Consider the following 144179-nt stretch of genomic DNA (forward strand, 5'->3'; position numbering starts at 1 on the left):
GGCTAGGATTAGATTGTAATAGGAACTTTATATCATGTTAGTGAGTTGAATAGAGCCCACTTCAAAAGTCATGTCCACCCAGAATCTCAGAATGTGACCTTATTTGGAAATAAAATTTTTATAGATGCAATTAACTAAGATGAGGTCATACTGGATTCAGGTCATATTCAGCCATAAAGGGGAGTAGATGGCCATGTGAAGACAGAGGCAGAGACTGGAGTTACACTTTCACAAGCAAAGGAAAGTCTGGGGCCATCAGAAGCTGGAAGAAGCAACGAAGAATTCTTCCTTAGAGCCATCGAAGGGAGAATGACTTTGACCACACCTTGATTTCAGACTTCTTGCCACCAGAATTGTGAGAATAAATTTATTTTTAGCCACCTGATTCCTGGTACTTTGTCATGGTAGCCCTAAGCTAATATATAATGCTAAAGAGTTGTGCAGACTTTGACTATGAGATTGTCTGGAACAGTTGATGTGTGATTGGCTGAGCAAAAACAAACAAACATGCAAGAGGGAAGAGCTATGGGAACATATGTATATGTATAACTGATTCACTTTGTTGTAAAGCAGAAACTAACACACCATTGTAAAACAGTTATACTCCAATAAAGATGTTAAAAAAACAAACAAACAACTTTTTTTTTTTTTTAGAGAAGGCCTTAAGCACCTGATTAAATGAATGAGGTATGTCCTTCTGGGACATCTGGGAAGCTGAACAGTGATGAGGCTTTAGAGAGGGCCACCAATGCTGTGAAAGCTAAGTTCAACCACGTTCAACCAAGGACTGAAAAGGAACCAGTTGGGCAAACAGGAACAGAGTATAGTAAACAAAGAACACAGAACAACTCTGTAATATGTGTGTGTATGATTCTGTAGGACTTTATGACTCCAGTCACTCACACAGTACAATGCTAGTGCGCTTTAATACCACTTATATGATCCATAGTTCCTTCCTTTCATTCTTTATTTTATGTACTTTTATTACAAATAATATTTTGAATGGCTTATTTTCTATGATTTATTACTTTTCATTTCTATGGTCAAGTTAACATGAGCACTTTTGTGGGGTAGATAAAAAGTTAACCCATCAGGGTATCTCTTCTATCCTAGAGTGTATTTCAGAAGCATCAGTTGATCTAGCCTCCTTCCTTACCCTAACCACTCCTCCTCGCCAACACTGGGTCTGGCCCATTGTTTGGTGGTACACAGAATGACTCAGAATGATTTTTGAGCTCACCTGTGTGGATCATGACAATGACAATGAAACTGGAGGTGGGGATGTGTGTGTACAGTGTGTGTCGATTCATGGTGATCCTGCTACCAGAAAGGTCAATAATATATCCAACATGAAACATGTCTTGTTTTTTGACTGTATTCCAATGACCAACACATTTGACCTATTACATATAGCTTCTCAATAAAGGCATGGGAGACATTTTAAGAGAAAAACCACATGGTAAGCCTTTGTAAGGACAGAGGAGTAATCTAGGTCCTAAATGTAGAGTTTTTACAATGATTCCATATAGGGGCAGGGGCTTGAGTTACTCATCAAGGCAATATCCTCACGGTATGTCTTTGCCTTTTGGTCTGTCAGATTTAAGTCTGGAAACAGAGATGAGCTTTGCAGACCTTTGCTAGGCAGGTATTTGCAACGATTAACAAAGTGACAGAAATTAGAAAAAGGAAAACTGGGGCCTGGGTTCCTTGTTAGTTTAGAAAAACCTGTCATGAGGTGTACACTGTAGAGTTATAGCAGAACTCAGCAGCCCATGCTTTTTGGTTACTTCATACGTTCACTCAAAGATTGTGTTCAGGGACTTGAGGGAAGCAGTTAGACCAATCAATTGGTCATCTGATTTTATGTTAATAAGTGAAAGATGGGTGACCCAATAATTCAATATCTACAAGGAGATATGTTTACAAGGAGAACTCCTCAAAAAAAGGAAAAATGAATTAAATAGGATGGATTAAAATTGTCTGGTATAGAAGGTATTGTCCACTTTCATTAATCTTTCAATCAACACATGCTTAGGGCTTGCAATAAACATGGCACCACACTACACTTCACTACACTAGGCACTGGGATACAAAGACTTCAGGGACGTGCTGTTAAAGGAGGTGTGATGTGTGACAGAATCGTAAACAGTGAATAACAGCAGTGTGTTCATTCATTCATCCATTCATGCATTTATGCCACAAATGCTCATTAACACCTTCTATGGGTCAGGCATTTGTGTCAAGCTTTGAGTATACAGAGATGGAACGATGTGGTCCATGCCCTCATGGAATTTATAGATATGAAGCAAATCATTACACGTGCTCTGCACAACTAAAAAGAAGTGCAGCATGTGCTAGAAATACTTAACATGTGAACCAGACTCATCTTGGTGGCTGGGGAAGGTCACCTAGATGAAAGACTGTCTACACTGAGACAGAACGCTAAATAGGAGTGAAATTCTGGGGAGTGATCCAGGCATAAAACCTGGCTGTAGAAAACCTGAGTTAAAAGAGTATAAACTTATACGCTGAAAGATATTCTATTTAACTGAAGCCTATATTTTTAAAAGGACAATAATGAGAAAGGGACTACATAGGTGAGCAGGTGTCCAATCACACATCTTGAGAACTTGTTAGGAATAAAGCGGTTAATTCTTAAATCCTTAATTCTTGGAATCTTAATCCTTATAAGCAATAGAAAGCCAATGAAAAAATGGGGAGTAAAATGATCAGATGTGCATTTAAAAAATATCCCTTAAGGTGTAGTATAGAGTCTGAGTCATAGGAAATCAAGCCTGGGAGCTTGATGACTGGTCACGAAGGCATTGCAGAGCCCAAGAGAGAGATGATACCTTGGACGAGAATGGTGGTAGTGGGAAAGAGACTGATGGTGTCAAGAAACCTCACAAATTAGAAGCTAGAAGATTGGAGACCCATTCGATAAGGAGAATGAAAGAAGGAGATCTTTAGAATGAGGCTCAAAGTCTGACATGAACAAGACGTATCTGTTGAACCACTTACTAGAAGAGGGCATATTGAAGGAGAAAAGTCTATGGCATGTTAAAGTGCCTGTGAAACATGAGAGTCATGATCTGAACAGGCTTCTCTGAGCCAATTGATGCAGCATCAATCTAAACTGCCTATAGGGACAGAAGTAAATCGCAATTTTCTGCTTGTTGTGGAAATGAGTCTTTCACTCTTTAACTTCCATCCCTTTCTTATGAGAAAGCATCTTTCTTCAAGTTAGAAAATGTTGCCTCATCACTCCAAAAGCTGCAATGCTTTTACAGACGTCACCTCTCTGGTCTGATCAAAAACATCTCCTGGGATTTTTGAATGTAGAAGTAGGAAATATCCAAGTGAATCTCTCTCCAGTGGAGGTGGACAGCGATGTGAACCCTGGAGCAGTTCATTGCCATTTCCCTTGTGCAAGAATGGTTGGCATAAGAGAGAGGGAGACAGGATGTGTAGATTACTGCTCTCGGTGCAGAGAAGTGGCATCTCCTGGATAAACTTAAAGAATTTAAGTGAAGGGTACATATATATTAAGAAGAATATTAAAACACAGAAATTGCTTATGCTCTGAAGTGAAAGATACACCAAGGTTTCTTTAGCCATGTTTCCAAAAGAAGCAAAATTGACACCGCTGAAATACCACACTGACGGGCACTAAGTGTTCTGTGCTCTCTGTTTCTTGATGTCTCCTTGATACAAGAAAATCTGAGCTCTACTCCTGTTCTCTGCTAGTCAAGGAAATTTTTCTCACCTTGAAAAATTATTTCCTGATTTTGCCAGTAACCTGTGCCATGACTCTTCAATGTAGAAATATATCTGTACCGTGTAGTTTGGGGAGCCATCCTCTACTAGAAAGTCCTCAAGTTCTAATCCCAAGTTAAAATAGCTACCCAAATTGTTACCCAAAAGGGAGAAAAAGCTACAGGCTTACATTGTTGCTTTTAAGTCCTGGCAAATACACAAGAGAGGACCCAAATCAAGCAATGATCACAACTGACTATCTTTCCCACATCTCAACTCGGTTCAGGAAAAGTGGTCCACTTTTTCCTCTTATACATACAGACCATTTCAAGAGTCCCACAAAAATGTTTTGTTCATCCATTGCTACTTTTAAAAGTTTGAGGCTACAGGGCTGCCAGGCATTGCTAGGACTCATCTGCCTTGGAAAATTTGTCCTTGTTGAACTCAGCCTGGATCTCAGCTGTCCTAACCCAAAGTTGTAACAGCATCACTAGTTGTTTTTATCACTAGTATTTACTTAGGCAGCAATGTGAATAATTGGAAATGAGCTGCGCTGTTAAGTGTAAAATACACCAGATTTCAGAGATTTAGTGTGAAAAAAGAATGTAAAATAAATCATTAATAAGTTTTCAATATTGTTTATATTAAAATAATATTTTCGATGTATTGAGTTAGATAAAATATATTATTAAAATTAATTACACCTCTTGTTTTACTGGGTTTTTTAAATTGGAGTATAATTGCTTTACAATGTTGGCTTAGTTTCTGCTGTATAACAAAGTGAATCAGCTGTATGTATACATATATCCCCTCCCTCTTGGACCTCCCTCCCATCCACCCCCCCATTCCTCCCATCTAGGTCATCACAGAGCACCGAGCTAAGCTCCCTGTGCTATATAGCAGGTTCCCACTAGCTATCTGTTTTACACACAAATACACTGTTTATAATGTAATTACTAGAAAGTTTAAAATTATATGTGTGTCTTGAATTCATGTATCATGTTATATTTCCATTGGACATGTAGTCTGCCAGCTTCTGACAAGGGATTAAGTGGAATTATTCACAGGTTTAAAAATGTGTTGTGGGAAGAGTAGGCAGATCACAATATTTGTTGTTTTGAAATTGAGTGATAAAAACATGATTTGGGTCAGGGTGAGAACAGAAACAAAGAAATCAGTTAGCTGAATTTTGCATGAGTCCAAACAAGACAGGACAGGAAACTGACATGCATCTGTAGCTTGGAAGAAAACTGATTTAGGACATATCTTAGGTTTAGGATAGGCGGTACTTGGGGTTGAGGAGAATGTTTGGATTAAGGAAACTGGGGGAATTCAGAATGTTACCTCCAGTGTCTGAGTAGATGTGGGAATAGGATAATGTCTTTAACTGAGAGGGAAAGAAAACACACTTCTTATATCCTCAACAGGAACAAAGGAACTGACTTGAGAGTGTTAATAGCAATTAGTCAACTAAAAATCAACTGTCTTACAATAGCTTCAAATAATTTGTCCCAATTTAAATTCCTAAATGGAGTGAAAATATTTAGCAAACCATCTAATGAGTTTCTTCTTCCCAAAAGAAGCTTCTAGGAAGAAATTTGTAAAGCAGAAAATTTTCCCTAAACCAAAAATTTTTCTTCCTTTGATAACAAAATAACATAAGTGTGATATACAAATTAACCAAATTTAATTATATTATTAGACTTGTAGCATCATAACTGAGTTACAGAGACCTGTGATATAAACAAATTCAAGTCTTATGATGGGTATGTTAAGAAGGGGGGACATAAATAAGATGTTCAAAAGAGGCTACTTTAAAAAGTCCAAAATTCAAATAATTGCAATTAACCTCAATAGAATTATTAATTTTATAGTTTATGATTCTTCACATTACTATGCTGATTGGAGCACATAATGTTGAAATCCAAAGTGTATTTAATATGGAAAGAAATATTTATTGTCTCTTTCATTTATTCAACCTATATTTGTTGAGTACCTATAAAAGTGCTAAGACTTTTGATGACCATAGTCACTTGGACCGACTTATTCTATCTCATGCAGCTTATAGTTTAAGCTTGAGAGAAACATCATTATTCATATTATGTTTTATAAGGGTAAAAATGAAGTTTAAGTTGTTACGGGTGCACTTAGAAGGGGCATCTAATGCTGACTCTGAAAGTGTCTAGAAAATCAGAATAACTTTCTAGAGAAAATAACATATACATTGAGATTCAAGGGAGGAGTAAGATTAAGTTAGATAAAATAGTCTAGTTAAAGGTGGAGTAGAATGAGGACAATTGGCAAAGGTCATGAGTTAAGAGAGAATGTGACACATCCTAGATGCAGGAAATAGGTAATTTGGTTGGAACATTGAGCTATAATCTTGATTGTCAGTAACCTAGCCTGGGCAGATAAATGGGAATCAAATTATAAAAGGCTTTCTAAATCATAACAGTGTGTCTTTTTGCTGATGCCTTATATTATCATTTTATATCTCTGATACTATTTATTTTTAAGTACATGTCACTCTTAATAATTAAATAGCTAGTAAAAACAAATTATATAACTTCCAAACAGACAATATGCAGCAGTCTAATCAAAGAATAAAATAAATCTCCATGTACTAACTTGGAGAGAAGTCTATATTTATTTTTGAAGAAAACAACTGGTTGCACAACAATTTATACAAGATTATATATGTTTATATATTCACAGAAAATTTGGGGAAGAATGTCCACAAACTCTCTGGAGAGTAAAATGACTGCCTCTCAGTAGTATACTGGGGGTGATTTTGGTGAAGGAAATATATGTAATCTATAACGTTTGAAAGAAAAGATAAAGGGATAAAGAAATATTTATCTATCCTATCCTATAGTAATCAAGAAAAGGTAGAAAAAAAGAAAGAAAAAATATACTAAATGTTACAATAATATAATGGCAAAAGTTGGAATATTATTAATAAAATATTAATGGATTAATAGCCTATTAAAAGTTAAATTGCAGAAAATCTGAGTAGATTTGAAAACTCCAGCTAGCTGCTGTCTATAGGTGACACACCTAAAAAAAATAAAAAACAAAAGTAAAAGGAGAGAATGTGGAAATAGGAATTCTGAATAAATCTCTAACAAGTCCAAAGATTAAATTAGTCATTTACAAAACTTCTTATAAAGAAAACTTGACTGGTGAAATCTACAAATATTTAAGGATTTCACAACAATCCTTCACAAACTCTTTGAGAAAAATTAAAATTAAAAAAAAAATAACCCATTCTATGAGGCCAGTATTACCTTTTTATCAAAACCAGATAAAGACATCGTATGCAAAGAAAATTATACAACTACATACCTTATTGGCATTCTGATTTCTCATTTTTTCCATCCTGCATAGTATCTCACACCTCAAATTAGAATGTGGCATCTTTTGTCTTGGGTCTTTGATGTACTCAAGACATTAAGTTTTCATTTTTAAATATTTACTTTATAGCTGTTACGCTGACATAGGATTTATGGATTTTTCCAAAATAAATTTTTAGAAAAAGAATAAAATGAATGGGCTAAGCCCCTTCTCACTGCCATACAATCATATGTCTAAGACAGCTCGACAAAGAATACAATTAGCATAACTCATAATTTAAAGTCAGGGAAAAATTATTGGTTAAAATGGGAAAAAAAAGGACTCAAGAAGTCATAAAATTCTTTAAATAAGTTTTTTAAAATTTTCAAGAAAGTTGTAGATTGCCACAAGTTTGCTAACAAAGCCAAAGATTTCAACTCTTGTAAGTCATTTAAGAAGTCAGCATCATGGAAGTACTTGGAAGCTTAGCTCATGAATAAAATGATGTTTTGATATTCCGTCTCCCTTTGAGGTAATTTTAGAGGGTCCATCGCTCATATTTCAATGGCAGGTTAGCAATTTCCAGGACCAGTAACCAGTGGTGGAAATGGAAGAGGAAGGCATGGTCTTACCCCCTTTTATTTGTTGAAGTCTGTGTCTTTACACAGAGTAAATCCTGCAGTGAATGCACAGATGGTTAATCAATTGCAAGTGTTCTCCTTTATCTGGCAAAATGCCACTCAAACTCAAAATTACACTCAAAAATAATAAATGACAGTTCGGCATCCCAAGATACCTATCCTACACTCCTGTTACCAAAGAAAATGCAAGAGAAAAGGATGCATTCATTTACTCATTCACTCACTCACTCAGTTCACACAAGAGCACCCACTACATACAAGGCAGGTGTGAGATACTGCAGTGCTACTTACAAGCGTGTTTAGAGCTTGATGTTACAAGCTTTATAAAGTGGTGCGTAAGAGGCAGGCACCTTGCCAGTCATTTGTAACGGATTTCCTCTTTTCTCGTTCTTTGTACCTCCAGTTAGGTTAACTGGAGTTACTGATATATTGAATCTCTAGTTTTGGCATCACTCTATTTCTGGACTAATTCTAACCAAGTAGCCCATAAGCAGGAGGTTGATGGTGGTGGTGGTGAAGAAAATCATTGTCTGGAGTTACCCTTTTTACTGTAAGGCTGGTCTTTAGAACATCAAGGGAAAAACTCTAGGTATCTCCGTGGTCACTAAGCCATAACATTCTCTTCATATTTGCAATGTTAACTTTCCTCTGATAACGGGGACTGTTTTCATCTGCGGTTCATATTCCAGTCTCCTGTGTACATGGAGCCCAACCCTGAACCCCAGCTCACGTATCCTTATAATCTTCATTTATAATCTTCTAACCTACTCCTGGCTACCTTTGGGATTTTCTATAGAAAATCCTAACACCTTTAGATCTTTCCACATACTGGTCAAAATTTATCAGAGTCCATTTGAAAAAGGGAACTTATAAAAAGCTATGAAAATCAAACATCTGCCCCTTAATTCAAAAAAAAGAGAAGGTTACCTTGATTACAAGCCCCGACAGAGTGCTTAATGGAAAAGAAGCAATGCTTCCCCCACAAATAAGATGGTCATTTGGAATGGTAGTGGAATGGATGCAGGGCACGTACCATGGGTATTAGGCAGGAAAAGCACCATGTATCAATCTCAGTGAATGATTAGAATTGGATCCGATAATTTAGCTCCTGGCAGATAGTGAATAGATAAATGAGGCCCAGAATATCCTTTGTCTCATTTTCTCACCTTCAACCAAGCAGCCACGACCTTCCCATCTGCACTGGAAGCTATACTCTGTTCCTGATGGACAAATGTTTGAGAATGTTATTTTTCTGCCTAGTTTTGACTATTACCACTACTTATAACATCAGTTCTTCACCGATTTTAAATCCATGTGTAACTCTGAAAATCTGATAAATACTTAGGGACCATTTCCTTAGGAACAAATGCTCATAAACATGTGTATTTACATTATACTTGAAGGGATATATGAAACTCCTGAAACATATAAATACTGTAAAGATAATAAATAATATTTATTGAACATTTATCTGCGGTGGCCACTCTTTTAAACGTTTTACATGAGTCATGTAATTAATCTTCATGACAAATCTAAAGGTGAGTACTCTTATCATCTAATTGATGGATTAGAAAAAGATCTCTAGGTGCTAAATTAAATAACTTGGGCAATATCTCACAAACAGTATATTCTGGCAATGGATTCAAGCCAGGCCAACGTGATTACAGAAGCCACATTCTTACATAATACAATATATTCTTTAACTATGCTAACTAGTGTGATGAATACTAAATTATCAAGATTTGGTCTGTAACATCCAGAGGCTTGCTCACTATCTAGTGGCAAAGATAGGATGTATCAAAAAGAACGATAGGGGGCTTCCCTGGTGGCGCAGTGGTTGAGAATCCGCCTACCGATGCAGCAGACACGGGTTCGTGCCGTGGTCCGGGAAGATCCCACATCCCGCGGAGCGGCTGGGCCCGTGAGCCATGGCCGCTGAGCCTGCGCGTCTGGAGCCTGTGCTCCGCAACGGGAGAGGCCACAACAGTAAGAGGCCTGCATACCGCGAAAAAAAAAAAAAAAAAAAAAAAAAAAAAGAACGATAGGGAAAAGGAGGGTGTGAAATGTGGTAAAAGAGTTAGGAAATGCTAAGGGAGAACAAAGAAGTAGTTTTTTGCCATTAGGGCAAGTTCAATGTGTCCACTACTGACTTAGAGATATCTACACGGCAGTCATGGACAAATGAGCTGGGCTCGTAAAGGGTGGTTTTCACAGGAAGACACTGAGGAAGAGGTGAGCATTCTAGGATAAATACAGTGTAGCAATGAGAGCCAGGATGGAGAAATGGGCAAGACCTTGCATGAGTGCTCTGGCCATCAGGAGAAGTTAGTTGTCTCCCTACCATCAAGTAGTCAAGGGCACTGCGACTCAGTTTCCTACTCTCTGTAGTGGAAATTGTATGTACTTGATGACTCTGGGGACCTGAACTTGAGGATTTATTGAATCACTTTTAATGAAAAATTTAATTAAAACAAGTTATATACATAATAATTTATGAAATTTTTGGAGGAATAGAGGGAAAAATGATACACATTTATTATTTTTTAAGAGTTTACAGTCAGTTTGGAAAAAAAGTCATACCGTTGAAAATAAATTGAAAAGCAATTAACATAGATAGACACACAGAGAGATCTAACTATGAAATGATCTATCTGTTCTTTTTTGTTCCATTGAACGAGGAATAACTGTCTCAAATTCATGGATACAATACAACCTTTTATTTTGGCTGCCGTTATTGCTTTCTAAGAGGGGGGAATTTTAAAGGAAATAAGACTACTGAAAAGGACTGTGCTTTAGGCAACATGGAAAATATAAAGCATTTTATGATTAAATTATTTAATATTTTCTACCTAATTTCAGAATTCTATTGAGGCCACAGAACATATATTTAAAAGGTGTGTGGGGGATGCCATTCATTAAAGACCAGGAAAAAGTAGTTGAAACTTTATTAAAAATTGACTAACAGACACTCTAGGTAATTGAAATGACAGCTTGTTTTGACAGCTGCAAGCAAAAATGTGCTTTTTCAAAACAGTGAGTGTAAATCTTTTTAATTTCCAGAAAGTAAAAAAAAAATGATGTACAAGTTTAACTTAATTCGATCAGCTCATAAAGTGTAATAATAAAAGGTAACTCTTCACCTGCCTAGTGAAACTCTGGTAATTGGAAGTCCTGCCAATCACTGTGCTTTGGGGCTGGATATGAAGACCTTTGAAGGCCCTCAAGTGGAAGAGGTAATTTCCTCCAAGATCCTAGAGGAAACAGAAATCAACACAGGAGCAACCAAATATCCCCAGGATAACCTTTATAAATACCACTCAGTGTTAAATTTGGAGATCATGAAACACTTCCAGGAATGTTTTTTCAGCCAAACTTCCTAACAAGTAGAATGAGGTAGAAACACATTCATCACCCAATGTAATGGCACCCATAAGTATTTTGTAATTATTCTATAAATGCTAAAAAGTGTGACCAAACAAATAAGAGATAAGTTTCCTAATCAACAAAACAAGTCAAGTCTCAGGTCAAGAATAATCCGTGTAACATTAAATTGTACCTTATTGGGACATGGCTGCTTGATTTTATTACATTTATACCCATAAAGGAAACAAAAAGGACAAACAAATGCAGTTGATGAACTAAATCATGCCTTTTTAAACTCACATTATATCTGATTAGAAAAGGAAAAAGTCCAGCCTCAGGATCTGAGCTCCATGCTCTCTTGATTTATTTTATTATTATTTTTTAGATCTAAGTAGTCATTTTATTTGAGACCCAACCAGCTGAGAATTTAAATTTCACTTTTATGATAGTTTTAGTTATCCTTTGGCTAAGAGGGCACACAATTGGACCAACCAAAAACTAAAACCAGTTCATAAAAATATGATTATATATTTTTATATTTGTCTACACTTTATGTGGGAGTTTGGTATAAAGTACATTTGATTAAAATGTTACAGAGCATAGAATTGCTGGAACAATTTAAACTCCATAAATGTTTCCTTTAAATTGAATCAAAGAAGGCTGAGAATTCTATAACACTCTGCGGAAATTCAATGCTTAGTTTTTAAATGAAACAATTTCAAAAATTGGAGCTCTGCCATCATTTTCAGCCATCAGAAACACTATCATAATACAGAGCTTTGATTTCTCCTCATCCCAAGCTCATCCACACTGAAACTTTCACTTACAACCCACAAAGTGAGGCAGAAGGCTGAAAAAGTATGTGTTTTAGATCATCTGAGCAAATGGTCTCTTCTGTTCACAGGTAAATCTATTCCTTTACTTAAGCCATAACTTTTTGACCTTAAAAGTGAAAATATTCCATTAATTAAATTTCTCAGGTCTGTTTAAATCACAAGGCATTCATTCTTTTTTTCATAGTTAAAGATTTACATTGCTTATGTTTAATATCTTACGTGTAAACAAGGGCTATAAATTATTGATTGGTTAATATGGTCCATGAATGAATGCATTGTTCTCAAAGTCGACTGATTTTACTTTTAAAAGAAAGAAATAAATCAAAATCCTTAATGTCTGTGAGGTGTTATACAGAAAATAATACTTTTAAAATTTAGTAGGAACAAATGAAAATGTGCATTTAGTTAGATTGTCTCTGGTGAAAGCATATTTCATTCAAAACTTTTATTAACATAAAGAATTGCATTGATATATTAAATGATGTTAAAATGTATAGCAACATATATAGATGTTAAAACACATATTTAGCCATTACTCTATTTAAGGGTATAAATTAATTTTGCAAAATTCAAAAGCTAATATTTGTGTTAAAATACAAAAATATAAACTACAAACATTCAGGAAACTAGAAGCAAAGATTAGATGTACATAAGCCTGTCTATAATAAAGAAGAACTAAGGAATTTAGCTGATGCAGAAGCCAATCTGGAAATTCCAGAATGAAAAAGTTGACAGTAGCTTCAGATTCAAAATGACAGTAAAGATTTTCAGAGACAAATGAATCCAAGGAATGAGGAAGCAATGGTATTACTTAACTGTATATTGTGTCTAATATGTTAAATAAAGAAAGGAGATGGATTTGCACTGATGGATTAAAGTACACTGTGGCCTAAGAATATAATCCAGGAAAGGAATGCAGCAAAAGTGAAAGACATTCTTCTAGCTTAAGCTCAGGAAATACTCAAAGTTCAGAGTAGGAGAAGTCAAATTCTGAACTCAAAGTTCAGAGAGAGTGGACGTGGGCCATAATGATTGTTAGAAACAGTGTTGACTATTAATAATTGTTATCATTATTGAAACATCTGGGCCAGTCAGCCTCTCATCCTTCTCTTCTCATCCCCACTCTTCACAACCAATATAAAGAGACAGGCAACAGTACCATTAAATCTAAATCTGGAGAATACCTCTGAAGATAATAGCATATCTGCCTGGGGAAGTTTAGTGTGGATGTGACTTCAAGAGAAGCAATAAAGGGATTGCTATAGTTTTAGACAGACAAAAACAAAACCAAAGAAAAACACGCAAAAATAATTCTTCACAAGAGAAAAACATACACATATTTTTATACTAATATAAAGATCTTTATTATGTTTTAAACCAACAAGTATTGAGTGTGAGGTATTGGTTTAAATGTTTTCTATGTAACTTACAACAATCCTATGTTAAAGATTCTATTATGTATATTTAGCAGGAAAAAGGTACAAAACAGATCAAGTAAATTATACCAAATCATGGAATTTACAAGTGACGGAGCCAAAATTTGAACCAGACAGACTTGGTTTTAGAACCGATGCACTTAACTCCTGTTCCAGGCTTCTTCTCCTCTGTGATGCCGGGGGAGGGCTGAGTCCAAGTCCGCCTGTCTCCTTCCACTCTCCCTGACTTTATTATCGAAAAATGAATTACACACACAATAGCCCCTTAACAGACCGCCGAATCACTTTTAAGCTTCTCTTACAGGGAAGAAAATTTTAGGAATAAACTTAAAATTCTGCACAAACCCTCTTTTCCAGCTAGCCCAGTCCATTTTTCAGATAGGAATGACTCAGATAGTATCATCAACTGTTTAACAAAAATCAGCAACACAAAAAGAGAAGAATTAAGAGAAATAAATCCACTGAATGATCCCACAGGAAAGTATTTTTAATATAAGAAGAGAAAAAAATATATATGTAGTTATAAATGTTATATATAATACATATTCTTTTTCATATTCTTTTCCCTTATAGATTATTACAAAATATTGAGTAGAGTTCCCTGTGCTATACAGTAGGTCCTTGTTGGTTATCTATTTTATATGTAGTAGTGTGCATATGTTAATCCCAAACTCCTAATTTCTCTCTCCGCCACCACTTTCCCCTTTGGTAACCATAAGTTTTTTCTCCATGTCTGTGTGTCTATTTTGGAAGTTTAACTTTTAATTTTGCCAATGCAGAAGGTAATACTAAATATTTCTCTGATATAGGCATTTCATTCATTTTTTAAAAAATACTATTCCTGCAATCTATCATACTTTAACACTTGGATTGTTTCATTATCTCCTTAAAAAGTGCTCCACACCCATTTTTGATCCTTCTAAGCCCTTCTCTATATCTGCAGCGATCCTCAAATGGAAATGTGATCATCATCTCCCCTGCTTAAAAATCATTGCTTTAATAAAGAGCACTGTCATTAAAATATATCTCCGCATGATCTGATCTCTGCTTTTCTTTTTCCTCCTTCTTTTTCATGTTCAGATAAATAAATTGTATTATATGTTCTACTAATTATTTTGAATATTAATGAGTCTGACACTAACGGCAATGTCCATTTAACATAGTGTTAGCCAGAACACTGAACCCAGGGAAACTTACCCAAGAAAATGTTACAAATTTTTTCCTTCACTTTGAGGGGCATAGCACCATGTACCTTTCAGCCTGGAGGTTTTTGCACTCCAAATGGACATGCTTATTTCAGAGTCCAGATTTAGTTAGAACTTAATCATCACATTCCCATTGGATCATCTTCCCCAAGAAGTCACACACAATCTCTGAGGATCCTCAGATCATGTCGAGTTTCTTATTTATCTCCCTATGACCCTGAGATTATTAGACAAACTAAACATACAAAACAGAACTGGCAAGATTCAATCAACTTGATCAAGTGTTTAGTCTGACCCATGTAATTATTCAATATTGAACTTTCTCCATTTTGAGATATAAAGTAAAAATGTGAAAATTTCAGGAAAAAAGCACTTTCTTTTAGATACAATAGATTATTTTTTAAGTGCTTAATATCATTCCAACCTAGTGACTGGAAGTAGAAAATAAAATTCTAGTACCGGTAGCATAAAGGAAAGTACAGAGCATAATAGAGCATCAATAAGTAAGATGGATGAAAGAGGGTGGCAGTTTGACTATACATCTGGTGAAGGTAGAATTTTGAGAAAGTAGAGTTTACATAACATTACATCATTATATAGCTCAGTGTGTAATATCTCGAATGCAAATTTTAAATAACTCGGATATATGGCCAAAACTGAAATAAGCATTTCTCTCTTTTGAAAGGCACAGCTGTGGTATTTAAAAATGAGTTATAGAACTTGTGTTCCAAAGTGTATGAGAATTACAGCCAACATAGCTTCAAAACATAAACCAGATATAAATAAAAGGAAGGAATCAAGCGCTTATCCTACTTCTTCTATATGAACTACAGAATTGGGTAACCAAAGAGCAGATGAAGAAAAGTGTCTCTTCATGAGAATATTTCAACAAACACATGAAGAAGGGTTGACGGAATTGCAATTTCAACATTTCACAAATCCTAATGAACGAAAGGATCCAGGGATTGGTTATTAAGGGCTTCTACTTTTATCAAAAGAGAAAATTGGTCATTAAACACCTCATGAAGAATACAACACTGGTTATAATGTAGTTTTCAAAAAGAAAGAAAGAAAGGCTAGCCTGAGTTAGATTAAGCCTCTAGATTCAACTACAAATTTGAAAGAAAAGCAGAGGAACATGTTAAACTACAAAGGAATGAAATCAGCAAGTTTCAGCCTGTAGAAAACTATAGGACAGATATAGTTTAAATCCATGTGTCTTTAAACACATGGATTTCAGGAAAGGAAAGTGATAGAGGGGGATTTGATAGATTAAAACAAAAATATTTTCAAAAATAACAGGCAAAACTAAACCTCAGCATCAATGGAAGCACAATTAAATGATAAAGTAAGGGGGGTAGTTAGTATAAAAGTCGGGAGAGGTAAATCTTAGAAGAGGCTATGATTGGGGTCAACATAGGGGACTTCTGGATTGGTTGATGAGGTTTTATTTCCCAACATGAGTGGTGTTTACAAGAATGTTCCCCTTCAGATAATTTAGAAAACTAAACATTTGCTTTATGAGATTTTCTTATATTTCTTATTTAAGAAAAATATTAAGTTAAAAACATAGGAAGAGGAAATAAGTTACTTTAACATACTCTGGAATTTGGTATCATATCATAGTTAGTGTGAGTTAATGTCTTTAATTAGCAAAATCCTGAGTAAACTATCCCAAATAATCTATTTTGTTCAAAGAATCTAGGTTGGTGTTTAGAAAATGTGGCATAGCCCTAATACTTGCATTAATGTCAAATTATTTTGCGCTTTCTATTTCCTTTGCTTCTTTAACTAAAATGCATATTCATTAGTTAAATTTTTGGAATTTGAAAAGCTCATTGAGATAGTTGCTGGTAATAGGATTAGAATGGAATTCATATATAGATTGGTGGGCTATTAAGATCTTTAATACATTCAACTTATCTCCACTGAATGTTATAAAAATTAGCTGCAGATTTAATAAAGTACCTTAAAGTCTTTACTGGAAAGCACCATATAAATACATAGCAAGCCATAATAATAACAATCGTAATTTATCCTGTTGCCTAAATAAAACATGGCCAGTTAACCTAGACTGATGAATTTGTACATTGGGAAGACTGAGATAAATAGAAACCTAAGGGAAACAGTAGAAAAAATAAAGGGTAGGAAATTTACCATCTTAAACATCACAGAAGTGCAAGAAAGCTGATAATGATTAGTTATGTTAGATATTACTAATATTTACCTAAATGTTTTCCACCTAACACCTGTATCACTTAAGACACAAATGATCCCAAACATAGCTCTCAAATTTCAGGATTTATTGACATGTTTATATAACAATTTCAAACTTGATATTTTATAACAAAATTAAAAATATGACTCACTGCCTTTTAAGTCATTTTGGTTAATAAAAACTTCCTCCATATGGAAAATATTACATATTTAAAATTATTCAATGGAACCTAATAAATCCTTATTTTTCCTGTGGCCTCTCTCCTGAAAATTGTCTCAATTGGTGAACACTTTAAGATATGTGTATGACTCTACACAAACCAAATATTCCATAGACACCTTTTATTTGTTAAACACAAGTCCAATGCCTCTTAAGTCAGAACAAGCCCAGGGCAAGAGAGAAGGAAGTCGGTTTATAAGACCCCTGAGTTGCAAGCCCAGGCAATTGGATCTATGAGGAAATGGTCATTCATCTCCCACATCAGTGGCATCTTCATCAGTATATCTCCTGTGCCAAGTTCTCCTGAGTCCTTCAGTTTCTGAACAGAGGGCCTCCATGACCCTCAGTCTCACTGAGACCTGCAGAAGATGGCCTAGTTTTTCTTTTTAATCTGGTTCTGGAAGGCAGGATCTGCCTTAGGAAACATTTCAGAGGAAGTGTTTATGGCTCCCCTGGCATCTCCCCGCTCTTTCCCAGCCTCTCCTCCATCTATGAAAACCCCCTTCTCCCTGAACTCCCCCTTCGTCTGGGTTTTGACTAGTTCTCTAATGGGAGCACTGGAGGAGAATTGGAGGGCAGAGGTAGTTTCTCTTTCTTGCTCTGCCTCACAACCTACACAAAAAAAGAACTCTCAAGCTGACATGCTTTAAGATGAGAAAATTTCTTATAAGAGAGGGAAACATCGGTGAACCACTCCAAATGAATCACCCCATATCTTGAAGAAAAGACTGTTAAAACCACCCTACTAAAGACCAGATTATAACTAACAAATAAGAGATAGTAAATATTAAAGAGAAAAATCAAGATACTGGTCATGAATAGTTTTGTAGTTTGACTTGATGACTTTACTTAAAAGTAATAAGTAATTATCCATTACTTATAATAATAAAGTCAAATTATTACTATCACTATTATCAATACTAAAGAAGAAAGCTTGTATCTTAGAAATCTTTTTGGAGATATTAGAGTTGTAAGTCCCCATTCATTAAAGCTATTCATTAACTGGATTTATCACTGGCAAATGTGAAGGCATTTAATAGCTGTGGATGTTTGGAGACTAGTGTGCCTTTCATTTGTGTGTTGCTCCATTCTTTAACCTTCTGCTTTGCTTGGTATTTTAGGAAAATATTTTTTCAAACCCCTTTGCCAGCTGGGTTTTGACTAGTTCTATAATGGGAGCACTGGAGCAGAAATGGAAGGCAGAGGTAAATTCTCTTTTTTGCTCTCCCTCACAACCTACAGAAAAAGCTGCACCTCCCTGGTGGCCCAGATCCCATTGAGCTGCCTGGTCACATGGCCTGGCCCTACTGTCTCCCGCCTTTCATCTAGCCATTCGGTTTTTCCAGCTTCCTACTCTTGCTAGTCTGGGTTAACTAAGTGCTTTAAATTGCTCAATTGGATTTTCAGTTCTTTCTTCATTTGCATATCCAAATTATCCAAATGTTGCCTGAATTAAATTCTCTTTACTTTGAAGAATCTGTCATGTTTTCTGTTTTCCTGACCAGAACCAAAGGGATGCGACAAGTATGGAAGCACCGTGCACTGTTTGCTCTCAATGAAAGGGCGTCCAAGCTTGCACAGCTGTCAGACAACTTTGGAATCCTTCAGCTGATTTCATGTTCCCATCCTCCCAGTCCTGCTGCTGATTTGTGTCAGCAGGACCACAGCACTCTCCTGGAGGAGAAGAAAAACGATGGAGGGTGCAGGTCCCATGCATAATGCTTCTCTCCATGTCTCTGCACTACGTGGACTCACACATAAACCAGGGTAGAAGACAGAATCCAGGCAGCAATAAAGATTTGATGGGGGAAGCACCAGGCTCTGTAAATAACCCTTTATGAAAAGAATAAAAAGAGAAAATGCATGTATTTAATTTACAAAGAATCCCATATCTGATGACATTGCATGATGGTAACACATTACCAAAAATAGAGGAACTCTATGGAATGTCAGACAGATGAATTAATATAGGCTTAGAAGACTTGGATTCAAGCCCTAGTTTTGATCTTTACTTTCTGTGTGAACATAGAAAGCCAGAAAATAGCACTGAAACTCACTTTTCTCATCTGTGAAATAGGAATGGTAGTGGTAATTTTTAACAGTGAACAGCTAACACCTACCTTGTCAGCTATATAGCAGCTGCTTCTACCTCAAAAAGGAAATATATTTTCAGTGGACAGGTAGTTACTTTCAATGCCTCTGCCAGCCTTTCTGTGAGGATAGAGCAGGCAGCAGAACACGGTAATGAGGTACTGGATATGCAAAATTAGCCTCAGAGCCAATGGGGGTATCAAATGTGTATCAATGGGGGTATCAAAGAAAGGTGACAGGAGTGCTTTGAAGGACACTGGGAGATAAGTAACATAGGTAGAAGAGAAGTGGCCAGGAGATTACTAGTGGTGGGTAGCAGGAGTCTTCATAGCAGGGAACTCAGTCTGATTTAAGGTTCTTTGCTTTGCCCAAAACCTATATACAAATTGTCAGTTTTGGAAAACGTTAAGGACGGGGAACTGTAACTTAAAGAAAGAAGTGAACATGAAAATGTAAGCTCTTCCTTTCTACCTGGAGATTTGTAGGGATCTTGGGGAGGACTCCAGTCTGCATTGAATGGGGCTTGATTCCAATTCATTTAACTCTAAAAGAAAAAGGAATCTCAGCAAATATATGGACCAAATAATATACAGGAGAGCACATGACAAACAGATAGCACTAAACAAATCTCATTAATTGTTTTTAATGTTCCTCTCAAATAATTAGTAATGGTGATTCCAAGAGCTTTCCTTTATTTAAATTTTGTATTGGATAACTGTTTCAATTTTTAATTAGTAATCATCAGTCTCCTGTCCTATATAATGACTTTCGCATATAGGAAATGACAGGACTAAACACTTGCTACAACTAGGTTCTTACAGCACTATTCAAATAAAAGCACATGTAGGACAATGATGGCACCATAGTTCAAGCATCCAGACAGTTTCCTATCATTACAGTTAATTGTGATCTTAATTTGACTAAGGGTCACTCAAGTAAATATCATTCAGATGTCATTTTCTGGTCTTCATCCCCTGACCTTATATATTAGCTAGAGGTTGCTCTGAATGCCTTGTGTTTGACTCTACACCCCAGTGAAAGCGTGCTCCAGTAATTGATTCATTAATGGAAGACTGCTTGATATTGAATATCTTCATGTAGCTTTAAAAGTCTCTTAAAATCCATAAGTTCCTTAGTGATATCAAATCACACCATCATTGCACCTGTAATAGAAAATACATGTAAAAAAATAGTGTCCTGCTACCTCTATATTGAAAATGCTTTTCTTAATTAATATGCATCATTTTGAAAGAAAGAATGCACTAATTAATATATAGTTTGTTAAAATAAATGTGCATTGATAGCAATACAATCCTACCTTAAGAAACAGGAAACATCTAAAATAAACAACCTAACCTTGCACCTAAAGCAATGAGAGAAAGAAGAACAAAAAAAAACCCAAAGTTAGCAGAAGGAAAGAAGTCATAAAGATCAGATCAGAAATAAATGAAAAAGAAATGAAGGAAATGATAGCAAAGATCAATAAAACTAAAAGCTGGTTCTTTGAGAAGATAAACAAAATTGAAAAACAATTAGCAAGACTCATCAAGAAAAAAAGGGAGAAGACTCAAATCAATAGAATTAGAAATGAAAAAGGAGAAGTAACAACTGACACTGCACAAATACAAAGGATCATGAAAGATTACTACAAGCAACTCTATGCCAATAAAATGGGCAACCTGCAAGAAATGGACAAATTCTTAGAAATACTCAACCTGCTGAGACTGAACCAGGAAGAAATAGAAAATATGAACAGACCAATCACAAGCACTAAAATTAAAACTGTGATTAAAAATCTTCCAACAAACGAAAGCACAGGACCAGATAGCTTCACAGGCGAATTCTATCAAACATTTAGAGAAGAGTTAACACCTATCCTTCTCAAACTCTTCCAAAATATAAAAGAGGGAGGAACACTCCCAAACTCATTCTACGAGGCCACCATCACCCTGATACCAAAACCAGACAAAGATGTCACAAAGAAAGAAAACTGTAGGCCAATATCACTGATGAACATAAATACAAACATCCTCAATAAAATGCTAGCAAACAGAATCCAACAGCACATTAAAAGGATCATACACCATGATCAAGTGGGGTTTATTCCAGGAATGCAAGTATTCTTGAATATATGCACATCAATCAATGTGATACACCATATTAACAAATTGAAAGAGAAAAACCATATGATCACTTCAATAGATGGAGAAAAAGCTTTTGACAAAATTCAACACCGATTTATGATAAAAACCCTGCAGAAAGTAGGCGTAGAGGGGACGTTCCTCAACATAATAAAGGCCATATATGACAAACCCACAGCCAACAGCATCCTCAATGGTGAAAAACTGAAACTATTTCCCCTAAGATCAGGAAAAAGACAAGGTTGCCCACTCTCACCACTATTATTCAACATAGCTTTGGAAGTTTTAGCCACAGCAATCAGAGAAGAAAAAGAAATAAAAGGAATCCAAATTGGAAAAGAGGAAGTAAAGCTGTCACTGTTTGCAGATGGCATGATACTATACATAGAGAATCCTAAAGATGCTACCAGAAAACTACTAGAGTTAATCAATGAATTTTGTAAAGTAGCAGGGTACAAAATTAATGCACAGATACTCTGGCATTCCTATACACTAATGATGAATAATCTGAAAGTGAAATTAAGAAAACACTCCCATTTACCACTGCAACAAAAAGAATAAAATATCTAGAAATAAACCTACCTAAGGAGACAAAAGACCTATATGCAGAAAATTATAAGATACTGATGAAAGAAATTAAAGATGATACAAATAAATGGAGAGATATACCATGTTCTTGGATTGGAAGAACCAACATTGTGAAAATGACAATACTACCCAAAGCAATCGACAGATTTAATGCAATCCCTATCAAACTACCACTGGCATTTTTCACAGAACTAAAACAAAAAATTTCCCAATTTGTATGGAAACACAAAAGGCCATGAATAGCCGAAGCAACCATGAGAAAGAAAAACAGAGCTGGAGGAATCAGCCTCTCTGACTTCAGACTATACTATAAAGCTACCTTAGTCAAGATAGTGTGGTACTGGCACAAAAACAGAAATATAGATCAATGGAACAGGATAGAAAGCCCAGAGAAAAACACATCTACATATGGTCAACTTATCTTTGATAAAGTAGGCAAGAATATACAGTGGAATAAAGACAGCCTCTTCAATAAGTGGTGCTGGGAAAACTGGACAGGTACCATGTATAAGTATGAAACTAGAACACTCCCTAACACCATTCACAAAAATAAACTCAAAATTGATTAAAGACCTAAATGTATGGCCGTACACTATTAAACTCTTAAAGGAAAACATAGGCAGAACACTCTATGACATAAATCACAGCAAGATCCTTTTTGACCCACCTCCTAGGGAAATGGAAATAAAAACAAATGGGACCTAATCTAACTTAAAATCTTTTTCACAGCAAAGGAAACCATAAACAAGACCAAAAGACAACCCTCAGAATGGGAGAAAATATTTGCAAATGAAGCAACTGACAAAGGATCAATCTCCAAAATTTACAAGCAGCTCATGAAGCGCAATATCAAAAAATCAAACAACCCAAACCAAAACTGGGCAGAAGACATAAATAGACATTTCTCCAAAGAAGATATACAGATTGCCAACAAACACATGAAAGAATGCTCGACATCATTAATCATTAGAGAAATGCAAATCAAAACTACAATGAGATATCATCTCACACTGGTCAGAATGGCCATCATCCAAAAATCTAGAAACAATAAATGCTGGAGAGGGTGTGGAGAAAAGGGAACACTCTTGCACTCTTGGTGGGAATGTAAATTGATACAGCCACTATGGAGAACAGTATGGAGGTTCCTTAAAAAACTACAAATAGAACTACCATACTACCCAGCAATCCCACTACTGGGCATATACCCTGAGAAAACCATTATTCAAAAAGGTCATGTACCAAAATGTTCATTGCGGCTCTATTTACAATAGCCAGGACATGGAAGCAACCTAAGTGTCCATCAACAGATGAGTGGATAAAGAAGATGTGGCACATATATACAATGGAATATTACTCAGCCCTAAAAAGAAATGAAACTGAGTTAATTGTAGTGAGGTGGATGGACCTAGAGTCTGTCATACAGAGTGAAGTAAGTCAGAAGGAGAAAAACAAATACCATATGCTAACACATATATATGGAATCTAAGAAAAAAAAAGGTCATGTAGAACCTAGGGGTAAGATGGGAATAAAGACACTGACCTACTAGGGAATGGACTTGAGGATATGGGGAGGGGGAACTGTAAGCTGTGACAAAGTGAGAGAGTGGCATGGACATATATACACTACCAAACATAAAATAGATAGCTAGTGGGAAGCAGCCACATAGCACAGGGAGATCAGCTCAGTGCTTTGTGGCTACCTAGAGGGGTGGGAAAGGGAGGGTTGGAGGGAGGGAGATGCAAGATGGAAGAAATATGAGAACATATGTATATGTACAACTGGTTCACTTTGTTATAAAGTAGAAACTAACACACCATTGTAAAGCAAAATTATACTCCAATAAAGATGTTTAAAAAAAAGATGTGGCACATATATGCAAAGGAATATTACTCAGCCATAAAAAGAAACAATATTGAGTTATTGGTAGTAAGGTGGATGGACCTAAAGTGTGTCATACAGAGTGAAGTAAGTCATAAAGAGAAAAATACTGTAAGCTAAGACATATACATGGAATCTAAAAAAAAAAAAAAAAAAAAAAAAAAAGAAATGGTTCTGAAGAACCTAGGGGCATGACAGGAATAAAGTTGCAGATGTAGAGAATGAACTTGAGGACACAGGGAGGGGGAATGGTAAGCTGGGACAAAGTGAAAGAGTGTCATGGACATATACACACTACCAACGATAAAATAGATAGCTGCTGGGGAGCAGCCGCATAGCACAGGGAAATCAGCTCAGTGTTTTGTGACCACCTAGAGGGGTGAGATAGGGAGGGTAGGAGGGAGATGCAAGAGGGAGGAGATATGGGGATATATGTATATGTATAGCTGATTCACTTTGTTATGAAGCAGAAACTAACACACCATTGTAAAACAATTATATTCCAATAAAGATGTTAATAAATAAATAAATAAATAAATGTGCATTGCATTTAGAGAAGTGTAACTCCATGAAAATGATGCTTTGACTTCAATGAGCACCACTGGAATTTAAATGAACCAAAAATTTAAAAATCAAAAAAAACTCATTGAATTTTTTTCCTTAAATACAGGCAAATATACAATGCAATATCATATATTTCCCAAGTAACTTTCTCTGATATTTCTTTGAGGAAGATCGAGAAGCAAAACACAGATTGTCATTACTGCATTTTCTATATTTCATGCGTTCTTTTTGAAATCATGGTTAATGTAAAACCATGGTGATTTTCCCTGCCTAGTTAAAAGATATATCTTCTAAGAATAGTGATATTTGGCATTTTCATATTTCTTGCAATACCATACAACCAAGTAAGCCTGGTTAACTTTAAAACTGTTTCATGTTTAGAATCAGCAGATTGTGGGTATTATTTGTTCCTCTGATCATTTTTTAATGATATGGGATGACAGGTATCCTTTTTTGAAGGAGTAGTGTTTGTCCAGCAAGGTTAACAGTCAAGGGGGTTCTATAATGTGCCTGGCCTTTAAACTTCCATTTCAAAAACAAAAATAATTTCTAGAAGAGAAAACTTTCTTTAATAGAGTGAAATATATTCATATTTCATTCTGGAAGGGATTAAGCCAGAGGTATGGTTGGGGTTGTAGTATACTAGAAACAATGAATTTAATGTACTTAATTATAATAACACTTTCTATCTTCTTAGTGATTTTATCTCTCTCTTCTCCAACATCAGCATCCCCTTCTAATCCTTCATGCCAGAATTTATTTTTCATCCCTCTATGAGGTTATACCATTTGAAATTAGTAAATATTTTCACTTGTCTTATGATTGTCAAAGTAATCAATGCATGTTGGTGGAGCCATAATTAGCAAGGTCCATGAAAGTGCGTTAAGAAATACTGCCATAATCTGAAAATTAAATCCAAGCAGCATATCACATCTCTGCAATGGAAGTTACCTTCTAGATGAATAACTCCCTAGGCTGAGACTATCACAGAATTGGAATGAAATCCGTTTTGCACTATGGTTCCATTACTAATATTTATTCAAATATGAGTTTTTATATGCTAAATACATATCTCCTTGCACATTTGAAATGGATATCTTACACATATAATCAGCAAAAAGATTTTCATCAGAAAGAAAATTATAAATGATAATATATCAAGTTTCTTCTAGTGCAAGAATTCAAATACTGTTCAGTAAGACTATGTGTTTGTTCAGAGAGCTTATATTCCAAGCTTGTGTGTCTGTCTTCTAGTTACCAGAATGACTTATTCTGCAAGTATACAAGTGTGTGTGCCCCCTGTATTTAACTACAAAATTCATATCAAATTAAAGGGGCAACAGCATCTCAATTCCTTATGACATATTTTAAAAGTCATTTATTTTTCTGAAGTATGGACCTCACTACAGTTACTTTGCTAGTAGGATTATGTTAAGGGAGCAAGAGAAAGCTAATGTTATGTGTCAACGGGTTAGTGGCTGCATGGTCTATAGAAAAGAATGAAGCTCCTGCACATGTTCAGGGAAGTGTCTGGAATATGTTAAAACAAATCATGGCAACTTTAAACAGAGCCTCACATCATTCACAACCCTATGGAAAGAAGGGTCCTTTATTGGAAGACTAGGTTTACACTACTTGAGATGGATGCAAGGGAGTTCATAAAGAGAATCAAAAACAATCCATTGGATTGTTTCCAGTTTGGGCCTGCTATGAATAATATTGTTATGGACATTTACAAAATCATCTTCATGTGTTCATAAATCTTAACTTCTCTTGGGTAGATTCCTAAGACTGGAATTGCTAAGTTGAATACTAAGTTTACGTTTAGCTTTTAAAGAAAGTGTCAATTGTTTTTCAAAATAGCTATATAATTTTGTAATTCCATCAGAAATTATATGTCCCAGTTTCTCTATATCTTCTCTTTTAAATAAGAGTAGAAGCATAGAAGACTTATTGGCTCAAGATTTTTTAACAAAGTCTAAGGCCTATCACTGGCTGAGCACTAAGCTACGCAGATGTAGAGGTGCCCTCTAGGAAGCTATGCTTAAAACTAAAATCAAGAAGGGGGGAAAACTCCCAGAGCAGAAACATCGGTGACCATACATTATAGAGGAGAACATACTTTACAAATTTAACCCAGGTAAATAAATAAATGAGCAAATGAAACAAAACAAAACAAAAACGACAGGTTGAGAAGTGAATGCAAAGGTCAGGGCATATTTAGCGTGTGTCTCACTTTTATTTGCTGCTAAGCCCTTGTGAATAAATGTGCAGGCACCTTCAGCCAAGGATGTGTGTGTAGCTTTGGCTTACTCTGACCTCTGCAGTATTTTAGGCTAGGATCAACCTGAGATAGATAAAAAATTTATCAAGCCTGCTGGTTGTCACACCTTCTGGAACTTCCTGTTAAATCATTCACTCGTTTGCAGATCTGTTGTTTACCCCATGTAGTGCTGTAACCTCTGGCTAGCTGAGCTACTTGATTTTCTTATTTGCCTTCCATTTTAAATGACAAGAATCCAAATCCTCTTGCAGTGGAGTTGAACCTGAGGGTTTTCAAGACCTGTCCTGCTTTGGCTGAATCTCCACAGCAACAGTACTGGGGGCAGGGGTGGGGAGAGGACTGGGAACAGCCTCAGGGAAGAATTCCAAGCACTTCTGCTCCCCTTTGCCAAGTAGAGTCAGTTTCATTTGTAAATTCTCCTTGGTTTATTGTAGGCCTTTGATTGATTTTAAGGGTGCTGAAATGATTGTCTTTTGACAGTTTGGGCCAGTTTTATAGTTGCTCTTTGAGGAGAGAATTTGTTGATCTCCTCACTCCAGAAGTGAATCCTCTAGATTATCTTTCATCTTCCCTAAAATACATCCCTTGAAATCATCTAGGAAAACTAGATCCAAGTAAATTACAGTACATGTGGTGGAAAAAAAAAAAAATCTGTGTTTACCCCTGTATACTCTTCCCTCAAAAACAGCATTAAAGAACTAAAATTATCTAAAAGATTAAGAAGAAGGAGAATGAAGAGGAGGTTAACAGCAGATAAGTGATATGGAGGGAACATTGGAAGGTGGTGGGTACAGGAGCTCAGCAGATGACAAAAGCTTTCATGTCAGACTCTAAGGGGTGGGGCAGTGAGGGGGAGGGGTAAACAGGCAGCAGCTAATTCATACTACAGAACCCAGAAGAGAGTCAGGAATTTGAGAGGCCAGGCACCTGGAAACCAACTGCCCAAAAACAGAAGAGTGGATGAAAGATACAACCTCATAAATGAAAAAGGCAGCAAACAAAATAACTACAACAACAGATAAATATGGATATATTTTAGTAATCTATAAATGGAAGGAAGTACAAAGATTATGTAGAGCTTGACATTCCTTATAATATTAAAACAAAATAGTATACGTATGATTATATGTGTATCATGGGTTATTAAACTATGGCCTGAGGACCAAATCTACCTGTTTTTTGTGGTTGTTTCTTGAGCTAATGTGTTTTCTACATGTGTAAATGGCTGAAAAACACATTTCGATGTACATAATACAGATTTATTGGAATATAGCCAAGCTTGTTAGTTTATACGTCATCTATAGCTGCTTTTATACTACAATAGCAGAGTGAGTAGTTGAGACAGAAACCATATGGCCCTCAAAACTGTATCCAGCCTTTTACAGGAGAAGTTTGCCAAACATATATATTCACACATACATACAAATATATACTCACTCATATATATGCACATATAAGCATATTAAATTTTAAAAGACTAAAATAAACATATAAACCTGCATATAGTTATATTTGCACATATATATATTTAAATGTGGAATGTAAATGCTTTTATTTATAAACATATATAGTCATATATTTTTTAACACGTACCATAAATGCATATATTTGTAATACCCATAGATAAGATAATCATAAACTCAGGAATCAGGGAAGCAGTTGCCTCAGATGAGGGGATACCAGGAAATGGGTTGAAGGAGACCATATAGTTAGATGTAAGTTATTGTCAAATGTTTAGTCTTTATGTTTAAGTGTGCTTATTAAAAATAAATAGATAAGGGGCAAGATAGGGATGGGGATTAAGAGGTACAAACTACTGTGTATAAAATAAATAAGCTATAATTGCTGTAATATATATATTACAACACAAGGGATATAGCTAATATTTTGTAATAACTATAAATAGAATATAACCTTTGAAAATTGTGAATCACTATGTTGAAACTTATATAAAATTGTACATCAACTATACCTCAGTAAAAATAAATATAAAAAATAGAAGATAGATAGATAGATAGATAAGAGGTCCATGCATGGACTAAAGATTAGAGTGTTTTGTAAATGACGGAATATGATTAATTTAATTATGTGCAATGGACATCCATTAAATTTTAAAAAATTATCTTCCTAATTAGCAATTAGCCCTCGATATCCTTGCCCATCTCATGCAACCTGAAAGTTACTTTTATCATCCAAGAAAAAGACTGAGGTTTTACTCTTCAGAGGGATGGAGTAAGAAGTAGTACCAGGCATGGCTGAAAGTAGGAGAGTGGAACAAAATTGCAAGTAGGAGAAATAAAGGAACTCATCTTTTTTTATGTATATTTATATATATACTTTTTTTTCTCACCAAGACTTCTTTAAATATTCATAGACCAGCATTCTTAGATATGTATATGTATATCTAAGTTAGATGTGTATAGAACTATTTGATATGTATATGTAGGTTCTTAGATATGCATATATATGTATATATATGAATTCTTTGTTGGTCTATGAATGTCGCTTTTTATGGCATCATGTTCTTATTTCATGGATGTAATAGAATAGTAATTTTTATTTTTTTAATTAATTAATTTAGTTTTGGCTGCACTGGGTCTTTGTTGCTGTGCATGGCCTTTCTCTAGTTGTGGTCAGAGGGGGCTACTCTTCATTGTGTGCACGGGCTTCTCATTGTGGTGGTTCTCTTGTTGCAGAGCACAGCCTCTAGGCGCATGGGCTTCAGCAGTTGTGGCACACGGGCTCAGTAGTTGTGGCTCGTGGGCTTATTTGTTCCGTGGCATGTGAGATCTTCCAAGACCATGGATCAAACCCCTGTCCCCTGCATTTGCAGGTGGATTCTTAACCCCTGCACCACCAGGGAAGTCCCTAGAATAGTAATTTTTAAAGTAACCAAGTTTATTGAACACTTAACGTTCCAAATGGAACAAACTTTAATAGGACTTCAGGAAATAGACAATAGAGAAAACCAAGGGAGATAAATTATTAAAGAAATAATATATAAATATTATCTATATTGGTAGAGCATGCGTTTCCACATTGAAAGGGAACACCACATTATAACCAACATAATGAAACTTTAAAAGACCTACTAAAATACACTACCTTATTAAACTTCAAAATTCCAGAAATACAGAGAAGATGCCAAAATCTTCCAGAGGAGAAAAAGTAGGCAGGTAAAGATTTGGTAATCAGTATAGAATCAGATATATGTGATATAGTACTAAAATCTGGAAGAAAATGGAATTACAATTTCAAGTTTCTTTTACAATTTATATCCAACTTTAAATTTTATATCATGCCAAAATATGAAACAGAAGTGATAGCAGAACATTTTCATGCATGCAAATTCTTGAAATTTTAGTATTTCATAGTTCCTTTTCTAGGAGGTTTCCAAAGTTTGATTTCATCAATATGAGGGCAACAATGAAAACAAAGAGGAAGATGTGGAATCAAGGGAGTTCATCCGGCTCAGGAGAGAAACAAAGGCAATTCCCATCCTAAGGCCGTTTTAGGATGACCACTGTGTCAGTGTGTATAGCAGACTGCTACAAGCTTTATGGGGGCCAGAGGGTAGTGGCTCAAGTAGGAGGAGTTCCACGCCCCCACCTGCCTTAAATATTGGAACTAAGAGGATTTGTGATGTGATGATATAAAGTGGAGTTTTAAAAAATTCTGTGAGTATAGTATTTAATATAACTACAGATTAAACTAAGAAAAGAATGTATCTACTCATCATTCCATTTTAACCAAAAAACCCCATCTTTGTTTAGTGTGATATATCCCTTGGGAAAACTCATCTCATGTATACCTACTGACTATGGACTATATCCTCCATTGATGCCATGAGTATTGTGGTGGTTGACATATCAGTATTAATTAAAAATAAGGTATCACAAGTACAGACAAAACTTCAGTTAGCAATTTATGAAAACAGCGTTAAACAAATGAAAACCTTTAAAAACTCTCTAAGAAAAAACTTAATCAATATAATTTCAATTAGTAAGAAAATTCAACTTAAATTAATCAAAAATTTCAGCATTATTTAGAATAATTTTTATTGGCCTGTCTGAGCAATATTCTCTTTGTGAACTCTGCATCTTTTTTTGGATATTTTAATAATGATTCTTCTCTAAGCTCTTATAAATAATTATACATGCACACATACACATATGGGCATAACCTGCCCACCTCTGAATAATTACACATGTTTATCGAAATTCAAGGGCAAGGAGTTGGCACTTGGGAAACGTAGGGTGAATGTTGAGTTGACAATCTGGAAATCTCATCAGGTACTCCCGAAGAACATTCTCCAAACAGTCAAATCTGCTTTCCACTTCTTTTCAAGTTACTGGCACTTGTCATCTCCTGCCAATAAAACTAAATCCTTTTTCCATTCTCTTGGCTCAGCGTTGCCTCACAATGTTTTTTGTCCAGCTGCAAGAAATGTTGTCTTCTCTCTGTTGCCAATTATTTCCTCAGCCAATACATTTTTCTTCATTGCCTCTTCCAAATACTTCACAGTTATGTAGTACTTTCTTAAGTAGGCTCTTAAGGTTCTTCCAAATATATGACTTCATTAGTCTTCTTTTTTTTTTTTTTTTTGCAGTACGAGGGGCTCTCACTGTTGTGGCCTCTCCCGTTGCGGAGCACAGGTTCCGGACGCGCAGGCTCAGCGGCCATGGCTCACGGGCCCAGCCGCTCCGCGGCATGTGGGATCTTCCTGGACCGGGGCACGAACCCGTGTCCCCTGCATTGGCAGGCGGACTCTCAACCACCGCGCCACCAGGGAAGCCCCATTAGTCTTCTTGATGATCCTCTAATGAATGCACGTATAAACAACCCCAAATTTGTCAATAAGTTGGATTCTCAAAAGTCATTTGGATGTTGCTTGTTTGGAACCCAGAGGCAAATTATGGAGTTTGGATCTCAGGGCAGCTCAAATATACTTATATGCATCTATAACTAAAGAATAATTCTGTATAAATGACACTACATGGATCATCTAGTATGTATCATGATGTTTCTGCAGGATTATGAAGCAAAAAGTTCAACTGAGGTTTCTGGGAATGTATTTTTCCTTGGTTGACATCCAGCAACAGTTTGGGAATGCCTACGCAGTCCTCAACTTTAATTCACATGATGGGGGAAATTGGAGGACTGATCCAGCCCTTATCCACAAGTGGAGTGGTAGCTCCATCTGGAAGGTGTCTGGCAGAATGTAGGAAAGGGACATGGAAGCAGAAGGGTAGTAATGAGCTGCAGAAGCTATGGCACTAAGTTTCTATTTTATGAGTTTACCTTTGTTTGCTATTTTTTAACTTCTAGTCTCCCAGGGTTTGGCCCATAGGTACTATTTTCACCATCAATTGCTTGATACTTTCCATCAAGGTTTCTCACTTTCTTGGTACATTGTGAACTAGAAAACAGTTATGCAGACTCTATCTTCCTATTCCTCCAAGTAAAAAAAAAAAAACAAAAAACACTTTGGGAACAGTGTAAATATTCGTAGAAATATTTAGAGCCTTGAAGAGAGAAAATCAAACTTCATGGAGGAGAATGTATACCTGTATATTGGTAATGATGCTGGTCATGATATATACAAACAATTGGGATTATACTGATACATTCTTTAAAGAACTGCTCAGTCTAAATACTTCTCTAATATTTTAGAGGAAAAAACTCAGCTTTTTTGACACTGTAGCACAAAAGAAGTACAGTTTCTGAAAGTATGAGAAAGAGAGAGATTAGTATTTATGGTGAGGGCAGGATGGGATCATTCATTCATAGATGTAAGTTAAGAAGAGTTGGACACTGGCAATGAATCACCCACAAGTGGTTAGGAATAGAGGTGCTATGAGGAGAGAAAGAGAGCAGGAGGGAGAGAGAAAGATGGAGATGAGTTTGTGTATGCAGATCACTCAATAAATGTGTATGGAGAAGGGGCTCAATGTGAGAGGAAAAGGGAAAGGACTGAAAATGGGGGCATGAAAAATATTTCAGGGGTACACAGTGATATAGAAAGAGGGTAATTGCTAGAGATGATGCTCACAGCTTCCTTATGCTCCCATCTTGTTGATAATTTTCTGATTTTTTCCCCATTGTCACAGAAAAAATAGAATTCGTGTTTTATGCTAGAATAATTTTTTTTTAAAATTGAGGTACAGTTGATTTACAATATTATAAAAGTTTCAGGTGTACAACATAGTGATTCACAATCTTTAAAGATTATACTCCATTTGTGGTTATTGTAAAACATCGGCTATATTCCCTGTGCTGTACAATATATCCTTGTATTTATTTATTTTATACATAATAGTTTATACCTCTTGATCCCCTACCTCTGTCTTGCACCTCCTCTCTTTCCTCTCCCAAGTGGTAACCACTAGTCTGTTCTCTATATCTGTGAGTCTTTTCTTTTTTGTTCTATTCACTAGTTTGTTTTATTTTTTACATTCCACATATAAGTGATAACATCCAGCATTTATCTCTCTCACTCTGACTTATTTCACTAAGCATAATAAATACCCTCCAAGTCCATTCATGTTGTTGCAAATGGCAAAATTCCATTATTTTTTATGACTGAATAATATTCCATTTTCTGCATGTGCGTGAGTGTGTGTGTGTGTGTGTGTGAGTGCATGTATGCCCCATCTCCTTTATCCATTCATCTCTTAATGGACACTCAGGTTACTTTCATATCCTGACAACTGTAAATAATGCTGCTATGAACATCAGGTTCATGTATCTTTTCAAATTAATGTTTTTGATTTCTTCAAATATATACCTAGGGGTGGAATGGCTGGGGCATAGAGTAGCTCTATTTTTAGTTTTTTGAGGAACCTCTATAGTGTTTTCCACAGAGGCTGTACCAATTTACACTCCCACCAGTGCACGAGGTTACCATTTTCTCAGTAACAAATAACAGTTTTTTTGTGGTCTATTTGGTGATAGCTATTCTGACAGGTGTGAGATGATATCTTTTTGTGGTTTTGCTTTGCATTTCTCTGATCATTGCTGTTGTTAAGCATATAACTTTTTTTTTTACGATCTGCATAGTTGATTTCACATGCAATCAGTTTTCAAGTTCTGAAAGGTCTAATTATTTTTGTTTGTGTTTACTTTTCCTTTGTGAAAAGTTTTACGAGACTAAGAATTTGAGACATTATGTGCAGACATCAGGGAAGCAAAGTAAAATACAAGAAGGGAGGAATACCATGATATTGGTGGTGGCATGCACTTACCATTTCTTTCTTCCTCTGATGCCGTGCCATTTAGGGAGAAGTAGACCAACTACTTGACATCTTCTCTTTTTCTCTCAGAGCCATTTATCTTACCTGATGATTTACTCTATCACCTGGGATACCAAATGAGAAACTATCTCTGGGGATGTGGCGACTCCAAACCTTTGCTAGCATTTGGAATAACAAGAGTTGGAGAAGAGGAGAGAGATGAAGTAAGTGCCCAAGTCTTTAGGGTTTGGGGAGGAGTTTCTGTGCCACTGATCATTTGTGGTTGTTGCCAGGCTGCGTGTCTAATGTTCTAAACTGAGTAGGTCTTGGAGGTCATAGATCCTGATCCCTCATCTAAAGGATAGTTTTAGATCAATTGCATAACACACGGGAACAGATAGGGTTCCCAGAAACAATTACTGAAGGAAATTATTTATCTAATAGCTTAATAGTCTTACTGAAAAAAATAAGTAAATTTGAAATGCAAAATCATCAACAGAGAAAGTTCTTTTTCTAAATTCCATTAACTTACCATTAAAGGTGACTTGAACCTTCAGAAGATGCCAGAGCTAAAGCAACAGTAAGCAGAGGTATTATTAATAATTATATACTAATGCTCCAGTTTGTACATAAACACGATTCCCGGTCAGTAGGTATAAATGAGACATAAACAAGCACATCTGGAAGGTTCTGGATATACAGTAAGTTGATTGATTGATAATAAATAATGGATTACATATGGCCATTTGAATTAATTTGGAAACAAAGTCAGCTGTAAATAGATTATAAGACTAATGCTGCAATATTAAAAGTAATTAATGAATTAAGTTTCAACATGGTCTCAACAGTAGAGCTGCAGACTTTGCAGGCACTCAGGAAAACAGATTCTGCATGTGGATTCTGAATTAATTTATTATGTACACACAGCTAAATTGATTTTAGGGGAGTGTCATGTAAACTCTAAAAATAATGATGTTACACACATCCGCTTTTTCATTTATTTTAATTAAAAAAAATTTTTAAAATAAATTTATTTATTTATTTTTGGCTGCGTTGGGTCTTCGTTGCTGCGCACAGGCTTTCTCTAGTTGCAGCCAGAGAGGGCTACTCTTCAATGCAGTAAGCGGACTTCTCATTGAGGTGGCTTCTCTTTGTTGCGGAGCACGGGCTCTAGGCTCACGGGCTTCAGTAGTTGTGACACACGGGTTCAGTATTTGTGGTGCACGGGCTTAGTTGCTCCATGGCGTGTGAAATCTTCCCAGATCAGGGCTCCAACCCGTGTCCCCTGCCTTGGCAGGCAGATTCTTAACCATTGCGCCACCAGGGAAGTCCACATCTACTTTTTTAAAGACCACGTTCATTTTGCAATATAGCTTAAAATATTTTTTAGTCTAATCATACGAAAGTGAAACAATGAAAATCTTCTCTCCTATAGTAATTTTTATGCTTTTAAATAAAAAATGTTTGTGTATAACATTTTTCAAGCTGAAAAAATACACTGTTTTAAAGAAAGAAACTAAATGGAAGCCCTCATCCACTCTCCTTTTCATATAAATCATTTGGTTGAAGAGTGTTAGTATGTATGTCTCCTGTTCAGTGTTATAGAAAGTCATTTAGAGAACACTACAATCTGTGAGTATAATACTCACCATAAACTGATGATATGTTGACTGGCACAGAAGGGCTACACTTTTGCTTTTTTGTGACGAGGTCACTGTCTATATTTCAGCATTGAATTTCAATGCACATATATTCCACTTAAAAGTCTTTAGAGCGTGGTGATTAAGTGCTGGGAGCAGAGAATGTCTAAAATTATAAAAGTAGAGAAGCAAAAGATGTGATACTTCACCTGATCCATTTAACTGCCAGTTCAATAATGTCTCTCCTAATTTGTTTTTATTTAAGATATGTAACATTTTGAGGTTTCTGAAGGATGGGTGCTATTCTTTTTTTTTTTTTTTTTTTTTTTTTTTCTGAATGGTGCCATGAGTCATTAAATGGCCACTCTGTAGTTCTTGATACCTACCTGGAATGGGTTGCAATATACTTGTGAGGCTCTGTTGCTCAGTGATCTCCTTCAATGTGTCAGAGAATTTGCTTTTTAGCCTTAACTTCTAATCTACACAAGTGTAATACATAGTCTTATTAATACAGGCCTAAGTTATTGCTCTTACACAAATTAACATTTTCTCTTCACAATAATCACGTAAGGTAAATATTAGTCCAAACTGACAGCTGCAGAAACCACAGCTCAGGGAGATTACCCAAGATGCTTCGATCAATTACCTGAACCTAGATCTTCTGACTCAAAAGAATATCTTAGTTTCAAAATGTCATGGAGATGAATATGTTTTGATATGAATGTGAAGATGTGTTATTAATTATATTTTGAGTTATTCCTAGAGTTCTTTTCTTTGCTACTTTTCTGCCAAGATGAGTGAAAATTTTAAATGCTTTGAAAGAAGGAATTAATGGGGCAGTCTGAGATTGTAACAATAACACTCTCATGAAAAATCAAAGCAGAGACAAGACACTGCTATTTTTATTTTCTATTGCTATTTCTATGATGCATGATTTTTATCAAAGATACTGTCCTTGAGTCTATGTGATTATAAAGTGTATATTTTATATAATATTAGTTTGCCTTAATTAAATGGCGGGTTGTTTTAAACTAGCATAGTACTAATCAGGTGCATATATTCTCTTATAAGGAATATGAAATGTGATTTCTAGATGGGGAAGTTGTATTTGGAATTCTCTGCATCTTCTATTCTCCCATTGTCAAATGGATCATCGCACATCGCATTTTCAACACTTAATTATCTTTTCACCTAATTGTGTCTTATTTAACTTGATCATTTAAACTGTGAATGTGACTTTTTAATGTTCATCTTGTCTTTATATAAATGAACTGCTAGTTACTAACTTGACTTTTGCTTAACATATGAAATCTGAAATGTATAAAAGGAAAAGAGAAAAGTGGGAATTAAACAAATTGTATTTGCAAATGAGAACAGTTTTCAGTAACTTAGCCACTAGACCTTGACACGTTCCTTGAACTAGGCATTGGGTCACTCCCATTTTTCATAGCTTATTACATAATTAACTAAATCATAAAAATGGAACCAGTCCATTGTGACAAACTGAAATGTCTAAAAGCCTGCCTAAGGCACTGCACTGTGCAACTGTTTAAGAAAATTCCATCTCTTCTGAGTTGGTGATGGATAATGTGACAAAAATATTCCGATTAAATTCTAACTTTGGAATACTTAATAAATTAGTAAGAGCATTAGAAGTGCCGCTTTTATTCACCTGTCAAGGAGGAGGGCTGTGGTGCTGATCTTTTTGCCCTCTTTGTCTGCTTTCATGGGATCTGCTTGCAGCTGAGGGGGTCGCATCTTATGAAGGTACAAGGTGACAGCAGGTAAGACATGTGGTTCCTTTGATGCCTTTGTACTCATTTCTTCTCTTCAGACTTGGAGTCACTGAAGAACACAGTATTTTTCTTTGACAGATTGAAGCTTTAACTCTCTCTTCCTCATCATCATTTTCCAATCTTTTTTTGTATTATGGAAAAATTATTTATTTTTAGTGCTTTAGGGCATTGCTCAGTGAGGTGTTTCTTGCATAAAAGAGATATATAGTTTGAAGTGATATTGAAGATGGAATTAAGTAAAGTTATAATTTGTGGACAGGTCATTGGATGAAAGTTTACATGTTAGCATATACATTTCCCATGAGGGTTTTGTGGCCCATGCAAGGATGAAATGAGTTATATGTTTTTACACAAATTAATTAAAAATCATCTAATCATCATTATAATTACTTTAGCAGAGTTATTTATAAGTTATTGTCGGTATTGTTTTTGTGTCTTGCATACTTACAGCCACGTGTAGAGTGATATACTAGAAAAACACACTATAATAGAAGCTAGAGCATGGAAGGCTTAATCCTTCCATGAAGTAACGTGACTAGCAAAATTTTTCTATTTGGTTTCAGGACAAGATTTGTTGAGACCTAATGGGCAAATGGCTTTTCCACAATGGTGAACTTCCATTTTAAAGTTAGGAAACAAATCACTGAGGCACTTCCTCTATTTTGAGGAACACTTTGTCATCTTCCTTTGAATCTATGGTTCTGTTCTAGGGTGATTTCCCTGCCCCTCTCAACACTGGTCTCGGTTATTCTAACTATGGCTTGGACAAACTGTATCCATTCTCACGTGGGCACAACATCAATTGGCTTGATATCCAGACCTATTTACATTGGTTCCTGTTTTTCCTTTTTAGTTTGCTTTTTTGGTATCTTTTCCCTATCCCAACATGACTACCATATTTCTGACCACTTTGATAACTTGTCAACTATTGATATTTGCTTGATTTCAAAAGATTCTTCTATAGTGGTTTAGGAGGAAGGGACTTAATTCTAAATTGGAAAATTCCAATTCTGGATAATAATAATGATATTATTATTATTGCTACTACTAGTAATAGTAATGGTCATAGAAAAAGTTCACAGCAGGTTAAATTTGATATCTATTTCCTGATCCATCATATCACTTGCTGTAACCAGGTGAGGACCTTTCTTTACACTGACTAACCAGGTAATGCAAGAGAGGCTTCTAAGAATACTGTATACCTACCTAAGTGACTAGGTTAAGCACAGGAAGCTCAGTTGTGAAAAGGAGAATACTGTGATATTACTTCAGAGAGAGAAAAATCTCCTGATTAACTATACAAGTCATGAGCAAAAAAAAAAAAAAAAAAAAAAAATTCCTGGGCTTCCCTGGTGGCGCAGTGGTTGAGAGTCCGCCTGCCGATGCAGGGGACACGGGTTCGTGCCCCCGTCCTGGAAGATCCCACATGCCGCAGAGCGGCTGGGCCCATGAGCCACGGCCGCCGGGCCTGCGCGTCCAGAGCCTGTGCTCTGCAACGGGAGAGGCCACAGCAGTGAGAGGCCCGCGTACCGCAAAAAAAAAAAATTCCTAACCAGGAAGTGTTTCCAGACACTCTCTTTCCAGGGAATTTACAACTATTTGCATTGTACATTCTATCACAGTATAGTTGAAGTTCTAGTTTCTTTATATTTTTAATTTTTTATTTACTCACATTCTAGTATGACTTGTGTTGTTTTCATCTTTGTATTCTAGTTCCAACACAGGTTTGGTCACATAATTGTTATTATTATGGTTGTTGAATGAAACAATGCATAACATAGTCTGGAAGTCAGTCCAAATACAATTTTTAGGCATCTCCATGGAACATCTAAAAATAGGACAGGATGAGTGTGCACATTTGTCTTTTTTAAAGTCAGTTCAACCATCATATTTAAATAGAGCCTCAAAGAGTTGCTGAAAATTATGATTTAGGATTATTGTAATTTGTATTGAGATATGAATCCCCCAGCATAGTTCAATCTACAAAGTAAGTGCATAACAAATACATGTTGAATGAATGTGTAAATTAATGGGTGAATCCATTAAAAATCCACCAAAAAATGTAACTAGTAAAAAATTCCAGCCACCTCAAAGATTAAAAAAAGAAGAAAGAAAGGAAGAGAGGAAGGAAGGAAAATGGAGGAAAAGAAGGAGGGAAGAAGAAAGGGAGAGATGGAGACAGAGAGAGGGATTAAGGATGAAGTAGGCTTGGCATTGAGCATTGGAACTATTGACGTAGAATTTTCCTAATGTTTATTTACATATATCCAAAACAAAACGCAAAATCATTAATAGCTTTTGAAGTAAAAGACGCACATAGTTATAACACTTTAAAATAATAGAAAAGGGAAGAAGGATGTCAAAGATGACTCCAGGTTTCTGGCTTATTAAACTAGGTAAATGCTTGTGCCATTCATGGAAATAGGAGCCCCTAGACAAGAGTCAGTTTATGCAGAAAGATCATGTGTTTGATATTAGGTGAAGTTGGAAGTACCTTTGAGACAAGCAAATGCTAGAGTTAAACAACTCTAGGAGAGGTGGAGAATATAGCATGTGGGTTTGATAGTGGGTTTGTGGCAATTAGATGGTAATTAGAGCCATAGGTAGGGATGAACTGGAGTAAATAAAAGGCACATGTTGAGAAGTCATTATCTATTCATTTCACTGTACACCACCTTGTATTATATATAAAAGACGGTAAGTCAATTATGTCAGGTAAAAAGTTTCTGATTAATAAATGAGGTTTTGTTTGTTTGTTTTGGCCGTGTGGGGAGGCAGGCAGGATCTTAGCTCCTTGACCAGAGATAGAACCTGTGCCCCCCGCAGTGGAAGCTCGGAGTCTTAACCACTGGACTGCCAGTGAAGGTCCCTAAATGAGATTTTATAGACGTCCTTTTTTCCTCTCTGCCTTTTACTTCCTATCTTTTATACTTGATATTGTACAAATAACTGCCCAGCCTCATTTCTCTTCATACACTCCAAAAAGTAGGTCTTTTATGTAAAATTCATTATTTCTTCATTCACGAAATGTGTCTCTTATATAAATTCATGTTTTATATACATTATTAGTACAAGCTTCTGGTGGGGAATTATTGCATCATTACCTATTTGTTCTTAAAAATGCTACTTTTTAAGGATGTTAAAATTCACTGCTTCTACACTAATAATTCCGTATGCTGTCAAACAAGCTAAATTGGAAAAGCAATTAAAGCCTCCAGAAAAATATTACTTAAGGTAACAAAATAACAAGTTTTTCAAATTTCACATTTAAAATCAAAGGAAAAAAATCTTTATGTTTATCCAGAGCTGCGTTCACTATATTACACTCAGAGCTAAACTTTTTATGCATGTTCTGCTTTGTCCCTATGGTCACTTTTTTAAGTAGTCCCCTTGGAAAGATAATCCTTCTGATACAGAAAAAACAACAAAGAGGAGCAAAATGTTTTGGAAATAATTCCAAGAGTTGATGTCCACAACCATCACTGAAAAAAAAAAATGTTTTATTTTTCTTCCCTAAGAAGATTTATTTCTGAAACTTCCTCTTTCAGATTTTTATATTTGAATAGAGTTCTCATATAAGTTGGAATGTGTGAGTGCTGTCTACCCACCCTTCAGAAAAGCAAAGCATGGAGAAATACCAAAGAAGAACATGGAAATGTGCCAATATGTCACAATTTTCATGGCAGATTATTAGTGTGAGTTTTCTTCAATTCTCTAATTCTGTCTGGCTTCATCAGAAGATATTCATTCTTCCTACAAGAAATCTTGTTAGTAACTGTTCACACTTCACTAAAAGTAGGCAAAATTAGTGGATAAAATCAACTATTCTATTTACTGTCTGTATCTTCTTCACTAGATTGTTAAATTTCTGATGACTTCATTTTGTTTCATTTAGTCCAGTTTTTTTTTGTTCTGTTTTTTGTTTTTGGTTCTCCCCTTCAGGTTGGCCTGAATTCTCTAGTCTTCAATTCCTGGTAATGGAAATGTATAGCAGCCTTTTGGTCCCTAACATTGTTGCATAGCTCTACTGCAATGGATACTGCTGATTTTCTTCTGAAAACTGTCTATTCATTTGACTTCCATGTATTCTCTACAGGTTTTCCATGTGTCTCTGTGATACTGATTGTTCTATTTTTCTCTCCTCCCTCCCATTGTGAACACTGATACTCTCCCAGCCACTTGCTCCTTAAATATTATTACTTTGGGTTCCTACTTTGGCTTTTAGCATTTGCTTCTGTGTATTTTCTTCAGATGGTCTCATGTATCCTCACAGTTTTAACTATCATCTGCATGTAGATAACTTTCAAATGCTTCTTGAACGACGATTTGTCTGAGATTTAGATCATAAGGATATTTGAATTATTTCACACCGTCTTTCACTTCAGTATGCCTAAAACTGCCCTTCCATCTGCATTCCTCACCACCACACATCTAATCCACCAAGTCAGAGGCCTGGGAGCCACTCCAGAGCGCTTCCTCACACCTCCACATCCTGCCATATATAGTAAGTTCTGCCACCTTTACCTAGAAACTCACATAATGACTTCAAGCAAGCTCCACATACGTATTTACTGTTCTAGTTTAGAGCTTATCCTTGATCTCACTTTAATTATTCTAGTGGCCCCTTACAGGAATCCCTGCCAGAAATACCCATTTTGATATCACAATAGTCCATAAGTACCATATCTATTTATCCATAAAAATATATTTCATCATTAAAAAGTTTATTTTATACATCATTGAAAATAGTTCTAGACATTAATCCTAAAGTTATTGTATTCAAGAAAGAGTAAATTGTCTTAAAGAATTATGCCTAATAAATTGTTAAAATTTTAAAAGCTGGGAAACTTCATTCTAGCATAGAAAGTTTTAATTTTCTGGGTTCCAAAATACCTTAGATATATTTTGTGTGATATTTGGCAAATAATGTAAAATTATCTCTTTCATTAAACTTACTTTGAAGTTTCAGATTTAGTTAAGCAGGCCTCCTCTGTGGCTACCCAACCCTCCCTACACGTATTTTAACACAACACATTATATGGAAATTTTAAATTTATGATTTATGCATTTTTCTTTCCCATTATACCATAAAAAACCTATCCTTTTTTTTGTTTTCCCTCTATATAGTACTTTGTCTAGCATGCATTAAGTACTTAGTAAATATTTATGAGCTCACATATTAGGATTAAGTGCATATTATTAAGTAAAGACACTAGTTCTCAATTCTTAGAGTATGAAACGATGAAACGTACTTGATGAAATTTGATGAATTAGTCTGTGTAAAGAGCTGAACTTCTGTGATGTGATGTGGTGTGCAAAACCTCTATTTTACATTTTTCATATAAACGGGGAAAATGTTATATTAAATCCTGTTAGGCCAAGGGTTAAAGTGAGAATTCAGTGTTCTAGCACATATTTGTTTATATCACATAAGGGCGCAGCACTAATGTGCTTTGAAGTGATTACTGCTGTGGTAAAATACTGAAAAAAAAATACAATCCAATGTGACATGAGAGAGTGAAAATCTAAATCAAAGCAGAGCATGCATATTGTTTTTACATTGTACCTGCCAGTCAAGCTAAAATTTTATGAAGAACTGAGAAGCAATTTTCACTCATGTACATTATATCATGTAGGTCATATTCTTTTATGTAAATCTCTTTCACTTGGGTGTTTAAATATCAATATAAATGTAGTTCTAAAAAGTACAGCTTTTATTTCTTTCTCTCTTTAATTCATTCTGAGTTTTGGAGAGCAAATGTTTTATGGAACATGACACCTACAAGGGGCATTGTCTGAAGAGGTGTTAAAACATGAGCTGCATGTGTTTTGGATAACAGTGTTATTGCAGGAGAATGCTACTTCCGCCATTGTACTTTGTCTCACAAACAAGGAACAGGGAGATGAGGGCTTGGAAGATGTGTATTAATTCACAGGTGAAATGAAACAGAAAAGATAAAGGCTCAAGTTTACCCCTTGGGGGAGACTAGACATCCATTAGCTTTAAGATCGTTTTGTTTCACATTTCCGTAGAGCTAATTGACAAATTCCACATTTTTGCATTCATTTTCCCCAAATATCCAATGCTTCATGTTATGAAAATCTCTCTTTTCCAGTTAATTATAATGTTGGGCATTGTCTTGTGTATATTAACTTTCTCTTTCTTTATAGGAATGTGATCAATAGCGTTCTTAGATTCTGCCAGGACACGTCATTTTCTTTTTTTTTTTTTTTTTTTTTTTTCGGTATGCGGGCCTCTCCCGTTGCGGAGCACAGGCTCCGGACGCACAGGCCCAGCGGCCATGGCTCACGGGCTTAGTTGCTCCGCGGCATGTGGGATCCTCCCGGACCAGGGCACGAACCCGTGTCTCCTGCATCGGCAGGCGGACTCTCAACCACTGCGCCACCAGGGAAGCCCCAGGACACGTCATTTTCGACTTTCTGCCTGGGAAAGAAACAAAACAAAGCAGGGCAAAACAAAAAAAATCCCCAATACACACAAATACACACGTTGCTTGTCCATAATTATTCCTATAGTAGTAGACAATGACTTGTGAACTAAACATGTGAAACTCCAGGTCATCTGTTTAATGTTTCCTTTTTTACTATTTATGAAAATATCATTAAAGTGACATATATTATTTTCATTATTTGGAATTTTATTAAGATAAATACATGTAGCATACTACTAATTAAGTCTGTTGATTCTTTTTTAGTTCTGAAAATCCATTTATGACAAAATATACACTTTAAAAGATTCTGGAATTAAGGACCCAAGCAGATGAAAGAGTTCATATTACCTTAATCAATTATTCATTTAATAATTGTATCATTCATAGTTGTAACAGAAAACAGAAATCTCAGACAAGATAATTGAAAAGAATTTAACGAAAGGACTAATTACAAAGGTGAGGGCAGGGTTAAGTGATAACGGAAAAAGCTAGTGAAGGATCTCAGTCCTAGCAACCTCATTCTGCATGTGAACTTTCTTATCAAACAAAACATATTTAAAACCTAAGTAGTATTTCCTCCCCAAAATGGGCTTCAGTTGCAGGCTTTGCATCACAGTTGAAGCCAATTTCATACTTCAAGCTTCTCAAGCCCCCAATCATGGAATCATCCCTGTTCCCCCCTTTTGGCTACACTGTATATCTAATCAATCAATAAATCCCTTTGACTCTGCCATCAAAGTAGTCCCAGAATCGGAACACATTTTACAACTTCTACGTTCCAATACCAAAGTCCAAGCCTGAATTACTGTGACAGCCTCTTAGCTGGTCTCCGTAATTGTACCCAGGCTCCCTAACAGACTGTCTTCAAGACTCTCACTGTAATCATTTTAAAGTGTGAATTAGATCTTGTCACTTCTCTGCTCAAAACCCTGCTATGGTTCACACTTCATTCACTTATAGCCCATAGGGCACCACATAGCCTCACTGTGTTTCTTTGGTTTTCATCTGCTTCCTCTATCCTCTTTTCTCAGTATACTCTAACCATTCTGACCTTTTTCTTTGAGCAAACAAGCCATGTCCTTGTCTAAGGGACTTTGTAGCCCCATTGCCTTGGCCCAGAATGTTCTCCCACACCTTCCCTCTGAAATTCACATGGCTATCTTGCACATCTGTTTTAAGTCTTTGCTCAAATGCCATTTAAATATGTAATTCTATTGTCTCTGACTTCCGTTGGTTCTGCTAAAAATTTTGCTATCCATCTACATCTTGTAGCTAATCCATATTTTTTTCTTGCTTGTTGCATTTACAATTTTTTTTCTTTCTCTTTTTTTTAGCATCCTCTAGTATCACTATAAAGTAACTGAGTGTTTCTACCCTGATTGAGACTCAGTCATTCTGAATTCATCTTTCATCAATTCTAAAACATAACTCTATGAATATTTTCTTCAGTGTTTACTTAATCTTTATTTGTGTCTAATCTGCAGTTTAATTTATCTATTGAGTGTTTCATTTCAAAAACTATATTTTTAACTATTAAAAGATTCATTGGATTTTCTACAAAGCTGGCAGATCTTATTTCACAGTGTTACTGTATAGTATTTACCTGGAAGTTCTATTAAAGGAAAATTCCATTATATAACGGTGGTTGTTTCCATTGATTTGTCCAAGGTAAAGTGTTTACTCATGTATTTTCTAATTTCATAAACTCTAACCTGAAAAAATACGTAATAATAGCAGTCTAGAGTTGATGAATAAATGAATTTGGACACAGGACAGAAACAAATGCAGAACTTCTCCAAAGAGAAACACTCTTGATCTAACCACAAAGGTATTTCACCAATAAAATTCTGAATCAGGACAAATCTCAGGGCAAATCAGGACCAACCCAAGAGAGACAAATTTCCTTCTCTGCTGCAGGTCATCTTAACTTATTTTTTTCTACTCCACCAGCTTCTGAAGAAGTAATCCTCAGTTGCTCTTAGCTTTTTTGTGGAACTTATATTTAACTCACTCTGCTTTCCCAAGGCCTCATCACTTTTGTCTGCTCCTGTGACAATAACTATAATCCTGGTTTACTGACCCTAACAATCCTTTCCCCAGCTCTGCTAGGGTTTTTTCTCAGTTTCTGGTCCCTGTGGATGTGCAAACCCAATTGCACATTTAAAGGATATTTGGGACTTCCCTGGTGGCACAGTGGTTAAGAATCCATCTGCTAATGCAGGTGGCACGGGTTCGAGCCCTGGTCTGGGAAGATCCCACATGCATGGAGAAACTAAGCCCTTGTGCCACGACTACTGAGCCTGAGCTCTAGAGCCCTTGAGCCACAACTACTGACACTAGAGCCCGTGCTCCACAGCAAGAGAAGCCACCGCAACAAGAAGCCCGCACACCGTGATGAACAGTAGCCCCCCGCTCACCTCAACTAGAGAAAGCCCGCGTGCAGCAATGAAGACCCAACACAGCCAAAAATAAATAAATAAAAAAATTTTAAAAAGGATATTTGTTATTTATTTCAGTAGTTGCAGACTGTATGATCATCCTTAATAAGGTATTACAAAGTGCTAGACATTCTATATGTTATGTTCTCTGATTACAGAAGTGAATAATAATTCATAGTCCAGTTTATCTCCATATTTTAAAATTTTCTATCCATGAGTCTTATTAGCTTTAAGATTAAGTGGTGCTTATTCAATAAAATCAGGTCTAAAAATTGCAGACCATTATTTTCCTGTGTTCTGTTGCTATGATAGTGAGTTCAAAGATACCTGAATACCTGTTCTTCTTCAATAAAATAGGTAAATTCGATGAGCTCCTAATTTTATAATTTTCGATTATGTGCATAATTAAAATATTTGTAAAATATTATGTTTCAAAGTATGGTATGTAAATATGCCTCATAATCAATTAAAATTTCTCACTGCATTCTCATACAAGAGTATTTTTTCTACATGCCTCAGTGTCAGCAAACAACATTGGTGCAAACTGAAATTATTTCAGACTAGACATAAAGAAGCAATCCAGAGTTTTTGTCCCTGCATGTGACAGTGTACAAGTCGGGGAGGGGGGATGTCAATATAACATCTGGTTTTAAACCAAACTAAAGGTCTATAAAGGGGATGTTAGTAGCAAACCTTGTAATTCTTTCTGGCTCTGAGAAACTGATCTTAGCAACACTTGTATAAGCCTTCCTGGCTGCCTGTAGAGTACCACTTAAGAACATTAGCTTTTGACCTTGTCCACAGTTGCTGGAGCTCAACCAAGTCCAGGACCAGGTGTGATTACATACCTGCTAAGGAGGTTCTCAATGTCCTCTACCTGGGAAGCAGGTGTGTTATGATGGATTATCAAGTTGCTGTTCAAATTGTAGGTTGACACAGGCTACCCCTAAGTCTTTTCAGCAAAGACAAACAAAGCTCCAAACAACTTGACTAATGGAAAAACAATGTGGCCTTCCCATAGGAAGAAATCCCTAAAATGACCCTCTTATCATAGCAGGTTCTCTGAATAGTTTCCAGATGGTGATGGAGTGTCCTCACAGCTCCACTATCCCTAAGGGGCAGGAGCTAGAAGGACAGCCTCAGGCCCTGTCAGGGGAGAGGTTTTCTGCATAAAGCCAAATGGCCTGATTAAACCACTCCCCCAGTGCCTTTAGATTATTGTTCTAACCAGCTAAACTGACACCGTAATGGTGCCTTAGGTAGCAACATCTTCTAACATTGCCAAGGAATAGTGCTAGCGTGTATATAAAAGGTGGCAGCCAGCAGGTAAAATGTGGGCTGAATCAGGTAACAAACAAGGCATAGCTGAGCCAGAACACAAAGAGCATTTATTCACAAACCAAAGCTATTCTTCTATGAAGGCATTGTGGACAAGACTGCTGTTCTCATGCTGATTTTCCCTGTTATCCCTTTACATTCTGACAACAAACACTGCCAGCAGAAGCACTCTCCAACAGGAGCATGTCTGTGTATCTATCCCTTGCCTTGTTTTTGTAACCCTAAACTCTAACTGCTTCCCATTTCTTTTTCCCACTTCTTTCTCTTAAACAAATACATGCAGAGGAAAATCACCAGGCAAATGTCTGGGTTTGTCAAAGGGCTAATATTCCATGAAAGAGTTTTAATATTCTTCTAAGGCTTACTCTCTTTTGTTCTTTTTTTTTTTTTCAGGGATGTCATTTGGTATCTATGACAAGAGTCTAAATATTCAGTAAGATCACATTCCTTGATACTTTACATTTCCTGACCTACAAAGACATGCATATTCTCATACACACACTTCAGAATGTTAACATATTTGTGTGTTGTTCTCATTTTTGGTACATGATGAAATAGCCATTGTTTTATAACAACAGGGTCCAGCTAATTCCAGAGAACTGAAGAAATGATTTCATAGGCCTTAGTTCTCCTTTCCAGAAAAGGTTACAAGCTACTTCAGGGCAGAGGTTGTAATCCTGCTATACCTTTTCCTTACAGCACTAGTTATTTGTGTCCTGATATATCTGCCTACCCACTCTCCCTTCATGCCCAATCCCTCCTGCACTCCACTGAAAAGGTATTTTTCCCAGATACCACTTTTATCATGAACTCATCTGCTTTAAAGCCTGTAATAGAGTCTTGAACCCTACAGAATAAAGTGTGCAATTCATGACCACATTGGTCATTTCGATCTGGTTACCACACTGCTCCCCACCCAAATACCAACCAGACTGTGTGTGCAATTGGTGGTCCCCAAGCCTGGGAATGGGTGGCAGGGGAGGGCTGGCATCAGGGATAGGAGCAGTAAAGTGCAAAACAGTGTTCAGTGACTGTCCAGCCAGGCCTGCAGTGGTGCAGGAGTGGAGCTTGAGGCAGTGGCTGCCAGGCTAGAAGTTTACACTTGTAATCAAGAGCATACACGAGACTGTGAATACTCTGAAAGTAGGCTGCTTCCTTCCCAAAAGCCAGAAGTGGGATTTGAAAAGAAGGAAGAAACAGAATAAGAAACAAGGTTTGGATTATTCAAAATAGTGTAAGGAAAACGATTATGTATCTTATTCTATAAATTTCACAATAGCCCTGAAGCTCTGCTCATTACTGCTCATTTAGGAGATCCTACTATGTGCTTTTAGCAAATGTGTGTGCGTGTGTGTGTTCTTCCAAACAACAACAGCAAAATTAAATAGCTACTAAATATCTAGATTTTGGGGTGTTCAAGTCAGGCGTTCTTTCCCCAATTTTAAAGATAGGATGGATGAGAAGAAAATGTTAACCAAAATACTTTTGTAGAGAACTGAATATTTTCAACCCCAAATCAAAGGAATGAAAGAAACTATCTTTTATAGTATTTTAAATACATACGTATGTTAGTCCTTGAATTTTAAAAGAATAGGGTCAACATCACAATCATGTAAATTAACCGAATGAAATTGAAATTAAACATGCACAAACTAGTGAAAAGATACTAAATTATAAGGCAAGATGTACATAAAAACTTCAGAGGCTAACAAATGTTTTCTTCCTTTAGAATCTAAAAATTTAGTGTCGTCCCCCCCGCTCTTTAAAAAGAAATATAAGTTTTTTCTGATATAATTTGTTAACAAACACACAAATCGCCTACACCATTTTTGTTATTTGATTCCTGCTTTCAACTCTCTGAATTTTGTTGGATATATTGAACCAGCATGTCTTCCATTCAGTTAATTGGTTTGCGTCCCTGGCTTCTGCTCTTTAATTGCCTATGCCTCTGTGATTAGCGTCCCCTCTCTATTAGTCTGTCATTCGGGAACTCAAGACTTGTGTATCATGAAGTGATGAGGGTAAAAAGATGGTTTCCTACACAACCGGCATCTACAGAAATTAGAATGCTAAGTTTGTGTCCCATTTTCTTCATTCTCATGAGGAAGGGTACTTTGCAATAAACATTTTTGTATTTGGTGCTTTGTTCCATACAGACAAAAACAGATCACATAAGCTACTTTCCCTTGAGTGTGTGATTTACGAATTATCGCCTATCCTCTAATTGCTATATCAGAAGTGGAGTTGCTTGTGGAAGCTTAATTTAAAATCCTTGAGTGAACAGTTAGTATTGCCTGTCTAATATTTTGTGTGAGTTCATTTTCAAACACACCAGTCATGGAACACTATACCAAAGGACTAAGAAAAGAAGATACACCCAGGGGGGCATTTTACCTTATCTGTCACTCAAATGAGTGTTTTTAGATGGGTAATAACAATTTGATGTTGTTTAAAGGTGTGCTTTTTTTTTTTTTTTTTTTTGCGGTACGCGCGCGGGCCTCTCACTGTTGTGGCCTCTCCCGTTGCGGAGCACCGGCTCCGGACGCGCAGGCTCAGTAGTTGTGGCTCACGGGCCCAGTCGCTCCGCGGCATGTGGGATCTTCCCGGACCGGGGCACGAACCTGTGTCCCCTGCATCGGCAGGTGGACTCTCAACCACTGTGCCACCAGGGAAGGGAAGCCCTAATGTGTGCCTTTTTTATGCAACTCAAATCAGAGCACAATTAATGCAAACGCATATATAACAAGCAAGCAGATAAATGAATATCTTCTTCGTGTCCTAAAAAAAAATTACAACTGCTGATGACAAGAGAAAATAATGAAGAGAAGGTTGGACCAGGAGTCAGAATATGTAGGCTCCTTAACTGATCTTCCACTAAGCACATTAAGCAGAGAATCTTCCAAGTTGAAATGTCACTTAAAGGTCATTTAACCCAACTTTCATTCAATATAGGAATTCCTTTAAATATCTCTGAAAAGGGCCTTTTAACTTGACCTACATCTTGGAAACCTACCATCCTACAAGGCAGCTCATTTCATTGAGACAAATAAAATCTATTCCCACTTTACCATTCATGACTCTAGGTTCTGCCCATTTAGATTCACGTAAAACAAACCAAAACCCTTTAGCAATTAATGACTCCTCAAATATTTACAAATAGCTATCACAGTAGCTCTAATTCATTTTTAAATGTTACACCAGTAGCCTTAGGATTGCATGGAAGTCTCCAGACGTGGTCTTTCCTATGACTGTTATTTATTTTTCTTTCGATACTATCTTTAATTACTTCAGAACTCACTAATTAATTTTTCATTACTGACTAATTTGGTAGACTTTTTTCAGATGAATTCAATTGAATCTAGGTCTGCTACATTGCTGTTGAAAATGTGTGTACCGAGATAGGCATGTTTGCTAAGAAAGAAGACCCAAATTACATTACCCCAGGTAGTGAGGCTTTCAGGAGAATTTGCCTTGAAATCTTTGGTTTTCAACTTGGCATATCAAGAAAGGCAATATTTTCAGCACCACAGAGTTGGTTGCACTCACACATTTATTAAATGCCGAAGATTAATATGCCATTCAAAAGTCAGTTTCTTCCTGTATAGTGAACAACGTGCACCCTGGCAGAAGAAATTTAGACGAATAGACTATGTCTGCCTTCTAATGAAGTCACCCACTCTACTAGTGTGTTGATATCAAGAACACTGAATTAGATACCAGAGAGTAAGTTCATGGACTTAGACTCAGAGGACAGGTTGGAGGAAAATCCTGACAGCTATTTCATTCAACTCAAGAAGTCTAATGAGCAATGCCTGCTCAGAAACAGAGTGTATCTCCCAGGGGAATGAGATGATCAGATGCCCCAGATTCAGGGTTTCTCTACTCAAGGAAGTAGTGAGACATACCACCAAGTTTTGCTTTTCTGAACCCGTTTATTCTATCGTTACTATTTCCATACTTTAGGTTTCTTTCTTTCTTTTGTTTGTTTGTGGTACACGGGCCCTCTCACTGTTGTGGCCTCTCCCGTTGCGGAGCACAGGCTCCGGACGCGCAGGCCCAGCGGCCATGGCTCACGGGCCCAGCCGCTCCGCGGCATGTGGGATCTTCCCGGACCGGGGCACGAACCCGTGTCCCCTGCATCGGCAGGCGGATGCTCAACCACTGCGTCACCAGGGAAGCCCCTAGGTTTCTTTATTAAATATATTAGGTCATTTTTGGTTTTGGAAACATTTTAGCTTTTACTGTATTATTGATTTCATTAGTCAAACTCTCAGAGTTCTTGGAGTGATATGCTCTTCCCTGGACTCCTGTTCCCATCTGTGCTACTTGTCTGTTTCAATTTAAATTCAAGGTTTAACATTTGTTGATATTTATTTCTATCTTCTTATTTCATCCTCCAGTCCCTTACTGAGATGTTTATTATCCAGTACTGTAGTGAATAGATTTGAGTACTAGTCATAATTTAGAAGGCTATCCTCTAAACTTTAGATCAGTGTGATCCACGAATGACACTAGCTGTACCTTTTCTATTTCTATCTTTTACTGTGATAATGAGCCAACCACTTAACATCTGAGGGACTCAATTTCCAAATCTATTCAGGGAGCAGAGTAATTTGAACAACTTTAACGGTATTTCTCTATGGCGGAGACTTGTCCTGTTGGGAACAGTGAGAGAAGACAGAGCATCTCACTCACCAGCCAGATTTGCTCTAACTCAAGAAGCAATATGGACAGAGCAACAGAACCACAACCTGGGCAGACTTTCCAAACAAATCATAAAGCACAAAAGAATGTGAAGAGAAGGAAAAATTCTTCAGGTAAGAAGGCACAGTCACAAAGACGGAAGAAGTCAGAGCATACAGAAAGACGTTCACAATGGAGACAGAGATGTGAATCCTGGTGTTATTTTCTGAGTGGCCCTTTCAGTGGTTTTTAGCTACAGATGGGACTATACCCTTTAAGTGACCATCTTAGACTAGACACTAAATTCTCTTTTGGGGGCCTTTCAGCACTCAAAATTAATTTTTCCTTTTGATTCTCTTAAAGCTGGAACGTCCCTACATATTCCTTCATTGAAAGATGGATTCTTGGGCTTCCCTGGTGGTACAGTGGTTGAGAGTCCGCCTGCCGATGCAGGGGACACGGGTTCATGCCCCGGTCCGGGAAGATCCCACATGCCGCAGAGCGGCTGGGCCCGTGAGCCATGGCCGCTGAGCCTGTGCGTCCGGAGTCTGTGCTCCGCAACGGGAGAGGCCACAACAGTGAGAGGCCCGCGTACCGCCAAAAAAAAAAAAAAAAAAAAAGATGGATTCTTAAAGTCTGTTGTAATCGTCAGGCACCAGAGATCTCTATCTGGCATTGCTTCACTCAACAACTTAACTTACTATACTTTGTATTTTCTAATCTTGAATTGGATTTACATGATTTTAGTGGCTCAGATATGGCAGAGAACAGTGTATTATGAAGGGAAGTTGAAGTCATAAGGTCATAAGGTTAGTATCCTCTACAAGTGAGAAAAGCTGAGGTCTTCTACCCTTCATTATGCCTGGATGATTTATATGAATGCAGAGCAGAATGAGAAAATGTTTCCCATTTGTTTTCCCTCACCTGAGATATTGATCAATACACTCTATGGGATGGCCCTTGGCAATCTGGAATGTGGCTTACTAGCTCTGTGTAGCTACTAGTTTCCTCAGGTACTGTCTCTCTGCTGGGTATCATTTTGAGAGAGAAGCAGCAAAGATAGAAACCATAGTTGTAGTGAAAGTGAAGAATGTAGTGAGTTGTAAAGTTTTCTTGGGGATGGGGTTGACCTTGGAAATCACCACAGAAGTATTTTCACATAACTGGTTGTTATATCCCGTGATTGCCAATTCATCTCTGAGAGAAGTTTATAGACAAGGATAGGCAAATTGGCAGAGATTTGAAAAAAACACCAACCAATTCTGATAACTAAAATGGAGACTATGATGGGACATTGTATCAATTGAGATTTGAGGAGGTCAAAGAGTTCAAAAACTGGGATGCTGGTGGTGACTTATGAATGGGGATGGAAAGAGAGCTGGTACCAGAATGTAATGCCCATGGCCATGTGGAGAAAATATGCTGGAGGTATAAATCTAAGTGGAGAAAAAAGTCGAGTGTTCTACAGATTTTGAGTAATACAACATTTCTAGCATGTCAGTAATAGCGATAGACCATATTATCTATTTGGGTCTTGCTAAATGCTATCATATTAATATTATATCAACAAAGGCCTCACCTATTCTGTTTTACAGTCTGAATGGATGGAAGTGGCACCTAGGGCAACTAACTTGTTGGCACAGATAAATCTTCTTGGGTTGGCTGTAGAGTTCCCAATTTCAAGAGCAGAACACTCATGAATTCTTTGCCTCCCCCCCGCCCTTGGAGATATCCCTTACTGCTCCTCGTGCTAGATTTGTTTTCTTAGTTGCAGTTGTGTCTTGGACTGGAACATTTCCTAGGGTTTAGTTACTTATGTGGGCAAAGAAATTGCCTGGGGTGTTGTTAAGTGTTGGGGGTAAGGTGAACACTGCCATTCAGGTGCTCATATTGTTAAGTGATGACAAGGATCTGGAAGTTGGTAGATTGTCACCACTCAGGGAAAAGGGAGAAATAGCAGTTTCATATCTAGAGAGATGAGGGGTTAGGATGATTCTTGTTGCTGTTGTGGCAGGAAATTACTTTTGAAATATTATCTGATTTTCTCCATCCTGTTATTCCCATTTCTTCAATTCTAGTAGATAGTCAGGTCTGTATTCATTTACCAGAAAAGAAACGTGAAAGAGAGTGGAAGGAAGCTCAGATTTTGTCTAGTTTTGGTTTCACACCTTAACCAGGAGAGAAGGAAAAGGAGATGAGTGTGTTTAATAGTCCCTAGAGAGAGGGCTAGAGGTGATGGGTCATTAGACTACATTTTGGTAAATGGTCTCTTTGAAGGGCCTTGTTTCAGTTGTCAGAGTTGTTTGGAATTTGAAACATTACTTGTGACTGCTCACTCTGTGCCCAGACCTATATTAGCTGCTCATGTCATAGGTACCGATGAAATCTTCCCTTGGTCAGGAGTTAGCACTCAGATTAATGTTCACCCAGCAGGAGTGAGGCCCATCTATATCTCTTCATTAAATGAAGTTGTTTCTTGTCCCTGTCTAGTTTATCCCTTGTGGAATTTTTCCACAATTAACATTACAAGACATCCATAAGCCTCAAGAAGAGGGCTGTATCCCTGGTCACCTGGCAGGATTGATGGAAGGAGAAGGTGACACACCTGTATTTAGAGAAGGCTGAAAGCAACCTGTATTCAGACAATGGTTAAATACAACTCCACTTTCTCTGTAGTTTGGATGAGCACAAGTGATAATGTAATTTACTGAGAGAGGAGAAAGAATACATTGAGGAAATGATGATGCTATTTAAAATATTGAGTTTAAAATGTATCTGGATCAGCTAAGTGGAGATCTGCCATAAGCAACTGGATAAATGGAATGAAATCTTAGTAGAGTCTCTGGTTTAGAGGTGTATATTTGGGATCTAACAAATTTTAAGTTGTTTCTTGAAGAAAGAAGAAAGAAATTTCAAAATGGGTATCTGTCAGGATACACAGTGAATAGAAAAATGAGTCAGAGTGTTGAGAATACAGATATATAAGGAATACAGAATATTTCATAAGACAGACTTTAAAAAAGCTATTAGTGGTAGAAGGAAATAGTGATGTCAGATGAGTCGTAGTGTCAAATGCTAGGGCCGTGGGACAAAAGAAAGACCACCACTTGTTCAGTGAATTTTGAAACCTATCATTGACCTTCACGTGCAATGCCTTTGGAGCAATGTAGTATGGATGTTTGACTGCTCTAAGCTGAAGAATAAGAAAAGAAGTGAGCATGATCTTGTCTTGAAAAAGAGAAAAAACATATAGTCAGCGTCTATAAAGAGATACAAAATCAATAGAAAGTTATATTTTTATAATTAAAATTTTCAAGATGAGCAAGTCTTAGAGGTGTTCACGTGTTGAGCTGGAAAAGCCAGTAAGAGGGAGAGTTTGAAAATACATGTGAAATGGCACAAGCATGTTACCCATGTAACATGGGTAACAAGCCATGTTACCTTGCAAAATAAATGTATATGTGTATCTACGAGCTTGAGAGGGATCAAACCTGTGACCTCTGCATCTCTGGCAGGTGAACTAATTGTTCTGATGACTTGTGCTTTAAAAGGGGCATTAACCATTGATGTCACTAGATTGCTACCTGTCCTGCAGTGGATTATGTGGAGATAGAGTGATTCCTAAATACTTTCTCTGTGTCCTCAAATGCCAAACCTTAGGAGAATCTTATTCACCATCAAGTTATTGACCATTTTTTCCATGATCTTTCAAAACAGGCTTTGCAATAACTACTCTGTTTTAAAATCATGTCCCCCAAAGACCTCAAGTGAGGGAATAGAAGTGTGTAACCACAGATATCCTAAATTATTTTCTATTTTATTGTGTCAGTTTACAGTTTCCCGTAATATTATATACAAATAAAAATATGATGCCCTATATTCTTTGCTGCCAAGTCAAGACTATAATTTAGCCTGACAAATGGGCAAAGGTTTCCAAGCACAACATGGCTGGTATCTATGTCTTGGAATATGGTGAACCCACATTGTTTTTCCATCCATGGAGGTGCTAGTCAAAGGTGCCTCTGTGAATTTCAAAATGAAAGCCTGGGAATCATAGGCAGTATTACTCAGTTCCTTTATGAACGAACGTGAGATAGCAGACTGCAGATTCTAGAGAAGGTATTAATGAATCATCCCCAGATGATCTTCCAACGACTCACAGGACTTCAAAATGAATCATATGACCTATTTTTTAATTAAAAAATGCATTTTAAATGAATTATTTATGAACAAGTACAGCTGTAACCTTGATACTATTAAACTGTTCTGGGCTGTTGAAAGGTGTCTTATAGCAGCGACTATTCATAGTCAAACATGCAGAATCTATTAACATAGTTGGTGAAAAATATGAAGTGGTCTCTGAAGAGGTGGAGATAAATGAGCCCATCAATTCCTATTGCCTTCTTACCATAGCCAGTCACCAAAGATTTGTGCAGAAATATTTTATTTTGGAGTTATTTGTAATCTGCAAATATCTATGGTTCTGTCTTTCAAGATTTATAATGCGACTATTTAACACACTATAAGTAATCAATGAAAGGAATATTGGCTATGCATCATATTTTCCTTAGGGATAGAATGAATGAACATGGCATTTTATTTAAGACCATTATGACTATCTCTCACATCTGAGATAAATTGAAAATTACTTTGACTTTGGGAAAACAGAGGGAATCTTTCCCAAGCGCTAGCCAAAGAAGCTACATTATTTTTCAGATGTAAGTGCTCAAAAAACAAAATGATGTTTCAGTCAGGATTCAGAACACTTAACCCTCTGGATACATTTTCCTAAATCCATTTTTTATTGTCTAACTTAACCATTTTATTTTTAAATATATAAGTTAAAGATATTAAATTCTTGTCTAATTTTAAAAATATTTTAAGCAAAAGTTATATTTTGTACAGAGGAAAGTGAGAAAGAAGATTTTAAAGTGGAAAAAATTTAGTGATGAGAAAAATGAAAGGAATGTGAATAATTAGGTAAATTAACATTGGAGGAGCCCAGAGTACTTTTCTCATTTTCTCCTTCCAGTAAGAATTTAGAAATCTCAGGAGCTAGGAAGGAGCTAAATTAATCACAATGTAGAAAACTTAATTTGAATCTGATCTATATTGATTTCTGGTATACAAATATTTGCAAAAGTCATAGAAACTAATAAGCTAATTGTATTCATAAAGCATATAAGTTAATATAGTGAAAGGTTCTGTATATCTATCTTCTTTATCCTTTATAACAGACATGTCAGATAGGATTATTATCCCACTTTACATACTAGTAAACTAGGCCTCTGAGAACTTGCTTAACAATAACAAAGGTCTAGACTAGTGTTAAGAAAGTCAGGACAAAGATTAAATGTCAGGTGTGTGACCCCAGGGCTATCCTATACCTACTGCACTGCACTACTTCTCATTAAGATTTTGAAGCAAAGATGCTATAAGAAAGAACTTGTTTCTCTTCTAGAAAAATATTTACACTTCTATAAGTAAATGCATCCCTTATTAAAATGGCATTTGTGCATATGTATTATATTTGGAGGATGGCAGGCATACATAGACTCATTATTCTGTGGTGTTAAATTTATAGGCTAAAAAGATAGAAAGTTTCCTATAGCTGTTTTTTAATTTTCTGGTGATATCTGTCTAACATCTTTTTTGAAATCTTCATTTGCACAGGACATGGTCACATATGTTTGGCATGATAAAGATTTAACAAAGTTGTTCTTTTGGGGTCTCCAAATCATGCAGGAAGAATTTTTAGGCAATACATTTAGATTTTCCAAATCTTTTAAAAATTATACAGGTTATCTTAATTTGAGTTAGCTAGTGATATTAATTTGAGACATATATTAATTCAGTTTACATAAGCATAAAATGGTTAAATTATCAACAATTTTATAGAGTTCATCTATGTAATATTTTATGTAATTATTAGCTGCTTATAGGTAAACTCTATAAAACTCTATATCAGTTTTAATAATAATGATGAACAATTGTGATAATATTTCACATAATTGACACTAAAATTCCAAATAGAAACATTCAGATTAACAAAAAATTAAGTCATCATTATAGGTATTTTACCTCATATAACTATAGCTAGATCATTAAATATAGAAATTATAAAAAACAATTTACAGCATTTCAAAATATGTATGTACATATATAAGCTAATGTTATATTGGTGTTGATTATTTTAGTGTTTTAAATATAATATTTGAAACCCATTTGAAACACAGACATCTCTTAAAGGCTATGAAAAGTTCAGACATATTCATATATGAGTGCATAAAGCATGAAAATATGAAAGCAAAATATTAAGGAAAACCTACCTACCAGGTTTGCTGTCCTGCTGAATACTCTTTGACCCTCTTATTCTCTTCTAATTTGTGCCTTGAACTTGTCTGCTACTGCGCTGCTGCTTTGTTACTGTCATCTCCGTTTTTTCTTCTTTTTCTTAAATAACTACTACTGCAACGGCAAGTTGCAAAAATGAGCACAAATTCTTCTCTATTCATCAAGAGGTGGAGTATAATTTTTTACCCCTTGAAATAACCTGGGCCATGTGAGTTTCTTTGGCTAATGGGACATTAACAAATGTGATCCAAATCGATCAAAGTTTCTCAACCTCAGCACGGTTGACATTTTGGACTGGATAATTCTTTGTTGAAGGGGATTGTCCTGTGCATCATAGGGTAGGATATTTTGCAATATCTCTGGCCTCTACCCACTAGATGCCAGTGGCAACCCTCTGACTATGTCAATCAAAAATGTCTCTCCAGACATTGTTAAATATCTCCTGGGGTAGGGAGAATTGCCCCTAGCTTGCAAACCACTGACGTAGAGCCTTGAAAGAGCTTTCATCTGGGGGTTTGCACTCTCATGCTGCAATCCTAGATTCAGGCTGGAATCCTGAAACTACCATGTGAGTAGAGCCTCAGCTAACCTTTTGGAGGATGAGGCCATGTGGAAGAGAATGCAGGCATTCTGGCCAAGAACGTGTCCGCTTCCAGACATGTAAGTAGGCTATTCTAGACCATTCAGCTGCATGTACCATACAGAGATCAGCAGAGCTAATCCAGATCAGAGGAACCACTCAGCCGATCCACAGAATCATGAACTAAATCAACAATTGTTGATTGAGGTCTCTAAGTTTTGAAATGGTTTATTATACAGCAAAACTAAATTATGTGCATTTGGGGTTATTTTTATTTAGCTTTCAGTGGTATTTGGTTTTCTTCTGATGGACACTATTTAATTATTAATTAGCTTATAATTAGCCAATATAGCATAGTGATCAAAAATACGGAGTCTTAAAGACAAACTTACTGAGTTAAAATCCTGAGTATATCACTTTCTGTCAGTATGACCTGAAGTAAATTACTTAAACTTTCTTTACTCAGTTTCCATACATGTAAAATGGAGTTAATAAAAGTGACAGGAACACAATAAGATTTTTGTTAAACAAATTTGATTTAAATCTTAATTGGGGGTTTCATCTTTATTTCCACCACTGGCCTCAACATTAGAAGCTTAGATATACATTTCTCTTCTTCCCTATTATAGACCATTTCTTTTCAGGGTCCTATCTGAGAATACACATGACTTTTTTTTTTTTTTTGCGGTATGCGGGCCTCTCACTGCTGTGGTCTCTCCCGTTGCGGGGCACAGGCTCCGGACGCGCAGGCCCAGCGGCCATGGCTCACGGGCTTAGTTGCTCCGCGGCATGTGGGATCTTCCCGGACCAGGGCACGAACCCGTGTCTCCTGCATTGGCAGGCGGACTCTCAACCACACATGACTTTTTGACTCTACTCAGAATATATTTTTACAATGGAAATTTCTTTTACAGATGAAAATAATATTTATAAGCCCCATAACATTAACAAACCTTAGAGTGGCCAATTCAAATTTAATAAGAAAACTACATAGGAGTCTAGATTGGATCCCTATGTCTGCTGTAGTCCAAACATCACTCCCAAGGTGATATTATTCATTCCAGATGTCATTAGCCTGTAGTTGTTACCATCTTTAGGCTCTGAAGTAGATCTGGCTTCTAAGTAGGGAAAATCAAAAGATGCCCATAGTCATATAGTAGAGCCTCGAGATCAGCTGAATTTTATTGCTGGTTTTCATGTTCTGTCTTATCCTCATGGTATTTGAGTTCTTCCCTGGCAACTTCATTTGCTGAGACTGGGTACTATTTATCTGCTGCATGAAACTTCGGATCTCAGTTAATTTCTTCTCTGGTTCATTTCTTCCTGCTAATGGACTCCCTGGACCTCTTTCTTACAAGGATATCTACCTGATAACAATGCCTTGACTTTCTTATTTTCTTCCTATTACCTGCTGTCAATCTCTCCTGATGACCTGTTTACCTCCTAGATGCTTCCTCCTTGTATACCTCTGGGTCTCCTTGTCTTTTCCAGAAGATTTGTCTGAAATTCTTATTTTTGTGCTGCCGGAACTTGCCAGCTTAGCCAGATCCAGTTCAGTTCATTTCTACAAATATTGCAGCATCTATTACATTATAGAGATAATATAGCAACTTTTTATGGCAACTTTTTAAATTAACCTGATAAGTTAGTTGTAGAAACCAAGACTGGAAAATGTTAGGTAGCTCCTAAAGTCATGCAACACCCCAATGTTCATTGCAGCACTATTTACAATAGCCAGGTCATGGAAGCAACCTAAATGCCCATCGACAGATAGATGGATAAAGAAGATGTGGTACATATATTCAATAGAATATTGCTCAGCCATAAAAAGGAACGAAACTGGGTCATTTGTAGAGACGTAGATGGACCTAGGGACTGTCATACAGAGTAAGTCAGAAAGAGAAAAACAAATATCGTATATTAACGCATATATGTGGAATCTAGAAAAATGGTACAGATGAACAGGTTTGCAAGGCAGAAATGGAGACACAGATGTAGAGAACAAACATATGGACAAGGTGGGGGGAAGTGGGGTGGTGGTGGTGGGATGAATTGGGAGATTGGGATTGACATGCATACATTAATACATATGTATAAAATAGATAACTAGTAAGAACCTGCTGTATAAAAAATAAATTTAAAAAAGAAAAAAATAGTCATACAAAAGTGACCATTGAACTATGATTTAAATCCAGGGGTGCTAGTGACTCTGAGTCAACACTCTTCTTATTCTGTTTCCCTTATGTCTTATTCACACTTATTCCAGTTCATCTGCCAATACAAACTCATAAGGACAGTCTGAACCACAATGAATAATCAGCATTTATTTTGTAATTATCTGTATTATTTGGTAGGCAATGGACTATCACTAAAAGTTGGTGAATAGAGAAGTAATAGGATCAAAATTGTGTTCTAGAAGAATTAAGTCAGAGTAGATTAAGGGAGAGGAGAGGCTGAAGGTCGTGGGCTATTATAACAGTCCAGATCAGGGGTAATGGGGTCCTGACACAAAGCAGTAAACCTTTAGGGAGTCAAAAGAATAAAACTACTAACATTGAATACTGGTGTCCTCTGACATGAGTGAGAAGATAAGGAATGTCCATGGTAATTACAGGCTATCCTCAAATGATTCTCCTCAAATTATCATATTGTTGAAACTTATTAAAATATGCTGAGTTTAAGTTTTTAAATTTAATTTATTAATACATAATGTAATGAAACATCCATTCAAATTACTTTAGGTGTGGGGAATAAATCTTTGGTAAAGGCATTAGGAATTCAATGTATTGCTGAATAATTCAATATTCCAGGTAAGCATTTACCTCATTTGCTTGTGGCCCTGCAGAAAGCATTCTATGATTGTCTAATTAGTTGAATAAAAAATTCTAAGGTTGGTGAATCATTGCCACATATATTCATTTACTTATAATTTTGTATTAATGGTTCCTGTCATTTCGAATGCCCTTGACTCCCTTTTATTTTTCATCAGCTACCTTATTTTACTGCAAGACCCCACTGAAACGCCAGCTCATCTATGAAACCCTCCCTAATGACTCCAAGTAAATTCTTCTTCGGTGATTTCATTGTATATAGGAGATTGGCTTATATTTTGTAGGGGAGGAAATATAATTTTTCCTCTACCCTTCTGAGTTCTTAGCTGAGACTCCTGTAATAAAAGATTGATAAACAAGAGAAAAACAAACAAGTTTATTAACATGTATACCTCATGAACACCTGGGAGAAACTTGAAGAAGTGGCTTTAGAATTTAGGGATAAATATCATCTTAATAGGGAAAGGGGAAGGGGAATATGGGCCTTTTAGGGGAGAGTTAGTGATTTTTAGGAAAGGTGAATGGGTCATGAGATGCAGGTCTGGTGTGGTGTTGTACTCCAGTACGCTCTCCTGGGATAAGTGCATCAGTCTTCCCTGGTTGATGAAACCCCCGGGGAGAAGATTTATGACCAATCAGCTCCCTTTGGAAGATCTGTCCTTAGACAGATAAGAGCTCAGAGAAAAACTCTCCCTGTATCTGCTGTTTTCCAAGTGTCTACAGCTCAAAACAATCAACATACCAAAAAGGCATATTTGGGAATGGCATGTTCTTAAGTCCTACAGTCATAATTTGGGGTGACATATTCTGCTACTCTTCAATTTCCATTATGGCTCTTGCCTGGTTATATTGCATTTGCTATGTGTCTCCCCAGGCAGATCAGTGATCTTTAAGAACACAGAAAATGTTTTAGCCGTCTTTATTTTTCACTTTAATTACCACTCATAGACCTGGGGGTCACCTATATATCAAGGCAGGAGGTAGAAGGAAAATACAATTGAAGGAGAAAACATTTTTGAAGCTAAATATTTTTATAAATAACAGGTCATTTGTGGCCAGATTTTCTTCCTTAATATTTTGTGTGGGCAAGACAAATTTTGTGTTTGAATACCTTTTTCTGTTGCAGGGGTCTAACAGCCCTGAAAATTTTTATCTTCTTATACTCATCCGGATTTGCTTATTTATGTGACAAACCTGGAGACTTTTGTGTTAGTGACCTTTGCTTTACATATATGTTTTGATTTCACATATACAGTTGTCCTTAGAAACCTGCTTTATTATACCAATTTTATAGATGAGGAAACTGAGACTTCCAGAGACGAAGTAATTTTCCCAGTAGCACTCTATTAATCTACCCAATGGAACTGAATCTTCTAAACAAAATCATTAGTTTCAGGAAGTTTTAACTAAAAGTTGAAGATTAACTGGAGAAATGGAAGCTATCACCATAATAAAATTTATTCCAGGTGGTTGACATACAGAGTTACATTTGAGCTATGTGTCCCAATACTTAATAGCTGGGTATCAGGGAACCATAACTAGTATCTAGATGCAGAGATAGGACTTAGTTAAGTGCTCAAGCTTATGGACAAAATGTATAAGAGTGGTTGCATAAAAGTACTCTCCACTCCATTGGTGGTTTATCAGTAGTTATCACAACACAACACACTGTTTAAAATGTAAATACTATCAGTTGCAGTAGCAACTGTCAGGTGTTCTTGGAAAACACACAATATTCTGGGAAACAGCAGCACAATAAAAACATGGGTGGGAGGCGGTGAAGGGGGAATCAGGTACCATTTTGAGGCAGATCATCCGTGCTGATGGTCTCCATCTCAAGAAGACAGGTTTGCTTCCAAAATCCTCAGCTTTTCTCACAACATTTATTTGAACTTAAAAATACCTGATAGGTTCCAAGTCCTCCCAAAGGTAAGAGGACAGTTTTGCTGTGCTCTCAGGGTGGATATTGATACTGATGCTGGTAGTTATACTATCACTACACCTGACTGTGAGCTCACAGACACTGCTGGAAATGAAGGCTGTGGCTGACCTTTGGGCTGAAAGTCAAAGGAAAGATATAAGGAGAAATACAAACTACTCCTTTTTTGTTTAGTCTCAACTTCTATTTTAGCTAACCTAAATATGAAGTCTGTAGTGAAAGGTAAACATAGCTACAGCCACATTAACATTGGTAATCAGGGTCTTTGACCATATGCAAGGAAGTTAAAATGTTCTTTAAAAATCTCTTCATAGTTAACATTCGTTTCCTAACATGTGTTTTAAAGACGAAGTACACTTGTTTAAGAAAATAAGCCTAAAAAAAATATTTAAAGGAAAATAAGCCATTGTTCATTAATGATAATAAGCCATTTGGGATAGGAGTTGAGGTTCCCATGGAAATGCGTAGGCCAGAGACAAATAAAAAAGCTCCATGAATGTTTCTATATTAAAAAACTGAATAGTAGTTTGGAGACAGGTCATAGCCATGAAGAAAATGAGAAGGGTGAGGGAATTAGTTTCAGAGAAGTACAACACTATGAATATAGTAGTTTTAAACATAGTGTTCAATACTGTGATACTGTTAGCATATTTGTATTATAAATATCCCCAACTCTTCAAACCTTCAGTAAATGTAGCTGCCTCACACAAATGTCATGTGAGAGCGAAATATTTGCTGGAGGAGGATTGACAATTCCATTTCTATCGATACCTGAAAAATGGAATTAACATGCACTGGACAGCAATAAGATCCAAGAACTAAAAGGATTAAGCAGGAAAAGCAGCTCAAAGACAGAGAAGACCATAAGCCACAACCCTTTCTTGCCTTGAAAATTTGCAGAAATTTTCAGAAGGTCACTGGAATTCTATAATGTGCAATAGCATTTCAATCGATACCCTCTAGAACTTTGGTGGCACGAAGTGAATCTGAGTAGGGCAGGAAAAAAGAAAAAGAATTTCATCTCTTAAAGAGAAATGTTTTTGAGAGACATTAGAGGATAAACTGTGCTTGGAGAGGAAGATGATGCAGATTTCTTACTAACTTACTTACTTTGGAAAGGATATAAAACGAGATTAATTTATTTCAGTACATTTTCTGAGATTTTTTTATGTGGCATTCTTAATTAAATTGGAGGGTAAAATGAAGGATGATGATAAGTCAATTGAAATAAAACAAAGTCTTTCAAATTGGAAAGAGTTCACTGTAATCAATTAAAGGATGTATCAGTGAATTAACTGATAGTCTAATCAGAAGTGAATGAGAACTTTGAAATCAGGGCAGAGGGATGAACAGACTAAAATACTGACCCCCCCCCAATACATCAATCGATAAAAATAGAAGGTGTTTTATCTCCTCTACTTCTTTTAATAACAAGGATCAGATCAAGCATAAGGATTCCTTTGCTTTTCGGCTCCTTAAATCAGACTTCAAAGAATTAAGTCTCTGCTCATACCATTAAGTGATACAGGAGAAATCTAAGTGGGCTTCAGCTTCAGAAAGCCAGTGTCCCTTCGTCCTTGATCAGTTCATGAGTCCTGATACTATTTGACTCTGTCCAGCCCGTGCATCTCAGCACCTATACTCCGGAATCCTTGCTTGGTCCATGTTTCTGGGCTTCAAGGATGATCTTCAGAGTACTGACCACTGTGAGCTTGACAAGTTTTGACCTTTTGACAAGGTGAAAGAGGTCATTATATCCACCAGTGGGATCCACAAAGCAATTCTTAAGGAGGTTTGAGCCAATATTTTTACAGTTGCATATCAGGGATACTGTGAACACAGGGAAATCTTGTAAACGGTGCAGAATTTTAAAAAACAGTTTTCAAAATTTAACTATCAATAGCGTTTATCTTTTTTTTTTTTTTTTACGCTACTCGGGCCTCTCACTGTCGTGGCTTCTCCCGTTGCGGAGCACAGGCTCAACGGCCATGGGTCACGGGCCCAGCCGTTCCGCGGCATGTGGGATCTTCCCGGACCGGGGCACGAACCCGTATCCCCTGCATCGGCAGGCGGACTCTCAACCACTGCGCCACCAGGGAAGCCCAACGTTTGTCTTTTTAATTGCCCACAGCACCATGTTGGTAACACTAAATATGTATTTTACTGATTCATATGAAAATGACAAAAATAATTATTGCATCTTAAGTGCAATTCTCAAGAGATATTCTGCTGAGAAATAACATCTTGTAACAAAATGACTATTCACTGTCTAAGTAACTCCTAAAAAAGTTAAGAAATGTTAAGAAGAACAATGTAAAAAGATATTTCTTTTAGAACCATTCTCCATATAAAATTAATTTTTCTCAGTGATTATTGGAACATGTTTACTCCTTGACATAAAGAACTGAATCACTGGCCCGGTCTTGACCCTGACTAAAAGAATCATAGCGTATGAGAGAAAGCAACAAAGTTAGAGCAAAATTAAAATTATTTCATAACTTATCTCTAAATTATTAAAGATATTTTGTTCTCTCTGCTGTCCCACCAGTCAAGAGAATGCTTTAATTATCTTCCTGTGGAGAACAGAGAACTTGTCACTGAAATGAATTTAACCAATTTGACTTATTAAGATGTTTTACCATGATTCTAGGTGACTTGTATAATGCCAACAACTGTTTTTTTAATATACACATTTTAATAATATACCAACCACAATATTTTCCAATAAACCACTGAGGTCTTTGTAAATTCCAGTGCTTCCTAAACGAATTTTACCTGGTATTGCTGCATGGGAACTTTACATTTTTCAAAGCACAGGTATAGTTCCATTAGTATTCCCTAAAACTCGTGAAAAGTAATCAAGATACCCTCACTTTTTTTTTTTTTTTTTTACAGCAGGTTTGTAAATCTCCAGGGCACTTGCATTTGCCACAAAATAATATAACAGGAGTTCCTGACGTAACGTGAATATCCAAGAGAAATATTCTTCCCTGCGGTATTTTGCGAAGACCTGGGAGATTGTAATTTGGCGACATTTATTTGGCGGGAAAAGGAAGAACTTTCAGTATGCTTGTTGAATATATCTTCAACAGTGGAAACACCCTAGGATAGCTCTTAGATAAGTAAATCTGATAAGCCTTTGTGCGGTATTGTTAAGAAAAAGACACTATATCTTCTTTCCTTCTCTACCTCTGCCCCCTCCTTGTTTTCTCCTTTCCTTTCTTCTTGCTCTTTTTCCCAATATCTCTTCCTCCTCCTCCTCCTCCTGTCTCTAACACCATCTCCCTGGAAGTTGTCAGTGTATTGACTGCAAATATCATGTATCCACATGGAAATTAAAATTGTCCCACACTCTAGAGGACAGATCACAACGAATCTAGAAATTTTTAAACTCACGTCCATGATCTCTTATCTTTTGCAGTGATCATAACTGAGGCTCCTTTACAAAATTCATGTGGGTAACATTTTATTAAAGAGAAATTGTAATTCTGGAGTATATCCTTTTTTAAAAATGACTTGATTTTTCCTTACAAAAATGGTGAAATCTTGAAAGACAAAGAAAGACACAGGAACAATTCCACATTAAAGGTGATGAAAGTGATATGATGCTAAATGCAATGAGTAACCCTGGACTGGATCCTGGACCAAAAATAAAATAAAATAAATACTCTGAAGGACATTATCAGGACAATTGGATATATATATATACACACATATGTGTGTGTGTGTGTGTGTGTGTGTGTGTGTGTATACATTTGTTAGCTGTGACTGTTGGAATGTAGGCGGAAAGGATGCCTGAGTCCACCTTTTTGATTCATTAAGAATATATGGTTGGGGGCTTCCCTGGTGGCGCAGTGGTTGAGAGTCCGCCTGTCGATGCAGGGGACACGGGTTCGTGCCCCGGTCCGGGAAGATCCCACATGCCGTGGAGTGGCTGGGCCCGTGAGCCATGGCCGCTGAGCCTGCGCATCCGGAGCCTGTGCTCCGCAACGGGAGAGAGGCCACAACAGTGAGAGGCCTGCGTACCACCAAAAAAAAAAAAAAAAAAAAAAAAAATATATATATATATATATATATGACTGGGTTCATTGAGTAACTTGTAACTCAATTTATTATTTGAAGTTTAGGATCAAAACTTCCATTATTGAATATGGCAGGAAATTGGGGGTCCATTGTACAGGTTTCCCAGAATTAGAATATAGGTATAAATAATGATATATGGATATATCTATATAGATATATAGGATAGATATATAGACTAGAATATATATAATAGATTAGTGATAATTTTGCATCAATACTAATTTTCTAATTTTTATATTTGCATTGTTATGTAAGAAATGTAAGAGAATGCTCTTATTTTTAAAAGTACACACTGAAGTATTTAAAGGAAAAGGGGAACTATCTTCAACTTACTCTCAAATGGTCCAGGGTGGGGCATAAAAGGTAACTAGCTAGCTACTTAGCTAGCGAGATAGATAGAATGATTTTATTCCTCCAAAATAACCTTCTATTTCTAAAAGGCCATGCCATTGGAAAGTCTGTAAGGAAAATCTCTGTATCTAAACAGTACCTACTTCCACATCCTGGAAGGAGACCACTAGTTTCCATGATGGAATCCTTAATCAATGGACAATATTTGTAGAAAAACTGATTGTATGTAGAGTCCAGGGTACCTTTGAGCTCATACACAAGGAAATTTAAAAATACCCCCTTTTAACTGAGGTATAGAATGATTCAGCTGGAGGGCCTCACAGGCAATGTTCTAGAACAAGTGGTTGAAGAAGATGATTAATCTGTTTGTGCCTCCACCTCAGAAAGGAGAACTTTCCTTCTGCCAGGGGAGAGTACTGTGTTGGTTTACTAAAAAATATAATTAATTCTCTATGACATTTATGTGTAAGTCAGTGCAAGAAGTTATAGGATATCTGGCAAAATATTTTGTTGAAATAGAGACAGATAGAAAGCAACCACACACATGCACACAAATACACAAAATTAAAAATACACATCCTTAGCATTAAGTATTTACTCTCTGACCCACAATGCTAGACAGAGTTTGGAGTTTGGCAAAAGACATACAGGTCAAAATCGAAGATCTCTTGCTCCAAGCTTTTCTCTAGTCTGAATCTCAACAGCCTACAACTGAGTAGTGGTGACAAGCTGCCTATATTTGACCAAGTGAGGTAACTGGGCTACCTGTATATGATTCAATGCCAGACTGAGTGAAACAGACAAGGTATACCTTGGGAACTTAGAGAAAGAGAAGGTAAATATGGGCTTTACTTGTGTAAAGTCACCAGAAAAATCTGGGAATTGAGTTGAGATTTGGTAAACCTATGTCAAATAATTTCCTTAAAACAAGCAACCGTGGAAATAGTTTCAGATGTAGAGTCCATAGTCACAAAAACCACATGTTATACCAGATTTTGTTTTCACAAAAGAAAATACATCTCTTTGATAATATTACGTTTTAATTTGAAAAATGTGATTATATAGTACATCTATTTTTCCCTTCCAGTTTCATTGAGATATAATTGACATATAACACTGTTAAGATGTACATAATGACTTGACTTACATACATCATGAAATGATGATCACAGTGAGTTTAGTAAACATCCATCATCTCATAGAGATATGAAATAAAATAAATAGAAAAAAATCTGTTTTCATTGTGATGGAAAGTTTTAAGATTTACTCTCTTAACTTTCATATATAACATACAACAATGTTACTTATATTACTCATGTTGTACACTATTCCTAGCGCTTATTTATCTTATAACTGAAAGTTTGTACCTTTTGACCTTCATCCAGTTCCTCTTACTCCATCCTCCACCTCTGGTAACCACAAATCTGATCTTTTTTTTCTCTGACCTTTTTGATTTATTTATTTTTGAAGTATAATTGACTACAACACTATGTTAGTTCCTGGTACATAACATAGTGATTCATTATTTCTGTACATTACCAAATGATAACCACAATAAGTCTAGTTACCATGCCTCCATACAAATATATTACTTTATAATTGACTCTATTCCCCAAGCTGTACATTTCACCACTGTGACTCATTTATTTTGTAACAGGAAGTTTGTAGCTGTAATCTCCCTCATGAATTTCACTTATCCCCCCTCACTCTCCTCCCCTCTGGCAACCAACTTTTGTTCTCTGTATCTATGACTTTGCTTCTGTGTTGTTATCTTTGTTCATTTGTTTTGTTTTTTAGATTCCTCACATAAGTGAAATCATGTAGTATTTGTCTTTCTCTGACTTATTTCACTTAACATAATACCAGCAAGGTCCATCCATGTTGTCATGTGGATTTAATTCTCTTTTATGGCTGAATAATATTCCATTTTGTGTGTGTGTGTGTGTGTGTGTGTGTGTGTGTGTGTGTGTGTGTAAAACAATCCTCTTTATCCATTCATCTATTGATGGGCAGTTAGGTTGCTTCCATATCTTGACAATGGTAAATAACACTGCAATGAACATAGAGGTGTATATATCTTTTTGAATTGGTGTTTTGATTTTCTTCAGATAAATACCCAGAATTGGATTTGCTGTGTTGTATGGTAGTTCTATTTTTAATTTTTGAGCAATCTCCATTCTGTATTTCATAGTAGCTGCACCAATTTACATTCCCACCAACTGTGCACAGGAGTTCCTTTTTATCTACAACCCTGCCAATACGTGTTATTTGTTGTGTTTTATAATAGCCATTCTGACAGGTATAAGATTATATCTCATTGTGGTTTTGATTTGCACTTTCTTGATGATTAGCGATGTTGATCATCTTTTCACGTGTCTGTTGGCCATATGTATGTCTTCTTTGGAAAAATGTCTATTCAGGTCCTCTGCCCATTTTTTAATCTGATTGCTTGGTTTTTGATGTTGAGTTGTATGAGTTATTTGTATATTTTGGACAATAATCCCTTATCAGATATAGCTTTTGTAGATGGTTTCTCCCATTCAGTAGGCTTCCTTTTCATTTTATTGATAATTTCCTTTGCTGTGCAAAAGCTTTTTAGTTTGATATAGTCTCATTTATTTATTTATTTTTTGCTTTTGTTTCTCTTACCTGAGGGTACATAGCCAAAAAAATATTGCTAAGACTGATGTCAAAGAGGGTACTGCCTATGTTTTCTTCCAGGAGTTTTATGTGATCATATAGTATGTTTATTTTTTAAAATATTGAATATTTTAAATATTTCAAACATACTAAAAGTATAAAAAATAACAGTTTCCTCCAACCACCTTTTTGGTATTCTGTTTACATAGTGAATATTGTATTGTTAGTAGTTTTATTCCATTAAATATTTTCACAAAACATAATTTCTAGTAACTGCATTAAAATATTACTTTTTCCTCTATCATAGATATTTAAGTTGTGCATCATTTCCCTCCATTATAGTTAATAGCATAATGAACATTCTTGTACATAATTCCCCAAAACTATATTTTTAAGATTACAAGGAGCAAAATCTCTAAGTTTTATGACTTTTTATATACCATCACAGTGCCTCACAAAACTGCTGCTTAGTGAGTATGACTTTAAAAGCTATTAGGCTCATAAATCTCAGGCTTATACATTTTGAACTAAATAGAGCAAAGGTTTAACTTACTTTTTCTATAACTGAAATCAATGCAACTCACCAACCTCTGTTTATACTGATAGAAAAATTTTTTTAAATCATATAATTCAAGGTCGGCATTCATTTCTACTTTAGAAATAATGTCTGGTTTTAAAAATAGAGTTAGATTTAGGCCCGATGCTTATCTTCTTCCTTGGGGGTAGTTCTTTGGGAGACACTCAAGTCTTCCTGATATCACCAAGTGGGTGTTTGAACCAATGACTCTTCTTCCCATTGGTCTCTGCTGAGGTGTACACTGTTTTGAGGGAGCTCTTGCTATGTCTGGGCTCCCTAGTCTCCCTCTAGTCACATGATCCATGAATCTGGGCACCTTGTCTGCATTCTCTCCAGTCTCTTGAACCCTAGTTCCTCTCTGAGTATGGATTTAAGCTTACCACCCATCTCCCTGACTCTCTGGGGGTTTAGAAATTCCAGGAACCACATTCAGATCAGAACTTCCTGGACTGCCCTCAATCCCGTCTGCAGAGACCACTTCCAACCTCTGCCACTCCCACCCAATCTCCCTACCACCCTAGCTACCCTTGCCTTGGATAGGACCCACCATCATGCAGATTGCAAGTCTACTCTTAGAGTCTGGGAGCCCTTTGCAGGCCACCTTTTGAGTAATAAAGTACAAGATAGAACTGTTCTCAAATATCTCAAAAATTATTAGAGGGTTACTGTTAGGAAATCTTGTTTTTACACGTTTTATTTTGTATTGGAGTAGAGTAGATTAACAATGTTGTGATAGTTTCAGGTGTACAGCCAAGTGATTCAGTTATACATATACATGTATCTATTCTTTTTCAAATTCTTTTCCCATTGAGGTAGCTACATAATATTGAGCAGAATTCCCTGTGCTATACAGTAGGTCCTGTTGGTTATCCATTTTAAAAATAGCTTTGTGTACATGTCAGTCCCAAACTCCCTAACTATCCCTTCCCCCCGGTAACTATAAGTTCATTCTTTAAGTTTGTGAGTCTGTTTCTGTTTTGTAAATAAGTTCATTTGTATCATTTCTTCTTAGAGTCCGCATATAAGTGATATCATACGATATTTCTCTTTCTCTGTCTGACTTACTTCACTCAGTATGACAACCTCTAGGTCCATCCAAGTTGCTGCAAATGACATTATCTCATTCTTTTTAATGGCTGAGTAATATTCCATTCCATATATGTGCCACACCTTCTTTATCTATTCCTCTGTCGATGGACATTTAGGTTGCTTCCATATCGTGGCTATTGTAAATAGTACTGCAATGAACATTGGGGTGCATGTATCCTTTTGGACCCTGTTTTTCTCTGGATATATGCCCAGGAGTGGGATTGTGGGATCATATGATAGTTCTATTTTTAGTTTTTAAGGAACCTCTATACTATTCTCCATAGTGGCTGCACCAATTTACATTCCCAGCAACAGTGTAGGAGAGTTCCCTTCTCTCCACACCCTCTCATCTTTTATATTGCCATATCACCCTCTAAGGCCAAGACCCCTGAAGATAAGCATGGACCAATAACTCAGAGGCTCAGAGAGTGTCTAAAACCTGGGCACAGCACCACACTCTCACCATCTGACTGAACATGTAGCATATTTCCCAGTGAAGAGGAGACTCTGCTTATGTCCTACCCTGCCTTTTTCTGCTGCTTGATACTTAATTTTAAATCCTTTATGTTTTGTTCCTTCTGGCTTTGGCTCATGATCTTCCAATAAGTGTTGGGAAAGAAAATGATACTTACTGTAAGACTTTTGGGGTGGGGGAGAGTAAGTTTAAAACCTTCTCTCAGCATTTCAGTTGATTTTTGTCTTCCAGGATGAGGCACTGTGCACCAAAAAGGAAGGCTGATACCCAGATGGTGGAAGAAAGATAATGAATTCAAAGAAAGAAGGAGGAAAGTAATCACACTTTATATTTAAAATCATCCCCTTCTACATATTTGTGTAAGTGTATTGGTGATAAATGTATCAACTTACCACTAGTAGTAAGTAGCCTCACTAGAGCTTTGCTGGCAATGGAACATTGAGCTCTTATTTTCTTGCTACTTCTAGGAACATGTAGTAACTGATTGTCATTTTAATTCCTGTTTATCTCTGTGTGGTTTCTAATGAGGTTTAACATGATTTCAAATGAATAAGCTATTTTATTTCTTCCTCATGTATATTTATTATTTATATTGTTAATTCTTAAAAAATTACTCAGTAATTATGGGGATCATTCAATTTAATCTTTTATATTTTCTATTTATATTAATCTCACAGTGCAATTAAAGAAAAATTTATTTCCTTCTATACAATAACTAAATCTCCTCTTCTTTCTAGTTTATGTGCTATTTTACTTAGCAGACTTCACTTAAAATGTATTGAAGAATAATAACCATGTAGCTTGTTTCTAGACTCTAAAAGAAATGAGTCTAGTGATTCACAGTTAAGTATAACATAGATTTTTCATTAAAGATAGATATTATACATTATTTAAATATTCTATTCCTTTTTTTAAGTTTTAAATTTTAAACAAAATCAGGAATGAGTATTAAATATGGGTTTTCTTAAATGATGGTCAGATTTGCATTTTTAATCTCTTAATGACATATTTATTCATAGTTTAGACAAATGAGCCATATTTGAATTTTCCTGGAATAAATTCTGCCTGGTTGAGATGGTGGATTATTTTTAGGAATTATTTACTTTACTTTGTTTATATATTATTTAAAATTTTATCACTTATATTCAATGCAAAAGAAGACACATAATGTACCTGTGTGTCTGTTTGCCAGATTTAAGTGTTAGAAATATGTTCTTTTTTAGAAAAATAATGAAGACATATTTCAATGTTTGCCAATTGAAAAAGTGGATGTGTTCTCACAGATCTCCCCATGTCACCATTTTCCTGGGTACTTCAAGTCTTCTTTCAAATATTAAATGAGAAGATATTTGATAGTCATAGCTCAAAGTCACAAAGTCTAACAAGCATTTAACTAGTGTGTGTCTTCAGGATTTAACCCCCTTTTCTTAATTCCCTGGTCATGAGGCATCAAATGTTTTCCAGAAAAAATTGATAATTTGGGGAGGGAGGGAGGAATATCTAAAGTCATTATAAAAGTCTGCAATACTCAACAGGCCCTGCTCTCATTTCAGAGTTCAGGACAGAAGGCTACAGTTCTCTGGCTTTGCCACCCCGGGGCCATTTCTTTTCTGAGAGCAGTAGTAGCCCAGGGTGAACCAGAAAGGCAACAGAGAGTACACATTGCTGGGAGCAGAACCACCTGAGGCTTCACATGTAGGTCTGAGAGTGAGAATATTATGCAATTTACTGTTCAAACAATGCAATTATATGAATGGCAGACTATGTTGAAAATAATTAAAATCATAAAAGTTTGAAGTATTTACTAAATGAACATCCTATAAAATAGTTCTAAATCAGAAACTATTTTCAAAACAAAAATTATTTCTGAAAATACATATTCATGTATTGTACAATAAAGCAATTTTTAAAAAGTATGTTGACTATCTGGATATTAATAATTAAAATAAACAAAAAGATTTTTAGTAAATATTTTACATACTCTCCAGTTTTCTTAATCATATCTGTCTCTCATAGCATCTCATTGATATATTTCAGTAAAAAAGAATTTTTTCCCCCAGTGGAGTCTTTTCTATGTAAAATTTTCTGTCTTTTTCATAATTGCCTTTTATCTTCATAATTTAAAGTTCTCGATACCTCCAATTGACTTTTCTCTGTGGATCATAATATTTTAAAATAAGAAATACTTTATAGAATTTGAGGCACTTCATAAACTCAGAGAAAATACTGCTAAATAGAGGGCATCTTAATGTTCTTTTTTTTCTATACTGAAATGTGTGACTACTTTAGCCCAAATATTTTCATGTTCTGTCTTTTTTAGTTCATTCAAAGTACCTTTTATGGCAAATATTTTTGCATTACAAAGCTCATCAAATGAATTGTCCCTATTTTGTGATTTGTTTGAATGATTCACAAAATCCAGTTGCTGTAAAATTGTAGACCTTGTCAATTTCATTCTATTCCAATGTTGAGTATAAATTCATTCAAGTAAACGTAGGGCCATATCACAAATTTTTTTCTAAAAGTTAGGATTTCCAAAGTGCAATTATACAATTTGAAAATTAAAACATTCCTTTCAAGATATATTTACTATTTGTGAGTCTATATTTTTTCCAGCTTTATTGAGATATAATTGATATAAACACTGTGTAAGTTTAAGCTGTACAATGTGTTGATGTGATATATTTATAATTGCAAAATGATTAATGTCATAGCTTTAGCTAACATCTCTATCATGTCACATAATTAGCATTTATTTTTTGTGTGTGTGGTGAGAACATTTAAAATCTAACCTACTCTTTTAGCAAGTTTCAAATTATAATACAGCACTATTAACAGTACTATCTGTATGTTAGATTCCCAGAACTCACTCGTCTTATAACTAGAAGTTTGTACTCTGATCAACGTCTTCAATTTCCCCCACTTCCAGACTCTGGTAACCACCTTTCTAGCCTCTCTTTCTATGGGTTCAGCTTGTATAGATTTCACATATAAGTGATATGTTACAATTGCAACTAGCCTAATGTACATGTAATTGGAATTCTTTAAGGAGATAAGGGTGACAGAAAAATATTTAAAGAATTAGTGACCAAACACTTTTTCCACATTTGATGATAGGAGCATTTTGTGCATCACCATGTTTCTCTGAAAATGGAGATTCAAAATCCAAGCTGATTTACTGTGAAATTTTAAAATAAAATTATAATCAAAAATAAAATAAATAAATGAATGTAGATGTTGCAATATACAATATGTGACAAGAAACTGCTCTGTATAAGAGTTAGAACTTCTCAGCCTCTATTTTTTCCCCATACATATCAGATATACTTGAATCTATCATTTTCCGCTTTGCCCTCTGACCTGGCTCCTGGCAGCTTTGTGCTCTCTTTGGCAGTGGCACCAGCCAAGGCACAACTGGCTGGTGCATCACATGGCCGGCAGGGTTAGCGGCGGCATCACATATTTCTCTTGCTTTCACCAGAGACCAGAAGCAGTGAAGTGTCCCTAGCCACTCTTGGATGCACTTAATTTTATCAGCAAGCACCTGTCATGACCACATTGTATCAGACTAGGGTAAAAAAAGGTGTATTAAAATGAGACCTCTCTTTGCTATGTATATGTCTCCCACATTACTGGGTGAGATTTAACATTAACTGGAGATCTACTAAGCTCATCCTGACCTATTTTAGGACAATGGTTAATAACAACAGCAGAAAGAAAAACTACAACAAAAAATAAGTAAAAAATGAAAAGTCTAGAACAAATGTTAAAGTCTTAGCCAGGATTGCCAGAGGCATTCCGGGTTGTATGATCATCCCATATTAAAGAACTAAGTCTGCATTTAAAAACCATTATGTTTTAGGTGCTCCTGTGTCTCTATATATTTAAAAGATTGAATCAATACTTTTTTTGGTTTATTATCTTTTTTTTTAGAGGTTTAGGCAGATGTAACTTTGCTTCACTTTGCAAGATGTCTTAGATGAAATTGTCACTTTTCTCCCAGGCATTGATAGATTTTTGAATAAAATTAATAATTTCTTGCAACTTTGAAGCTATATTTGTTCATGTGAATTGATTCCTTTGTGACACAGTACTATGTGCATTTATTTGATGGGGGAAATACAGAAAGGTATAAGTTCCTGTATAATAAATATCTAATCACAATTTTATAATCAGAAATTCAATTGTTAATAATAAAAGTTATAATATCAAATGAAAAAAATAATTGTATAAAACTAAATGTAGATACTACTCTTTTTTGATAAAATTATATTTATTCTTACATCCATGTTTTTATGGCTACAGATAAAGATGATATAGTCAGATTATCTCAGAAGGTTGAGAAATTTTGTGTGATGTCTTCCTTAGGCTCTTTTTGTTTAGGCAATTGGAAGAAAACAATGTTATGATAATTTATAGAACTGAGTGTATCTGAGAATCACAAGCAAGAATATTTCTCTATTTTTATTTAGCATATACTTGAAATTAATGTAGATGTGGTACTCTAGAAAGAGCTGAGAAAGGATATAAAAATATAAGGCAGAAATCTCATCTTTAATCAGCTGACAGTCTAAATGAGGAGTCAGAACACACACATACAGACACACAAACACACACATGAATGAAGACTACATTAACAGAGCAACATATTAAACAATATTAAACAATGACAATTAAAATATTAAACATAAGTAACTACAAGTTGAATTTGCCAAGTAAGAGATGGCAGATGAGGTTAATCATAAAAGACTTCCTTGATAAAGAGAGATTTAATTGAATCTGAATAAAATGCTTCTTAAACGTAGAGAGTATATCCATGGATATTTTTGTGTGTGTCTGTTTTTATAACAGTTCCTGATGTCCTTACTCAGTCTTTGGGTGTCAGACTGAAGAAAATTATATTGATGGTCCCTACTCTTGATGTTCAACAATGCTAATACAGGAGGCATATTCCCATCCAAGTGACTGACAATAAACGGGCCATGGCCCATAGCTCATACTTATTTAGCTAACACTAGCTGACAGCTACTCTTTGGAGGTCAGCCAAAGAAATGAAGAGGAAGGGGCATTACACGGACTTTCTTTTTCCTAAAATAATCAAATAGAAGGGAGACATTGAGGAGAGGCTGTTTTTACAACTTTTAGTTGAATACCTCTCACATCAAGTTGGGAAGTATTTCTAGGATTACAGAGTGATGAGAGAAAAAGGAGAACCCTTTTATGGTAACAGGAGATGCATTCATGTATAAGGATTGGTTGACTTATCTTCTTTTAATGAAGTGTCCTAGAATAGGTTTGAATAGGTTTTGTGCTTCTTCTCCTTGGATTTTAAAGTCTGTAAGCTGGGTATGAGCAAAAGTAACATAAGAATTTTATATAATAGCATGCTCTGTTTGTTTTAAATATCCACATGATTCATCCCATTGGGTTAGAGTATGCTATTCAACAGGCCATCTTCAGGAAATATTACATGCTAACAGCGTCCACAGCAGGAATGTGTGGCCAGAGATCTTCAAGAGATTCAAGGCTTAGTATTTATTGAGAATCTCTTTTACAAAGCCGAGGGTGTTTATTGATGAGCATGATGAACAGGATTACTTTTTATAGGAATTAATTAAAAATAAATACCTTTCCACATCTTCTGATGTCTTTGTAATTGTGAGCATCTTGGCCACTACAGCTGAGTCAGTGCCTCTCTTTCCTCTCTCTGCCTTTATTCCAGCCATTATTCTTTCCTGGTATCTGCTCTTTTCCCTTCTACTCTGTGACATAGTATATACTTCTTCCAGAAAACGATTCTAACTTCGTGATTTAGTGAGACCAATCCCTTAATCAGTGCACTTTCCGTATCTTTGCATGGGTTGTACCTGTTCAGATGTCACTGGGGAATTTCTTTAGCACATTCATTCTTCCATGTGTTACACAGACATTTGTTGAGCCCAGCTCTATGCCAAACACTCTGCTCAGTGCTGACGATACAAAGAACCACAGCATGGATGTCCTACCCTTGAGCTTGCAGGTCAAAGGTGGAAGCAGGAAGAGAAGGTTCCAATATCAAATGATGAGTGCTGTGAGGGAAGAGGCTTGGGGCACAGCAGAGCAGCTTTTGTCCTGGTTCTGGAGAGAAGCAGGAAAAACCCTCAGGGAAAAAGGATCAGAATGACCCTGCTAAGCTCTGAAGCTCAAGTAAGCTCAGCCCATGAAGGACGTTTGGTAAGGAGCAGACACTGTCGGTTAAAAGAGCAGCCTAGAGCTTCCCTGGTAGTGCAGTGGTTGAGAGTCCACCTGCCGATGCAGGGGACACAGGTTCGTGCTCCGGTCCGGGAAGATCCCACATGCCGCGGAGCAGCTAAGAGCAGCCTAGACCCCCAGAGGGGACCTAGCCAAGTGAGCACAAATAATTCATGTAACTACAAGTCATCCTGGGTGACAGGACAGAGGAGCAGGAAATGTGTTAAGGAGTGGCAAAAATGCCATTTAAGGAGGTAGACAAGAATGCGATTTTAAGTTAAAATTAAAATTTAAAAAAAGCATTTCCAGTAGGTCAGCAATTCATTTTAAAGGGTATGTAAGCTGCTTAGTTTAGGCAAAATTGTGATTATGTCAAACTTGTGTTTTAGAAGATCAAAGCAGAGAATGGATTGAGAAGTCAAAGCTGGGGCCAGGAAGGAGAGTTGCCTGAAGAGAGTTACAAGACACAAAGATGGGGCTTGAACAAAGAAATCAGAAAAAAAATGGTTGGATTTAAGAGGTCGTAAGGATGTAGACTAGAGGGTACCTTTTTGTTGATTTGGTTGTAGATTCTGAAGGAGAGATTCAAGGATGCTTCTTGATTTTCCTGTTTGATCAGCAGGATTGACAACCAGGTGTTCACTAAGATTAGGATATCAAGAAAGAATCTATATCGGCATTAAAGAAAAGTAGAAAGAGAAAACAGTGCTTTCTGATTGAAACTTACTGAGTTAGAAATGTGTAGAGTAATAAAGAATAAAGAATTAGCAGTGGTCAAATACGATGTCTCTGGAGGGGAGAAGACTAATCTGGGACAAAGAAAATGATTTTGGAATATAAATGGTAGGGCAACTGAAATGGATAATACCATCTAGGGAGAACTTGTAGCGATACAAGGAGAAGTTCACCATTGGTGGGAATATAAATTGTTGCAGCCACTATGGAGAATAGTATGGAGGTTCCTTAAAAATAAAAACTAAAAATAGAGTTACCATATGATTCTGCAATCTCACTCCTGGGCATATATCTGGAGGAAACTATAACTGGAAAACATATATGCACCCCAATATTTGCAGCAGCACTATTTACAATAGCCGAGACATGGAAGCAACCTAAATGTCCATTGACAGGTAAATGAATAAAGAAGATGTGCCATATATATATATGTATATACATATATATGTATATATATCTATATATGTGTATATATATGTATATATATATGTATACATATATATATAGTGGAATGAGTGGAATGTTAGCCATAAAAAGGAATGAAATAATGCCATCTGCAGCAACATAGATGGACCTAGAGATTATCATTTAAGTGAAGTAAGTCAGACAGGGAAAGACAAATATCATATGATATCACATATGTGAAATCTAAAAAAAATGATAGAAATGAATTTATTTTTTTAAATTTTATTTATTTATGGCTGTGTTGGGTCTTCGTTTCTGTGCGAGGGCTTCCTCTACTTGTGGCAGGTGGGGACCACTCTTCATCGCGGTGCGCGGGCCTCTCACTATCGCGGCTTCTCTTGTTGCGGAGCACAGGCTCCAGGCGCGCAGGCTCAATAATTGTGGCTCACAGGCCCAGTTGCTCCGCGGCATATGGTATCTTCCCAGACCAGGGCTCGAACCCATGTCCACTGCATTGGCAGGCGGATTCTCAACCACTGCGCCAACCAGGGAAGCCCCGAAATGAATTTATTTACAAAACATAAAAAGGCTCACAGAAATAGGAAACAAACTTTCCATTACCAAAGGGGATAGTGGGGGGGAGAGAGATAAATTAGGAGTTAGGGATTAACATATATACACTATTACCTATAAAATAGGTAAACAACAGGACTTACTGTATTGTACAGGGAACTATATTCAATATCTTGCAATAACCTATAATGAAAAAGAATACGAAAAAGAACATAAATATATGTATATACATATAACTGAATCACTCTGCTGTACACCTGAAACTAACACAACATTGTAAATTAACTATAATTCAGTAAAAATGGTTATTAAAAAAAAAAAAAGATAATGTTCGAGAAAAGAACCCTATCCTTATAAGGACAAACCGATAGGAACAGTCTATAAAAGAGGCAACGGACAAGAACACTAGAGAGAGAACAGCAGAATATGGTATTCAGGAAGGAGAAGAGAGGATTCAGAATGAAGAGTGATGAAGAGAGTCAAACGTCAAGAGAGTGCAAGAAATATAAAAAGTGAAAAGAATCCAGTGGTTTCAGAATCAATGAGATTCCCCTTGACAAAAGCAATTTTAGTGAAGATGTGGAATGGAAAAGAGGTTTTGCGTTGAGTCACAATAAGAAGTTGGGAATAAAGAAACCGCTTATTGCGGACTCTTAGCAATCTTGATTTAAAGGAAAAGAGTGTGAAAAAAATGGCAGTGATCTTTCTTCTCACAACCTTGGGTATCCTGCTCTTCTACTATGTTGGTGGGTGCCTGTGACCCCAGTGGATGCACAGACTACTTGTCTCTTAGCCCAAAGTTGGAAAAAACACTGTTCTTCTCCAATTCTTAGTTAATAATAGCAGCTGCATTAAAGAGTAGTGATAAATCATACATCTAAACACTAAATGTTAGTTTTTAACCTTATTATGGTCATCCTTATTTAATACCTCTAAAAACTGTCATGGTTATAGAGATGTTGGGTACAGAGTTGATTGATGTTTCTTACTGACTTCCTAGGGGAATATAAGAGACTTAAAAAATTTATTCAGGGCTTCCCTGGTGGCGCAGTGGTTGAGAGTCTGCCTGCCAATGCAGGGGACACGGGTTCGAGCCCTGGTCTGGGAAGATCCCACATGCCGCGGAGCGACTGCGCCCGTGAGCCACAACTAGAGAAACTAGCTGTTCTACATATATACAGCTGGGCCCGTGAGCCACAACTACTGAGCCTGCGCGTCTGGAGCCTGTGCTCGGCAACAGGAGAGGCCACAATAGTGAGTGGCCCACGCACCGCGATGAAGAGTGGCCCCCGCTCGCCACAACTAGAGAAAGCCCTCGCACAGAAACGAAGACCCAACACAGCCAAAATACATAAATAAATAAACTCCTACCCCCAACATCTTCTTTTTAAAAAAAATGTATTCAGTAAATGTTTATGCTGCTCCTTCCATGTGCCAAGGTTGATAGTGGGTGATTTTTGCACCATGATATTATGAGGGTCAGAAAACTTAATTTCATGATAGAATCACACAGATAGTAGATGACAGACAGACCTGGGAGTTCAATATGGGTCTGACAACAAAGCTCATGGCGTGCACTCTATGTGTCACTTCTAAAAGAAGAGGCAACTGTTACTCTATTCTCAATATTTTCTGAATAATTCAGCTTGTAACATGATAGAATATTATTACTATACTGTATTAGTTGGGCAAGGGGTCTGCCATTGGGGAGGCCTACATAATCTTGATTCCAAACCACCCTCAACTTTGGATTTTCATAATTAAAAGGTGGGATAATCGTAGTAACTATTAAATGTGTTTAGTATAAAGGTTTCTTTTTTTTTCGGTACGCGGGTCTCTCACTGTTGTGGCCTCTCCCGTTGCGGAGCACAGGCTCCGGACGCGCAGGCTCAGCGGCCACAGCTCACGGGCCCAGCCGCTCCGCGGCACGTGGGATTTTCCCGGACCGGGGCACGAACCCGTGTCCCCTGCATCGGCAGGCGGACTCTCAACCACTGCGCCACCAGGGAAGCCCAGTATAAAGGATTTTAAAAGCTAATCTATATAAAATTCTTTACAAGGCCTGTCACAAGGTAAAAACTCTTGACATGTCAGTGATAGTGCCAACAGTAGCAGTCATACTAGTAGTCATTATAGCTTGTGATCTTCTTATTTTACCAAAGAAATAACTATCAATATGAGGAAACTACAACTACAGTTGCCAAATTTGGGTAATCAAGTCAGTCAACCAGTAAATTCAGCCACAGATAAAATTTGACAAGTAACTTTCTCTGCTAGTTGAGTTAAATTACTTGAAAAAGTTGACATTACTTTCTCACAAATACTCAGAGCATCACTGACCTAAACTTTTCATTATCTGCAACATTTTGTCCCCTCAAATCACATTTTAAACAGTTTATAGCAGGAGTTGAATTGAAAAGAGTTTTTGAAATGCCTCTCTTTTTTTGTCATTTTTAATATATTGACTCTGTGCTCTCAAGTGATGAAGCTATTTATTTTTATCCTGTGTTTAATATTCATTTCATTTCTCATGTCTTTAATCCTCTTCAGTCAGTTCTATTAAAAAGGGATTAAATTTTACTAAACACAACAACAAATATTTAAATTTTTTCATTTTTATTAAAAGCATAAGCTTCCTTGAAAAACTTAGAGTTTAAGAAATGAAAATGTGGATGGAATAGTGGAAAATAATCTAAATTATGACATTGAAATCATATTTACAATGCTGGCCAACCCCAGTCACATATACAAGTGACACTGGAAAGAAAATAAAAGCTCAGATGGTTGATTAAAGTAATGAAGTAGGAAATATATCTACAGATTTTCCATATAAATGCTTTAGCTTGGGTTATTTTTCAGTATTTCCTGCAAGTTGAAGGGGTGGGACATACGACACAAAAAAGAACACTTTATCACTTCCTTCTATCCAGGGTCTGAGCTGGTACCAGCACCTCCGTTCCTTATTTGTTTACTCCACAAAATAAGATCCCTGGCTGTGTGAGTGAGAAATACTTATTTAACTTTGCAGGGTTTGTTTCTTAATCTTTAAAATTGGTATGCTATCTATCTCAAGTAAGTGTGGTGATTAAATACATTAAGATATTATTTGACAGTTCAGTGCCTCCTCCATAAAGTGAGGCTTCCTCCCCACCCCGATTTAATCTTTTGAAATTATTTGTCTAAAAGATTCTGAAAAAAAATGATGATATTGAATGCTCTGAGACATTGATATCTATGTGGAGATACTCTTAGGCACCCCTGATATCTTTAAATGCCACCAATTGAACTTGAACCTGAAGCAAAGTGACCAGTTATGATTAGGGTTTCGATCTAGACCACTGGAGGTGATGTTTGAGGCTTCTTCTCATTCGACTGCATTAAGCTCTACATTGAAAATTTCCAAATGTATATATTAGATTTGTCATAAGCCAAATTTCTTTTTGGTGTCCATTTTTACAGTTGGTCATTCTCCTCAGCCACAGAGGTAAGCAGTAAATTTTCTACAAACAGTAACTTCAGAAAGTCACATGGAGACCAACAATCCCACTCAACATGCTTGGTTTCTAAGAAACAAGAAAAGAAAACACTTTCAGTTTTTCATTTTTATCTTCCTTAATTGTCAGAAGTACTTAAAGCTGAACGAGAGTGAAAAATAAACTGTGACACTTTCCCCTGTGAATACATGTGTCAGTTATTCCCTAGCTGAGGTTTTGGCTAACACCCTTCAGGGCCTATTGCTTTTTTCTTGTCTGTTTCCACAGCTTTACAGATTTCATAGTGATTCACAGAAAATTTCCCTGATGCTTCTTTTGAAGACTGCTTAAAATTGACATCTTTTTTTCCTGTCAAATACTCCTTTTATTTTCATGGGCCATTATGCTTATTTATTTAGAAATAATATGTCCTAAGTGTATCTACTATTGGATAAAAAGACACCTCCATGCATCGCTAATATAAACACTTCACAATTGGTTAATTACAGAGGAACACCTGGAGGTCCTGCTGCTTCTAATTGTCACTGTCCCATGGTAGCTGATAGTCATATACAAAAATAGGAAGCAGCCAGCCCTTTGAATGAGACTAGCCATGGAGTCCTAAAGTAAAGGCATTCATTAGCCATCTGTCCATGGTGGGCTATGGCCAGCTCCCTTCCACTATGAATAAAGCTCATATTGGTACCTTACTGAATTATTCTTAAAAATTCGCTATTACAAAAGATATGGAAATATGAGCTGGGTGGATTTCATTTCAGAAGTGTCTAATTATATCCAAAATTATTTTAAGTACTTAAAAAATTTGTTTGAAAATTCAGTTTATAAAAAATTAAAAAATCAGTTTGAAAATTCAAGAGAAATAAAATTTTAAATAGTAAAAGAAATAAAGAAAATTAACTTTTTAGGTAGGAGGATTTTTATTTTCTATTTTTCCCATTGAAAAGACAGCTATGACATTAAGGACTTAAAAATGTACTTGTTAAAATCCAAACTAGAAAATAAAATTGTTGGTCAAATAAAGGATTTCAAAATGATGTCAAAGCATAATCTACCTACTACAAAAAAGTCAAATTAGCTCATGTGATAATTCTTTGTGCTATAAGACAATACTAATTTTAAAATCCCACACCACATAGTGAGCTCCTTGGTATACAGACTTATATGTCCTTCAAGATCAGAGAAAGTCTCCAGTCTATTATCTGCTATGATAAATAGCTATTTCTTGATTGGGAAGTATTTTTAAAAATTTTATTAAAAATGAAAATCACAACTTACATAGTAATGAATGGCATTTTTAAAAATAGATATTTATTATAGATGTAATTTTTTTTTAATGTTCACATTAGTTTAAAATAAATTCTAAGAAATTGAATATCCCCAAACTATTAAATGTTAGATGCAAGATTTTGGTCAATAAAAGCTAGAAACTGCCACTTTTTCTTTAATCTTAGACACCATTGTAAATAAGATACAATTATTTTATCTACCCCTAAGAAATTTAAAAATATGCTTCCAATTAAACTTTATACAATGTTTTCATATCACTTAAATTTTTTTCTTTCATATTTAATGAAGATTATTTTACATTTAAGAGTCTTTTAAAATCACATTTTAATTAATATATACAAAATATATAAATGTTAAATATATTGGTCAGCATGATAGTAATAAAAATATATCCCAATTTCAAAGATTTTTAAATGTGGGAAAAATATGAACCTTAGAACAATAAAAGAGTATATGGCATTTTATTTATTGTGAGACCTGGAATAGTTCAGAGCAGAGAGCAATTAATTATATAGTAAAAAATATACCCGAAATAACTTTTAAATACAGAAAATATTTCATATATAAACAGTTGTTAACCCAAATAATCCACAATTAACAAAAACATGTATTTGTTCTGAGTCATCTAGGTGTATGTTATCTAGGTGCATGAGTCTAAAACTTGATCCACTGCATTCCTGCGAGATGTACTCACAATACATAAATGATATTTAAATTAAAACCATTTTACCTTATTAGAACATGGATTTTCCTTCAGAACTTTTTGATTTCATTTGCTGAAAACATCTCGTAAAGAATATTTTCTAAAAATGGTTGGGAGAGTTTATACTAGTGTACAGGTTATCTCTATGAACTTGGATAAAAAATATTTAATAGAGAAGTTAAACAAAAACATCATTAATCATTAGAGAAATGCAAATCAAAACTACAATGAGATATCCTCTCACACCAGTCAGAATGGTCATCATCAAAAAATCTAGAAACAATAAATGCTGGAGAGGGTGTGGAGAAAAGGGAACACTCTTGCACTGCTGGTGGGAATGTAAATTGATACAGCCACTATGGAGAACAGTATGAAGGTTCCTTAAAAAACTACAAATAGAACTACTGTACAACCCAGCAATCCCACTACTGGGCATATACCCTGAGAAAACCATAATTCAAAAAGAGTCATGTACCAAAATGTTCATTGTGGCTCTATTTACAATAGTCAGGAAGTGGAAGCAACCTAAGTGTCCATCAACAGATGAATGGATAAAGAAGATGTGGCACATATATACAATGGAATATTACTCAGCCATAAAAAGAAATGAAATTGAGTTACTTGTAGTGAGGTGGATGGACCTGGAGTCTGTCATACAGAGTGAAGTAAGTCAGAAGGAGAAAAACAAATACCGTATGCTAACACATATATATGGAATCTAAGAAAAAAAAATGTCATGAAGAGCCTAAGGGTAGGACGGGAATAAAGACACAGACCCACTAGAGAATAGACTTGTGGATATGGGGAGGGGGAAGGGTAAGCTGGGACAAAGTGAGAGAGTGGCATGGACATATACACACTACCAAACGTATAACTAGTGGGAAGCAGCTGCATAGCACAGGGAGATCAGCTCGGTGCTTTGTGACCACCTAGAGGGGTGGGATAGGGAGGGTGGGAGGGAGGGAGACACAAGTGGGAAGAGATATGGGAGCATATGTATATGTATAACTGATTCACTTTGTTGTAAAGGAGAAACTAACACACCATTGTACAGCAATTATACTCCAATAAAGATGTTTAAAAAAAAAACCTGCAAAAGAAAGCTGAAGAGCTATAAGTAATTTGTAAGCCTTATGTTTTTCATAATTCCCTTATATCCCTCTGTATTAGTTTACTCCTCTTTACTCAATACATTTTTTGTCTTCTGTTTCTCAAGGCTGAAAAATATATATATATATATATTTGTATGTTTACATACATATACATATATATGTATGTAAACATACAAATATATATAATATAAATATATATATATGCATAAAGAAAAACTGTGGCCAGTTAGGTTGCTTGGCAACAAACACCATGCTTTTGTGTGGATTTGAGACTCTTGCTTCTACAGGCTGTTAAAATTATATGTTTCTTGAGAGTGAGGTATAATGTTTGTTCTCTTTTCCTTTTTGGCTTAATTTATGCATGTGAAACAAATTCTCTCCTTAATTCCAAATTTTAGTTCTCTGAGAGTTGGTTATCATTCACTTGCTTGGAAGAAAAAGCCATGTCTAATTCTGGAGCCTCTGCAAAATCTTCACCCATTATGCCCTCATAAATTATAGAATGTAATCCTGAGAGATGGAGATCCTGGGTACGGAGTGTGTGTAGCACAGAAACAGACTTGTTGGTTTAAAAACACTTTGAAATTGTCCAAAAGTTATCATCAAATGGAAGCCTGAAGGGAGCAGGGATAAAAAGGGGTGTCTGCAATTGGAAACTCACATGTGGAGATGTGAGATGAGGTGAATGAAACAGGCTGATGAAATAAAGATCCGAATGGAAAAGAGAAACTGGGAAACAAAATGGATAAATATGAAAATGGTGAGGAGGGTAAGACCTCCACAAAAGATCAGAGACGAAGAGAAAATACATAAACATGATCTGGGAAACCCTGAAAGGAAACAGACACTACCAGAGAATGAGGGAGGCTTTCTTTCCCTCACCTCTTTCATGTGAGGGGTGACAGCTAATGTTATTTCTCAAGGACAGTGATTAAAAAAAAAAAAGAAATTGCAGAGGGGAACTGCATCCTGCAGAGAGCAGAAGACTTTTACTCACAGCCCTCTGTGTGTAAGCACTACATTAAAAGAAAAAAAATAGCATCGCCAGTCCTCATGGCTTGAGACAAAGAGCAAAACTTGAAGGCCATACACAGAAAACAAGTGAAAGTATACAAAATACTCACAAGGTGTCTAGATCTACAATGGCATCTAGAAAAGCCTATGCTTATGAGAAGGCATAGTAGCATTTAACAGTGCTATCTATCAGGTTAGTCTTTGCCAGATCCCAAAAAGGAAATGATCATTTATTAGCCATGTGATAAACAGCATAAAGGAACTCTAGCAAAGTCCTATATATATTTCTAAAGGAAGCACTTAGTTTTTTTCTGTACTCCAAAGAAAACGGTGTTATCCGGTATCTTTCCTGAAATGCTGATTCAAATTAACTCATGGAAGCAAGCATAGATCAGCATCAGATCAGTCCAGGCTCAGCAGAGAGAACTGGACAGGAGTGGACATGTAACAATGACTAAAACATTGGTGAGTGGATATTTGATGGCATCATGAGGTTTGCTTTTTAGTGCCAAAATGTAAAAATGCTATAAGTCAGGATCGTTTCTCTTTTTTCCCCACATTTTGTCTTTCTTCCTCTCTAGTTTCTTCCTTTTTTTTCTTTCGTGCCTTCTTTGTTTCTACTCAGCATCTTACTTCCCAAGAAGATAATCACTGGTAGCTAATAATCAAAATTTTCTTTCTTATTCTGTGATGGCTTCTAGAGTATTCCTTTTCTTAAAATAAATTTGTAAAATGAAACTCTATTATTGAGACCTTTTGTCACTTCACTGATGTTTTAGGTCTCTAGTAAATCTCTTGGTAGAAGTAGATTGAATCAAAGACATCGTGTGTGTGTGTGTGTGTGTGTGTGTGTGTGTGTGTGTGTGTGTGATGTCGTTCCTTGCAAACATTTTAAAATACAAAGAATTTCTGTGAGAAATGATTGATTGGATTCAAAGTATGGACATAAGATGAATTTCATATTAACTACACTTTGTCGAGGAAATTTAGTGGTTGAGCATTGAAACCTATAAATTATGATCATAATCTAAATGTCTGAATCTAACGTGCCTCAGTTTCAAGAGAAAATTTCATCAGAGATGATGGAATAATCAGGCAACTTTTATGCATGTGTGTAAAGTTGGGTGTCAATTCCTAGAAAATCCTGTGTGAGTATAGATTTTTGAGGACAAAACTAGTAGGGAACAACTAATATTTGTTTCCACTATTGTCAAATTATTTGTTATCCTTTCCTTGTCTCTTGAAGAAGTTTCACATTATTAGAAAACCAGAGGCTGTTGACTAAACTAATGCTTCAGGCAGGAAGCTAGAAAAAGGAAGGTAGACTGCTTTATTTTAATCCTAAACTTGGGCGTGAAGTCTTAATTTAACCACTTTTGCAAAAACCTTTGGACTATTCCTCAAATTTTGAATAATTTGGGGTTATTTGGGCACTGCCATAAAAAGCAAACACCTCTACAGAAAACACAGATTAGATGAATTGTTTCATCTAAATGGAGAGAGAGTTGAATAATGCTCAATGTCCCCACAAATATGTATGTTCTCATTACAGAAAGTAGCTACTGCATATAAGATTTATCACATTTTTTGCAGTTCTGTGAAAACCACAATTAGTTTTCATTAGGGTCAGAAAAGTTCCTAGAATACCATGTGAAAGTACTGCATACACACACAAAAGAACATACAACCTCACATACACTCCCTGCTTTAATTCATTTACAGTTGTTAGCATGCTATTAACCCCACTAACTGAAATGAACTCACAGAAACAGAATTTGAAGGAAAATTGTAGAAAAGGAATAAAGGTAGAAACTGCTACTCAAAAGATTACTTTTCTCTGGATACATCACTGTCATAATTCTAGAAAGTTTGGAAAAACCAAGTGAAATGTTCAGGTTGATAAAAGTTTAGAGTTTTTTTGTTGGGGTTTAGATAGGTTAATATGGATTTTCTAAAGATCTCATTTTCCCACCAGAACCTCCAAGAGAAAGGTCAACATAATTATCTTAATTTCCATCTTCGGACAGTCGGTTAAAGCTGTCAAAATACTTTATCTTTACTTTTTCTTCTGTGCTATCCAAGAAATTAATACAGGTTGTCAATACACTTGGACAAAAAAGTAAAGGGTTGTCAAAAAGACTCCCATGTTGTCAAATTTGTTGGGAAACTCTTGGGCAAGGGGTGCAAAAGGACAAGCATTTAACTTACTGACTTTAAAGAACTTACTGTTGGTGACTAAGTGGGAAACTGACAGTCTCAGGGAAGTGATGGTGGTGCCTAATGGGCTGCTAGCCTTACCCATTCAGTTAATACTCTCTTCATTTTCATGGAAGGCATATGCTATGTTACTAAGGAAATGCCCCTTATGTTTGCCTGTATTCATATTCGTCTTTCACCTGCCATTCTTACCTCTGTGTAGCATCTTTGCTCTTATAGGTATCTGCATTCAGGAGATACCGTTGGTCTTCTTTGAACTAGTGTGAATGGCAAAATTTAGTTAGCATTAAGCATTTGAACCTCACCCTTTTCAGAGCATTTTAATTCCCTGAGATCAGTTCACATTCTGTTTGTATCAAGTGCAAATCATTGTAGTACCTGGTGTGATTGTATACATAGAATGGGACCTCAAGGAAAGGTTGGATTTGTTCTTTAGCTCCTGTGATAGTGTACACGACAGCTCAATGAAGGAAGGAGGGGAGAGGCAAATACTACTATGATGTAAATAACAGTTTCATTGACAGATTAAGACTTTTTGGCTTAGTAATCCCACGAAGATCACTCACCACCAAGTATGGTAGAGCCAAGACTGAAACTCAAGACTTTAAGCTCAATGTTGTTTGCATGTTATTATCCAATTTCATAGTTTCCTAGGGCTGCATTAGGTTCCTAGGGCTGCCATCAGAAAGTAACACACACTCGATGACTTAAAAACAACAGGAACTTGTTCTCTCACAGTTCGAATTAGCTTGATTGCAGTGTATCTGGCATCTACCAGATTAAATTCCTACCTGTGAACAAGTGACCCAAGACATGTAGGAAATGGGATTTCTAGTAGAAGTTTAGGTAGTATATTATTACTCACAGGCCTAGCTTGATTCCTATTTTTTGTTTGTTTGTTTTTCTGGGGGGTGGGGATTTTTGGTACTATACTCGCCTAATGTTAGTGTAAGCATCTTATTTCAAAATTAGCAGGGAGACAAGATTAAATGTTCATTTGTTATTCTGGTTAGGAACATATTTTGTCTTCTCTTGGAATGCAGCAGAGTACCAAGCATCCTGTCTGGTTCCAGTCTTTTCCATTTTTTTTTTTAGTGATTTCTTTCCTAAGAGTTAATACCCGTCTTGCAGTCATGTACATACTTAAATATTTGGAAACAAAATGGGTAATGTTCTGTTAATTTGGACTTACCATAAAAACTTTATCACTACAGTATTCAATACCTGTGTTATCAAAGGATCCAATTTACAACCACATGTTTTTATCGTTTTTCACACAATACAATAAAATCCAACCTATTCATTACAAAAAAGGAGAGAACAGATTTTTACTCTGATAATAGCATATTAATATATGGACATATAAATGTATGAATTCTGACAGAGCTTTTCAAAATGCTTCAAATAATTATTTTATTCCTCAAACAGATATTTAATGAAAGTTACTATGTGCCAGACACTATTCTGGTTGCTTTTGACAGAACAGTGAACAAAACAAACAAGAATTCTAACCCTAGGGACTTATGTTCTAGTGAAGAAAGGATGACATTTATATTAATCTGCAAATATATATTTACATTTACATATATAATTAGAGCAAAATAAATTTAAACTAAAAGAAAAATATTTCATGTTAATTACCTGCTAAATAATAAGAAATTTCCTTCAGTGTTTGAAAACTTTGAGTATAACATTTTTTATAGTTTTCAGTTATATATTAAGCCAATATTAAGTAAATATTTAACAATAAATAAAATTACTCCTATCAACCCAATGATTTATATTCATCTGTGCCCTAGTCTAATATTTTTATATATCTATATATGTATATCTATCTTTTTACACATATGTCCTTTTCATAGTTGCAATTATAGTGCTATAATATTGTGGTTTTTAATTATTTTATTAAAATTAGTTAATACACTTTTGCCTCATTTTTTTATATTCTCCATACTTACCATTCTCTTGATTGCGCAATCAACCATATAACTATGACTTACTGTGCACATTTTTTTCATATTTAAGTTTTTAAAATACATTTCTGTCAGTATAAAATACAGTGTTATAAAAGCCTTTTACAGAAATTATTTTAATTTCTTTTTTTTTGAATTTTTCCCTATGACAAGATGAGAGATTTTTTAGAATAAGGGTTGGAATAATTTATGGTTCTTACAATGTATTGATATACTGCCATTCAAAAATGTTACTTCATAATAGCCAATATTATGATTTTCATCTATCACAGCACCTGTCAATCAATCAGCACACTTCCATCTGTGTGACACTTTAGATGACCACTTTCTTCATTAGAGGAATTGATTGACACGTTGACATTGTAAATGGTTGACTTGAGCTTGGATAGATGATAGCTTGTGTTTTGTCTTTCATTACACATGGTCTTACAGTTTTATCCTTTAAAAAATATTTGTTATGATAATAGTGTCTAATAATAACAGTGGGAAAGAATTCCTTCATAGGTAGCCAAACATTAAGCTATAGTTTTGCCCATTTGTATCGTAATAAACAGAAACAGAGGTCGTTTAAATTAAGGGGGCAGGGTGATGATTATGGCTACAATGGGGCATATTTAAGCTGCAGAATTAGGAGGGGAATAATGTTGCCTGTTCTTCCCATTTCTGTCCCAATTTGATTTTAGTTTTGCTTAGGATCGTCCATTAACAAATCATCCAGAGTAATCCCTAAATGCATAATGTCAAGTGCAGCAGAGGATTGGGAAGGAAAGACAGAAAAGACTTCCATCCTTCACACATTGAGAAATAAAGCATGTTTCATAAGATATCAATGCCTTTTGTGAGGCAAATCTGGCCATAATTATGTAGACACTATATTTTAGTGTTTTATAAGCTAAAAAAGGAACTGAGAGTATAAATATTATTTTGCATTCAAAAATAAATTGATAAAAAAGTTAAAATACAGCAAATGAAATCTAGAATTCCATCTATTTAGAAAGGCTAAATTTGTATTTGGAATAATATTGTGCAAAGTACTTGATTCAAATTGTAAGTAAAATGCTATCTACTGAATTTGCAGGTGGGACACACATAGAAATAAGATGAATTTCTTTTTTTTATTATTTTATTTTATTTTTTTGCGGTACGTGGGCCTCTCACTGTTGTGGCCTCTCCCATTGCGGAGCACAGGCTCCGGACGCGCAGGCTCAGCGGCCATGGCTCACGGGCCCAGCTGCTCCGCGGCATGTGGGATCTTCCCGGATCGGGGTACGAACCCGCGTCCCCTGCATCGGCAGGCGGACTCTTAGCCACTGCGCCACCAGGGAAGCCCTCTTTTTGTTTATTTTTAAGTAATGAATTTCTAAGAAAATGCAAAACATTTACTGGTAGGCATTACTAAATGCTACCATGCGACAAGATTGAGTCATCTTTTGGACCCATATATTAACTAGGAATCCGAAAATATAGACACCTTTTTATGAAGACAAAAACCAATTTACCTTTAAAATCATTACTTTTTGCTATTCTTTTTCTCCTTTATCAATGCAATTATTACAACTGCAAAGGCTTGAGATCTCTGAGTTTTTATTTTTCTTCCCATGCCAATGATTTGTGGTACTAGTGCAAATCATCGATTGTGGTCTGGGTCTTGCAACTCTGTTAGGTAATAGAATATTTTATGTTTTGAAATAAAAACGTATCTTACTTATTTTCTGATGAAGTGAATATGCCAGATATTTAGCAGTGTATGCTTCATCATTTAAGCACGGTGATGTTAATGATGTTAACCTCAGAAGTAACGGAACTTGCTACAAGATAATTTTACGCTGCTGTATAATCTGCAACATTTTCCAGCAACAGTTATATAATTTAAAAACTCTGCAGACTTAAACTTTACGTATGGAAGAAGTAGGAAATGACAGGTAAGGCGACAAATCTATTAATTCAGTCAATGTAGAGATCACTAACCTATATATACAGGAATGACAAGATAACTCTATATTATTGAATTGAATACATAGAATCATAAGATTTTGTAGGTGCAGTTTCCTCTTCCTGAAGGGATTTCCCCCTCCCCCCTTTTCCTGGCAAGCTCCAATCTATATTTTTCAGGCCTTCTTCTTCATCTTCGTCTTCTTTTTAAAGATTAAGTTAGTTTTCCTACTGTGAGTCTCCACAGGAAACACAAATTTATTGCAGGTATTTGTAAAATAAAATTCCTTCCCTGATATATATGTGAATGTACAGGCCATGTGATACCTTTAGCACTTGCCACTGTGGTTTGAACTGGTTTTGAACACTTGCTGTGTATTCAGACTGCCTGGGTTTAAATCCTGGCTCAGCCACTAAGCAATGCTGTGACCTTGGCCAAGTGGCTTAGCCAGTCTGTAACTTAGTTTCCTCATCTTTAAATTGAGGTAAAAAATGGCACCTACTTCACAGAGTGGTTGTGAGGCTTAAATTATTTAATACGTGCAAAGTGCTTACAATAGTACCGGCCTGGCACACTATAAAACTATAGCAAATGGTAACTATTAATATTAACTATTATAATTCTATGACATATATTCATTAACTGAATGTTGAATTTATATGTAATAAGCACTTTGTATGCAGAAAACATGGCCTTAGTGACATAAATAAAAGTCCTTTAATAAACTATTGAACAAAACCAAATCATCCCTTTGACAAATGCTTTACAGTTGAAATTATCTGACAAGTTAACTCACTAATTAGGGAGATGGTCTGAAAACTCTATTATCTTCAAGACTTCACCACCAAATTGTAGCATCCAAAATTTGATATATTTATTCAGATTTGATCAGGGTTATAAGAACGTTTGTAATACTTTAATTTGCTTCTCAAAAAAAATGTTCTGTTCATGCTTACTGGTGTAGAATTTTGGAGACTCATTCATTCATTTCTCTCCGTGTTGGAGAGAACCCTACATTTGGAGGGGAAAATATTGACTATGCACATGCCTATTTTGTTTATCTATCAGGTTTGTTTTTTTTTTTTTGCTGTACGCGGGCCTCTCACTGTTGTGGCCTCTCCCGTTGCGGCGCACAGGCTCCGGACGCGCAGGCTCAGGCCATGGCACACGTGCCCAGCTGCTCCGCGGCATGTGGGATCTTCCCGGACCGGGGCACGAACCCGCGTCCCCTGCATCGACAGGCGGACTCTCAACCACTGCGCCACCAGGGAAGCCCTATCTACCTGTTTTTAATCAAGGTCTGGAATCCAGATTCGTCTTCTCAATGTACATAATGTATCTTTGCGTCTGCTTCCCACTCGGTTTCCAAATCATTTGGAATTTTTCTAGAATTTCTCAGTGAGTGAACACTCTAATGCCTAATCATTCTGAAAAATGCAAGTACAAGAACTAACAATTATGGAATATACCAGAAAGATGCACAGTTAAAAATCCATTTTTGTAGATAATCTGATTTTATTCTTGGATTAAATTAATTCATTGGGAATTTTCATACTGGGTTCATATCATTTTTTTTCTGCCTGAACATTTAGCATTATATAATTAATATCCATTGAAATGTGCACAGCAACTTTATAATACACATTCCTGTGTCTTTTATAGAAATGGTTCAGCAGATTGTATCCCATCAAATAGAGTATGAACGTAGTGAAGAAATATCTCTCTGGCCTCATTATTAAGATTGCTAATGATCCTTTAAAATAATTGATTATTTGCTTTATGAACACTGTGGATCATGTAAATAATTCACGTATCCCTTTGGGGTTGGCTGCTATGAATCTCAAAAGCAAATTCATAGCCCACATCTTGCTGTTTTCACAAGATTTCATGGCATGTCTTTTATATATGTTCCTCACACTATTCCATCACATTTTTTTCTACTCCTATTGTCCCTTCATGGATGCTCTCAATTTCCAATTACAAATATTTTAGTTTTGAGTAAAGTTTTTTCCATTACCTAAAATAAATCTGGTAGAAACAAATACAATTTAGGATTATGGCTAAAAATGTGGTCAAGGATGGATTTAGAGCATTTCAGATCAAAGTCATTGCATTATTTAAACTTCCCATTCAGTGTTGTGAGGTTATTTGTTAAACATCTTGAATATAATCATGGCATTATATAACCATTGTCACATGCATAGTTTGATTCCTGAAACTACTTGCTGATAAAATCCACATTCATTTACCAAATATACAATCTCTATATGCTCAAATGAGCTGTTTTGTATACTCAATTTCTGTTGCTGCATTTCAATAAATCAGGAAGAATTGGACACACAGCTCCTTTTTAGCTCTCTAAAAAGAAGTAAATCATTGTCCTTGATATAGGTCCACTGATTTAACAGAAGCTCCTAATCACTCCCTATTATTAACCTGTTCAAATTGTTTCCTAAAATAAGCTGAATTGTTACTTGCTTACTTGCCTAGCCTGTTATCTAATTCAAATTATTTTAAACTTTTGGCATTTTAATTCTATATTTAGAATGACATTTCAAAAAATGTATGTAATATAGCAAAACAAACCAAAACTATTTTTTTAACATCTTTATTGCAGTATCATTGCTTTACAATGGTGTGTTAGTTTCTGCTTTACAACAATGTGAATCAGTTATACATACACATATATCCCCATATCTCTACCCTCTTGTGTCTCCCTCCCTCCCACCATCCCTATCCCACCCCTCTAGGTGGTCACAAAGCACCAAGCTGATCTCCCTGTGCCATGCAGCCGCTTCCCACTAGCTATCTAATTTACATTTGGTAGTGTATATATGTCCATGCCACTCTCTCACTTTGTCCCAGCTTACCCTTCCCCATCCCTGTATCCTCAAGTCCATTCTCCAGTAGGTCTGTGTCTTTACTCCCGTCTTACCCCTAGGTTCTCCATGACCTTTTTTATTTTAGATTCCGTAAATATCTGTTAGCATACGGTATTTGTTTTTCTTTTTCTGATTTACTTCACTCTGAGTGACAGACTCGAGGTCCATCCACCTAAACTACTTTTAAACACTATCACTGTTTTCACCGAAAGCAATGAGACCAATAAAGGAATACAAAATACTTCTGCTACTTTCTATGAAGTCTCCCTTGCTCTACCTAGCTGAAAGTTATCTTTCTTTTTTTAAAATTCCTTAGTACTTCCTTTTAGTATCTTTGGTTTTTAGCTCCTGTTAAGTTTTTAGCCATGATAAAAATGATGACTGTATTTCATATTATCTTTTATTCTCCACATATTCTTACACAACAAATGAATGAACACATCAATGAATGAACAAATGTGTCTTTCTTTCTAAACACCATGCTAACTGGTAACAATATTCTATCTTTTTAAAGTTATTTCAATTTGAGTTTAGCTATAATTCTATAAGTATACATTTAAGATCATTTAGAATCTTAAAAGCTGTATTTTCTCCTTCTGGACACATACTATGAAAATTCCTAGGTAATTTATTTTGCCTCTTATTTTATGCTTTCTTTCTTGTAAGTTTTAATCTGCAGTCATAAATCAAAATAAATAATAGAAAACAGGTAAGATAATTTTAGTTTAAAATGTGTTTTCCATTTATAATAATGATGTTTATATTTATAAAACTTTCTATATTATCAGTAACATGTACACCCATAATATGTAGTGTTTATTCATTCAAAAATGTTTATTGAGCACTAATTGTGTGTGTTTTTAAAAATTTATTTATTTTTGGCTGCATTGGGTCTTAACTGCTGCACGCGGGCCCTCTCCACCTGCGGCGAGCGGGGGCCACTCCTCACCGCGGTGCGCAGGCCTCTCATTGCGGCGGCCTCTCCCGTTGCCAAGCATGGGGTCCAGAGAGCAGGCTCAGCAGTTGTGGCACAGGGGCCCAGCTGCTCCGCAGCATGTGGGATCCTCCCAGACCAGGGCTCGAAGCCACGTCCCCTGCACTGGCAAGTGGACTCCCAACGACTGTGCCACCAGGGAAGTCCACTAATTGTGGTTTATACAGTGTTTTACACAATGTGGATACAAAAGTCAATACGATATGATTTCCTGTTCTCTTGAACTGCATAATCTACTAGGGGAAATAGTACAATTATTTTAAATAAATAATCCTAATGTAATATGATAGGGAAGAAAAATTAGGTACAAATTCTTATGTAAGTATAAATGAATTGTAGATAAATTATTCTTGTCTTCCACCTAGAATAATTTAATATAAAATACATAATATCTGGAGAATCATAAAAATGTTTATTACCCAACAGAGCCATGACCAAGAGACAGAAACGAGTACTGCAAGGTAAAATGAAGAATATTTCAGTTCACTATTAAGAGTGGCTTACAAGCTGGGATGAAGTGAGAGAGTGGCATGGACATACACACACTACCAAAGGTAAAATAGATAGCTAGTGGGAAGCAGCTGCATAGCACAGGGACATCAGCTCAGTGCTTTGTGACCACCTAGAGGCGTGGGATAGGGAGGGTGGGAGGGAGACACAAGAGGGAGGGGATATGGGACATATGTATATGTATATCTGATTCACTTTGTGATACAGCAGAAACTAACACACCATTGTAAAGCAATGATACTCCAATAAAGATGGTAAAAAAAAAAAAGTGGCTTACAGAGAGGCTCTACATCATATGTCATCAGGGAAACGCAAATTAAAAAACAGTGAGATACCACTACACACCTATTAGAATGTTCAGAATCCAGAAGCCTGAGAACACCAAATGCTGGCAAGGATGTGGAACAAGGGAAACTCTCACTCATTGCTGGTGGGAATGCAAAATGGTATGGACACTTTGGGAGAGAGTTTGCTGGTTTCTTGCAAAACTAAATTTACTCTGGTTATACAGTCCAGCAATCATGCATTTTGGTATTTGCTCAAAGGAATAGAAACTTATTTCCATACAAAAACCTGCACACAGATGTTTATAGCAGCTTTATTTATTGCCAAAACTTGAAAGCAACACCTATGCCCTTCAGTAGGTGATTGGATTAATAAACTACTACATTTAGGCAAAGGAATATTATTCATCATGAGAAAGAAGGAGTTGTCAAGCCATCAAAAGAAATGGAGGAATATTAAATACATATTACTAAGTAAGAGAAGCCAATCTAAAAAGCCTACATACTGTATGATTCCAACTCTATGACATTCTGTGAAAGATAACACTATGGAGACAGTAAAAAACATCATTGGTTTCCAGGGGTTAGGGAGGAGAGAGAGATGAATAGGCAGATCTCAGAGGCTTTTAGGGCAATAATACTACTCTTTATGAAACTATAATGGTGGATACATGTCGTTATACATTTGTCCAAGCCAATAGAATCTGCAATGCTAAAAGTGAACCCCAGTGTAAACTACGGACTTTGTGTGATAACGATAGATCAATGTAGGTTTATCAATTGTAACAAATGTACCACTCTGATGGGAGATGTTGAAAATGGGGAAGCTATGCATGTGCGGGGACAGGGAGTGTATGGGAACTCCGTACTTTCTGTTCAATTTTACTGTGAACTTAAAAATTCTCTTAAAAAAGTATATTTTTTTAAAAAGTGGCCTATCGTTATTTTGTTTATCAAAAAGGAGGTTTACTATTTTTTAAAAAAACAGGGCAAGGGCTTCCCTGGTGGTGCAGTGGTTGAGAATCCGCCTGCCGATGCAGGGGATACGGGTTCGTGCCCCGGTCCGGGAAGATCCCACATGCCGCGGAGCGGCTGGGCCCGTGAGCCATGGCCGCTGAGCCTGCGCGTCCGGAGCCTGTGCCCCGCAACGGGAGAGGCCACAACAGTGAGAGGCCCGCGTACCACAAAAAAAAAAAAAAAAAAAAAAAAAAAAAACAGGGCAAAAGCTGTCTCTAAGACTTCTCAGTAGATGTAGAAAACTAAAGGAGCCTCAAAACCCATTGCCCAAGTTCATTAACATGAGGCCCTCAGCAGTGGGGAATTTTCAGGCAAATCTTTCTTCTCTGTTAAAATTGAGAATAACAATAGATTATTAGTAAACTTTGCATCCTTGTGTTTATGGACAAAACACATTTTACCATATAACTTAGGCAAATGTCTTGAATCAAATAACATGTTTCGATCTAGTATCATGTCTGAGAATGAATATGAGGTTGCCAGTCAGCAGTAATGACTCTCTACTATTTAATTCACTTTATAAATCTCCACTATGGAGCCTTGGAGTTTGCAACCTAATTACATATTGGAAGTCACAGCCAAATTTCCTGCGTCAAACTTTGATCTGTCTCTGTTCAGCTCCTTGCATTTCTGAGCTCAAACTCCTGAAGACACGAGTACATTGAACTAAGTAGGTTGATTAGGCCTAAATAATTTAATCTTAATTTCCTGCTATCATAGGGAGTTAGCTATTAAAGCAAATGGGTGAGTTTTGGTTTTCAGTTGACTTCTGTGGAAATACATACATGTCAATGAGATTCCTCATCTATAGACCCAACTGGGAACTCAAAGTTTACATGCACTTGCTTTCATCCATTAGCAACCCTTGATTCCCAACTATGGAATATTAAATAGAGACACAAGGTGTGTGCAGGAAAATTTATTTTAGACTTGAATGCCATATGGGGAGGAAGGAGAAACAAAAAAAATTCTTAGAAGGATGCTGTAACATTCTGTGGCACAGCTCACAGTGGTGTGAAAGGAGCACTGTATGCCATATGCCGACTGTTAACCCTTAATTAATGTGTAACAAGAAAGAAAAGTCACCTCTGTCACTCAATAGTATGGATCTGAAATTTGTGCAGTGCTCTTTTTGTTAAGTAACCAATTTACTTTTGGGAAATGAAAAGGAGGATTGATCATTATAATAAACCTAAATCTTTAAATTATCATAGTCTTCATGGTGTATCTCACTCTTCAGGCTTATTTTCAGAAATAAAAGCATGAAAACTCAAGTTTTCACCTAAATGGCCCTCTCTGAACTAAATAAACCAGTGACTAGAATATAATACCTTTTTTTTTCTCCTTAGTTGAGCTTTCTCGGGATAGTTTTGTTTTGTTTTTGTGTTTTCTTTCTTTCTCAGTGAGTGACTTTGGACCTAAAGTCTGGCTGTAAACTGTCTGAAATTCTCATCAACTGAGCCATCTGATCCAGCAGGCACCATACACGTTCACCTCTGATAGACCTCGTTGAGTGTGCTCTGTTTCTATTTCCATACATCAGATATGCGTGAAAGTGCATTTTCTTAGCTTGTTTTTATTGCTAATTTTCCTTGTGGGACAATGCTTTAAAAAGCCATAGAAATGTCATCAGGCAATACATAGCAAGCAGACTGTAATTAAATTTATCATACTTCTTTGGAATCTAGCTAATCGATAGCATTTGCTTCTTTCCTTTAGTTCCAATTCAGTTCTACATTATATAATTTTATACACAGGTAAACTTTCAGGTAAGATCAGTCAAATTTAAAATGTCTGTTCCAGGGCTTCCCTGGTGGCGCAGTGGTTGAGGATCCGCCTGCCGATGCAGGGGACACGGGTTCGTGCCCCGGTCCAGGAAGATCCCACATGCCGTGGAGCGGCTGGGCCCGTGAGCCATGGCCGCTGAGCCTGCGCGTCCGGAGCCTGTGCTCCGCAGCGGCAGAGGCCACAACAGTGAGAGGCCCGCGTACCGCAAAAAAAAAAAAAAAAAAAAAAAAAAAATGTCTGTTCCAATCTTAGTGTAGATTTAGCTCATTCCTCTTATTCCATTCGCATAGCACATTTGGGAGTTTTAAATTTTGTTAAAAGAGAGAATCATGATAGATACTCAGTACTTCCTTTACGGTTTTCCAGTAAAGAAGTAATTTTCCAGTGTGCAGAAGAATTTTAGAGCAAGAGAATACTTTCTGTGGTCTGTAATGGAAAATCTTGAACTCATGCTGGTTATTTTATTTCCACTTGCTGTCCTTAGCACAGATGATCTTAAATCTTGTCTTTAGACCTCTTCAAGGTCATTCATGTGGCCTCCTGTCTGAAATCTTCCTTTTTATTTACCAAGTTGGGATATAACTTTTTTTTTTTCTTCCTGAGGACAACAATTGATCAGAGAAGCACAAAATGATGTTCTAGTTCTTTTTGCCTTGAATTGTCCAAATGGGCAATTTCTGTAATCTTGGACTTTTGGCTCACTGTACTATTGATTGTTTTAAAATGACTGTTGGTTAGGAGTTGCAACCCAGGTCAGTGCAGAACTCTTTCTTAACCTGAATTTAGCAATCTTGTTTTGAGTTTGGCAGTGGAATTGAAAGACATCTCTGGCCTCCCTGAGAAAGTATGGCTTACAAGTGGTTCATTTGTTCTAGCAAAGGGAGATAGTATTTTTATGAACTTATAACATAGCAAAGTTAAATGTGTTGAATTGGAAATGATTCTACAGCACTATATGTTATAATGCTAAGCTGTATTACTGAAAAGAAACCAGCAGACCAAAATTGCTTATCATGTTTTATATTTATAAATTCTTTTATGTGACTGATTTACTGTGGCTTTTGCTATTTATGCTCATTCAGTTTCTAAATGTCTGGAACTTGGAATGGGGCTGATGAGTCACATTAAACATCCTCATAGTCTGGGACAACAAAGATTAAATGACACACTTAATTGCACTCATTTCACCATGAAGCCTTATTTCCAAAGGCTTTGCCAGTTGTCAGGTGCACTATATTACAGTCCCACATGGCATGTGACATCTTTGCTGCTTGCTGCATCTGGTTGGAGCTGGTGAAAGGGTCTGGGTGTAGGACAACGACGCCCATGCTAATGACGGTGAAGCGTTTGAAAAATAACACTAGAGAATACTTCACCTCTGATTAGACAGGACAACACTTTTTCGTATTAAAAAGAACGCAATCATATTCCATAGTTGCATTAATTGATTTATTTTAAGAAATATGAGTATTGGTCATTTTTCAAAAGATTCTTGTTAAAGTAATTGCTAAACATAAAGGAATCTGGTAATTTAACAAAATTTCAATGTAAATGTTTCTGGGCAGACTTAGTAAGAGCTGGGTTAATGATCTAGTGGACTTAAATCACTGGCACTTTACTAAAGATTTCTTCATTCACATTTCCTCCTTCCTCTCGCTGATGAGAAAATGCTCGACTCTATGCAAATGATCACTAAAACCTCACAGGGGTTCCCTTCCACTTTTTCTCAAATTAAAACTCTAGCTACTGTTTTTGTAAATAAAATAAAACACAAATATAGTAGAGTATGGAGGATATGAATTTATTTCTTGTCTCATAATATACTTATATATTATATACTATATTATATTATTTTAAATAATAAATAATAATAAAATATGTTATTCTATTCAGAGGAATCTCTGTCACCTCAACACAGTTTACAATATTAGAGTACTTAATGAAAATAAATTCATGTACATGGTAGACTGATCAAAAGACTACCATTTCTAGTCCATTTTTTCTACGATGCTTTCACGTAATTTGGGAAAACAATCAGATCAGGTGGAGAATGAAAATAAAAATGAGATTTGTGGGCTTCCCTTGTGGCGCAGTGGTTGAGAATCCGCCTGCCGATGCAGGGGACACGGGTTCGTGCCCCGGTCTGGGAAGATCCCATGTGCCGCGGAGCGGCTGGGCCCGTGAGCCATGGCCACTGAGCCTGCGTGTCCGGAGCCTGTGCTCCGCAACGGGAGAGGCCACAACAGTGAGAGGCCCGCGTACCACAAAAAAAAAAAAAAAAAAAAAAAAAAAAAATGAGATTTGTATTGTTTTGAGGAAAGATTTGGGGATAAGTAAAGGGTTGTTGGCAGCCAGATGTTTTCCTTCGTCATCAAGGAGTGAACAAGAAGAAAAGGTTTAAGTTACAATGGGAGGAATTAAAGCTAAATAGTATAACACAACCACAAAAGTAGTAAAACACAAAGACCAGCAACCAGAGGAAATCTAGTTATTTTATTTTTTTTCCTGAAAAAAAATGATTATCTTTCTCTTTCTCGCTCTCTTTTTTGCTTTAATATTCCTATCAGTAGACATTATCAGACAGCAAACATAGTAATATAAATTTTAACCAACTATATGATGGAATTGATGGAAATCAAATAATTTATTAGTGATATGGGGTAAAATATAATGCCCTTTAAAGGGACTGTTCTGCTTTGATATGCCACCTTTTATCATGAAGCCAGAAAACTGAGTTTTAATAAAAATTATTTTCAATGCTCCATTAAAGGGCAGTGACATATTCAAGAGGTTTTAAAATGTATAAACAAAAATATGTACTCCATGTTAATTATTATTAAAACTTTACATTTAAATTTAATCCATTTCAAAAGTGTTAGAATAGTTAAAATCAAAATGTCCCAGCAATTTAAATGAGCATTGTGCTAGCACACCCCAAAATATAACTAGTCTGGTTTCAGAGGCTGTCATATACAGATGTGTTTTGTAATACAGAGATGAGTTTCTCACAAACATATTATTATAAGTTGTTATAATATCCACGAACTTTTTAATGTTGCAGTGTTTTTAGGTTGGATTTAATGAAGCTATAAAATAACCTATAACCACAATATATCACAATTATTGGTCTTTCCTTTGTCTCTTTATCCCAACTTCTTCCCTTCCTCCCTTCTTTCAAATTGAACAAATGTTGGTAATAGTTTGGGTTTCTCACTACACTAGATGCTGAGAATACAGAGATAATAAAAGTCAGTTTCACCTCCAAAACTTCACAGTCTGGTAGAGGACACATGCAAATGAGCTATGAGAATTCAGTAAGGTATGTGCTATGAAATTCAGAAGTCTAGACTGTCATGGATTCTGCAGAAAAGGAAGTAGCACTTACTAGGGATATCTGTGAAGTGGGGAACGTGAGTCTCTAATTGGAAAGAATAATGTGAGTATGGATTTAGAGGCAGGAGAATACTCTCTGTGATTAGGTTAGAAGCTGCCCTAGCTCGTCTTCCCTGGAACCAAGTCCCTGGAGAAGGGAAGGGAACCCAGTGGAACAAAGGTAGGCTTGAGCGGAGATGAAGGCTTAGGTGTAAACTCTGTAAGTCTCTTAGGGAAGAAGTCATGGGAAAGTCCCATGACTTTCTACTCTATAAACCTCCAGTAGCAGTCATTTTTATTGTGGATAAAAATGGAAATATTCTCCCTTTTTGGTTATGTAAGTAGTGTATGTTCACTATGAAAATAACATTTTAGCAATCAGATTAAGTCAAAAGGGGGAATAAAAGCTCAATGTTCCACAACGCTGTAACACATCTTAATTTAAGCTTAAGAAACCGGTCCATTTTTGTCTTCCTGAGTCCTTATAGATTTGTCTGGATGGTTTTAACCAGAGTTTCATTTGTCCTTGGGCCACTACTAGACAGAAAGTTGTTTCATAGCCTCTCTCTGTCCTCTTGTACCTGAGGAAAGCACACAAACCTCATAAGGCTTTCTAAGAGATTTTGCTCCTGGCAACAATGGGCAAGAGAAACATCAGATGCAAAGGGAAAGTTTAAAACTGTCAAGAAATCTAACTCTGCAAAACTGGTTCTGCTCTTCTAACTTGCTGTATGACTTTGGGCATAGTATTCATTTAATCATGTATTAAAAAAAAAACAACAAAAAAGATTTGACCAGATAATATAAAACAGTACTTCCAAGCTGATAATTCTATTCATTGGACTATGAATAAATTAAGCCCCAAATTTTATTTAGTAAAATAAAAAAGAAAACAACTTTTATTGAGACCCTAACCTGGCTCCTCTGAGAAGCTTTTACGACCAGGATTTAGTGCTCTTGTGTTCTTCTCCAGGACGTGGCAAAATTTGGTGACATTCGTCATTCCATTTGTTGACAAGTTTATGTAGTTTCTTTTTTTTTTTTTTTTTTTTTTTTTTTTTTGCGGTACGCGGGCCTCTCACTGTTGTGGCCTCTCCCGTTGCGGAGCACAGGCTCCGGACACGCAGGCTCAGCGGTCATGGCTCACGGGCTTAGTCGCTCCGCGGCATGTGGGATCCTCCCGGACCAGGGCACAAACCCGTGTCTCCTGCATCGGCAGGCGGATTCTCAACCACTGCGCCACCAGGGAAGCCCAAGTTTATGTAGTTTCTCTAGCGGGCTGGATGAATACCTGTATTGTCTTTTTGTGTGTCCAAACTGGAGGTGTATTCTGAGGAAAGTGTCTTTGCAAAAAGAGGAAACCCATTTTTTTCCTGTTAATTGTATAGGAGCATCTTTACTCCCTAAGGCCACCAAATATACTCTATGATCCAGGAAGGTTAGCTACTCTTTAGCCCTTCCTCCCCTGATACCTTCCTTCTTTTACTTGGAACCTTTCAGAGGAAAAAGAAAACACAATAAGACAAAGTCCTACAAAGTGCTAAGGATGAGTCAGTAAATATGTAAGGACCAAAGTCAGTGATATAGAAAAAGGAAGGGAGGAAAGACTCAATCTCTAGCAGTGGAGAAAAACAGAGTGTCCCTGGTCTGGTAAATCATTTACAAAGTAGAGAATGTGAGAGTTAAGACCTGCCTGTCATGTGTAATCATATGCTATTTAGAAGCCTCATTTTCAAGAGTTATACAATGAAAATAAAAGCACAGCAAATGCATACTATTTCATAGTTGTCATACACTTTTTATTTTGCTTTGAAGTTATAGAAAGATAGGAATATTCTACAGATAAGGAATCCTAGACAGCTCTCAGAGACTGCTTCCCCCTGCTGTGGGATGTACTTGTTTCACAACTGGATGACACAGGTCCACTGCCGGCCACTTGGCAGAGCTTCTATTCTCTTAGCAGAATCAGTAACTCCCCGTGAATGAAGGTCACCAAATGATTTCTCGACTAAAATATTTTTCCATGGGCTTGCCTGAAATATTAACCTAGACACTATTTTGTCATAATTATTTTGTTGTAAGTAGAAGGGCAACATGATTTATTAAATCATCAGAGACTCAAATCCCAGTTTTAACATTTACTGTCTCTGATATTACAGAAAAAGTTACTCTACCTGTCTGAGCCTTGGTTTCTTCACTGTAAGACAGAAATGATAAAATACCTATCTTCAAAGATTATTTTGAAGATTGCATTTAATATAAATAATATCCTTAACACAGCGTCTGGCAATAAATATTGTGTAGTATTATTTATCTACCTTCCAGTATATTGCATTGTTATTCTGTTTACATTTTAAGATGCAAAAGCTAGCTGCCAACACTTAAAAAAATATATTATCCATTAACTTCTTTTTCTTTTCTTTTTAAAATATCTTTATTGTAGTTTAATTGCTTTATGATGTTGTGTTAGTTTCTGTTGTACAACAAAGTGAATCAGTTATATGTATATGTATATCCCCATATGCCCTCCTTCTTGTGTCTCCCTCCCACCCTCCCTATCCCACCCCTCTAGGTGGACACAAAGCACTGAGCTGATCTCCCTGTACTATGCAGCTGCTTCCCACTAGCCATCCATTTTACATTTGGTAGTGTAGATATGTCAGTGCTACTCTGTCACTTCATCCCAGCGTCCCCTTCCCCCTCAGTGTCCTCAAATCTGTTCTCTACATGTGTCTTTATTCCTGCCCTGCCACTAGTTTCATCAGTACCGTTTTCTAGATTCCATATATATGTGTTAGCATACGGCATTTGTTTTTCTCTTTCTGACTTACTTCACTCTGTATGACAGACTCCAGGTCTATCCACCTCATTACAAATAACTCAGTTTCATTCCTTTTTATGGCTGAGTAATATTCCATTGTATATATGTGCCACATCATATCCATTAACTTCTTATCTTAAATGTGTCCATGAAATTACTTACCTAAAGGCTTGTATCTAATCTACAGGCCCTGAAATTACAGAATACCCAAACTTTAACCCTTGACATAGAGAAGGATGCTAGACAAATTGAGGGAAAGTATCTACGGTGAAATTCAGATCTGGTGACATTCCACAGTGGAGAAGTACCCAGGGGTTGATTCAAGAATGTTGACTTTAGAAACAATGAAATAGTGGATATGGGGTGAAATCGAGGTCAAGGCTCCCTGATATTCCATTTGAGTTAAATCTCACTATGCAAAGTGATCTCAGAGTTTCCTTAATAACTATGACAGTGAGTACGAAAACACCTTCCAGGAGAATCAAGAGCTAAGGTAACAACTCTCACCTTTGTGGGAGAGAAAACAGCCATGAGTGAAAAACTGATGGAAGAACATAGTGAGCAGGGACGAGCCTTCAAAATACCACATGCTGGATGTTGGGCTTCCCTGGTGGCGCAGTGGTTGAGAATCCGCCTGCCAATGCAGGGGACACGGGTTCGTGCCCCGGTCCGGGAAGATCCCACGTGCCGTGGAGCGGCTGGGCCCATGAGTCATGGCCGCTGAGCCTGCGCCTCCGGAGCCTGTGCTCCGCAACGGGAGAGGCCACAGCAGTGAGAGGCCCGCGTACCGCAAAAAAATAATAATAATAATAAAAATTTTAAAAATTAATAAAATAAAATAAAATACCATATGCTGGATGTGAAATGAAAATTTAGCAAAATGAATCATCTTGCATCTTAAAGTTATATCGTGAGTATTGCTCACAGCACACTCTCTTAGAAAGCCTAGTGAGGGTTGTGTGCTTTCCTCCCAAGAGGACAGAGGGAGGGTGTGAAACAACTTTCTGTCTAGCAGCGGCCTCAGGACAGATGAAACTCTGGTCACAACCATCAAGAAGAAAAATCTGTAGGGACTCAGGAAGTCAAAAGTGGAATGCTACAGCCTTAGATGGCCTCACATTCCATGGTGTGTGAGGACAGAGAGAGGGAAAGATCTCTGGTGTTTGTTCTTATGAGGACACTCATTCTGTTGGATAAGGGCCCTACCTTTATGACTTCTTTTCATCTTAATTAACTTCCTTAGAGACCCCCATCTCCAAATACAGCCACACTGGGGGTTACAGCATGAACATGAATTTGGGGTAAACACTAACATTCAGTCATTTACTTATAACATTAGCTTATAAGTAACTGTATTCATTTGGCTTCCCCTGGAAGCAGAGTCTGAGATTAAGACCTAGGAGATTTCCTTGGAAGTCAGGACTGAGACAAGGATTTGCGAGATGAGCTCAGGAAGCAGGAGTGAGAGAGTGGGTAGAGCAAGCAGGAAAAGTTAATGAAAGAGGACATTAGGATGCTCCCTTAGGCAAAGATCTCCTTTCAACCAAGATATCAAAAAACCCCACAGACTATTACAGAATTTTTAATCTGAAAGATGGGAGACTGAAACATTTATCCACTCTTACCATTGGTTGAAGGATCAACCTATAGGGAAGCGAATACACTAGTGCCCTGGCCAGGCAAGCTCCCTCCAAGGAGAGAAGGTATAGGGACAGAATGGAAGAAGATGTGCCACCTGAGGGTAGGCTGGGATGCTGAAAGCCAGCACAGGGGGCTAGAACTGCCACCTGTGCTGCAGCTGATGTCAGAGGTGGGCCAGGAACATGTAACACAAACACCAGAGGCATCTGTGTAATATTTATCTTTGTTTCGATACAAGCAGGCAAAAAGTAAATTGGTTTGTAAAAAACTACATCTTAGCTCCATTTAAGAAGTACAGTTACTAATCATATTGCATTTCAAAATCAGAAGAATGGATGTGAGGCGGTGGTAGTGTACAAAAGGGAAGAATGGGTATGGGTTTCACTTGCCGATTACTGCCTACTACTTTAAACCGACAACTATTTAATTAATTCTCATGATTCTCCAGTGCTGGACTCGGTTAACTGGTGTTCTGCCTATCCTGATGCTCACGAGAGCTTCAGTTTTCTGAGGCTTCATGGAGCTGCGGTGATCCAAGATGGCTCTTCCCTACTGGCTGTCCGTTGGAAGCTCCTTTGGAGCTGTTGACCAGAACACACTTGCATAGCCACTCCCTGTATCTTGGGTTCCTCATTGCATGGAATCTGGTTTCAAAGAAAGTATCTTAAAAGAGAAAACGCTGAAGCTGCTAGACTTTCATAATGCTTGCTTACACTCAGAAGTCTTTGAATGGCACTTCCTTTGCATTGCATTGTCCAAAACAGTCACAGGACCAGCCAGGATGCAAAGGGAAGAACACATCTCCTCATTTGATAGGAGAAGCAGCATGCTTGTGCAAGGTGGAATATGATTATTTGCGACCCTCTCTGTGCCCTAGCTGCTACAGTAGGATAACAGGGCTTGTGGACATTTCATGAGAATTAATTCTTCAACAATTCTTTCCCAAGGTTCTATTTTTTCGTTAATGCTGTGCTTAATCATCTGTTCATAGTAGGGGTTTTAGATGAGGACCAAAACACTTTCCTACACTGATTGAGGACACTGGGGAGAATTCCCAAAATTTTTCTCAAAATGTAGTATTAAAATTTACATTAGAGTCCTCTGGTACAATTTTTTTTAACATCTTTATTAGAGTATAATTGCTTTACAATGGTGGGTCAGTTTCTGCTTTACAACAAAGTGAATCAGTTATACATACACATATGTTCCCATATCTCTTCCCTCTTGTGTCTCCCTCCCTCCCACCCTCCCTATCCCACCCCTCTAGGTGGTCACAAAGCACAGAGCTGATCTCCCTGTGCCTGGTAGGATTTTTAAATAATATGAATTCTTGGGCACAACATATCTGATGTGTCATAGTCTTTAGGTCATGCTCAAGAAACCAGCATTTTAAATGAGGCACACAGGTATCTATGATAAAATATATATATATATTGCTAGAAAGATACAATTCTATGTCTTTGGCCTAAAATAAGAGAGGGCCACTAGGGAATGATGGCTGTTCTGTACATTAAAATCTTGAATAGATATTTCAGGTAGCATGTATTGAGTTGCATGAATGGAGTTCTAGAAACTAGACAGAATGGTGCTTTCCTGGAAGCAAGTCCATCAGCCTAGAGAACAATTAGGAGAAAAGGAGATATGACGAGACTAGATTAATCAATCTAAAGTCTAGAAGTGGGCGGATTGTGAAAGATTTGAATATTGTACTAAGTAGTGAGCTTTATCTTGAAGGTAACGCATATCCTTACAAGGTTTTTTTTTTTTTTTTTTTTTTTTTTTTTTTTTTTTTTTCGGTACGCGGGCCTCTCACTGCTGTGGCCTCTCCCGTCGCGGAGCACAGGCTCAGGATGCGCAGGCTCAGCGGCCATGGCTCACGGGCCCAGTCGCTCCGTGCCATGTGGGATCTTCCCGGACCGGGGCACGAACCCTTGTCCCCTGCATCAGCAGGCGGACTCTCAACCACTGCGCCACCAGGGAAGCCCTTTACAAGGTTTTAACAGGAGGTGTCATATTCAGAAGTATGATTTAGAAAGGTTATTGTGTCTACAGCTTAGGTAATGGATTAGAGACACAGGGATCGGGTAAGAGGGAACAGAAGTAAAGAAAATGAGAACAGATAACAGCACAAACTCAGGTAGTGATCCATGTAGGTATAGTAAATAAGCCATTAGAGTTGCTTACATGGGAATAAATCAACTTTCTTGTAGAATGTTTTGCACTTCCACTAATGGTTCTACAAGGGCATCCATCCAGTCCTGAAACACAGGTGAATATACATAATACTAGCTCATCTACAATCTTAAAAAGATTCTCTGTGTTGCCAGGTTTTATGAAAAACTATACAATTAAGTGAACAGGCATCAGATACGTTTCTAAGGAGACAACTTTTGCTCTCTACTGCACATCCAAAGTAACATCAGGTGTCAGTGTTCTGGGAAGGATACAAAGCCTAACTTTTCAGCTGATTTTATAGATGGGCCTAGCCACCCCCCATTCATTTCACTTTGTTTTTCCTATTCTCTATATGGAACTTTATGAGGTATAACCATAAAGTAATGATTTTTTTATGTGGCTCATAAACTAACTCTGAAGGCAATTTCAAGAGATTCAACAGTTCTGAGCTGTGGCAGCTCTGTTAAAACGGAGGAGAACCTCCTCAGATGATTACTTTGGAAAGGGCAACACTCATTAGAACGTGTTTCTCTGGCAAGTTGATTTTAAAAGCATCCTTTTTCTTATCTTGACCCCTGCATACCCGCTGATTTCCCTAAGCATTCCATGAGAGTTTATTAACTACTTTATGGTTATGCCTTATTTTAAAGAAAAAGTTAGAGTTATATTAGGGAACCTGTTTCTTCCCTTTCAGGGAAAGTCAACTAGGTTTCTGTCTGGAGGGCTTTTGACAACCTCTGTATCCCTGATGGACACATAGCAGGCCTGTGGCTCACTTGCTCACCCAGGAGAAAAGAATGCAGGGGAAGCAAGCACACTGGGCCTCAAAATGCTAAAGGCAAAAAGCAAGATCTGAGCAAATCTTGGAACAGTCTCAGCAACATGAAATATATGCTGACTCCAAATGAGCATTTCCATTTTGTAAAAATGAGGCAACTCTGATCCTTGAAGAAGAAAGTTAAGGAAATCAACTTTTATTGAACCATGGAGGGTCTATCCACAAAGGTAGTAAATCTGAGCATAGCTCTAAGCCTTTGCTTCCCCTTATCCTACAAACAAACGCATAACAATGGAAATGCTCGTTCCTCCTCTGGCCTAAGAAACCCCTAGTCACTCTCTAAACTGCCATTCTCTCACACGCCCAAGAGAGGTTGCAAGCACTAACGACATCATTATTCTGTCTCCTTCCAAATGCCTTATGGTCCTGCTTTCATCAAGCAAGTCCTAACTCCCAACAGGAATTTTACATTCCCAACCAAACTTCAAGATTCACAAGCAACTTTGATATTACAGAAGGATGGCAGCCAGATTCTTCTCTCAAAAAGTATTTTCTACAAAAGTTATCAGGTTCCAATCCTTGTTATTGCAAGCTCCAAAGGAAGCTTCTGAATTTTACCCTGCAATTCTGGTCTTAAATACTACTCCCATCTTCTGTAGATGAGAGCACAGCATTTGTGCTCTGTAAAGGTACTGCTTCTGGAGGCTGTGGGTGTACACTAGAACTAATGCAGACACTCTCTCATGACAGCTTTTGGTGCCTAAAAGCATGAAACCATCCATAACCTTCTTCTATGCTCCTGGTAGAATTGAGCTTGGCACTAGAGAGTTATTGACAGTAATTGTAATGAATTATGTATAGACCGAAATGAGTGTCATCAAGAATCAGAATTTTTAAAAGCAAAAGTGGGTATACGTCAATGTCAATGTATATACATTGGGTAGAGATAAGCTAGTACAGAAGTATAAATGAAAGATGGTTTAAGACTTGCCAGTAAGTGAGACTTTTGTTCAAAACTCTCTTTTACTTTTTTATGATAAAATGAGATATTTATAGAATAAAATGATTTTTTTTTCCATGCTGGGGTGATATGAGGAAGTAGACATGAGTAGAGCTAATAGTCTGTTTGTAATGGAGTAATTTAAATATTCTTTTTTTTAACATCTTTATTGGCGTATAATTGCTTTACAATGGTGTGTTAGCTTTTGCTGTATAACAAAGTGAATCAGCTATACATATACATACATCCCCGTATCTCCTCCCTCTTGTGTCTCCCTCCCTCCCACCCTCCCTATCCCACCCCTCTAGGTGGCCACAAAGCACTGAGCTGATCTCCCTGTGTAAATATTTTACTTCTTAAACATACATTCCAATTTTTATGAGTCTGCATTTATTTCTTAGTATAAAAACTATGTTTCCTGTCTACTTGTAAGTTTAAGCTTAGATTCATACAGAGCATAAAATATAAACATAGCAGACACATATACTTCCTATTCCCCAATTTCTCTGAGAGAAAATCTAGAGAAGTGCTTTGAAATGCAAACATTACATAAGTTCAAGAAAGATTTTTTTTTTTCAAGGACTGGAAGAAATAGTCAAAATAAAGGATCTTGTAAGATCAGCTAGGCAATGGTTCCAGGGTATGTTGATGGGACAAAGTATACCAGTTTGTATGTTTTCAAATGGCAATTCTATTGCCAAAAAAGGGTATTTCAATGACACACTTTGTTATCAAAAAATTTATTGTTCAAGAAGTCAACATAGAAATGTGTTCCATGATTGGGCTTCTCCTTTCCCACCTCACTTTGGGTGCTATGCTAAAGCTACTTAGAGAGTCTAACTCCCTGTGATGTGATTCTCCCAGCCAGAGGGTTTTAGCACACGTGGAGAGGCTGTATGGCCAGTGTCTCTGTATGGCCAGAGAGCTTGGACTCTGATGCCAGACTTCTCAGGTTTGAACTTGACTCTGGCACTTAGTAGTCCTAAGAGAAAGGGAAGTTCCTTAACCTTTCTGTATCTCAGTTTTTTCAACTGAGGGTAATAATGGAATATACCTTGCAAGGTTGTTATAAGGAATAAACCACTTAATATAAGTTAAGTACTTAAACTCTGAGTAACACTTAGGAAAGTATCTGCACACCTATACACACCTACTTACGCACATATATACATACATATACATGTATACACATACATACACAGATGTCTGTGAGCCAGTGTGATGCTGCTAGTGACAAAGTTTATGTATCTACAGAGGGCATTTTATGTATCTGATATCTAAAAAAGTGGCCTAACAAAGAAATATGTGTTCTTGAGAATATCTGGAAAATACAGAATACATCTAAGGTAGTACCATTTCCCCTTGTTTGCTCTTAGTTACTGTTATGCTGGTCCTGTGCCAAGGAGAGCCACATTTTATTACTATTCCAGGCTGAAATTTTTCAAAGCAACTTTATTCCCTACAACGTTCTAACCTAGCTATCCCTGTTCTTAGATAATTGGAAAAGTATAGGCTACATTCCAGATGATGGATATAATTTTGCCTTCTTATGAGTCACTTTTGGAATCATTAAGACATTCAGAAATGATGATGATATTTTATCAGACAAATATTTATCATTGCCTTGTACATACAGATTTTTATGAAAACCCACCTCACTACTTTCCATCACCCCATTTTTTCAAAGGTTCTACAAATATTTATTGAGGACCAGTTAAGATCCAATCACTTTGATGGATAATTAAAGTGCACAAATGAAAAACTTGGTCTCTTCCATCTCTGGGATCTAAAGAGAGTAATAACATAGTGCGGTGATTCTTGAAGTGTGACTGCGTTCCTTAGAGTACGGATCCCATGATGCCTGAGAAATAGAAGTCTCATCTCCACGATAGTTAACGCACTAGAACGTATCCTTTGGAATATGTTGTACACTTGTAAACCAGAGTACTTCATAATAATTGACTCTGTAGAGTATGTGATACCAATCAAAGTATTGATGGTAAAATACATTGTCAAATTTCTGCTTAGAGAATGTTGTAACTCTTTATCCATAGAAGTTAACATGATCAGTTAATTTATATTCATATTAGTCTCCTAAAACATGCTTTCATGTGATGAATAGTAACTTATACTTAAAGCTTTGATTTTCAAGAGACAATGATCACAAACATATCTTCACTCTCTTCCCATGTAAAGTATTAGATAGGAAAACAATTTTTGATCCTGAGATGTTTCTGTTTTATTTCAGATTACCTATTATGCAAACTCTCATTCTTCATCTTTTTTTTTTTTTTTTTTTTTTTTTTTGCGGTACGCGGGCCTCTCACTGCTGTGGCCTCTCCCGTTGCGGAGCACAGGCTCCGGACGCGCAGGCCCAGCGGCCATGGCTCACGGGCCCAGCAGCTCCGCAGCATGTGGGATCCTCCTGGACTGGGGCACGAACCCGCATCCCCTTCATCGGCAGGCGGGCTCTCAACCACTGCGCCACCAGGGAAACCCTTCATCTTTTAAAATAACAGTGTCCTATAGGAAATCTCTTTTACGTGTTAAAAAGCTACTCTATGCACTTTGAAAAGCTATTGTGTATTTGGTACAAAACTGAAAATATACAAGAGGACAATTACTAAGTTTCATTACCTTTCCTGCCCTCACAACTCAGTGACTCTGCAGAAAGGATCCCTATTACCACTTTCTTGTTCATCCTTTTAGAAATCATCTAGGAAATGAAACACATACACACATAATTATTAAATATGGTTGATAGCATATTTTACATATGGTTCTACACTCTGCTTTTTCACGGAATGTAATGTGGACATCTGTCTCTAAGTTAGAGTAAGTTACAAGTGCCTCATTCATTTCAAAGTTCGCACGGCGTGGACGGCACACCCTTAGGGTGACCCTGGATGAATGATGCCTCTTGCAATCCACTGTGCTTGACCATAGGCAGAACTTGCTTCTAACCAATAGAATATGTAAACGTGATAGGATGACCCTGCCTTGGTTAGGTTCCATTAGGTGGCAAAGGTGAAGGAATGGCATGCCCACTTCTCTTAGTATAAGATTCTGTCTTGGCAAGCTGAAGAGACAGTGTCCCCTTTCAGGCTTTGAAGAAGTAAGTTGTGATGCTGTGAGAGGTTTGTGGAGCAGGGCAAATGGTTAGGACCTGAAGGTAGTCCTAGGAGCCGAGAGAAGTCCCTGACAACAGATAGCAAGGGAAAAGGGGCCTCACCATTGCTGCTGCATGAAACTTACTTCTGTCTACAATGCAAATGAGCAGATTCTTCCCCAACAAGCCTCCAGATATGAACACGGCTTTTGGGCCTCAGGATTCTTCTGGGAGAGAACTCTTCTATGGGAAGAGCTGGTAAAACATAAAGCCTGGGCCAAGTCTGAGTCCTAAGTCTCAGGACTTAGGCTGTAAGAAAAGGACAAGAAAACAAACCAGCAAATCTGGTGAGCCATGTAGATAATGGCGGAGGCAAGGCACGTGTATGGGCATTGGGTATGTGGGAAATCTCTGTAATTTTCTCTCAGTTTTGTTGTAAACCTAAAATTGATCTTTAAAAAAATATGAGTGTAAGTATGGGTATTGACTGGAAAGAGTCTTGAAGGAACTTTCTGAAAGATGGAAATTTTTATATCCCTGTGCTACAAGAAAACTCATTGAATTATACATTTAAGATCTAGGCATTTGTCTATAAGTAATTTTATCCTTAAATCAATGATAAAAATAGGAAAGTAAAACAAAACAAAACAACAACAACAACAACAACAACAAAAACCCACAGTTTTGCAGACACTTGATTGTAGCCCGGTGACACCCTGAACAGAGAATCCAGCAAAGCCACACCTGGACTCCTGACACACAGAAACTGTAAGATAAGAAATGTGCATTGTTTTAAGCCACTGATTTGGCATCATATTTTTACAGCAATGGCTTTAATACATTTGGTGTATCATTGATTGATTTATAGCTTTATGAACCTTGAAGGCAAAAAGAAAATTGAATTAATGAAACTCCCTGTTTTGTGGAATGCTATAACCGTTGGTTCAATATCCCTTTCCTTTTATACTTATTTGGTCACTTCTTTTAACCCATAATCCTCACTCACATTCTTCTCTCACCAACAGGCAACTCATTTAAATGAGCTTGATGTGGACCTATTTTTGTTAGATTATATTTCTGCCAATTGTGTACATGCATTTGAAATTTGCCTTAGATGTTCATGAGGTATGGTCTCATGTCATTGCTCCAAGTACACATGTTGTATAGGATTCCATTTCAAAGAGTTAAGAGTTAATATGAGCAGATCATGTTCAAAAAATAAATAAAAAACAAGGTCAGGGTTCAGGTTAAGAGGCAGAAAACAGTAAGAGAGTGAGGTTGTGAGCTAGGGAGTTTTGCAGGAGTCAAACACCTGCCGTTTGGTCTTCAGTGTGAGGCTAGGATACAGGTCAACCTGCCTTGGAGTGGGAAATGATCCTTTTAAAACATGAAAGCTATTATTTCCTCAGTGGCTGAAGAATTTCCAGAAATGTCAAGTCGGATAAAATTTGGACATTGGTAAAATGAAAACTACAATACAATAAGGAGGAGAGAAAAGTCATTACCAAGAATGAGCATGAATTGGGTGGCTGCATGGAAATATCCCGCATAATCTACTCTTTGTACTAGAAAGTGGACAGAGGGTGGCCCAAAGGAAAGACGATGGGATTGGGGTTTGGAAACATGCGATCAAGTCCCAGCTATACCCTCTAAGAGGCCATGATGCTTTGGGGCATGTAATTGGATCTAAGCCTCATTTTCCCCAGAAGTAAAATTAGAGTTAACCAGAACACCTATTTTACAAGCTCATGTAAGAAATAACATGATTTTTCATATATTTGCTAGTTACAGTCATCTCTATTTGTTCTGACATTGTAAAAAAAATTATATCTTACATTAAAAATAACTGGTATATGAATCTAGTGCTGTAGGAGAACAAAAGATTAATAAAACAGGTAGCACTTTTCCTAGGCTCTAACCACTTGAAGGACTAAAATGTCCATGGATAGATAGTAGCAAAGTAAATGAGTTCATGTCCTTCTTATAAGGCTCTTTTAAAAGTCTAACCCAAAGGTTTCTTGGTACCATTAAAGTTTTAAAAAGTGTTTCTTTTTCTTTTCTCCATTCAATTATTTATTCAACTGTAGGCTCATGTTTTTCTCAGACCTCAAAAGCTGCGCATATAAAATAAGGTCCCCTTTGCCATTACCTTCCCCATTTCCTTTCCCTTTTGGAAAGTTCATTCTTTTACAAGTTTCTTTTTCCCGTATAATTTTTTGGAAACCCCAGAGGAACACTATATTTTCCACAAATCTGTATTGGTGGTAGGTTTTCGGTTCTGCAAGATACTCTAGCAATAGTTCTAGAAATATTAAAGTTACCTCCGGTTTCATTATCTACTCTTGCAGGCAACTCTGTTTCTGCTTACTGATGTGTTTCAAATGCAATCATACTTATTGCCCCCAGTGCAAATAAAATCGGGCTGTATTTATTTTTTTAATTTAGTGATTGACTTAAAGTAAAAACTTACAGCCCAGAAAAGTAACCTGAAACCTGCTCTCAGGTATGACTAAGATTAGCATTTATAGAGCTCACTCATGGTCTGTCCCCCTTACCGCCACTATGCTTCAGGGCTTTACCTACCAGTCCAGAAGGAGATACCTTTTGTTTTGGACCAAAAATTATTCTCCATTATTTTACAGAACAGTGAAATTTGTCGGCAGAAGTATATATATTTGCCATACAATGAAGCAGAAAGCTGCTTATGCCTTCAGAGTAAGCACTCTCCTGGTCCCCGGATTTTCAGAAATAATAGGGTCCATTCTCAGAGCACCACAGCACAATAACCATTAGTGAGAACCTACTGTTAGAGCCTAGGATCATTATGTATTCAAATTCCTTACATTAGAGATTCTGAATCACCCCTCCTGCTCTTTTGGTGTTTGTATTTTACTTAGAAAGACAGACATGAGTATGGATGTAGGCTGGGCAGCATGTGACCTCTGGAACAGAGACAGTTGTGCTCAGAGGAAAAACTAACCATTCTCGGGGTTTCAGGAATAAAACCGACCCCCCCTCCAAGCTGTGCCTTTTGAAAGATGTAAATTTTCATCCAAGGCAAGGGTAAAGAAGGCATCTCAAACTAAGGGAACATCTCGTGTAAAATTACAAAGTATATGTTGTAATTTGTGATCTGGGGAAAATGATAATTTGATGCATCATTGTGTTATGTGGAGAAAGTGGCTGCAGAGTCAAATAAGGGACAGAAACTGAAGAATCTTCCAAGTTACACTTAGGAGCTTGGATTTTGAACTGTAGCTATTGGGAAGATTGACCACAGTCTGCTTGAGGTCAGATATTACGTGCTAACTAACCTTTTTTCCCTGTAATCAATTATATAAGATGAGAATGAACCATAAAATTTTTATTTCTTATATTGATGATCATAGATAAGGGAGGAAAGACAACTTTGGAGCTGTAAGAAATTGTATTCATTTCATTTTTAAAATTATTATAGAATATTTGAGACACTTATAGGAATATAAAAATACAATAGGTGAAAAATATAAAAAATATAATATTACAAACATAATATACTTTAAACCCCTGCTTTATTCCTCCTTGGTAACATTTTCTTCCATCCTCACCCTGGGGTTATGACTAATTTTACCAATTTAAAATGTGAACTGGGACTTCCCTGGTGGCTCAGTGGTTAAGAATCCACCTGCCAATGCAGGGGACACGGGTTTGAGCCCTGGTCCGGGAAGACCCCACATGCCGCAGAGCAACTAAGCCCGTGCGCCACAACTCCTGAGCCTGCGCTCTAGAGCCTGTGCTCCGCAACAAGAGAAGCCACCGCACCACAATGAAGAGTAGCCCCCGCTCGCTGCAACTAGAGAAAGCCCGCGCGCAGCAATGAAGACCCAATGCAGCCAAAAATAAATAAATAAATAATAAAAGTAAAATAAAATATGAACTAACCTGAATTTGGTATTTTTTTTCCAATATTTATTGACTCTTCCTCATATATACATATGTATACACAAATGTATACTAATATGTAACTGCACACATAAATGCACAGGTAGATATATAATTGTGTGGATGGTTTTTAAAGTTTTGAGCTGTACATATACTTCTACAATGTGTTACTTGATTTTCTTCAATATTTTTGTGTGATTCATCCATTTGGTGGATACATGTAACACTATTTTATTCATTTTCATTGTTGTATAGTATGCCATGGTATGATTATTGCATGCTGTATATATTTTCTCCTATTGATAGAAATGTGTATGATTCCAATTATTTAGTATCAGCAACAAAGCTGCTGTGAACATTTTGAACAGATTTCTTTGCACACGTGGGTATATATTTTTTTGCTACATCTCACCAAAATTTATGGATCAGGTATAGTGGGGTATTATTTTTATATCCAGTGCACTATAATGCTAGAACAAGAAGACCAATATTTTTTTCTTAAAATCGTGTTCCTATGTGCATCCATGTCCACAAAGCCTAGAACAAAAAATTAAGAAATTGAACAATGGCTTTTAAAACTTCTAATAGATTATAATCAAACTTCCATTTCACTTCATTGAGTAAAACACATCAAGAGTCCACTCTCCATATTTACCTACAAGTCTATCTTTATATCAAGGTTACCTTTATTTATTTCCAGGATCATTACTTACAGTATTCTTAACCAGTCATTCTCTCATTCTATGTTTAATGAAGTCTAAAGACACTTAAATGTTTACTATTTCAGTGGTGATTGTTTAATTTATAAGACAAAATCTCATCATTCACATCAAAGTCATGCTAGTGAGGCTGTAAATTACACATTTTATGGTCTATAAAACCTAAGATGATCCAGTTATCAGGGTGTTTATTATTAAAATATTTTTACAATATCTTTCTAGATATAACTAGTCTTCAACTATTATGATGACCATCCAAAATATCTTCCCTGAAGAATAACAATTGCATGCTGACATTTTTTTCTAAGTACTTTTATGAGAACAGGGTGAAGTATCACGGGGATCTTCTTCAAATATCTACCATAGGAGATAATTTGACACATGCCACATTTTGGGAAGCATTAATCTTTTCTTTCGTATCCCAGAGGGAAAGAAGCTAATGGAAATATTGTGACTAACTTCATCCAAAATGCTCTAGTTTGATTTTCAGGCACCCACAGTTAAACCACAGGGAGTGAAGCATACAATACAGGATTAACTAATTCAAATTCAATAAATATTTAATGAGCAACTTTTTTGTGCAACATTCTATTCTAGGAACCCAGGACACAGGATAATTAGATGAAATCTGGCCACACATGGCTTACATTCTAGAGTATTGCCTTTAATAGCATGATGTAGCCTTGGATAATATTCTAGAATTCTGCCTTATGAAGTATCTGATAGTTTTAGAAAATATATTTCTTCACATAAATAATGGCATATGTGAAGGTAAATATTTTTCAGAAATATTCTGCAAAATGTATATTCTGTCATTGCATTTAAAGTGTAATGATGGTTGATGAAAATAAAAATACTGACAATATGTAAAATAATAGGTAACCCAGAAACCATAAATAGACATAGTAACAGATTTCATGACACCCAATTTTAAAATTCCAAAACAAGATATGTCAGACAGAAAATATGTTCCACAGAACTTTGTTGTAAAATGGTATAGTTGCTGTGGAAAACAGTATAACAGTTCCTAAGAAAATTAAACATAGAGTTACCATGTGACCCAGCAATTACACTTTTAGTTGTAGATCCAAAAGATTTGAAAGCAGGGACTCAAACAGATATTTGTACATCCTTGTTCAGAGTAGCTTATTCACAATAGTCAAAATGTGGAAAGAACCCAAGTGTTCATCGATGGATGAATGCATAAAGAATATGTACATACATATACTGGAATATCAGTAAGCATTAAACAGGAATGAAATTCTATGACATGCTTCAACATGGATGAAACTTGAAAACATTATGCTAAATGAAATAAGCCAGAGATAAAAGGACAAACATTATATGATTCCACTTGCATGAATTACCTAGAATTGTCAAATTCAAAGATACAGAAATTAGAACGGTGGCAGCCAGGTGCTAACAGGAAAGAAGGGTGGGGAGTAATTGTTTAAAGGATACAGCTTTTTTGTTTAGGATGAAAAAAAGTTCTGGAGATGGTTAGTGATGATGGTTGTGCAGCAGTGTGAAAGTACTTAATGCCACTAAACTGTACACTTAAAGATGGTTAAGATGGTCTATTTACGTTATGTATATCTTATCACCATAAATAAATAAATAAATAAATAAATAAATAAAGTGAATGTAAAATGAGAAACTACAGAAGGAAAATTTTGAGTTAAAAAAAAAAAAAGTGGAGGGCTTCCCTGGTGGCGCAGTGGTTGAGAGTCCGCCTGCCGATGCAGGGGACACGGGTTTGTGCCCCGGTCCGGGAGGATCCCACGTGCCGCGGAGCGGCTGGGCCCGTGAGCCGTGGCCGCTGAGCCTGCGCGTCCGGAGCCTGTGCTCCGCAATGGGAGAGGCCACAGCAGTGAGAGGCCCGCGTACCGCAAAAAAATAAAAATTTAAAAATTTTTTTAAAAATAAGAGGAGTGAAAAAGACCTGGGAGACAATGGGGAATCAAAGGAGGTTTGTTTTGTTTTAAAATAAAAGAATCAGTGGATGTTTGGAGGATCCAGAGAACAGGAAGATATTGATGGTGAAAAGAAAGAAAAACTGTAGTAACTATAGGGGCAAAGTCTCTGTGTGTGTGTGTGATGGGGGAAATGGGAAACCAAACCACATTGTATGGGGAAGCACAAATAGGTAGTAAAACTATAAAGAAAATAAGGGGACAATTACTGTGAAAGTAATTGATATGAAAGCTGAGATAGTGTGCATTTTATAATTGAAAGAGGAGTGTAACACATAAGGTACATCAGGGGTGACTGCTCTGTTTCTTGAACTCAGTGATAGTAGACTTTGTATAAAGTGATGGGTATACATTTTAAAAATATTTCCTAACTTTCATATTTATGTATGTGTTCTATCGATACTATCAAAAGTCAAAAAAATCACTACAAATACAGAAGAAGAATAATCCAAGTGTATGTAAAGTACTTACAGATCACTAAGGAAAAGGTGAACAGCCTAAGTTTTTTTTAATAGGCAAATTACATAAACAGCTAATTCATAAAAGAAGAAAAAAATGATCACTAAACATACAATATGATGCTCAACCTCACTAATTTTAAATGCTAATTAAAATGAAAAATTGTACCTTTTTTTAAATAAAGAGTTAGCATAAATTTTCAAAGATGGATACTTTTCCAGTCTGTTGAAAATGAAGGGACAGGACATTTTCTTTAAACAATAGGTGTGAACTCTGTTCAGATTAAAAATGAACAAAAAATATGATCAAGCAATTCCACTTACAGGGATCTATTCTGCAGTAAGTAAGCAATTATCTTACAAATATACAAGGATTTCACTGCAGAATTATGATATAGCAAAACAAAGAAACAACCTAAATATCTCCAAATAATAAACTGATTACATAAATTATGGTGTGTCTATGTAATGCAATACTACAGAAGTATCTAGAAAAAATGTATCTTTGTACTAAGATATGTCCATAACATATTAAGTGGAAAACTTTTGTAAAGTGTAATCTCATTTTAGTTAAAAAGAAATTGGGTATGTATGTACTCATTTGTGTGTGCAACATAAAGACAAGGGTAGAAAAAATATCTCTGAAGACACAGCAAACTACTAATATTTGTAACTTTTAAGGGCTGTAATTACAGGGTGGCAGATTTATTTCCACTTCAAATCTATCATCTACTTTATCTATCTATCTATCTAACATCTCTTGATGTATCTCTCTCTCTCTACCTATCTACATGTCAATCAACTATATGAATTGAAGAGCTTATTGATGAATATTACCTTCTTTGTGTTGGTTAGTGTGTTTCAAATATTTTAAAACAGAGAAGTAGTTGAAAAGTAGTATGTATTTAAACCCTGCCTCCTTTGTTCTCTTTTCCTTCACTGAGACTTGAAAGACTAGTACGACAATTTTTGTAGATTCCAATTTCTAGATTTAAATTCAAATATACTATTTTTCTAATGATTTTTATATTGTTTTCATTTTCTTCTGAAATTAAAGATAAAAATCCAAAGTTCTTTCTCTATTCTTTCTTTAAATCTAGGGTTAATGTCCAAGATAAAGAAATTTCCCCAAAATTAGGTAGCTATGTTTCTTAAGTGGCTGAGAGGATTGCAGACTCATTTCTCCTGAGAGTAAATAATCTATTTCTAAACACTTTTCTTGATTTTACTCTGGAAAAATGCTACTTTTATTGATTATTCAGATACTGATTACTAATAAAATTTTTAAAAGATGCAATAAACAATGACCAAATAAAGCACTGCAATCAGAAATGACAATTTACCGCTGAGAATATTGTGAGATAAAATTCTTGATATGCTATGCCTTGAGTGTTTCCTACTGATTATTTATATGAGGATAATGCTATTAAAATTAGAGCTAAAATTTCTTTGAAGCTTCCCTGTGTTCACGATTAAATCACCCATTCTGATGATCAGCTCAGTACAACATGCAACTGATTTGATTACTAAGTCAAATTAACCATTCTGATGGTTGCTGTCACCTGCTCGCTTACCTTCCAGGTTATCAAAGTGATACTTAGTAGACTCAAATATGTAATGTAACCTGATTTCAGAAATGCAGCTTTCAGTATTTCTGAACAGATTTGGGAAATTACAGTAGAACTAGCAAAATGTGGTTCAATGCAGAATGCTAGGTGTGGTGACTTTGTAATGTACAACTCTGGCTAAGCTGAACTCCACTTCCCAGAATTTCCTTTTCTGTATGTTTCCAATTAGGGTGGACCATAAAAAGGAGTCTTGTGAGAGATTTAGAGAGAAGAAGGGAAGCAGCAATGATTTTGAGTTCACACATTTTGTCACTCACCTCCTTGGCAGCGGCTGGGCCTGCGAGCAATCAAACTTGCCCTTCAGCTTCTTTGGCACCTGGGCCAGGTGTGTGTTGCATAATTCAGTGATAAAGGGCTTCAGCTTCTGCAGGACACCTGTACCATCAAGGTCAGAGGTAATGAATATTAAAATGGTTTCAGTCTGTCCCTGTGGGCCTCAGAGAATTCCTGTAGGCTCTAGCTTTCTCCTGTTTTCCCCCAATTTACATACATCTTCCCATCTCAACTACCTTCCCTGGGATGTCAAGGTCCACCTTCAGATACCAAGGCTGCAGCTTTGCAGAGACAGCTTCACCACTTTCCCAGCTATGTGAGGTCAAATCCTTCTCACAAATAACAGATCCATAGATAGGTACATAGATAGACAGATGGATGGATAGACAGATAGATAGACAGATGGATCTCTGAATGGTTCTAAATGAACCCAGACTAATATATTATGGTGTATCCTTAAACACTTTAACTTTGATTTCAATTTCTCATCAGAAAAAAAATGATTTTAATATATTTAATAAATTATTATGCAAATGTAATTGTAAACTAGGCAAAAGTAATTAATACTTGTCTTATTAGGTACTAAATAAATGCTGAGTAGCATCAAAACTATGTTGAAGAAAAGGGATGTTCAAGAACAATATTGAAAAAAAACACAATGTCATTTTGTTCTGTTCCAAAAATATCTGTTCTATTCACTGGGAAAAATGACACAATTCAAAATTTGCCTGCAATTGTCACTTTTAGACTCACTGTATCAAGGACCAGGGCATTGTTTCTAGAAGCTCAATGATAGTACTATTCAGTAGCTGCTCCCTTAACCCTCTCCCATCATTACAGATTAGTTTATCATATTAGATGGCTCATAATTTGCAATATCAGAATGCTGACACTAAGTGTTTGGAGGACATGGTTTATAGCTCGATGGGCCTAGAGCATGCAAGCAATGAACCCCATATGGTAGAGGTCAGCCTGTGACTGTGGGCCAGGAAGGAGAGGCTCCTGGTGATGGCACCATTAAAAGGGTACATGGGAACAGAGATCTGAGAGCCAGGGGTGGGTGTCACAGTAAACATTTCTCCAAATTTCCAATGGTAATTTGAAAATACTTTGCCAGCAAGATTATTGAAATCCAAGAGTCCAGAACATGAAGAAAAACTTTTAAGGTTTGAGTACATTTTATACCATTAATAATTTTTAAAAACACATTTCATTTATTTTACCTTTATTATGCTTATAAAATTTTTAGTTTGTGCATATTTTATTAAGCACATAGTAATGTGATATAACCAAAATTTAAGATATACATTTTTAATAAATAAATTTCATAAATCAATATGCATATAATTAATTGGGAGTGTGTTCCATAATTTTTAATTTTTTCCTACAGGTTTAAGATATATTGGTTTTGTTTTTGATGAGGCCTCATTTTACTTGATGATCTCCTTAGCCTCCCCAGAACATTGCATAGTAGATTATATGTAGATATGCAGTAAACATTGCTAATCAATAAACACATAAAAATGAGTAATTTTTATATTAGTGTTATGAAAAAACCTCCATATTATTAAAATAGTTTACTGTCACAGTAACTGTATTAGTAAAATACTAGAAAAGACACTAGAATGCCTTCAGGAAGGCAAATACTTTTCCCCCTGTTTTGTTGTATCCTAGATGCCTAGAACAGTGCCTGGCATATTGCAGGTGACAGAGTCATTTGTCAAATGTTGCTGCATCAAAGTTTGCAAAATCTTGTGGGTTTTTTTTGTGTGTGTGGCTGCATTGGGTCTTCGTTGCTGCGCGGGCTTTCTCTAGTTGTGGCGGCGAGTGGGGGCTACACTTCATTGCAGTGTGCAGGCTTCTCACTGCAGTGGCTTCTCTTGTCATGGAGCATGGGCTCTAGGCACGTGGGCTTCAGTAGTTGTGGCATGTAGTCGCAGTAGTTGTGGCTCGTGGGCTCTAGAGCACAGACTCAGTAGCTGTGGCACACAGGCTTAGTTGCTCTGTGGCATGTGGGATCTTCCCAGACCAGGGCTCCAATCCATGTCCCCAGCATTGGGTGGATTCTAACCGCTGTGCCACCAGGGAAGCCCCCAATATATTGTATTTTGACAGTCAAACCAGTTTCTTCTATTTTCTTTCTGTTTTGTGTATCCAACTCCACTTATATATTGATAAAGTGAAAGAAAAAAACAAGCAGTGACACTGGATTTAAGACAGCTGATTTGGCACACAGGATGGGGTCTCCCCACCACCAAATGTTGAGAATGATAGAAAGCATTTTCAGAAAGCTAATACAGAGCCAGTTTCAAATAGAAAGCAAAGTTTTAGTGGAATAAAAACTCTAAGATTCAATTTTGGGTTGGAGAAATGTCCCAAAACAGCTGGCACAAAAGATAAAAACATGGCAAGCATAAGAGAAAAACAGACACATGGGATATAAGACTCAGAGCATCTTGATTTTTAATAGGAACATGGGGGGAGGGAGAGAGAGAATGTATATAAAGTAATATTTGAGGAAAGAACAGCAAAATGTGAACACAGTTGAGTAGATAGATATGGAATAAATTTCCAAGACAAAAGTATAAAGAGAAACCTCAGAAACTACTACTGTCAGAGAAAAATAAAGCACGTCATTTCTAAAGGAAAAACACTCACTGACCACAGACTTAACAACAATGCTCGATGTAGAAAGATAAAGGAGCGACATCTTCAAAGTGCTGAACCAAGAATTCTCAAACCCATCAAAGATCATTCAAGAGTGAGAGCAAAAAAAATTCCAGACATAGAAAAAAACCCAGGAAATTTACCTCACTCAGAACTCCTTTCAAAAAATCACTAAGGCAAAGAAATTAGCAATATATTTTCATCAAATAAACGTGGGTTGCAAAAATCATATTTAAAATGAGATTACACAATTGAATTCCAGATGATTTAAACATAAGCAGGTGGGAAGAAGCCCAAAGAGTGGAGAGAAATAAAATCTAAATTAAATGCTCTCAATTATTAGGAAATTGTAAGTTTAAGTGTGTTAGTGAATATTTCATAGGAAACCAATAGAATGGAAATAGGATGCAAAATTTTCAAATAGGCAGAACTGGTAGAAAAAAGAAACTAAAAAAAAAAAAAGAAAACCTTAAGATTATACAATTTATATTTTGTAGAAAAAAAAACCTTTCTGTTTAATTCTTTGACCAATATCTCTCCAATCGTATCTGAAATTTCCTTCTTGTGGTCAGAAAAATCACAGAATCTGCCCCAAAGAGGGCAGGCATTTGTACATTAAATAAACTCTGTAGCAGCCAGTCTTTCCCGGTCCTCTTTCCATGATAAGGGAGACAAAATGTGGTACCCTCTACCTTGACACACGATGAAAATGTACCACAAAAGAACAATAGGTGGATTTAATATGAAAGAATGCAAAAAACTTTAAAATACACTTATATGGTTTCTGATAGCAGCATTTTAACTTAAACACATTGCTTCCTCAAACCCCCCATCTCTCAAAATGACTCAAATCACACTTCAATAGTCACACTTCATTGACCCACTCCACTGAATCCATTCCTGTCTGCTTTTTCAGTGCATAAACACAAACTCAAAACTAAAAATTTGAGGGGCTTCCCTGGTGGCGCAGTGGTTGAGAGCCCGCCTGCCGATGCAGGGGACACGGGTTCGTGCCCCGGTCCGGGAAGATCCCACATGCCGCAGAGTGGCTGCGCCTGTGAGCCGTGGCCGCTGAGCCTGCGCGTCCGGAGCCTGTGCTCCGCAACGGGAGAGGCCACAGCAGTGAGAGGCCCGCGTACCGCAAAAAAAAAAAAAAAAAAAAGGAAAGAAAATTTGAGATTTGCAATAACATGGATAGAAGGGAAGAAAACATTTTTTAAGAAAATAAACATGTTAACATTTTTTTCTGAATGTTTCTCATAATATTAAATTTAAATATATAATATCACACTCCTATTCAATGTAATACTTTCAATATTAAATATTTAGGTGAAATATTTGTAGTCTTGAGCAAAATAATATAACAGCTACCATTTTAAATTCCGCAGGAAAAGATGACTTTAAGCATTTTAAATATTGTGATAGAACCGTTTACATATTTCTAAATCTGTTTCTAGTTGGGCATTTTTCCAAATCTATTAATTCGGCCTTTCTCAATGTCGAGAATTGCAGGGAAGATTAGTCTACATAAGAGACTGTGGCATTAGAGTCTGTTTCAAATGCAGATGTAAAGTTTATTTGAGTCTGGTAATAATGTCAGAAAAGACCTTAATGAGCTATTTGAAATGGGATACGGGTAATATGAAATATTCAGAATGTTAAAACTTGATCAACAGGAAATGCTGACATAAGTAAAGTCATTTCTACTTAGACTAAGACGGGGCAGGGACCTTGTTTTTTCTTCTTTCCGCTGCACCCTCTTCTGTTTATCTTTTGTTTGTAGCAATGAAAGGCAAAATATTAGTACTAATAGCTCATTTTTGAGCACTTACTCTGGGCTGCACATTCTGCTAAGGATTTTATGTTGATGAACTCATTTCAGAGCTCTATCTTTGTCTTGATTTACCCTAAGAGGAAGCAGGGCACTCTATCATGTTCTTACATCCATGAGAATGGCAGAGATCACACTGAAGGGGATGTGTGGATCTGGGAGTCCTCATGGATCACTGATGGGAATGTGGATACTCCCACTCTCCCCAGCTTAGGACTCAGACCATCTGCTCCCGGGCATCTGTCCCCAGGGAATTCTCACAAGACTTCAGAGCAGGGCCTGTGTTAAGTTGCCATTGCAACTTTATTCGAAGTGCCAGCTTTTAAATGTGAACTTGGTCTCAACACTAGAAAACTTTGTAGATAAAAGGTGATGGAATTTCACTCTGGAGCACAGCAGGTCAAAGGATAAATAATAAAAACAGACATAAATATTCATAGGTCATGAAAGCATAAAGCTAAGTGGAAAAGAAACAATGTATATTGAAAGAGCATGCATCAAAAAACCAACAAAGAATACAAAATAAACATGTTAGAATTATCTAATTAGAAAGGAAAATGGGTGGAAGAATGGGGAAAGGGAGGTTAAACAATTTAAATTTTAATTTGAAAAAAGAGAATGAAGAAATTCACATGGACCAAGGAGGATAGAATGCCATACCTGAAAAATATAATTAACTCAGGATTTTGAACCTGAGGCCTAACATGAAAAAAATATATAAATATAAACAAAAATATTTTACTCCAAAGTTATTGAAGAATATTGTCTGTCAGTTCAGACAAAAAGAAAGATAACACCCATCACTGGCTAGGAAGTGAGGTAATAGAAACTAATATTCATCTTCAGTGTAAGTTAAATTTGTGCAACCATGCTTGGAGGAAATTTTTGTAAACATACATTCTCTTTGTCTAGCAATTTATCTTCCAGGATAAATAAATGATTGGAAAAGTAAACAAAGATATATGTAAATGACTTTATTGAAATAGCTATGGAAGGCCATCGGTTGATTTCACGTGTATCTAAAAGATTGCAAAACAATCAGATATATGATAGTTGATATTGATTTGCTATTGATTTGCACGTTATATAAAGGAAGGCAATTCCCTGCAACTTAAATATGTTACAAAAATTGATAATCATAGCTCAAATTTCAGATAAACATTTCACATTTGTTCTTTGGAACAGATCAGCATTATGAAAATTATTGCTCTATTGAGGTTAAATTGATTCTTTTTTTTGAAGCATGCATAATTTCCATCTCCAAATCTATCCCATTTTTGCATCGTCTCTGTTACTATTAAACTAAAAAGGGTAAAATGCAATAAATTGATAGTTATTTTATAAATGCATACACACTCAGAATGTAGACAAAGGTACTTTTTAAAATGTGAAAAAGAATGATTGTCTTCTCTAGTGGAATTAGGTTTTGTTTTATTTTTCCTTCCCTATATTTTCTATTTTTTTTTTCTCTAAAGAACATAAATAATCTGTAATATAACAGGTCACGCTAATTTTGATTTTTTTGGGAAGATGTGGGGACTTTTTTGTGGATAAGGGGGACAATAAGAGTGAAGGAAAGGAGTTTCCTTACAAAAAGACACAGTTCACCAAATTCATGATTTGCCTCTGAATTAGCCTGCAAAGTTTCTAAGCTAGAGCCTTATGACACTGCCATTTTATAGGTACCATTATTTATTAAAAACATTTATCCAACAGTGGTCAAATCTCCATATTTCTCCCTGAGGGTAGAGACAAACGGACAGCTATCTTTTCTTCCAAGTAACAGACAAGTCAAATCAACCTGACTGCAGGTGTTCATACATTCATCAATGTACAAGACTATTGATCGAGAAAATCCAAAGATTCATTTCTCTTTTTTATTTAGTTTTTCTCTAAGTTTTAGAAGAAATGGATTTAGAGAATTATTTGATTTTTTCAAGTTACAGAGCTGGAATTAAATCAGTGGTCATTGTTGGAGCAAAATTAAGAAGTGGGTATCTAGGCATAAGAAAGCTGAGTGACATTTACCAGTAAATATAATCAATAATATTAGTCTTTGCCTAAGAAAATATCTTTATCTTTTTTAGAATGCAGATTTACTTTATTTACCTAACATTTTACTAAGAAATATGACAAACACACAGAAAAGTTTAAAAAGCATTACAGGGATTTCCCTGGTGGTCCAGTGGTTAAGACTCTGTGCTTCCAATGCAGGGGGGTTCTGTCCCTGGTCGGGAAGCTAAGATCCCACATGCCACGCAGCCAAAAAAATAAATAAAATAAAAAATAAACAGCATTACATATGGTGAACAGCCATATTCCCCGTATTCCTGCCATTTAGATCCCAGAACAAACATCGTACACCTGCTTTATTACTTGTCTATCTATTGAGCACTTTAATCTCTATAAATTCGTCTTATTTTTTAGTGCATTTCAAGGTTGCAGACATCAGTATACTTCTATCTAAAAATATTTTAGTATGCATATCATTAATAAAATGCAATATTTTTTACATTACTACTTTTTTTCCTTTTGAGTTAAAATTTTAAAATCGATTTCCTCCAAAAATAATTAAGTCACTTTGAAATTTGGGGATTGAAGTAGCTAATTTTTCACCCTAAACAATTTCTGAGCTAATGTTCCTGTAGGATTCTTTAAGGGCACTCCTCATGGAAGATCTATTTTTGTTTTGCAATCCAAGTAGGGCAATTTAGAAAAGAAGTCATCAGAAGGAACCACCTCCATTTTCCTATCAGTAAATCTACAAACTAACAATATCTGTACTTGTCTTCTCTATTCCTCTCGTTATAACCTAGCTCACTAGGGTTTTGCCTGATGCGAGTGTCGCTTTGCAGGATGTGGTTTATTAAATTTATGAAGAATAAGACTGTTTCAAGAAATAACAAAAATATAAGAGAAAAGGAGTAAAACTGTTTTTATGCTTAGAACCCTCAGTATTCTAGAATAAGATTGCAAAGCACACCAAAATCCAAGATGACAATTTGTTTTACCAAAAGAGATACTATTTATTAGATTACTTATGCCTATATAGATGGGGATATGATACACTCCACAGCTTATGTCTTCCAAAGTACAGAATAAGGATTATCTGACAAATGATGCAGCATCATTTTTTACTGGCTTTCTTCTGGCCCAAAGGCTTTTGAAAATTTTCACAGACATAGTCAATGAACGCCAAGTTGATATGACCAGAGATGAAGTAGTTTAGAAGCTCTGATGGTCATGACAGTCATGATCCATGGATAGACCTTCATGGATATTTGGCTATTTCCCAAAATTACCACCGGAAATAATGTTTTAGTTCTAATGGTGTCTTTTCCATCCTTCACAGTATCAAGTGATTCTCTGGTTATGCTTCTCAAAGTGAAGAATTCACTGTAGAACTCTATTGTAAGCGCATCATGGGCCAGAATATTGCAGATGAATGTTTTACATCAGTGAAAAAGATGAACATCTTTACAAGAATGAATTCCCTCTATAATAAGGAACAAAGTAACTTTAGACATGATATGGTTGATTGAAAAGAAACTCATGCTGCTATCCACAGACCCATGTTCCATTTTATGAGAAGAAACCAAAGAAAATAATTTAAAAGAAGAGGTAGAATTATTCCAAACTATCTGAATCAGAACAAAGTTCAGGTAGCTCAACAGTAGGCAAGATACTTCAGAGTTTAGGAGCAGGGTCGGACAACTGAACCAAACCATCATAGCTTTCTAAGATTTTTCAGACTAAAACATAAAGTATATTGATCAAGAAAAAAGTTACTTATTTTCCAAGGCCACTCCTTATAAATATGGTAGTAATCCTTTTCCTTATAATCTTCTCAAGACATCCTATCTCCCATATATTCCTTCCTTTTTCTATATCATCAATCTCTTCCACTCTACTGGATTCTTCTTAACATTTAATCAACATATTCTTCTATAAACCACCCTAACTCCTATCACCCTTAAGTCTCTATAAAAGCCAAATCTCACAAAAGATTATATGCACTTTTTCCTCTGCCTTGCTCACCTTGCATTAATTTTAAATGCAATTTTTTTCTTATACCATTTCAATAACATTGCACGTATTATATTCGCGTGCTTGCTGTCAAAATACCAAAGATACGTTTCTGTCTTCATGTTACTCCACTTCTTATCTGTATGTGATTTAGTTAGTTCTTCACTCCTTCTCAATTATCTATATTTTCTTGATCTCCATAACATCCTTGACCTTCATGCCAGAGTTAGATAGTACCAGGAGGCAGAAACAGACAAAGATTAAGGAATTACACAGAGGAGGGTAGCGACTGAGAATTAAGTAGTCCCTGGTCATAATAATAGTTGTGATGGGGGAACTTGAATATAATTAAGTATTTATTGCATTAACTTACAGCCTGTTATGTATAACCATGGATAGAAATAGGATCTTTCATTAGATCTTAAATTGTTTTTCATGTTTAATTCTACCACATTTATTTACAAGGTTGTGTCCCATTGCATTTACTGGACAAAATTAAAGTTTAAATACATACTTCATGTAGATAGTTATGTTTCAGAACTACAACAAAATGTTATATGCTTTTCTTCTCTTTAGCATTCTAATGTTATAAAACACCTGTAGCACTTTAATCCTAAAGTGAAAAAAAGTCTTTTATTTTATCACAGAGACCATTTTTAACCCATTATCTGGTATATTCTGGTTGTATTAACAGCTTGTACTATAATAAGTTGCTATAGCAATGTATCTTAATCCTTTAAGAATAACCTTTACAATTTACTACTGGTTTTGAACACAGAGATATACAAATGACTATTTTCAATCTACATTATTATCAAAATGAATAGTGTATCAATCCCATATCTAAAGTTTTTTTTCCAGAAGTGTAAAATGAAACCAGCAATATTTAGGTTTATTTACCTTAAGTATTTCTCCACATTGCTTCTATTCAAAATGAGGTTTTCATATTAGGTATCCCAAACCCACATTGAAAACTCACCATCTGGAAGGGTCAGCATCGTTAAGAAAATGATAAACCAGACCATGATCGACTCTCTATCACTTGGTGGTCTGAGTTCTTATCCAGCAGACAGAATGCTTTGTTGTTTTTTTTTGCCGAAATTGGAAGACGTGAGCTGTCTTTACTGAAAATTTTCAATTAATATTTTATTCTGATAAAAAAAGTAAATGTCTTTTCTAAGAATTTAAAAACTATACTGATACAGAAGGAAAAAAATTCTAGATTTCCAGGATTATCACAGTTAATACTTGGGTGTAGACACAGAACAAAGACACTGTACCTACTGTGAGGTAACCTGCTATTTTCACCTAAAAACAAATCATAAATTTGTCTGTATATTCTTTTTTTTTTTTTTTTTTGCGGTATGCGGGCCTCTCACTGTTGTGGCCTCCCCCGTTGCGGAGCACAGGCTCCGGACACACAGGCTCAGCGGCCATGGCTCACGGGCCCAGCTGCTCCGCGGCATGTGGGATCTTGCCGGACCAGGGCACGAACCCGTGTCTCCTGCATCAGCAGGCGGACTCTCAACCACTGCGCCACCAGGGAAGCCCTGTCTGTATATTCTTAACTATTATATTATGGAATGGCATTTGATATTTCCATAGTATTTGATTTCAAGGATGTACATTTCTTTTTAACCATTTCTTTTTGTGGCTCATTTAGGTTGTTTTCAATAGCTTGCTCTATTAAATGATATCCCACTACCATATTTATGTTAGTCTTCTTTCACTTCTCTATTTACTTGAACTTCTAGGTCAACCAACAGCACATTTTTTTACTATTGGTATTTGTATTTGAAGCTGTTTTAATTAAATGTTAAGAACATGGGCTTTAGAATCAGACCCCTTGAATTAAAATGAAATTTGACACTTTATAGGTCTATAATCAAAGAAAAGTTACTTAATCATCCTTTGCCTCCACTTTCTCATCTGTAAGATGGGAATATATACATTACTATCTCAGAATATTTTTTAAGTAATTAAGTCAGTTAGTAAACTTAATAAATGGAAAAAAACCTCTATCAATGACTGGCAAAAGAGTAAATACTTCAAAATATTAAATATTATTATTATTTGCCATATGAACTATCAGAATTAATGCACTAATTTACACTCCCAAATTTTGTGAATACATATTCTTATGTCCTTACAACATAATCAATATCATATATTATTAATTTTATAAGTTTAGATTTAATAGTCAAATTTTACTGGGTTTTTTGAGCATCTCTAATATAATTTTTTATTTTGAAAATTTAAATCAATATTTTACAGTTACTTTGTAAATTAGATGCCAAAGCAGCATCTGAATTACTTTTAACCTCCCTTCATAGTACATGAAACTTTATTTATGGATTAATAAGTGACATTTTTTTCATAGTAGACAGTTTGAAAATACATTCTCTTTCAAGTTTATCTAAAGCATAATTATAACATTGAAAACAGTTAACCATGAAAGACATATTGATTGTTATTTATTTATTTTTATAATCTAAGGTCAAAGAGTTTAAGAGACTTACCTAAATAAACATGGCTGATTAAAGTAAGAATAAGATGAAATTAACTTCTGCAAAATTCCAGGACAATTCTTTTACTACACCATAATATTTACACTGAAAAAAAAACCAGCAAGTATTTTATCCCTATAAGTAATCAAGGTTCCACTATATCTGAAATGCTCTGTGCAAGCGAGATGTCTATAGTTTAAAAAATGGTCAGGGGGATAGGTTTTACATCAAAAATTTAAATAGTAAGAATGCTAATCTTAAAATGAAGGTAGGGAGGAATCTGATTCTTAAAAAGGTATCTATATAATGAAAATAAACTCAATCAGAAAATAGTCAACTAGTATAAACACCAGAGTCCTCCCTTGAGTCTTATCTATAGAATAAATACAAAGTTATACTACATGGCATAGAAAATAATAAGTTCATGAAATTTATAATGCCATAGGATCATAGACAGGCTAAAAATGTGGATTCAAGAAAATATTAAATACACAAATGGTAGGTCCTTCACAGATAAAAATATGTTAGGGAAGTTTTCTTAAATGCTTGATGTTTTCTGGAGAGCAAAGTTTCCTAAAAAGACATAGCTAGTTTCTGTGTATCAATGGGCTGAATGTATGAATCCTCCCAAAATTCATGTGTTGAAGCCTTAAGCTCTATTGTGACTATATTTGGCGATAGGGGTCTTTAGAACATAATTAAGATTAAATGAGATCATAAGGGTGGGGTCCTTATCCAATAGGATTAGTGTCCTTATAAGAAAAGAGAGACCAGAGCTCTTCCTCTTTCTCTGTACACACACACAGAGCAAGGACCATGTAAGGACATAGAAAGTATACAGACATCTGCAAGCCAGGAAGAAAGCTCTCATCAGAAACCAAATCAACTAGAACCTTGATCTTGGACTTTTTCATAACTGTGAGAAAATTAATTTCCAATGTTTAAGCCACCCATTCTGGTATTTTTTTTTATAGCAACCTGTGCTGATGAAATTCCTGGGCCATCCTAGCAACAATGCTTAGTGTTCTTACACTTCCCAGCTGCTATAGATTGAAGATTTGTGTCCCTCCCCAAAATTCATATGTTGAAATCCTACCCTCACATTGATGGTGTTAGAAAGTGGGGCCTCTGGGAGGTGATTAGTTTCTGAGAGCAAAGCCATCATGAATGGGATTAGTGCCCTTATAAAAGAGGCCCCAGAGAGCTCTCTCGCCCCTTCCACACCAGTAAAGCAGACTGAAGCCACAACTTGCAAATCTGATCTTTAACAATAATAATGACTATCTTGTAGAAACTCTGTACTGATATTGGAAGAATGGCTATGAGGGACTTTCTGGTTCATTACACTAATTACATTGTTGGCTTTCTGTAAATTATCTGGATAATTGCAGCCAGTTGTCAGCTTTAACTGCAAATGAAGTTGGAAAAGAGCAACCTTTGGAAGAGAAGTCAGAGAGATTAAAATAATAAGAAAAGAAACAGTGAAGAATTCTCCCCCAAAGAGAATATGTACGTGTATATTTGCAAAGCATTATCTATAAATTTAGAATTAGGAAGATTTCCACAAAATCTTCTAACAGTTGATAAGTCTATGAACTTTCATAGATTGTTTTCTCACAGACAGATTTTTGTTTTCTCATCCAAGCCCTTTTAGAACTATGAAGGTAAAGATATACAAATACTCTCATTGAAGTAAATCAGTTGAAAACTCCTTAATAAATCTGAGGAAAAACAGTATTTAATGTGACCAACTATCAGACCATATTTATAATTCGGGTCATTTGTATTTTTCAACTACTGATTTAATGTAATTATTTAACAATTTGTGGTAGGTGCGTAAAAGATAAAATGACAATTTTTTAAAAATCTTGTAAGTACACGTTGCGTATGATGGTAGTTAAAGTTAAATTACATAAGGAATAGGAAGTGTTCTCTGTCAGTGTACCTTCAGGAAGCAGAGGATTTTATGACTTGGTTTTTAATGGCCTCAGATTCCTGAGGGGAGTCATAAGTTTTTAATCAGGCACAGCTGCCATTTAGTAAAAGCCAACTTTGCTAGTCTAGGTCAGTGACAGTGCATTTAACGGCTTCATTGATAGTTCTGTACACGTTTTCTCTTAAGCTTATCCACATTTCTGGACATTTAAAAATTTTTTAACTGACCTAATCGAGTAAAGTCATAGAGTTCACTGGTCATAGCAAAGGTTTTGGCAATAGATACTTTTAGACTTTCAGTCCCAAAGCAAGTATGAAACTATTCTGGTAACTTTTCATCCTTTAAAAAAATCTTCGTATGGACATTAGGGAGAAAAAACCATAGTATGATCCAATGTTTTATCACGAAGAATTTGAAACTGTTATGTAAATTTAGGAAAGTTCACTTAACAATTTTTGTCAAGATGTCTGGTTATGACAGTGACACTATCTGTCCCTCTCCCTTCACCTTCAACAACAGTTTATGCCCTAGTGTTTTAAAACTTATCTCGAATCTTGTTAATCAGTTTTTTCTCTGAAATTTCATCATAATTCCTCCCCTCCTTTAACTGTATTCTCAAATTTACCTCAAGTGCCCTTGCATAGTGATACCTTTAGGAAGGCATTTGTAAAGATGATTAAGAAAAGATGATGAAATATCAGGTATATTATTATAATGTCATGGCTTGGCAATATCGCTTCATCATTCTGTGCTGAGATTTCTCTCCTACTGACTTCTAGTGTTTCAGGTTCTAGTCTCCCTCCAGGAACATTGCATTTACCCACCCCTATGAAGTCAGGAATGTTGCTTTGCTATTAAAAGATGGCCAGAAGAGGAGCATGTCATTTCTAGGCTGAAGTGTTTAATTCCCAGTGCAAGGCTCTCAGATTCTTTCTCCCTCCATTGACAATCATGGAGGGGAACTTCTTAAGATGGTGAAGCCTCTGTCTGCCCAGATCTTGGGTGACTTTGTTAGAAGAATGTCTCTTGTGAACCTGTGTTTTACACCTAGATTAATCAAGAAACAATAAACTTTTACTGTTTGAAAGCCACTGAGATTTGAGGTTGCTTGTTACCTGGCCTATCTTGGCTGATCCACACTCTAATTTTAGTTCATTCCTAATTATCAAGCTAATTATGTGAATAATTTTGCTTATAAAATAAATGGCTAGATATGGTTGTTCAATAAAATTTGTATAAGTGAATTAAATTGCATATATCAGTTTTACTGACATGGAAAGTGTGTTCCCGTTTAACTGTAAATAAGGCAGCTATTTCCTTTTAACTAGTCTGCTAAGTTATTAAAAACTGACTTCATGAACTAAGCTTAATACTCATCAAAATGATACTTTCTGTGTCAGTCTAGATGGCAGTACTGATAAGGAATGAAGGCTGGGAAATTAGTCTAATTTACTGTACTTACTGTGGAGAGAATTATATAGCTCTAACCTTTCCACCCCTGTTCCATGTCCTCTTCTACCACCTGCAGCCCTATAAACAGAACAGCCTTGCTGGATGGGAGCCATCTGCAAAATAACTAATCTCTTCAAAGGGCGCCTGGATTCGAGTGCTACAATGTCTTCTAACATACAGTTTATTTTAGTTATTGTTTTAAAATAATCTTTAGTTTTCTCTTTTGCACATTGGCAAAGGCTTGAAATAGCAGATTTCAAAAGTACTTGATTCATTTGCTTATTGACTTTCCAGAAATGTTACGTATGACAATCTGCTTCTACGGTGTAGTTTGTGTGAAATAATGTAATTCAATCATGTTTCTTCTATAGACAGCAATGACCCATGGATGAGAAAAATTCTGAACGCATTATCCAAAAATAAGTTTCAATAGTTTTTGTTACACTTAGCTCCTCCAGGATAAACAAAAATTCATGCCATTGATGCTGATGCACTAATTCTTACTTTACCTGCTGTGCATGAGAAATATACACTGGTAAGGGAGCACAAACAGTGGTAATGGTACAAAGATTCCTTATTCCAATATTTAACTTTTGTGGGCAGATTTGGGAATTTTCTTTTTCCTTTAATGCGAATTGAACATAAGCTGGCTTCACTGTGAAAATACAAATGTTGAAGTTATCATGAATGCTATACCATATGACACTTAGATAATGGTAGAAATAGGTTGTTCAACCCTCAGAATGGGAGAACATATTTGCCAATGAAGCAACTGACAAAGGATTAATCTCCAAAATTTACAAGCAGCTCATGCAGCTCAATATCAAAACAACAAACGACCCAATCCAAAAATGGGCAGAAGACCTAAATAGACATTTCTCCAAAGAAGATATACAGATTGCTAACAAACACATGAAAGAATGCTCAACATCATTAATCATTAGAGAAATGCAAATCAAAACTACAATGAGGTATCACCTCACACTGGTCAGAATAGCCATCATCAAAAAATATACAAACAATAAATGCTGGAGAGGGTGTGGAGAAAAGGGAACCCTCCTACACTGTTGGTGGGAATGTAAATTGATACAGCCACTATGGAGAACAGTATGGAGGTTCCTTAAGAAACTAAAAATAGAACTACCATATGACCCAGAAATCCCACTACTGGGCATATACCCTGAGAAAACTATAATTCAAAAAGAGTGATGTACCACAATGTTCATTGCAGCTCTATTTACCATAGCCAGGACATGGAAGCAACCTAAGTGTCCATCAACAGATGAATGGATAAAGAAGATGTAGCACATATATACAATGGAATATTACTCAGCCATAAAAAGAAACGAAATTGAGTTATTTGCAGTGAGGTGGATTGACCTAGAGTCTGTCGTACAGAGTGAAGTAAGTCAGAAAGAGAAAAACAAATACTGTATGCTAACACATATATATGGAATCTAAAAAAAAATGGTTCTGAAGAACAAAGGGACAGGACAGGCATAAAGATGCAGACGTAGAGAATGGACTTGAAGACATGGGGAAGAGGAAAGGTAAGCTGTGATGAAGTGAGAGAGTGGCATGGACATATATACACTACCAAATGTAAAATAAATAGCTAGTGGGAAGCAGCCGCATAGCACAGGGAGATCAGCTCGGTGCTTTGTGACCACCTAGAGGGGTGGGATATGGAGGGTGGGAGGGAGATGTAAGAGGGAGGGCATATGGGGATATATGTATATGTATAGCTGATTCACTTTGTTATAAAGCAGAAACTAACACACAATTGTATAGCAATTATACTCCAATAGAGATGTTAAAAAAAAGAAGGAAATAGGTTGTTGATCCTCAGATACATTCTCCTTAGAATATCACCATTTTTAGCATCCAACAGATAAATTTTCTATGGAGCAGTTTGTTCTAAGGATGGTTTTCTTGGTTGAACATAGGAGGTTTTAGAGTTTCATGAACTGTTGTATAGCACTATGTATGAATTGAATAAAAAGTCAATTGTATTTCCCAAGGTGTGTGCTTCCTAATCTTTCCAGACACTTTAATATTTATTTAGTCTATATAACAAATTAATGCTAACAGTAAAATACATGGTATACTTTTTAAAGACACATACATCTTTACATTACTTTTTTTTTTTTTTTTTTTTTTTTTTTTTTTTGTGGTACGCGGGCCTCTCACTGTTGTGGCCTCTCCCGTTGCGGAGCACAGGCTCCGGACGCACAGGCCCAGCGGCCATGGCTCACGGGCCCAGCCGCTCCGTGGCACGTGGGATCTTCCCGGACCGGGGCACGAACCCGTGTCCCCTGCATGGGCAGGCGGATTCTCAACCACTGCGCCACCAGGGAAGCCCGGCATTGCTATCTTTTATGGCGCTGGTGATCCCCAACTTCTCAGGTTTGAAATAACTCTCATTGATGGTGGCTGAGAAGAGAGCTTGTTGTTACCTCATCTGGAAGGATAATGTTATGATTATATGCAGGTGTAATTTGACTATTAGGCCTTAGAAGTAAGATTGATATGAGAACAATACCCTAAGGCAAAATGAAGTGTCATACATATAGCTGCCTAGTGTTCTGTGCAAATTTGCATTATGAAATGGAACCTTATTTGGCCGTGTTATTTGTTTTTATTACCTAACATGTCATTTTATTGCTATATTTATTTTAAATCTTTGCTTTCTATATTATATATCCCCTAAGATAAGATTAAATCCTTGTATTACTTTGTATTTTTTTTGCTAAAAGTGAAATATTTCTTCTAAAGTAAATAAACAGAACTATGTTTACAATAGCTTCGATTGAGCTAAACAATTACTAACATAAATAGAACTGAAAAAAATTCAAATGGCTATGCTAAGAGAGTACCAACCATCATTATTGAAAGTTTGATATTGATAGAAAGACCCAAACCCTTAGGTTTGAATCCTGTGTTTTTCCTTCAGTGATTTCCAATTTAAAATAACTCTTGGCACACCATGTTTAAATGTGTTGGAATGTAAATACATTATTTATTCCATTAAGTACAAGCTCAATATAGTGAAAAAGAACAAGACCTTTGAATCTGGTATAACTAAGTCAAATTCTGATCATGTCATTTACAAGTTGTGTAACTTTTAAGTGCCTCAGTTTCTTCAACTGTCAAATGGTGATTGTAATAGCATCTACTTTGTGGGGTGGTGGTTTTTGAGTATTGCTTAAAACACTTAGAATAGAGCCTAACATATAATTAGCACTCAATATTTGCTCATTATTTTTATTTTATTATTATTACTTTGTATCATTGGACACTGTATCATTAGGACATTGTATCATTAATACATTATTATTACATTATATCATAGGGCAGTTTCAGCCTATGAACGTTATTGACTTTATCCCAGATGCTCATTTTACAATTGGTGACATGACAAATCTGTCATACTACTGCATTTTCCTAGTATAATCACTTTTTAATTCTCTTGGATAACACTCTGAGATGACTATTCCCTTCTTAACTCTCCAAACCCCTTTCTCCATCTTTACTTTCATATGATGACCTGGCTTCTATTTCTACTGAGGAAACTGAGAGGAGCAGAAGAGAAAGGACCATATGCTCCCAAATATCCCTCTCTCTTCTATGTTATCAAATTTTTGTCAAATTCTTTTCTTTCCACTGAAGCATTTCCATCAGCACATAA

The sequence above is a fragment of the Kogia breviceps genome, chromosome 13, assembly GCF_026419965.1.
Source record: "Kogia breviceps isolate mKogBre1 chromosome 13, mKogBre1 haplotype 1, whole genome shotgun sequence".
Taxonomy (NCBI): domain Eukaryota; kingdom Metazoa; phylum Chordata; class Mammalia; order Artiodactyla; family Physeteridae; genus Kogia; species Kogia breviceps.